At 35.9% G+C, this 144,179-nt stretch overlaps 1 protein-coding gene across 2 annotated transcripts; it reads right to left on the bottom strand.

Annotated features, from left to right (window-relative positions):
- Window positions 1-46,946: 46,946 nt before the first annotated feature.
- STS (steroid sulfatase) lies at window positions 46,947-142,907 on the bottom strand. 2 transcript variants are annotated; one of them, XR_008839937.1, is made up of 11 exons: window positions 142,857-142,907; window positions 129,587-129,739; window positions 127,771-127,892; window positions 124,797-124,919; window positions 118,797-119,220; window positions 110,324-110,460; window positions 88,526-88,663; window positions 80,093-80,252; window positions 77,478-77,599; window positions 53,024-53,674; window positions 46,947-47,057 (listed from the first exon to the last, which is right to left on the bottom strand). XR_008839937.1 is itself a non-coding variant. In XM_056485658.1 (10 exons), the coding sequence occupies exons 2-10, from the start codon at window positions 129,730-129,732 to the stop codon at window positions 53,307-53,309; spliced, it is 1,740 nt and encodes a 579-aa protein (XP_056341633.1). In that variant the 5' UTR covers window positions 129,733-129,739; window positions 142,857-142,907; the 3' UTR covers window positions 52,543-53,306. The 2 variants fall into 2 exon arrangements, 1 of the variants encoding a protein (XP_056341633.1); XM_056485658.1 differs by lacking the exon at window positions 46,947-47,057 and having other exon boundaries at window positions 52,543-53,674.
- Window positions 142,908-144,179: the final 1,272 nt, after the last annotated feature.

Here is a 144,179-nt window from a genome sequence, read left to right as displayed (position 1 = left end):
GCCATATGAATAAAGAGGAATTTCTGGATTTTATGATAATTATTCTGTTTAGCAGGAAAATAATCTCAGCCATAATAAAGTTTTCTTTTGCTAAGTACGTCAGTGTCTTTTAGATTTGGAGTGTGCCTAGTACTTGAGAAGGCAAAAACATCTAATAATAGAATGAAGGGATGGAGGCCAACTGCCAAAAAAAGGTGGAATTGCTGGCAGCTGTGATGGATAACATAGTAACAAAGATGAAGAAGTCTTAGCAGGAGTGCATGTATAGAGAATAAAACATAGGGTAAAAGGGGAAGTGACAAAAGGAAAAAAATGGATCTGTAGAAGAAAAAAGGCATTGTTAAATGAGTAGATGAAAAGGAAGTATCATTTTATTTGCCAAAAAAAAATTATCTAGGGAAATGACCAAGATTATTTTAATATTAGTTCTTTCCTGGAAAAAAGCAATGAAGATAGCAATTAGGAAATTTAACTTAACAACTGAAAAAATTCATTAATGAGGAATAAGATTAGTTTAGTTGACAAATCACAGAGTGTGTCTGACAGGGACAGTGTTCATTTGAGAGTCTCAAAAGGACAGATGTACCCCAATTATATTAAATTTAGTAAGATACTGCAGCTAACTTCTGCATGACTCGCAAAAAATTCTGGATTCTACTCTTTTCTTGGAAGCAAAAATAAATAAAAAATTAAAACCACAGCATGTTGCAACTTTTAAAATGTTGTACTTCCAAGGAGTGTCTGGATTAAAGCATTATCCTTAAGAAATAATTTCCATACGTGAGAATTTTTCATGTATTTGCAGCTAATATAGAGAATGGATTAAGTGGGAATATTTTCAAGCTAAGAAAGAATGAGAATCACACAGTTGACCACTATGGAAAAACAAAATTATTATGTGAAATAAAAAAGACCCAGACCAAAACAAAGAACCCCAAAGAAACAACAACAAACAAACAAACAAACAAAAAAACCCAACAGTGATGCATGCAACACAATGATGTTAACAATACCCAATACAATACAAAAAAGTGATAAAGTTGTGTCAAATGAGCGTTTTTCCCCAGGCTTTACCCCCTCAGGAGGAGTCTTGCATATACAGCACTAACTGAAATGAGCCAAGGAATTTTAGGCTCTGTCTCCCCACCACTTCCCTCTATGATGCATCACATGTTTGTGTCATGTCATCAAGTCTTGCTTGGCCATGTGGCTGCTTATCCCTGTATATGGATGGGCATGGAGTCCACCACTGAGACACCACTACACCCTTTACTATCAGGACCTTTCATTTTCTCCTAAAGATTTAACATTCATTTATTGTCTGTTCCTTTCCATTATTTTTGCCACCCTAAAATATATATTCTCCAGAAGGATACTAAGAAAAATGTATAAACGCCTATTAAGTGATTAGAAGAATTCCCTTTTTAGTATCTGTAACCTTCCCAGACACTCAATGTTCTTCCTACCTAGAGTAGCAGAATAAAATTATTTTCTCCATTTTTTAGAGGAACCCAAACATGGTGAATTGGCTAAGACCATTTGAAAAATCGGTGGTGTAGGAAGGCATTGAAATCAAGACCCATGAACCTTAGGTCACTGACTATGCTAGTGTATGTAATTCTCACCAGTAGATAAAATATTAACAACACAAATAAATTTATGAGAAGATAAATGTGAGCTTTGTATACAAAATTGCAGGAACTGAGTCCCTGGGTTGCTCTACAAAATGCTTGCTTAATCTAGGAAGGTGTTTACACTACGCAGTTACCATAGCACTGGTTTAGTGTAGTGCTAAATCCTGCTGACAAAACAATGTGTTAACTCAGGCTCAGCTATGCAGCAATGCATCCACACCACTTCCACTTAGCTCAAGGTTTAAGTGGGCTCGTTTTACCTGCAAAAGCTTGTCTAAACATGCATAAAGATAAATGATTGCAAGAAAAGAATTGTCTCCTGCAATGGGTTAGCTGCACTACTTAACTAGTGGCTTGTCTTTTTTTTTTTTTTTTTTTTTTTTTTGTCTTTTTTTTTTTTTTTTTTGTCTTTATTTAGAGTCAGGATTAAAACACAAAGGAGATGGATTTTTTGTTCAGACTTGGTTGTTTATTAAATCTTATTTAGAGTACAGAGAGTTTTTGTAGCACTTCTAGCTACCAGCTAAAAGCAAGCAAAATGGAGGTGAATCTAGCTAGTTACAAGGTCTTTTAAAGCTAAATGGTGTAATTAAAAGCTAATAGTTATATTATTTATACTTTTGACTTAATAACCAAGCACCTGTGACCTGCACTGTGGGATTTTCTGTCTAAAAACTACTACCTGAAAGCATGAAGAAGAAGGAAGAAGGAGGAAAGAAGCAACACTCAAGAATCTCCATCTTGTCCTATACTTATTGCTATATTTTAAAACTCCAAATTCAAAACCTTTCAGCATGTGAAATTATACACTTTTATTTAGACTACACGCTAGTGATTCTAATTCCATCACTCAAATTTGGAAGCATTCTGCAAGGCCTCAAGTCAAAAGCAGTGTTCTCCTGGGGATCAGAAAGCACAGAAAGTTCAAAAACTCCCAGGCTTCTGGGCTTCAACAGTCTCCTTGCAATGCAAAACTCTTTTTTTCCATAGGATATTTACCATAGTTTGCCAAGATCTCATTATCTATCTTTCCTCTTACTCCCTAGCATCCTCACATTTTATCTCAGACTTTCCTTTTCCTTCTCTCACTGTATTTTTGCCTGGTGAGTCCAAGCTCTCAGATGGTGCTCATCGCTTGGACAGGAGTGTGAAAGCTCTTGGCAAATAAGATTAGAGGTGCTCTGTGGGAGACAAGTATGTGCTAGAATGTCCTGTATTATTTAGATGTCTCATTTTTAGATATGTTCAGTCCCTTCAGTTATGTAACAGAAGAGTGTACAAATGTATCAGATTTCCAAAAATGAAATGTATCAAAGGAAGTCTATGACTCTTCTTGCAGTTTGCATGGTAAGGAAGTGACAACAAGAAAGACAATAAGAAAATTATACTTGTGAGTAAATTGTTACCAATTAACAGTATACTGAAATTTATAATTTTGCCCAATGAACTGCAGAAATAACAGCATAAATGCAAAAATCAAAAGACATTTATTATAATGACTTTATAACAATGGCATTATCAAAATATGGGATAATTTCTTTAAAAAAAAATATTTTTGTTTCTCTTCAAGGACATAACAAAGGCATTCAATCTAGATTCCAGCTTCTCTAGTATGACTAAATAAAAGAGACTATAGAAACCTGTGAAAGGTGACTCATCTCTCTTAAGTGCTGTGCCTAAAAATGAGTATCATTTTGATCACATCTATGTTTTCCAGTTTGCTTTTTAGGTATAATAAGAAATGTTTTTTACCCATGCAAAGCATATCAGAGTGGAGATTTTAGCCATCATCCTGTTAAGATCTGTCAAGACATTATGATCCCTTAAGTATAACAGAATAGAGGTTTCCTTTGCATGACCTCCCTTTATGTCATTGCCTTCTAGTTTTTATTTTCTTTTTCCTTCATTGGATGTTCAGATTAGATCTGTGTCAAAAAGTTACCATTTGTGGTAAAGAAAGCTGTTGATTACAGGATTCTTGTTGCTGTATTTAGAAAGAGCATACTGAGTGACTAATGTGATTGCAAGCAGAGAGAAAATGTCTCATTAGTCAAAGCAAACAAATGATTCTATGGAAAATTCCTATGTCAAGTCAGTTAATCTGCCTCTTCATAGATGATCACTATGGTGTGTTTCTTATTTTCTGGATGCTCAGCTTGATGATCTGGTATCTAATTGCTGGACCTGCTACTCAGTAACAGTAATAAACAGCAATGGGTAAGTTTTGGACATAAGAAATGCCATTAGGTGATAAGTTTTCTGCAAATAACAGATACTAGAAATGTCAAATTACGGACCTGACCTTGCACAACATTTTCACACCCATCTTACCTGTTCTTCTCTTCCAGTCCAAAAAGGAGCTGCTTTGACAGAAGAGTTATGGTAATGTATTAAAAAAGGTTTACATTCCCAAATTCAGTAGTGATGAATGCTGAAGAAAAATCCAGAAGCAAACTTTGGTTAAGGAACCTAATAAAATAAGGGAGAGAACATATGCTGATCATAAAGGGTAGAAAATAAAGATATTCCACTCTAAATATAGCATATAATCTTGTAATAACAACCTTTTTCACAATGCAAAGGAATCCTTACAAAGGCATTACCTAGCTTTGATTTTCTTAGCTCAATGATTCTAAAAATAAAAACAAAGTAAAAATAAAAATAAAGTAAAAATACAGTAATAATGCTATTAATGATAATAATTAGGGGAAAAACAAGTGATGTACAGTACAATTGTTTATCACCTGTTGGCTGATGACAGATCCACCTTCCCAAACCCAGATCAGCCTCCCCTCTGAGTAACTCCCCCCAGTTTATATACTGAGCATGACATCCCATGGTGTGGAATATCCCCTTGGTTAATTTGTGTCACCTTTCCCAGCTGTGGTTCCTTACAGTTTCTTTTGTTACCTCCTCTTTGGAGAGCATGAGACAAAGAAAAAGTCCTTGATTTATTATAAATAGAACTTAGCAAAAGACCAAAGCATCAGTTTGTTATCAACACTTCTCATTCTGAATACCAAATACAGCATTGTAACAGCTACTGAGAAGAAATTAACTCTACCCTAGCTGAAACCAGTACATACATAAAGATGGGAACCACAAAATGCAGACATATGTACAAGCATTAAAAAAATTTGCAAAGCCATTTAATTTTAACTATGCATTTGAATGATTATGCTGACACATTCCTTTCAAAATGTCACATCTATGGTTGCATCTCAATTTTATGATAACTTTCTGTATATATTTGTGCACAAATTGCATTTTGAACTCAAATATTTAAAGTATAAGGTTTATTAATCTTGATAACATGGATTTCCCTCTCCAAAGGGAAAGGGACTGAGGTTCCAAAGTCACTCAAAGTCTTTATCAGAAATAGAGGTTAAGAATAAGGAAATGGTTGGATGACCACATCAAAGTTTCAATCAATCTGAAAAAGGATAGGTTTAGATGAGATGTAAGGAGAAAACTTTTTATGGTTAAGGTGGTAAGATATTGGGCCATTTTGCCCAGAGAAGCTGTGGATGCTTCCTCCATGGATATGTTTAAGGCCAGGTTGGATGTGGCCTTCAAACAATCTAATTGAAAAATGTCCCTGCACATATCAGGGGAGTTGAAATAGATGCTCTTTGAAGTTCCTCTCTAATACAAACCACTCTGTGAATCTGTAATTCTATTATTCTGTTTTTATGAAATTGATTTTGTATGACATTTTAACTAGTAGGACATCCAGGACACCATAAAGGACACTGAGTTTAAGACTGGTGCCAATTAATGTGATGTTGAAACATAGAGTAGCAATTATACTGTGAAGTGTTCTTAGCAAAACATAAAATATACATCATTAGGTGTCATCTGGCAGAATAAGGTAATAAAGCAAAAAAGAGGGAGGGAGACATTTAACCATAACCATTGCTACTGTTTACTCACAGAATCTTACTAATAAGTGTTTTTATGTCTCTCTATAAGGTTTACTTATGCAAAGTTCACATAACAGGTTTATAATTATAAGAATTATCCTCCCTGGTGTGGTTTCCCATTAGACATTTTAGGTCCTGGAAATTATGCATATGTCTATTTTCACTTAAGGGCTGTCATCACCACATATCTTTCACAGAGCTGGTCAGTTACCTACACCCATTAAGCATTCCTCATTCTGGGTCTGCTGCCAACAAAGATCATTAACTGAACAATATATTTAATCTCTAAACATTTTCTGAGCTCACAGTTTGCTAATGTTAACTTTCTAGGGACTGTAAAGTTGCTATACTTTCTCTTGGGTCAAGCAAATCCTGCTCTATTATCTCTAATTCTGAAAGACTGTACAGCTGAATGATAAAACTCTGAGACTATAAACCAGAACTTCTGAATTTCCCTTGATAGATAAATGCCCTAACTGTTGATCTAGTCAGTCTTGCACATATCTTGATCCTCTGGTTCATATTTTGTGCATTTTGGGGAGTGGAATGCCTTCAAAGGAAGAGTGTAGAATTAGCAGCATCCTTTCACTCTGAATAGAGTCCAGTGATTTTTCAGTACTATCCAGTGAGGGGAAGCTAAGATCTGGTAAAAGAAGGAGTTGTACGTGTTTTTCCCTGTATTCAAATCTATTGCTTTATACTTAGAGGTAGAGAAGATTCCCAGGCTTCATCTGTCTCCATTTTCCAAAGAAAACTTTTGGGAAATTCCAGACTGTAATCCCTAAGTATAAAGGATGCTTTCTGTGGATCAATAACTTGCTGAGGTGCAAAGCAAGAGCTTTGGAGTAGTCTCCTAATTATATTTCAGATGTTTATTGTGCAATAAGCATGGTTCTGGCTGATATTTTAAAGAATAACATAATGATACTTGGAAACTGCAAAAATCTCATCTGTATCAATACCCTTAACAAATGCAGACATTGTCTTATGAAGGAAAAGTAGAGGACCCAGTATCATAAAATCATCCCAAGACATACAGGAAGGTGGTGTATATATGGGAAGATGTATTTAAGGAGTTATATGCACTCAGTGGAAGCTATTCAGACTTAAAAGCCATAGAGAAAGAGCCAAGATATTTTTAATAAATTATGATTTAAAATGTTTTAAGCAGATGTCATGCAGCCTTCTGACCCTAAAACAAGGATTAAAAAAGGAACAATTTACCAGCCTAATTGACAGCTAGAGATGTAAGTAGTTCTAAACAATAGTTTTTATTTTAGCTCCTGTTTTCAACGCAGTCAAAATTTGCAGTTCAAATCAAAAATTTGCATGATTCTTTCCTGAGCCTTTCCAATAAAAATTTCTCAACAAAAACTACCTGAAAGTTAATTCTGAACACAGTTATAATCACATAAAATTTTATTAACCAAACTAGCCCTTTCCAATATCTAGAATTTTGCCTAGTCTCATGAATTTTACCTCATTCTCAATATATTTTTCCCAGACTGTCAAGTTCTATTTACCTAAACAGCATTTTGACTGGGTGAAACAATGCACTGAATCAGTCAAATTTTTTTTCTGTAATGTATTCCTAACCTTTTTCCATGATTAATTTGAGCTTTTCAGTGGTTGGCTCATGTAATGACTAGAACAAAAGAGAATACTTTGACTTTCAAGTGAGAATCATCCTCAAAGAAATGTTTTAGTCCAGTTACATCCAGGTCACTATAAAAGGCTAGATTCAACAGGACAAATTGGTATTTGAGAGCTTAGTTATAACCAGATTTTGACTTCCTTATGCCTTTCCACTCTACTCCCTTATTCCACAAATAAAAAGCAGAGCTTGTCTACCAAGGTTTTTCCTTCCTTGCACAAGGTGTGCTGGTTGCACATGAAAGGGAGGAGGGCTGGAGCTGCCTGAGGGAAAGCAGCACGCGGCCGAGGAGTGGGAGGGGCTGTCCCGTCTCTGGGAGCCTCCCCTGTGAGCTGCTGGGACCAGTCAGAGAGCTGGTTTGGTGATGGACAGCTCGGGAAACCAATGAAAAGTTATTTTGCTTTCATAAATCACTTTGCTAAAGCTAATTTCTTCTCTTTGGCCTTCCGGCCGCCAGGCCGATAGCAACCCCTGGGCCCTGGCTCCAGGCGGCCCCGGCCCTGCTGGCCCCCAGCTCTGCTCTCCACATAGCAGAAGAGGCCTCCAGCCGCCCGTCTGGCTTCTTCATGCTCTGGATACAATTGTAACTTCTTAATGCCTGGAAAAGATTCTCGATCTCCTGAGCTCCCCTGAATGAGAAGGAATAAAGCATGGAGTCCACAGAAGTCAGAAGAATGAAGATAAAGTTCCTGATGGGAAGGAGATTGAAAAGATGCAACTGATAAGTAGCTGAAAACCTTTTTTGTGGGCTAAGGGGATTGTGACTTCACTAAAATTCCTTTAAACTGTGAAATATACTTGGGGAGGTTTGGATGCTTGAGAAGAAGACTTTTTGCCTCGGGGAAATGGAGCTCTCTCTCTCTGTTTTGGGACTGGAATATGAACAGAGACATTTGATAGAGAAGGAGATGAAGAGAATTTTGTTTTTCAGCAGCCTGCCTCTAAAAGTGGTATCCCAATTGTGTAACATAACCCATAGCACAGCTCTGGATGGACTGTGAAAGAATGGGAGGAGAGTCATAATCTGCAATATTTTCCTGGGTGGATGTAGATTGTGAAGGTGAAGACACCTCCTAAGCCTAAACTAAAAAAGGAACTTTTCTCTCTAAAGTGAACTGAAATGATTATTTGTGTGGATAACTGACTGAAGTGTTTTTTGTAGGATGTTGTTAAGAAATGTGGAATGAAGGGAGGAGGGAATAATCTAGAAATCTTATTCTGAATTCTTTTTTTTTTTTTTTTTTGTGTCATTAATAAATTTCTGCTTATACCCTTTTAACTTTTGAGCCTGCCTTGTCTCTACTCCTAAATCCTATCTCTAAATGAAATTAAATATATTAAAATTGGCAAACCCAAGTCACTCCGTGACACAAGGCCACACAGCCTACACTTCAAAAATTAAACCACATCAGGCTTGCAGGGAGCCGTGAAGTATGAAACCTGCACATCTAAGGGAGTTTCTCTGGAGCTGGAGATCCTTTCTACTTGGAATCATATGATGAGGAGAAGGCTTTTTCTAACTGCTTTCTTCGCTCTGCAGAGTATAGTAGTATAGTTATGTCAGGCACCACTTTTAGGCATTTTACTACAGTAGAACAAACTTTTGTCTTATATGTGTGTATGTACTTTGATGTTACACATTTTTGACCTTTCTTTATCAACTGATTTTAGATGTAGTCTTAGATTTTTTGATCTTTTAACTTAATTAAAAGCTTGTAAAATATTTTTTCTTTGGCAGGAAACAAAACTATTGCAGTAATGGAACAAGTTCTTTGACCCAGGTTTCTTCCATTTTTTATCAAGGTCTCCAGGTAATCAGTCAAGCTGGCAAGTAACATAAAATTGGCTTATAAATGTATGTGTATACTTATGTAATAAAAAGTAATGTACCTGTTAAATATTCTTAAACATTTTTTTTATCTTCTGAAATGTCATACTATTTTATCTATAAAACTATTGGTTACATTTTGAGTAATTTTTGAATATTCTCTTCTTGAAATAATCACAAAAATAAATTTTCCTTATTTCTTGCTTAAATACAAATGGAAAAATTAATACTTTTATCTCTAATAAATATTACAAGTTATATATCTAGGTAGAAAACATTTATAACATTGTAACATTTATAACATTTGTAACATATAATATTTTTATATAAAAAATAAAGGAACAGCTTAATTTTCTATTTTTTGTCAGAGATTTACATTGTTTACTTTGCCAGAATGTTTTGTCTCAGGTTAGTTTTTGCCATTTTTAGGGCAAAAATTGAAATATAGACGTAATGCAATGTAAGCAAGTTGCTGGTTTTTTTCTGAATTTGAGTAACAATGATAGTGCTTATTTAATTTTGTCCAAATATTAGCATTTTTCTTGATAATAAGTGTTGCCAGTTTTCAAACTCTATAAAAATGAGTTAATAAAACATGTTTGTGTTCTCAGCTGGAGAGCAATGAGTAAATACCATCAAAGAAGAATATCTTGTGTAGGCTGGTAGCTGCGATATAATACGAGAACAAAACTTCCAGGCTTCCTCTGTTTTTTTCATCAAGAATTCCAAAGACAATCCAAAAAAAGACAGTGTTGGTTATGACTAGAGAAGAAAGGTGAGGGAAGCAATACATAATAAAAGCATCTATTTTATATATATTTTGATTTTTATTATGATTAATAGGGATTGTTATAATTTTAAAAAAAGAGCCCTATCTTGATATGATGGACAATTTCTGATTACAGTTTCATGGAGAAATCTAGTCTATCAACAATGTCTAAAGGTACACAACATCAGTGGCCATGTACCTTCAAGTAATAGTCTGTGGCACTAAGGTTCAGTGGTGAGAATTTAGTAAGAAATCAAGAATCTTGTCTATGCGTGTTTCATTTGACCAAAATCCAGATATCAGATGAGGTAACAGACTGTATTTTGTATTCAGAAGAATTCCACATTTGGTCAGATGCAAAATAAAAATCTTTGTGTCTCTTCTGGGCTACCTAGCATAGTCAGAATGCAAAGCAGAACAAGGAATGGCTAAAGGAACAGTGTGACTGAAATGTGTGTAAGAAACTTTGGGCAGAAGTAACTCATACCATAACAACAGTTTGGCTCAAAATGGGCTTTGCTACCCAGCAAGAACTGACAATATTATACTTTGAGTGAAATTTTATAAATTCATAATTGCATGAGGAATTAGGTAGTATTATCCTGTTTATCTTTTTGGATTTTCCTCCTGTTGATGAATATGTTAGCTTTTGAGCTAATTAAAGGATTTCTGAAAAAGGCAAAATAGCTGTTCATTGAATGCTGGAAAATTCAGGTTAATTGTTCTGAATTTTTGACATCAGACTTGACGTTAGTAGTGACACCTTCAAATGTGAAACTGGCTTTTATTGCTGCTTGTCATAACCTTGGGAAAATCTGCATATCTTGGTAGTCTTTCTGGGGCATATACCCAACCATTATTATACTAAATAATATTATTCCTATCTCTTTTGTAAATTGCCCCTGACAGATAACTCAACACTTGACAGTACTCTATCTTCTAAAAGCAAATATCAGTTACAAAATTCATATCCTCAGATAACTAATTGAAGTACCTATGCTTGAAACCCAGCCAAAGCTGGTTTCTCCTTGTCTCCAAAGGAGATATCTGGGCTTTTCACTGACATGTGGTGATCACTGTCTGTCCAACAGCCCAAAAAATAAATTATAAAGGTGGTCTTCTAAGAGATGTGTGATTGCAGCAGCAGATTGCAGTGGTTCCTATCAGAACCATGCAGTAGAATCTGCCAGTATTAAGAAATAACTAAAAAATTGGTAGAATCCACAAAAATAAGTAATTATTGGTCAAGTACTGAGGGAAAACCCCTATATATTATTCCTGTTCATATGCTTTTCTCTAGTTATCAGCTTATGATCACTGTCAAATCTGTCATACTGGGCTGAAGGGACTATTGATGTTACACACACATTCTTTACTGTCAGGAAGGATAAAGGCTTGGAACATTTGGGTGTTTTTGAAAATGATTAGCACTGGAGACTCTTTGGCAGAGTTCCACCACATATGATGGCATCAAGTACAGATTCCTGTGTGAGAAGTTTTGCTTCCAGGACCAAAGCCTGGTTTTACAATTATGCTGATGAAGGTATGATTGATACTCCCCATGCTTCAAATTACCTTCCTTTACTGCTTTTACTTCCTTCAAGGCACTCAGAACTTAAATAGATCTTGTCAGCCCACCATCTGCTTCCAGTGGCAGCCAAGGGGCAGAAACATTTATAACAACAGCAGTGAGGCTCAGAAGTGACATATCTTCCAAAAGTACTCACCACTAATTATGAAAAGAGGCCTAAATGACAAAAAGAAATATTTTTGTTCTTAAAAAGAGTAGCTACTCTCCTCTTCTGAGTTCACTGAGACAAGAATAGGAAATGTTTAAGGTACCTTTGTGCAGTGAACAAATGGGTTGTGAAAGAATTTTGGGAAGCTTTGAGGTCACTTAGTGCGTTTTTATTTTTGTCTGTATGTGTAAAAGGTTGGTATAAAATAATATCCAGGATACAGCATGATATTCACCTTAGGAGAGACAAGCCTCTGGCCGAGACAAATTTAGCTTGAAATTCAAGAGAACATTATGATAAAAAATATATCTTGGAGATGGAGTTTTAATTCTTCATCAGGGTCTGAAATTCTAGAAAATAAATGTCTTCCACACAGGCACTTAAAATCAACTAAATCCAGAATAGACTTACACAGAAAACAAGCAATTTAGAGAGCAAGATGTTCTGGAGGACTGTGTCAAAGGCTTTACAGAAGTCCAGGTAAATTATATCTGTAGCCCTTCCCTTGCCCACTGATGCAGTTCACCATCATAGAAGGCCACTAGTTTGGTCAGACAGGACTTGTCCATGGTGACACAGTGCTGGCTGTCTCAAATCACCTCCCAGAGGTGATCAGAGGTGCCTTGAGAAAGCCTATAGGAGGCACTTGGTCTGTTCAGCCTGGAGGAGACTGAGGGGAGACCTCACTGCAGCTACAGCTTCATCATGAGGAGGAGGAGCATTGATGTCTCCTCTCTGGTGACCAGTGACACGGCCTGAGTTTTATCAGGGGAGGTTTAGGTTGGGCATTAGAAAAAGGTTTTTCACCCAGAGGGTGGTTGGGCACTGGAACAGACTCACCAGGGAAGTGGTCACAGCACCAGCCTGGCAAAGCTCATGAAGTATTTGAAATACTCTGGGGCACATGGTGTGATTCTTGGGGATGGTCTTGTGCAGGGCCAGGAGCTGGACTCCATGAGCCTTGAAGATTTATTCCAATTCAGCTTATTCTGTAATTATACAGAAGTGCATTTCTGAAGTTTAGCAGAATGAGATTATAAATTTATGGGTATTTTAATTAGAAGTGAAAAAAATGGAAAGTGTTATCATGTAATGGTTAAGAAAGAAAGAACTGAGTGATAGGTAGGTAAGCATATCCATCCATAAATTAATTCATAGATGGTTTTCTCAGGCACAAGGTATTATTCAATGTGATCATATCTGCCTTTTAAAAAGATAGAAAATAAAGACAGACAGACATACATACATACATACATACATAAAAAACATACAGCTTACTTTTTGATATTTCATATTAGGTCTCTAATTCTGTGAGGTTTTTAAAAGAAAAATACACTCAGTTTTTAGATTGTATATTGTTCTGGCATTTCATTATAAATTATAAGAAGGTATTTCATTACTCAAATGGCAATAAATTCCACATTATCATCTCACCATTGTTTTGTTCAATTATCATGTTACATTTGTTTTTCTGAAACAAGAGTTGATGGGAACAACAATTAAGCTAAACAAACAAATATTCCGTTACCTGATAAAAAAAGCCAATCTCTGCTCATTATATTTAACCACTATAGCACTACTAAAATATAATACTTCCTTTTATCCTTAGCATTTAAGGCATTTAAAATAGACTGCAATTCTAGCACAGCTACACATAGCATTGAAGATCTGCCTCAAGGTCACAAGACTCTTCAAAAAGTTAAATTGTACAAACTGCAGATCTTTTATGGGGTTTGAAGGCACTCAAATTATGAGATAAAGCAAGTTTCCTAGGAAATCATGTCATTTAAATGGAAGGTCTCCCTCTGTTGTCATAGTAAAGTACAGGGGATTGTGAATAGATGCTTGGCATAGTAACTAGGCACAGCAGAACAAAAAAAAACCCCAAAAACAAACAGCTTTTTATTCAGTTTTCAAATTCAAAAGGAAGTGCTTATTTCAAGTAAAATTCGAAGTATATGCCTTTACTACAGTAGGAACAGGCTTCAGCAATCCTTTGGCTGTGTGTCTAAAAAGTTAAGATATCATCATACATACTCCACATGTGAGGAAGACACCTCAACAAACAAAATCATCAGTTTGATCAGAGCACCCAGTTCTAACAACCTTATGGTCTGTGCTATGAATTGGTAAATGGCTGCTGCCATACAGTGTTACCTCTGGAACATGCAATTCTGTGTCCCCTAAAGGTCAAAGAACATTTTGTAACACAGACAGAAAAATATTTTATTTTGACCTGCAGAACCAAATGGACAATTGGAGCCAAAAGCTTTAATGCAAAATTTGCCATTTGTTCTGCCCTTCTTTCAATTTTGGCCACTCATAGAACACATATGAAAGAATTCTTGTGCTAGTCCTGAAATGAGTGAAAGCCAGAGGCTACTTCCCTAACATGTTCAGAAGCTAAATATCAAAGGAAAGAGAAGTATTGGATTTATGGAGTTTGCCACGTACAAAATAATTCCTCAAACAACTATGATCTAACAAAAGAGAGTTCCTCAAGCTTCTCTGTGGATATGAGCCTGGATAACCACAAACATGACAGCCTGCTGCCAGTCTACGCTATTAAAAGTTCAGTGGACAGATTTCTGATGCTGTACAATAATTAATTGCAATTAGTTGAAAAAAGCTCCTTTGAGGAGTCCTCTCTACCTTTATTTGGTTATGTCCATAGTGGCAGCTGTGGCATAAACTATGTTAAAAAAACCAGAGTCACAGCCTACAGTACAGGCCAACCAAGAACATCAGTCAGCTGTGACACTGTTTCAAAATCAATACAGAAATGGACCAGCCAAGGCACAGAATGTGTTCCACCACACTCACCAAGTTAATAGGCAAAGCTTTATATTGCTCATGTGCTGCTTCAGGTGGCCTGCTACATGAACATTGATGTGGTGGATAAATAGCTTTACCCCCTTGCCTTACAATTTCTATTTCTGTCATATTCTGTATTGCACAGATGGGCTTATGTGGATAAGAAAAACCCTGTCATTTCATGTAAATTATGTTGTATGTTATTTGAAGACACTTTCATTTTAAGCCTTTGATTTTGCAGAAAGCAGAGCAAAGATGCTAGTTTATTTCAACAGGATCCCCAGTATAGTTTAGGTTCACTGGTACAATCTGATAGGCTTTTTTATAAGATTTGATTGTTTTCCTCTGCTACTGTTTCTAGCTCACATAAGTACATAACATAAAATGGCAATCTAACAGTTTAAAGACAGAGCAAATCTATTGAGATCAAAAAGAATGACTTAGATCCTGATGAGTCACACTGCTGGGAAAGCCCATAAATAAGATCTAAGGCTCATCAAACCCAGTGTTTATGGCTGAGCTGACTTAGGGGCACATCTCCTGCTAAAAACCATGTGACACAGGAAGGGCTTATTCCTATTTTTGTTTTCCTAGGACTGTTAAGACACTCAGCTTGTTACGCTTGCTCAGATATCCAGTTTATTTTGACTGCTTCAAATCACAGTGTTAATTTTTTAATACTCTTCTAGGATAGAGCTTTTCATCAGGTCCTCCCCTGCTAGTCTTGACATGAAACGTGATGCAACATGAAACTTTGCCGAATAATTTCAGTTAACAGATTAAAACTAAATTGTTTCATACAAGGCCAGAAACAGCTTTGGATTACTGACTACATGTATAGACACTGGAGTGTCTCAGGATCATTCAGGGTCCCAACATGGTGATGCAGTTCTGCTAAGAATGGAACCCAAAAATCAGTGGCAAATGATGGTGAGCAGTAGCAGCAGAGGTAATGTTACAGTCACATACAGAGGCTGGGAAGGCAACAGCAATTGTACAAAAAACTTGCAGAAGAGCTGAAAAAATGGGGAAGGGATCCACAAAGATTTCGTGCAAGCCAGATGATGGGAGGAAGGTAAGAAATAAAATGCATCAGCAGCAGACTGGGGGACTTTGACAAAGCAAAGAGAGCAGACTCACAAGTCTTGAAAGCTGCCCCCATGTATGAACAGTCCCTGGAACAGTTTCCTTCCCAAGCCCAGGAATCTGGGTCCATTCTGTTTCTGGAAGACACTGTCCACTAATGGGCTCTGAAACAATTTCCAGTCGTGGTTCATAGTGGGAATGGAACACAGCCCACTCAAAACTTGGCTGCCCACTCTTGGGGAATACAGAACCTTACTATCATAGATTTGGACCATTTCATGGATCACTGGATCAGCTGTCAACAGTCTGAATGACTTGCAATTTCCTAGATTATCTCTAGCCCACAGCTGTGAAGGACTTGCATCATTTCACTATACTGAGATTTTTTTCCCTTTCATAACCATCTCAGATACAGAAAAAGCTGTCCCTATTTTGATATTGTTTCTATAATAGGATACAACCAAACAGAACAATAGCACAACAATCTTATTTTGTAATTAAATTATGTAGACATAACCATACAGCTCACAAATGATTGTTCATAAGCAATCTTTAATAATTGTAATTGGAGACAACTTTTTGGACTAAGAAATCTTCTTTTCCCTCTTCCTCTCTGATGCTCTGTTCACACCAGAGACAAGAACCCAACTGTAGATCTGTCCTATGTAGTTACACTTACAATAAATCCTCTTTCCTCAGAATGCAAATTATTCTTTCAAATTATGAAACATAGCTTCTAACCCAAAATAATCAATGCTTTTCAAGTTAGAGTCTGAACAGGATGCCAGGAGGATATTTTGTTTGAGTGAACGAAATGCAGATGTGATCATATAGTAAATGCAAACATTATTTCTTCAATCCAGTTTTCTTTGGTTCCTCTGTAAGCAGGCATGTTTCTATTTCATTTGTGGTGGTTTTCACTGCTCACAGTATATATTGATTCTGGATAGTCAGTCACTTCTCATAATTTTCTGTCATTTAGAGATGCCAAAAGATCTCTGAATGGCTGAAGATATGACAAAATCAAGAACCCTGCTTCTTAAGTACCAGATGTTTTCTCTCCATTGGGAAAACTTTTGTCTCAGCAAAAAGAATTATGACTTAGTGCCTCGTTATGTTCTAGTCATTGCTTCATTTACTTCCATGAATGTATATATTTCCTTTCTTATTTCCATTATCTGTCTTTCATACAGTTTAAAAGGATGAAATTTGTGTGGTTCATCTAAGGAAGAATAAGTTTCTTTTGACAGAAACGCACATACCTATATTAAATTCCACATAAAATATGCACAATATATGATTATGTTCCAGTACTACTTTGTGTCCTAGATATGTTAGTAATTCTTTTTGAAATTGTTTTCTTTTTTCATAATATTTTTTCTTTGTTACTGATTTCTTTACATTTACATTGTTAAATTTCTTTACATTCTCAGAAAAAGGATATTCGAAGAAATATACACAAATTTCAGTAAAATGTTTCCTGCAGGGTAATCATTCATTTGATAATGTGAGGATGGGATGCAGCTATCTCAGCAAATCTACATTCAGCTTCACTGTGGAATGAATTAACCTCTGGAGGCCACAGTTTCCATTGAGTCTTGACTGAACAAATTTAAGGTCTGGACACCCTTCAATAAATGTTACATCTATACTGGAGACACCTTAAAGTGAGGTGATGCCACTCTGAATGTGATAGACAAAATTTCAATGCGAAAAGATTTCATAGCTTTGTAGATGTGTTACTTTAGTGGGTCAGCACCTTATATCTTTATTCATTAGTAGCATGTATTTAACTATTCCTTTTGACATTTTCTGTATAATGTGATGCCATAATATTTAGTGAAATAAATTATTTATCGTTTTGTTTTGCACCAGATATTTGTCAGGCATGCAATTTTAAAAGATTCAAACTACTTATTTTCTATTTTTTTCATCTTTAAAAACAAACAAACAAAAAACCAATCAACAAAACCTTTTTTGAAGGTAACAACCTATTTACCAGTGGTGGAATGAAATTAAGCCTTTTGCATGATACAGTCAAGAAATATATCACATCTTCACTTGTTCAATCAAAGGAGTTAATGGGACAAAGAGAAACTGCTTCAATACATGACAAGGAGAATTCTTGCCAATCTTGTTTGCTGCCATTCATTCAAAATCTTTTATATCAATAGGTCTAATAATTCCCCTTTACAGAATTTACAGCAGTACAAAAATTCCCCCCCCCAAAACAATTGCATATTATTAAAAGCATTTTTCTTTTCTTCAGGGTGCTTACAGAGTCTATGGGTAAAAGTTGACCTGATTTATTCATTCATATAATACAGAGTTATAAATAAAAACTAGTTAATTATTTTAGGAGAAAGGCTTCTCACAAGGGCATGTAGTGATAGAGTGAGTAGAATGGTCTTAAGCTGAAGAAGGGCAGTCTTAGATTAGATATTAGGAAAAAATTCTTTACTTAGGGAGTGAGGCACTGGAACAAGTGGCCCAGAGAAGCTGTGGATACCCCATCCCTGGAGGTGTTCAAGGCCAGGCAAGATGTGGCTCTGAGCAACCTGGTCTTAGTAGAAGGTTCCCTCCCCACAGCAGATGAGTTGAAATTAAATGATCTTTAAGGTCTCTCCCAGCCCTAATAATTCTATGATTCAATGACTTCACAGAACAAAGAATTCAATCCATGCATTTAGCAGGAATTGCACATGTACATGAATATGTGCCTATGTAATTCTCAAGAGAACCTATGGTAAAGTAAAATGCTTACTCGTTTTCTTTGTATCACTTCATATATGAGTACACATTAGGCTGATGACAGATTTTAATTATTTTTAACTTATACAACGTCAATAACATAACCACTGTCTAACTGCTTTGGTATGTATATTAGGCTATGCATTACCCCATACTTCTATCCACTCCACAATCTAAAATACATAAATGCTACTCATGATTGCAGTTTATGGTCTAGGGGGTGCTGCAAAGTTTATCATGAAATGAACCAAGATGCTTATGTAATGTATTACATTTTTGCTGTTATAACCTTGACATAAATGCATATTGTTAATTTTGCAGCAAAGAATGTCAAATGACAGCTCATTCTTTTAATTCATTTTCACACATCCTCCTGCGCTGACCTTGCTTTGAAAGAAGAAACTTTTAAGCAAAATAATAATTAGCTGTCAGAGGAATGTGTCAAAGACTCTGCTCTTTAACATCTATTTAATCACAGCTGACTTACAAGAACCAGATTTCTGTTAATATCTTCTGATTAAATTTTTCAAATTTTCAGTTTAATACAAATTTTTTTTGTCAGATTATGTTAAAGTAATGGAAATGTGTTGCTTCCTAATTCTAAGAAACTTTTTAGAGACTTTTGGAATTAAATCCATTTCACTGACTTACAACTTTAAATTTCATTATACAGAGCTGTGTGTTTTTCGTGTAGTTCCTTCAGTGAAAGAATGCTGTTGCCACCTCTGTGGGATCCTTTGGTTAGTGCTACAATCTAATCTCAATAAAACAGGATCTACATCACTTCCAATCCACTGAGAGCACCACTCCACAGACGGAAAAGTCAGAACACATGGAAATTTACTCCATGGCTTTTTTGTTTTCCCCAGACTATAAAGTTTTCTTGCGGGAAACAGAAACAGATCTTACTGACAAAAGGGTCACCAGCCTTCTGAGTGGACAGCAGCAGAGATGGCAGATTTTGGGGCTTGTACACCACCTCAGAGTGGGAACCTCTCTGCCTTCTGAGCTGCCAGGAGGGTTCTTGCATTCTCTTTCTACAGCAGCTTCACACACACAGTGATGTCAAATGAAAGAGCTGCCCATCTTACAGATGTGGTACAAAGTAAGTTCACCCCAGCGAAGTAAAGAAAAAAAAAAAGGTCTCTAAGATGCTTAAATTAATTTAATCCCACCTTTCAGTGTGCTTTACCATGTTTCTGGTGTTAAACAATTTCCTGCAAATTTCAGCTCATGAAACTTTGATTACAAGTTGTAAGCTCTGTATTTTTGCTTGTAAATATTTCTGTAGATTGCCAGATCTTCTAGGTTTTCAGTTAGGTCACTTTTAAAGTGTGTTCTCTGTTCATACCATGATATAGGAATGATTAAATATATTCTGCTGTAATAGCATCACTCTTTGAATTTGTAATTGAGGCACACTGAAAACAACTCTGATGTGATAACTTCTTGATCCTGATGTCTGTTTCTGTGTCCTGATCAGAACAACAAAGAAATCCAGATAGGGATATGGACCTTGGTCAGAAAATCAGCTTGTTTTTTTTTTTTTTTTAATAAATGCTCTTTCAGATCATGTTGTAAATTTTACCAAAAATAGACTTCATACATTCAGTTGTGGTGTGTGAGGTTTTTTCTGAGTGCAGACAGAAAGACAAAAACTTTGTCAATCATATGTCATAAGGATCTTTGGTGCCTTTGCTTAATATCCCAGTGATGACAAAAAGAAAATGAAAACATATTTTTTTACTTGACATATTTCCAAAAGTTTTTATTTTCTTTTTTTTTTCCATTTTTTCCTTTTTTATTTAGGAAGTCTCAACCCTGCTATGATTGATAGCAAATCGGTGGTTCTAACAGGCACTAGGGTTTAATCTGCAATTTAATTTAACTTACATCAATTTTCTTGATGCCAGTAAGAAAACCCTCAGTTATGAGGTAAAGTATCATAACTAGGTTGAGACTGGTTAAAGGAGAATGAACCAGGTCAATCTGCTGAAAAGAGAAGAATTACACTTGTCATGGCAGTGATACAACCAGAGGAGATGGCAGGGATTTGCCACAGCTATGCCCATTTGTGGAACTCTACTGGCTTCAAAGGAGAGATTATCAGGGGCAGATTGGATGTTTTCTGAAGATAACTGGCACAAGTATTCAGTACACATCATCCAGTAAACCAAGTATATATAAAGGGTGTGGAAGACCCACGCCAAAGGTCTTTTTCCCATCACAATATTCAAGAAGGAGAACCTTACTCCTGATAGAACAGTACCCAAGTGCTCACATATGGCCTGGAAAACACCAGATCAGGAAAGAAAACTGGAATCAGGTGACACCTCACTCAAGTATCTCAAAAAAACTGGCTTAATCTTGATTAAATCCTTCATTGCTCTTTCTCATTACTTGTTCTCATCACTCATTCCCACTGACAACTCCTTATAGGATAACTGCATGTTTGCAAGCCAGTTATGTTGCTGCACTGGGAGCAGTATTCAGCACCTATGGTATCTCTCTTTTTTGGCATCATTTTTAAATGTCTGTCCTTTGTTTTTTTCTTTTTTTTGCATCACAGAAGTTCAGGGTTTTCAAGTCAGGACTTGAGAGAGCTTGCTCATTATTCATAAGTGCTTTTATTTTAAAACTTGTGCGTGATGGTAATTCACAGATCTCTCCCAGCTTTATTCCTATGCCAACAAGTATTTGTATAAGGAAACAATTTTCACCTCTCTGAGGCTGGGTTAGCTGCAACGTGGTGGGAGATGCTACTGTTTTTAATAGTCCGTACTGATTGCATTATTCTGGTCCTTATTTTTCTAGTCTCTATGCACCTGCAAGGTAAATGCTTGATGCATTAGTAAGAACAGGACTTCAGTGGACAGGGCTGGGCAATCCCCAACCACATGAAGCATCTTTTTTACCTGTGATGTTGCAGAAAATTACAAAAATGTTCAGAAGTAAGGATAAATACATTCACCTTCAGAATCTGTCATTTTCTTTGATAAAAAAAATGTTTATTTTGATTGGAAGATAATTTTTTTTAAATAGATGTTATTATTAGTTACTCCTCACCACACTTACCTGCTATAATCTTGGACCCTAGAAGAAGCTAACTATTTCTCTTTTCTCTGTTCCCAAAGAACTTCACCAGGCCCAACCTCCAGCACTATTTCCTAAATAGAGAGATGTCATCTCACACTTTTCCCTCAAAGCAGGTTGAAACACCTCCAGGAAAACTTCCCCAGGAAGGATGGCACACTTGTCTGATTTCCATTTTTATATGTTGTTCTCACAGTCTACCAAGAGTAGCAAACACATTTGTGGTAGCTTGCATTCTCCATCCTGATGAGTGCAGCAGCAGTCACCAGGGAATGGCAGGAGCAGAAGTAATAGATTATATTTAAGGCTGAGCCTGAGACTTGTATCCATGTCTGCCATTACTCACAGAGGTGGATTTTATGATGTTGCCATTTCATAATTTTCTGGTTTGAGAACTCGATACTGTAGATGTTGTTTCCACTTTTAGTAGACTCTGGAGTGCCCCAGATATTACTTTATGTTATTGATAGCAGATGTGGCCATAGTCTCTGTGGTGTATGAACATTTCTGGTGAAACTGCTATCATTTACTGTTAAATCTAATTTGAGAAAAGAAATCAACTGTTACACACTGTGTATGTATTAGAAAAATAAAGGAATCAAACACTAATAACTCAAAATGATGGAAGTAGTGGGTTTCCTTCTGTGGATTCCCAGACAGTTCAATTGCAAGTTGTCTAAATTGTGCCCGAGCTCTCCAGACACCAGAGGTGCTCAAAAGGTCCCAGTGTGAATTTTTCTGCTGTGAAACACAATGAAGTAATGTTCTAAAAAACAATGGAACCAATCTATTTCAAAAATTTTAACACAGTAATAAAAACATATTTTATTTCCTTTATGGTTGAAGCATAGCTGTCACTACCATACAGAGACTCATTTGGAGTGTCCACAACCAGCCTTATGCTCTAATGGAGAAGTTTCTGCACTAAATCATGTGAATTATCAGCAATAGGTGCATGCAAACTTTTTGACTTTGAATTCTTATGTTCCCTTCTTTATAGTACTTCAAAGCCTATTAAAAGGCATAACAAGTATTTGAATCCAATCCATTTACTTCTAGTTTCTCTTTCCAATAATCTCGAGAAAAAGGAGTGGAGTTATTAATTATTGACTTTTCCCAAGAGAAGGCAGTCTTCCTGATGATGAAAATTAGGTATGAACTAGTCCAAATCTAAGTGTCCCCCAACACCACTAGGGTTTCATCTGTGATTAGACCTGAAATTAGACCAAGCCTTTAATGAAGGTCTGCAATATTCAAATAACATTTTATTTTTATGTATGCAAATTTGCCTTATGGGTTCCAGATGGAACTGGAAATTATGAAATACCAACAGGGTTTGTTGCAATATTTCATAATTGAAAGCAGAACAGCTCTAAATTTCCCAATAAAATATTTTCTTTTAAGATCTCGAGATATCTTCTAAAACTCAGACTATTCAGAGTTCAACCCAACTCTGTCTCATCATCAAAATTTTCTATATTTATATGAATGGAACTAAAAAAGAACATATAGAAGTTTACCTGTTTTAATGAAAGCCCATGTCAAATGTGCTTTCAGTGGAAACCAGGATGCAAAGAGAAAAAATGAAACATGGAAGACTTGGAAAGATGTGCACTAGGGGAGCCGTGAGTATACTAAATATTAGTTTTAGTGATAGAGCTTGGTAGATTTAGGGAGGAAAAATTTTCTGTGTGTTGTGATGGTTTAAATCCATATCAAAATTATTAAGATTTTTTTGTGACCTTTTTTAGATTCCAGATCATGTTATTAGGGAACAGAAAGAAATAAAAAGAGATATAGAAAAGTACTGTTATCTGCCTTGCAATCAATCAGCTATCACTGAACAAAAATATTTAAGATTCAAAACCACACCAATGAAATAATTTTCCAGAACTAAACTGTCAATATGGCTCTTAAAATTCTCATCCTAAGTGCTAGCAGTTGCTGAAAGGACTTAATCTTGAAAGTCCCATTAATGATTTACCTTATTTCATGATCTGAGAATGAAGAAATTTTTCAAAGTATGTGAATAACTTTCTCCTTTCTTTTGGAAAAAAACCCCAAAATATTAAATGTAATAGCAGAGCTTTGTTGCCTTTATAGGGTACATCAACCTACTTATCCAAAAGTGAGGAGGTATGTGGGAATATAAACAAACCAGAGTTAATTTGGTGCGTGCAACCTTGTAAACCATTTAAAAAATGTGATAAAACATTTTACCTTGGGAGTCAATCAAGAAATGAATGTAAACGTTTTAAAAACAGGAATGCCACATTCCCAAGAATATTTTAATAGGACACAAATATTTAATTTGCTCTTCATAACTCTTAATTCTCTTTCTGCTTTGTCTGGAAACTGGACTACCTCCCATTTGCTCTTTGAAACTTGGAATAATTTAAAATCCATTATACTTCCCTCTCTCCAATGACAGTACATAAATTAAGCTTCAGCAGTGTTGAAACGCACACAAGAATTGATATGACCCTTTCAAAGTGTCACTTATCTGCAATGCAAATTTCTTCTGGGTGATCACAAATTCAGCAAATATTTTTTTTCATTTAGAACTCAATCTTTTACAGCTAAGTAGTGTTCATTTGTTGATTCACAGTTCAGAAGTTACTGAGCTGTTTATTTTTGTTAATCAAATGCACCACACTTCTCTAGATATTTCTATATTCCAGAACTCCCAGTAGTCAGCCTCAAGGATGCCTCAGTGCCTCTCAGCACACTGAGCTGCAAAAATATGCAGCCAGGCTTTTACTTTAAAAAGTGTCCTCTTTTAGTAACTCAAGAAGAAATAATAAGCAGCAAGTTCTGCTAAAGTGTAGGTAGTATTTTCCTTCTGTCCTCTTTTGTGTTTACATATTTTTATTTTAGGTAAAAATTAATTTAGACCAGTGCTCCACAGATGTCTTTGGCTCAAACCTCATACCCCTAAAAAGGAAAAAGTAGTTGTAGAGTTAGCATAGGTCAGATGTAACATTTTGCAAGCATTTGAATATTTTTCCTGATTAGTGCTTTATATTTTAAATTTTATTCTGTGAAAAAATATGTTCTAAGATTTTCTGAAGATGTCTGAATAGACTTTCCACTTCTTATTCTCAAGCATTGTTACAAGGTGTATATTGAAAAAGGTATTGGAAATGCTGGCTGGAAGCAGCTTCTAGCCTCTTCCTCATATAGTGGAACCTTTTGTTCAAGGCATAAAAGAAAAATGTTGAAAATTTGCTAATTCTTTGCATAATTTTTCCCTTGTGTTGAATAATGTAGGCTTCTGGTAAAAAGAGGAATTTGAAAAAAATAGGTATAAACTCCATGAATTTTTGCATTAAAAAAAAAACAAACAAAAAAACTCTGGATGCTTAACTTCATGACTGCCAACTATGACTGCTTTTAAATTACTTTGTGTTTTTGCAAAATATGTGAGCAAATTTATCTCAGCATGAAAGGGAAACACAAGCAAGTCTTTTCTTTTTCCTTATTTCTTTCAGTCATTGGCTTGAATGTCCCCCATGGGGTTTTATGATTGAAGTTTTCACATTACTTTCTGATGGCTTGAACTGTTTGTGCTGCTGCTGCACAGTAAGATGAGTAGAGACAAAGGGCAAATCCAAGGGTGTAGATATTCACTTTAGAGGCACTCACATCACTGCTGTGTCTCTGAAAACATTAATGTTTGGAAAGTTTACTCCACACTTATTTTAACAGCTAGAAGTCCATTTATTTAGTTTAGTTCAGTTTTTAATTAAATTCTAAGTTCTCTAAAAGCAAACCATTACTTCATTTATTATATGAATCAGGAGAATTTTCATTCTCTTTTTCTCCTTTTCATGCATTACTCTCCATCCTCATCATAGTTAATGTATTGATATATTTTTTACAAAACCCTTGGGCATCTTTAATTTGTGCCCATTTCTTTTTAAAAGAAATTTCCTCCTCTTCATTTTTAGGTTTTGTTTTCATACTTGAACTGACTGTGAAATATCAGATTAATCTTCGATATTTGAGCAGCTATTGTGATGCTATTGGCAGATTCAGGATACCATAGGTAAGATTGGTTTTAATTTAGAAATTCATAAGTCTAAAGTAGTAGCTTTTTTTTTTTTTTTTTTGTGTTCTCTTCTAGGAAGAACTTGCCACAGTAAATGTAAAGCTCTACCTCTAAGTCTTAATTTACTTGAGCTAAGTGAATGAAGTAGGAAATTCCAGGTTGTGATTAATCTTACTGATTAGCTGAAATAGGCCAGATGAATAGAAGTCTAGAAATGTCTCATTTTCTCCATTGAGTGTAGAAGAAGCCAATAAGAGTCAGCACAACTTTAAATATTTTTTTATGGACATCTAAATGTAGGTTAGAATAGTCTTGCCAGAGATGAGTAAGGTAAAAATTACTTGGAAGCAATGAAGTCTGTGTGGGTGTTTTGTTTCATTTTTCAAAATTCTCTTTGGAATTAGAAGGAAATTACTTGAGTTTAGAATACTTAGTGAAGCACCAGAAAAGAGTATTTAGGCAGGTTATAAAATACCAGTTACTGGATTTTATGACAGGCTAGAAAAATATTTGTTCAGAATAAATTGAGGGACAGAGAAAGTAAAAGCTTCTTATAATTCAGATAAGATATATAAGGGAAAGATGAGGAAAATATGTGGGCATGTGTGGGCACTCTTGCACTGCTATAGGGGGCAATATGCACACATTTCTGCTATCCTTGTCTTGTAACTTGAGAGTAAAAAACACTGGGAAAAGGATGATCATCCTTTGCACATTGGATACAATGAAATATTTTCTTATACTGGGATATGTACGAGGAGCACCACATTATTTTCTACATTCCTGAGTAAGTCTTCCTTTCTAATACACTTAAAGCTTCTCAGTGAGCCAATATGTTGAACAAACAAAAACACCTTGAAAATGGAGACAACATGAATCTTTTAATCTACTCACCGTCCTACACTTCTGGGATGAAGAAAATACCAAATTTTATCCCTCAAGAAACTAGGACATCCTGAAACTTGTTTCTATTATGATCTCAAAGCTGCAGCATGGGTGTGGGGAAAGGAGGAAATGAATGGGGATTTAGATAATATCAGAAACAGGCAGGCTGTTAGACAGTCCTGATGGAGCATGTCCAATGACAAACCGGACTGTACTGCACTTTCTGCCTGATCACTCAGTCAAAATACTTATAAGCACCTAAAGCACAGAAAATCTACAGAAAATAATGGAAACAGAGCAAGGGATAGTTTGTAAAGAGGTTATAAATTGGTTTCTGTTTGCCAGTTTAAGGTCTTCACTCTGGGATTACACAGAGCAAATGATTTTTCTCAGCCCTAGCTTAGCAATTTTTGAAGTGGTGACAGGGTGGCAGGGAGAGGATAAGGCAAACTTTGTGAGATAATAAGTACTACAAGGACTTTGGGAAGAAAGGACATAAAAGAACTTTTAAATGTGAACATTCCAGAGAGTACCAGAAGAAGACATAATAGATACTATCCCCCAGTCTTTCCAGCTGAATGTTTGAAAAGAGAGAAAAATATTTTCTTAGCACTATTTCTTGGTTGTGTCTGTGAGTTTATAGGAACTTGTCACACTCCCCAATATATAATGCCAAGATTCACAGATATTTCATGTGCTTTATAAGGTAGTTGTCTTCTGTAGAGAGTAATCCAATTTTTCAGTTTCAGGGCTACTTTGCTGCCAGTTGAAACCAGGTATCTCCTGAGAAATTATTTTAAGCAAACAATTGCAACAGACAAAATATCAACAAAAATAGAATCAGTAAAAGCAGACTCTGCATGCTCTGCAAAATATGTCCTTTTGGGTAATAAAAGAACCCCAGTCATGAATTCCTCTGGCTCCAATTCCTTTCTAAGTTTTTTTTTCCCTATGCTTTTGTATGCTTTTTTTCCTTCCCCTGTGATTGTTCCCTACATGTAGCTGTTAAAAGATATTTTAAGTACAGACAGAGATTGCCTGTAGCACTGACTAAATGAGACTGTCACATAGGAAGGTTGTAAATGCACACAAATAATAAAGCAAAGTCTAGGACTTTGGCTACCACCACCTGCTCATAATAAGCTCTCATGGCCTCTGGCAAAGCAAGAAACTGAAGATGAAACAATACTTTCAATTGCATAAGGGGGTTGTTTTTCCTGGGTGGCACTATGCAAAAGGTGTGTCACAGGAATCATGTGGGGTGGATGGAGAAAAGACACGATGGGAATTCTGGTCACTGTGAAATCTCCTTGATAAAACTCAAAGAAGGCTGTAAAGAACTCTAAAAAAAAGTGCAAGCATTTGCTCCATTTAAAACTGAATGGTGCAGTTCCTTGATCCAGTGCTGGAAGGAAGAACAGGGCACTTCCAGCAATGTGGACAGAGACAGAATGACTTTGCTCCTTCATCTGTGGGTACAGCTAAGACCTCTTGGTACAAAGATGTGCTGTTTGCTCATGAGCAAAGGAATGGCCAGGAGAGTATCAAAACATTTAAGAACACAAAAAAAAAAAAAAAAAAAAAAAAGGAGGACATATGTAAATTGTTATTATCATTCAGTCCTTACAGGTCTCCCTTCTTCATGTGATGTTTGCCCTGCCCCACTGGACACTATCTCATTTCCAAGACATTTCAGCAGCTCTGCCCTACTTCTGTCATACCAGGTGCAGATGTTTTCCATTGGCCACAGCTGTCCAGTCCAAAGTTTACATCTGACTCTCTCTTCTTAAGGAAACACATTAATTTAATGTTTGACCAGCTTGATATTTCTTTTGTCAATCAGATTTCTTAATCTGAGGATGCCTACTGTGGTAAAAAACTGATACATAAGCATTGTGGTCAAATAGCACAAAACTGGATGTCCTTTGTCAGCAGTCCAATGTAAAGAATCAAATCCACAATTCCTCATCACAAAATATTGCCATCTTCCAACATGCATTTCTAACTAGAGAACTAAGCATTTTGTATGGTGGGTATGTGCATACACAAGTCATTAGTAGCACTCTATTCAGAACACATTATGTGTCTTTTGACAGCACATTTGAACATTTTCCTCCATAAAGCATCACAGGAGTCTTGTGTAGAGCTTTTCTAGTCCTTAGATGATCTACAACCACTTGTTCTCCAACTATTTGAGTGTCTCACATTTTCAAGCATTTTTCAGATATTAGCACTTTGATTTAGCACAATCATTAAATGAGGGCAACATGACAATACTATTGTTCAAAGACTACCCTTATCAGAAATGTCTGGATGAGGACAAGCAGCAGTATCTGAAACATTTTTGAGACGTTCTTTTGATTCTTCAGACTTGACTTGTGATAAGTTGAAATAAATACCTGACACTGATACCAGAAAACTCTGTGTCTCATTAAGCTTCCTACCTGGCAGGGCTTTCCCCAAAAGAAGTGTAGCAATGTCAAAAACTGCAGGGGAGGGCTTGAGCTCCCCAGCCATCTGAGGGCTGCCTCAGCTGAGCAGCAAACAGCTCCAGACCTGTGTCTTCCAAGGGGCACCACATGTCTGCAACCAAACCCAAGTGGGAAACAACTTGGTTGAGAGTGTCAGAAACCTGGTCTCATAACAACAGATGCCTCGTGGAGTCCTGCTGGGCTTCTGAATGGTGGGGAAAGGGAAAAAAAAAAAAAAAAAAGGTAAATAAATACACTCTCCAAAGCTATAAATTCATGGCATAAAAAGGAGCTGTCAGTCACAGCTGATTGAGCACCTCTTCAGAGAACAAACTCTCTCACTTCCCTGACATGCTTTGATGAACAGTGAAATAGTTAACAGTCTTGACATTTATAGATTCTCTAGAAGTACACTTGCTAGACCATACTGCTTCATGGTGGACTCAGTCATGCCTTTGCTATCAGCTTCCACTCACAAGCCTGTAAAGCATTGGCATGGGAAGATTTTACAAAATTAGAGAAGAATTAATGATTGTTTAAATGCCTCTAGCAGAAACATTTTGCATACTTAAATGTATATGCAGTGGTTTTCTGCTATAAAAGGAGAGGTAATTCTTTTTTTTTTGTTTGTTTTTATATCTTTGCCAGAGATTAATTCTCTTAGATCAGAACTCTTCTGTAATCACATGAAAATATGAGACAATAGGAATGAAAAAAGATCAAATTCTCATGTTCTATAATCTTAAATATTTGCTGGGAAAACAGCAAAACAAACAGCAAGATGAAATAGAAATAATTGGTACCTAAATTGAAAAAGTGTGTATGTGACCAAGAGAGACAGAAATTTTTAATGAGCACACAACTGTTCACTCCTAGCCCAACAGCTAATCCTGCCCCTAAATCTCTGAATCAATATTGTTCTTTTCAAAGTGAACCCAGTAACTCTGTTCATCCCTTAACTGTTTCTCATGTAGCATCTGGGATTCCTTAGCATCATTCCTAAGGCTGGAATGCTGCTCTGTGTCTCAGTTCTCACTCTGCTTTTTTAGAGTCTCCATTTGAGCTGGGCTGTTAAGAATCCCTCCTATTGCTGTCAGACAGACAGATGATAGAGGAAGAAGTGTCATAATCCCACTTTCTGCTGTATTGTTCCCTTTTTCAATGGACAAAGAGAAGTGACCTTATGTATTCTTTGTAATGTCTCAGATTGGTTGTTCTTCCCCAGAGGTGTATTTTAAAAAAAAAATTGAAACCAGAGAGAAAGCAGCTTCTTCAGATGACACAACTTTTATGTATAATCTCCAAAAGGAGGATTATATTGTGAGGATTTGTCTGTACTTCTTAAGCACTGAAAATGATCATCATATTCCTGTGTAGGTACAGGCAGTTCTCCATTAACTTAAAGCTCTGTTTCCAGAGATCTAATATCAGAGCTTTTGTAATACATGCTAATTCTTAAGTACAGCCATCCAGGAAGCTATTGTTGGCTTGCTGGTTTTTTGTTTGTTTGGGTTTGTTTGATTTTTTTTTTTTTTTTTTTTTTTTTTTTTAATGGGATGATGATTTAATCCTTTTGACTGCATGTTTTGTGGTGATACTTACCTTTAACATCTGGACACCCAATAGTGCTGTTCTGTATAGCTATTTGTGCAAGACAAAGTGGGTCAATCACTGCAGTGAAAAGTGTTCACCTGATCAGACACTGATTAAACCTGATGATTAAGAAAATCTTTTTAATAGAATAATAGATATTACGTTTAGATATTCTCTAGATACATTTAGATATTCTCTCTTTTATTTGATCATTTTTGTAAGTGTTGACTGAAATCTGTGGAAGTTTAGTCCCCAGTTAAAAAGCCCCTTGTGCTTGATCATTCAATATACCCAGTGACAGCACTGCAGAGGGATAAACCAGATCACAGTAGGTTTGGACGCTTTTAAACTATATTGCAAAATCTGTCTATTAATTGTTATGCCATCACAAAGTAATGTGGAGAGCCTCTACTCATAAATGAAAATGTCCAGTGGTTGTTCAGATTTATTTTGAAAAGTTGCAAGGATTTTCAGCTGAGCACTAGAAGTAAAATATTAACTGCATTTTGAAGCTTGTGTTTTGAAAGCACATTGTGTATTAATATTTAATTTCTAATATAACAAGTTCTACAATCTGTATTTATATAAAGCAGTAAGAGGTTACAGTATAATAAAGAACTATGATATGTTTTTAATAAAGACTATTTTTACACATGAAGTTGTGGATACACTTAAGGGATCACAATGCACATCAATTTTTATGTCTTCAAAAGATGGACAGTGTTTTGTTTAAAAGAACATATATGTGGACCTGAATTCCTGAAAATGTGTTCATATATTTCTGAGCTTATATTTCACCACAATAATTTGCACCAAAAAATAAAGAGAAAAATACAGGTTTTATTCTCAGGGAAGAAAAAGTCAATAAACTGAATAAAGGGTGGTTCAATGGGCAACTAAAATTGTTTCTGATATTAATTTAATTATTGCATCACTGAATGTTTCAATTGCCTTGGACAGACTTTTTCCCTTGCTTTCAATATTCCAAATATTTACTAATGAAGTATAGGGTATACCAATTGCATGAGCTAAACTATTTATCAAATTCCATTTATTACATAAATATTTGTTTGTCTTTGTTATTTTTAATGTTAATTTCCTTAACCAAGTTAACTCTATGATATCAAAGCATGTTAAGGATTAGAAGGGACAGGTTTAGATAAATTGATGTCTGTTTGGTAAATTGTCAGAGGAAATCTCTAGATAATTTACAAGTAGCAGAGAGAGCTGATGAGCTTCTGAGCTCTTTTCTGGTTCTGTGTTCATAAACAAATAGAAAAGCTGCAATTTTTTTCCCACAGTGTCAGCCAGAGAAAATGTCATGATGAATTAAAGTGACTGAAGTACGACTGACACATGAGAAGATTCCAGGTCTAGCTAAAATCTGATCTGTCTCTTCCATCTATAGCAAAAGGGAAAGGTTGGATGATGAAATTTCATTCTTTCTTCTTCACCCACAGTGGAGATGAGATCATCTGTAGTGGATGATTCACCTCCCAACTTCAAAAAATTCTGAATCCTAAGAGCTTTATTTAATATCCAAGTGATCTGATCAGGAAATCTCCTATCTACAGGCTGTCCTGACACCATTCTGCAGTGAACCCTGCTCTGGGTGGCCACAAAAAAAAGGACACTGGCTGACCTTATTTTTTGTCAGCTGAAATTTGGGCACGTTGGTCTTGCTGAACTACAGAGAGCACCTTGCCCTTCTGGGTCACTGTCATCATCATGAATCTCGAACATGATGTAGGCTGGGGTTGGAACACATGCCAAGGGTCAGTCTCATGCCCTGAAACTGGAAAAAAAAACCCTCAGAATGTAGTTAATACTACATTTTTTTAAACAAGTAAGAGTAATTTCACAGGCTATAGTATTCTCTGTGTGTTTCTAAGCTATCTGTCATTATACATCTACAAAGAATTCCTTGAAAATGAGCTCTGCAATAAGTGTGTATGAAGTTTCAATGTATCATTTTTTGTCCGTAGGGTATGGTTTGCTGGATTTTTGTTGGCTTTTCTAGCAGGGATTTTAGAAATGATTCAGAGATTAAAAGCAACATAAAGACAGCTTTGAAAGATAGGATATACTGCTCACTATGGTTTGAATGAACTAATCTTTAATGGCTCTTTGGGAAAAAAACATCAACTGAAGCTTATATTCCATTGCATATATTAGCTATGACTACTTATTAATCTTATAACCTTTTCTAATTAACAGAGTAAATTCCAAAATGAATACAAATTGAATGTATCCAAGGGTAAAATATATTCAGCTATGGAATGTGCCCTTACATTTGATGAAATATCTGTGAAGTAACTGGTGTATCACAGAAATAATCTGTTCCATTTCTTTTTCATTCACTTTTAGTCAAGAAGAAAAGAAATGCCAGCAGCTGGCACTTTGCAAGTAGCAATCGTATATATCATCATAGGCACGGACAGGAAAATTGCATTGTTGCTGCTGCTGTTGCTATTGCAGCTGTTGCTATTTACTATGTGCTCCAGTTCTTTCTTCCAACTATGTGACCGATAAAAAGTAGAAGACAAATCTGAAGGGCAATTTTAACATCCTAAAGTCATAAGATGCAATGTACAAACTGATCCTTCGGATGAAAGATGCTTATGAAAAACATGCTACATATAAATTGACACTGTAGGGGAATTCTGCTGTGCATGTTTCAACCAACAATTTGTTCCATAAAATAACACATAAAATGTGTTTCAGCACAGACAAAATGCATGCAGGAACCATTATCATAAAAAGGGGTACAAATGCCTACACAGATTAGGACACGGTAAATGAAGAAAAATCACCTACAGTTATTTCCTAGCAAGAATCAAACTTGTATAGTTACATGAACAAAAAGCAAAAACTATGAAGAGATTGAATCTAGTTGTAGGAAAAGTTTAACAGTGTTGGTATTCAAGGAAGGGAAACACTTTATGTGCAGTCCTTTAGAAACACCTGACTCTCTCTCATTCCAGTGTCTACAGGAATTAAAAAGCTTCATTAAACATCCAGCTTTAATGATTCTTTCTTACCCAGGAACTAAACATAAGTGCTAGAGTACAGGTGATACCTTACTTCAGCTGGAACGTATTTCAGCACTCTCTGCTCTGGAATATAAATACATATTATTTTTCATTTGTAGGAAAACAGCTCAAATTCAAGGACACATCTGCAGAAGCAGAATTATTATTTTACTGCAATAATTACTTAGAGAAAACAGGAAACATGAAACATATAAGATTAGAACTAGAATCAGAACTATTTTTTATTTATACTTCCCATAAGAAAAGCTCTAAAATATCCACTTAGGGCAATTTTATCAATTCCACAATATACCAAGCAAGATAGGTAGCAAGAGGGATAAATCTGGGATTAATAATAATAAGTATATATTTTTCTTTTAAATGTACATTTTTGAGTAAAGAATATATGTGCAAGGCATACAGGCTTCTTTCAGTGATACCCAGTGACAGAACTAGAGGCAGAAGGCACAAGGTGAAACACAGGAGGTTCCCTCTGAGCATCAGGAAACACTTTTTTTTCCCGGTGAGTGTGACTGAGCACTGGCACAGATTGCCTGGGGAGATTATGGACTCTCCATACTTGGAGATATTCAAATACCACAGTACCTGCTTCTCAGCAACTGGCTCTAGGTGGCATGGCTTGATCAGGGAGTTGGACCAGAAGAACTCTGGAGGTCCCGTCCCACCTCAACTGTTCTGTGATTCTGTGATGACATCATTAAATCATATATGATTAAAAAAAAAATCTATGACTTAATGAAGTTGTCTGTTTAATTAGGAAAAGTAACTTCTAAAGTAATACCATAAAACAAAATTATGACTCCTTTGCAGTTGAGTAAGTTTAGCCCAAAGATATTTTATAGGTGTTAATCTGTGTGACTGAACATAGTCATTAAATATGTTGAGTCTCTTTCACTCATATCCCCAAAGCCATTTAGATGCTAAAGTTCCATGGACTGAAATAGATCAAATTATGATTAAATTGAAATTAACTGACTTCCAAGTGCCTGAAACTGAGGTATTTGGTCCTCTCTCTTCAATGGAAAAACATGTCAAACAGGAGACTTCCACCACTACATAGTTTCCTTGGTACAGTTCTTCATAGGCTGTATGACTGACATTGTGCTCTATAAAATTACCAAAATTAAATCTGATTTTTCATAGAGTTTTCTCTTCTTACTACCGGCCCAAAATATATACAGATATTACTGAAAGAATAACTCAGAATTGAAGTGCTGCAGTCAATGTATGCACAATTTTACATTCCTATTTTCCTTCAAATTAGGAAACTCCATTATAACTTTCTATGAGTGCTGTAAACACAAAAATCGGAGCCACAATATCAGAAAACATATTATATTAGCACAGAAACCGGGGAAGATTAGTGAGAGTAAAGAGTTAAAAATATAAAACAAGCTATTGATTTTTTTACTCCATCTGTCTCCAAAAGGCCACAGGATTCTGGGACTCTTTCAGTGTCTTGTAAAGATTATATGATAAGGGCTATTGTGTTACCATGACTAGATGAGCAATTCCATGCAGACCAATATTAATAACTATTGAAAAATTCATAAAAAATATTTAATCAGTGCTTTTAAAGTCACCTCCACGTATTTGTAGTCAATATTCATTCATCAGAAGCTTTCCTTCTGAAGCTTTCCTTGAGTTTTTATTGCAAGTTAGCATACTGCATCTCATCACCAATTTGGAAATATGGAATATATCTGCCATAATTAGAGGAATTTCCTCACATCAAGGTTATTTGAGTTATGTATATCTATTACAGGATTTAGTATTAATTTGCTATGTGAAGTAAGCAAGGACACAGAGCTTTGAATGGCATGGAAAAACTATCAGACATCTCATAATCTGAGTCTTGTAATTTGCAATTCAAGCACAAGTCAAAAATCATATTCATTGAAGATAAGTGCTCCCTTGACTGAAGGAAACCCAGCAGCAATCAATACACATATCCCCAAGAAAACTCACATTTTGTACACAGGGTAGAATGTCTTCGGGAGGGAAACTGAAATATGTTAAATTTTATTTGCAATACTAACCCCAGATTTTTGTCCCTTTTTTAGTACATGGTGATTGGCAGACATGAAGCCAACATAGTATGAATGCAACCATTCACTATAGCCATCACTAACTTCTGATGTCAGCCCACTTCCTTCCCAGCTAAACCTTCTCAGACAACACCACATGGCACCATTTTTTTTTCACTCATTCCTACAAATCTTCACTATTAGAAAAATCCATTTTTTATGTGGAGATCCTTAAAAGGGTTTCTTGTAAAAAAAAAAAAAACAGTGGATTTTGTAGTGAGAAGGAAACATGGCAATGCAGGAAAATCGTGTCTCTGCAGTGAATTCTGGTCAGCTCCAGAGGCCATAGGATCCATTGGAAATCTGAGCTGCAACATCACAGGCTACTGCTCCTGTTCAGCAAACAGATCACACAGGTGTTTAAATTGGATACAAATATTGGAAGCACTAGCAGTATCTAAGCATTCTGTTTAAGCACACTCTCCCATCTGCAGTCTGCCATCCATTTCTAGGCTACCATTCAAGAGTCTGGGTTTTTAACTCTTCTCATTTTGCTCTGATTTTATATGAAAACTAGCTCCAGTAGCTGTTGTACACTCAGTTGTTTAGTTAGGGCAGTGACAAACCATACAACTGAAAGATAAAGCTCCATGCCTCCATCTACTTGAAAGTTTCTTAATATTCTGTATGTTTAATCCTCTTTATTTACTGCTTCCTCAAATTGTCACTCAAATGCATCCTTCCTACTGAGATCAAACTTAAAATAAAATTTGCATTTCATGGGTAATGGCCTCCTTTCAGACACCTGGGAAATGATTCTTTTCTGTCTGGCATCTTTTATCAGAAAATCCAGTTTCCCTCTATGCTAGGGTTAGCATCAGTGCAATTATGACTTTCACAACAGTCATCTCAGTGTAATAGTGCACCCCACTGAAATAAGAAACAAATAGTAATTAAAGTTCCCATTCACACAGATTCCATACCACCTTGTCTTTTTGAAGAAAAGAGAGTTAAACACAAGCCTGAACTGCTGTACAGGTCTCTTGTACAGCACCTGGGTTGCTCCCTTACTATCTGAATTAATTTTCTTCTTTTGGGATGAAACTAAAGCTGGCATTTTAAACTCTTACGTTTCAGAAAGCATTTTGGAAGGTCTTCTTTAGCAAGCTGTTTTTCTTTATTCCCTCCTGGTTATATTTAAGCCAATTCCTACTCCTGTCCTCATTTCAGGTTTCTTTCATACTTTGATTAACTTGATTGATATCCCTTCAAAGATACTATCAAACTTTTATAAAACAATACAAACATCCCCTAGAATATATGCCAGGTCAGTTGAGTATTACATGGCACTTAAAAGCTTCCAATCCTCAGGGTGTGACTACAAGAAATAACACCATTTGGCTATCTCCTGCTGACCGGCTTGCTCCTTGTGATGGGAAAATGCCAACCTCCTCTACTTTAAAACTCTGCCAGTGAGAAATATTTTGGTCCCTCTCCAGTCTGTAGGCGACTCACAGTCAATGAAAGGCCTCTTGCAAAGTATTCCTCCTCCAGGGTGGAGGTGGCAGACAGGCATGGACATGGGAGAGGGTCAGAGGTATCAGTGATGCCTTTCACAAACAGTTGGTAGGGCAAACCAGAAAAATCCCATCACCTTACAGCCACCTTCCCTTTCCCCTTCCTCCCTCCCATCCCTCTGCTCTGACACATGGAGTCTCTCTTGAAACATGTGAGAGATGGGTAAAACAGAGAAACTTTGTGAAGGGGAAGAGCCAGGAGATTCCTGGAGCTGCCTACTTCAGTATAAGTGTGACAGAGAGAGCAAAGCCCCCAACTCCTGTCCCTAAATACTGCTCTGCAGGGGAATGTGTCCAAAAGTGATCTGCTCCTGGGGAGTAAAGAAAAGAATCAGGGGAAGGGTGTGATGGTTTGAAGGACTAGAAATCACAAGATTGAAGACTTTTGGGCTGAAAAAGCAGCCTTGCCTCCAGTTACTGATTACCAAAGTGACACAGCTGGCAATTCCAGTTTTCCCAGATAGAACAGGGCTGGCAGGTTATTCTATTAAAATAAACCAAACCAAGACAAACAAAACAACAACAACAAAAAAAAAATCAACAAAAAACCCAAGCCCTAATCTACAACTTTATCTTATTTATCTGTTTTGTTAAGGCTTTATGGCTGTGTTGAAAAAGGATCTCTCCTTTTGGGGAAACCCTGGCACTGGGGTTGGCAGTTCCAGAGTTCCTGCTGCTGCATTTATAAAGGCATCCTGTGCATCATGTTTGAACTAAAGGGGGGAAAAAAAAAGTGGCATGTCATGATGACTTGATTGATGGCAAACAAGCTTCTAGTGAGGAGGCAGGAGAATCAGAGCTCTTGCAACACAACACAGAAGATTAATGGTAAGTATATTAGTATTGATGTGGGCAGTAGATTACACTTAATAAACTGTTTTAAGCAGTATCAACAGCCAAAAAAATGTGGAAGCAAGGAACTCAGACTGATAAACAATGGAATTTCAGATGTTCTTTAAAAGATCACATGTATCATAGTAAAGCAGAATTGCTACAGTTTAATTTGGAAATTCATCTCCATTCTTTGAGTATTATTTCAGTATTATTTCAGTACTGTCTTGCTTTTCAAGGCAAGGATAAAACCACCAGAAACACAGGGAAACACCAGAGTCTCTTCTTTCTCACCATTAGGAATCAGAACTCTATCTGATGAACTCCTCCAGCATGAAGAATACAGTTGCTCCCTATCTTGGACCTCTTATGTGAGAGGCCTTTGCACACCCTATAAATTCAAGGATATGAATGTGGTAACAGTACTACATATGATAGAGACTAATTTCTCAGCCACATGGTTTTTCTCTGTTTTTGCAATCTGGTTCAAGAATCAGTGTTATCTAACACAGAGCTGAATGGGAGCTATCTGTGCTCTGGCAGTAACAGAGCACCCAACTGAAACACTGCCTGGAACAACAACGAGTCTTGAACACTGAAATAATGCATGCTCCTAAGCCTTTTAAAAAAGTACAGACTTCACACTGGCAGAGGGCAGGGAATACTCACAGAGCATTAGTAAATATCACAAAAGAAGTCACCCTTTAGTTTAGACAAAACTTTGTATTCTTCGGAAAAGAAAAATCTAAACTGGCTGAAAAATGTCTTTTTAAGCAATGTTGAAGTACAGCAGAATGATATATTTTATAGCAAAATATAAGTTACCTAACTCTCAGAGTTAAGTCACAGATAGCTGGGAGTACTTGCTAATTGAAAAATGAACCCCTTCTAGTCATGAGTTGATACATGGACTCATATCCCTGATTGTAGGAATCAGACATAAATTCCTCCTTTTACATTCCAATGATGCTTTCAGGGCATACACAAGACCATTAACCCACAGAAAACAAACTAATGACAACACTGACTTAGCTAAATAAAATTGTTCTTATATTTTCCATTAATGAAAGATAATGCATTTTCATCAAAATTTAAAGTTTTTGTTTAAAAATGTTGTTTTTCCTAAAAAAAAAGGGAAAAAAGTCAAAATTTTCATAATCTTAAAAAAAAGCTGTATAAAAAGAGGAAGAACACAAAAGGAAGAAAGAAAAAGTAATAGATCAAGAAAAATAATTTTATCAAAATTGGTTAGTTAATAGCTGAAATAAAATCTAATTTAATTTATGTCACCAGGTGGTCTCCTCTAATTACACAACTAAAGTTTCCTGAAAAAAACAAAATGCCCCATTTCAGATGAATATTCTTATTCACTACAGATAGTTTTTTGAAAATATTGTGATTGCTGGGAACTGTTTGCTACCATGACTATATATCACACAGTTTGAATCTAAAACAATGTGGTAAATTTTTGAAAAATAATATAAAATGCATATTCTATAGCTAGCAATCATGACTTTTCAGGTACTACATGACATCACAAAGCTTTCCATCGCCCCCTGCAGCTCCAGCCTTTCACAGAAAAATGTTTTGCTGCTACTCTTTAAATTACCATGTTTTTCCATGAAGAAAACCTGCTAACATTAGGAATACATTAATGCACTTAGATTCCGAACCATGACATGTATTGTTATTTGATGTTGTATTTTGTTTATAGTATTCCAAAGGGCACTTCACATGGTGTGACAATGGTATGTCCTTTACCATTCTTATATCTTACAGAAAGATAGGGCAATATTTTCTGAAGGGAGCATAATGATTGGTGAAGATTTATTAGAATCATTTTACCCATTGAAGATGTGGCAAATTGAAAACCATATTGCCAATGTCACCTGTTCTGGCATATTTCAGGAAGCAATTTAACAGCTACTGTCGAAATTATCATAAAGGTTAACAGGGTGGAGACCATAACAATCATTTTAATGGAGTTTTAGAAATTCCAGTTGCATCCTTTTCTATTTTTTTTTCCAAATAGTATTCTGAAAGTTTATAAAGGAAACTTAATGATGTGCATGCTTGTGCATGAAGAGACTTTTGTGTATCAGTATTCCAGACCTGAAAGCACAACCAAGAAGACCTCTTTGCAAATATGTTAGCTGTTGGTGTGCCTTTAGGGCAAAATAGTCACATTATTTAATCTGGGAGCCATGGCAACACAGAGGTGCAAGATCAAGTACAGATTGAGTTCAAAGGATCAGGTTGTCAAGCAACATCTTAAATGAACTCAGGCCTGGCATGGATCTCCAGATATATCTATGCAAGTTAAATCAAGGCTTTTTAACTGTCAGTATTATTTAATCTTACTCATTCAAGGACATTGAGAAAAAGCTGAGGACAGACAATGCAGTTAAACATGTAGCAGCACACAATGGCTCCAGTACCTGGTTTCAAAGGCCTCCTAACAATAAATTAGTTTAAATAAATTAGATAATTCTTTTTGCATGGAAGGTTCTAGAATCTTTCCTCCAAAATGTTTAGTATTTAATGACCACCATTGAATGCATTAATAATTTGTATTAATCATTTACCCTCAAGTGATAAGAAGCCTATGTAGCCTGGGAAACCATGTAGTCCAAGTCTATTTACAAAAACTGACATTCAGAGGACTGGTCACAATTTTCAGTTTACTTTTTGGGAATGAGATATCACTCTCTTCTCTACTTTGATGAAAGCAGTACCTTTGTTGATACTACTGCTTTGCTTCTCTGGTGCATTTGTTATTTTGTTCTTGTGTTTTGATCCCACTTTCAATGCTTTATTTGCCTCACCATCAGCATTTCAGCTGGTAGGATTTCTCCTCACTCAGCTTTGGGCTGCCTCTCCAGCCATGCCTATACAATCCCTTCCTCTGCACACGTGTCCTTTGCTGCCTCACCTCAGCCTCCCCTCTAGTGCCAGGGCAGTGAAAGAGTTAAAAGTGATCAGTGTCACTACACAGCTCTAAGTTTAGCAGGACTTCCCCTGATCAAAGAATTGTTGAATAAAAGGGTGAGGCAGGCAAGAAGAGTAGAGAAGACTTAACAAGAAATTAAATTATTTAATGTGTTTATTAGACATATCCACCAGTTAAGGGAACTTATTAAGATTCACTTATTTGCATTGGTGTATCTTCTGAAGTAGTGATTAAAACTTTTTCCTAAACCTCATTCCCCCACTTCATTGAATTTTCACCCTGAGTATCTTGTGTTTATCACTTCTTAACATTAGCAGCAGTGTTTATCTCTTCTTTAGAAAATTCTCCTTCTCTTTAATGATGAAAATGAGCAAAATTGTAACAGAATAAAGAGTACATAAACTTGATAGACAGAAATAGAAAAAAAATACAGTAAACATTTCTGTGAAACCGAAATTCAACTTTCTGCTGAAATCAGGTTGCTGACTTCTTAACTATTTGATGCACATTTATTCAAATTTGTTTCAATTATGCCAGTCTAAATGTAAATTAATATTGAAACATGGATAAAGAAACCTGCTCTTCTGTGATCACCAGGCTCAATTTTTATCTAAGCTGATTAGTAAAAGTTGTAGACAGTCCACTAAAAGTTGCATATTATCTCAGTTACATTGGGTAGGCTTCAAATTAAGATACTCCTTAAATAGATTAATATGCTTTGAATTTTCTAATTCATGTTGACAAGTACATGCCACTTTTGTTAAGGCAATTAATAAAAAATACAACAGATTGGAGAGTCTTCTGCTTCAACTCTGAACTTTTCTTTTTTCACTATTTTATGTTCCAGAAAGATTGACACACTAAAATCTGTAGAAATACCTCTTTCTCTCCTTGTGGTTCTTTTTTTTTATTTTTTTTATTTTTTTTTTGAGGGTTCATTGCTAACTTCTCTATTGTGTTCTATGGTTCTGTGAATTATGTATTGCTAGAAACAGAAACAAGCAATCAGGATCACAGCCCATTTAGACAGTCATCTGTCCAAAGGGAATCATCACCCTTTGGATATATTGTTCCTTGGATATATTTTATCTGCATTACCTGACGAAGTCAGTGCCAATAATTCATTAAAAAGTGCAAGGAAATGTATGCTTATAGTAGTCATGCAGGAAGGGTAAGAGAAGTGTGTGAGTCTGAGTCTGATATTTTGCTAGTGTCAAATTACTTCAGTTTTGAATGTGGCTATACTTAAGATTTTGGTGCAGCTAATGTAGACAGAATAAGACTTTTTTAATGAGCTTACCCAGCTGCTGGTTTGCAGTTTAACCTTGTAAGCACAAAACTGAACAAGGATTAATTTATGATTATAAGTGATGTTATTCCTTTGGAAGCTACATTTTAAGAGGCTTTTGAGTTTTATTTAGTAGTGGTTGCAATTTGGCATTATATTTGACATGTTACTTGACAGCACTTAGGTTCATGATGTTATATTATAATGGAAGCAAGCAAAGAGCAGAGTTGCAGTGAGGAAGAGAAACGAGAATGCACAATTATTGTCTTAGTGATTCATACAAAAGCAAACTCACATGTCCCTAAGCACAAATGTGGTTTAAACTGAATTAGAAAATTGTATATATTACATTTTCAGTTTGGGACCATAACATCTATTCCAAAAAATCTGAATTAGTTTCTATTAATGTCTTGCATTAAATAAAAGCAAACAAATAAAAACAAACAAATATAAACCTTTTGTTTGTTAAACAAACAAAAACCTTAAACCAACAACCCCCCCAACAAACAACTAAATAAAAAAAAGCATAAATAAAACTTGGATACTCGTCCAAATATAAAATATTTTAAATATATGTGAAATAAAGAATAATTTCTTCATTGCTAGAGGCAGTCACCATGTTTCTCAAATTAATATGTCTTATCTGCCACAACATTTACTTTGTCTAAGTATTTGGTAACATTATATTACTGTAACATTGACCAAAATAGTCTGGTGAAGTCACATTTAAGAATTTAATTTTATTCAGGGAGTAAGAATAGACTTACCGTAAAAGCTGCTAGCAATGCTGGAAGATATCCCTTCTCCCAGATCAAAAACAACTTCAAAATCAGCACTTCTGGATTGCTTATTCCTCTACAATTAGCTTTGAGAACTTCTCTTTCAGCAGAACTGCAGGGGGAAACGTATGTGTTTAATTTTATTGTTTATGGTTAACACAAGTGTGACATACCTCTGGCAACCTTCAAAGTCCTTTTGCATTAAATTTATGTACAAAAGTAGCATTTAGAGGGAATTCCTCCTCCAATTACAGGGCTTCATAGCTGTCCAAAAAAACAGATCTTTTTATAGGATCAAAGTATGTTTTGGAGGGGACCTTAAAGACATCATTCCAAACCTCTGCCATGGGCAGGGACACCTCCCACTTGATGAGGCTGCTCAAACCTCATCCAACCTGGCCTTGAACACTTTCAGGGCTGAGGCATCAACAACTTCTCTGAGCAGCCTGCTCCAGTGTCTCACCATCTTCACATAAAGAATTTTAATATCTAATCTAAACCTGCTCTCTTTTGGTTTAAAGCCATTACCCTTTTTCCCATCCCTACATGCCCTGGTAAGGGGTTCCTCTCCAGCTTTCTTTTAAGCCCCTCTAGGGCCTGGAATACTGCTCAAAGGTCTGCATAGAGCATTCTCCTGGACCAATAGCACCAAATCTCACTCTCTGTCTTCACAGGAGAGCTGCTCCAGCCCTCTGGTCATGTTCATGACCCATCCCAACATGTCCATATCCTACTTGTGCTGGGGGCCCCAGAGCTGGACTCAGGGCAGGTGGGATGTCACCAGAGAAGAGCAGTGGGGAAGATTCCAGTGCCTTGCCCTGCTGCCCACACTGCTTTGGATGCAGCCCAGGACAGGGCTGACTTTCTGGGCTGCAAGTGCACATTGATCAATCATGTTGAGCTTCTTGTCAATCAGCATCCCTAAGTCTCTCTCCTCAGAGCTGCTTTCAATCCATTTTCCACCTGTATTTGTGCTTGAGATTGCCCCAACCCACATGCAGGACCTTGCACTTGATCTTGTTGAACTTCACAAGGTTTTCTGCCCTCAGGCCTGTCCAGGTCCCTCAGGATGGAACCCCTTCCCTCTGGCATGTTGACCCCACCTGACAGCTTGCTCTTTTTTGGCAGACCTGATGGAAGTGCACTCAGTCCCAGGCCTGGACTGAAGTCCTTGCTGCCAACAAAGATGCTAAACAGAGCTGGTCTGAACACCAGGCCCTGAGAACATCACTCACCACCTGGACATTGAGTCATTGACCACAACCATTGACCACAACCTCCAGCCAACCCCTTGTCTGCCAAGTGATCCATCAAATCCTCATCTCTCCAGCAAGGAGAACAGGATGTTGTGGGGGACAGTCTCAAATGCTTTGCACAAGCCCAGGTAGATGATATCAGTCACTGATCCTTGACCACCAGTGATGTAACCCTGCCCTAGGCGACCAAACTTGTCAGACAGGATTTGCCCTTATGAAGATGTCAGCTCTCTCCAATCTCCTCCTTATTTTCCATGTGCCTTAGCAAGTTTCCTTGAACTTGCTAGACACAAAGGTGAGACTGGGTGACCTGTAGTTCCCTGTGCCTTCCTTTTTAGCCCTTTTTAAAGATGTTCCCCCTTTTGCAATCAGTGGAATCTTCACCAGACTGCCACAACTTCTCAAACACACTTCCAAGTATGCATCAATACACAATAAGCACCCAAGTATAAGCAGAGCTGGTGCACATTTTTATTTTATATATTTCTGTGGTTACTTGAAAAATTAATATATTTTATACTTGAATCCATTTTTCCTGTATGTTAGTTTATATAATGTCCTTTCAACAGCATTTTATATCTGTGTAGTCATAAGCCTGTGTAACAGTAGCTAATGCTGGGTTTAGGTCATTTCCATCTCTGTGTGTAAAAGGCTTCTTTCACCTCTCATTTAAATATTTTTGTCCTCTGTTTTAACAATGGAATCAAACAGATTTGGTGTTGCTTGTTTTGACCCATGTAAAAAGGTACATTTTATAGCTGGATAAGTAGTTGACCACCAATGCCTTTGGATTTATTCTCTCAGAAAGCTTTTCATTGTTCTGTTAGATTTTTATTCCTTGTTATCTAGTACATTCTACATTATGACCTTTATGGTAAACAGTATCCTAGTAACAGAAGTAATTGGCTGTAGAGCTCAGAAAAAAAATATTAACTTGCGTTTTCAAAAAAAAAGCAAGGCTGGAGGCAAGCTTACAAATATCTGATGGACATAGCCTAAAATTATGGAATGGGAAAGGTTGGGAATACCTGGCAATTAAAATATGCAAAATGGTTTTGGTTTAGAATAAATTAAAGGTATTGATAGTATAAGCAAAATATTTTACTTTATTTAGTCTTCTCTTCAGCAGTCTCAATCAGCAAAATTCCTGAACATAGTGGAAATTGCAAAACTTATTTAAATGCCCTGCAGAACTAAGATCCTTCTGCTTGTGTTCTTACAAGGTGTGTGTTTAGTCATGTGATAATACAGAATACTAGGAAATAAAATCCATTAAGGTGCTGCAACTAGTTTTATACCTAATATAATGCAGCATAAACATTTTTAACTTAAGAAAAAAACTGTAAAAAATGCCTAGCAGATGGAGCCCTAAAATATTTTTTCATGCATAATTCAGTGCAGTTTATATGTTTGCTTGGCTGAAAAGTATTTCTGAGGATACAAGAAGATGGAAAATGTGTCATATGCATATAACAATGAAAATGTTTTAACACTTAAACATCCACTATAGTAGAGGTTGAAAGCTGTATTTTAAATATCATTACATTTTTTCCAGAAGTTCAGCAGTATTCTTCAATTCACGTCCCTTCAAAACAATCATAACTGATGTTAAAAGCAAATGTAAATTGGAAAAGATCTTAAGTTACTGCTAGTGAAACTCTATTCTAGTTGAAATATCTCACCACAGTAGAATAATTAAAGAGGCATAAAAATGACTAATATGATCTTAAAAACAAATTGCCTGACCATATAATGATGACTCTTCTTTTAAATGTTTCCAATAAGATATTTCTTCTCTTACTTCCTGAGCATGGCAGAGACAAGAACTGAAGATCCATGCAAATAAAGCCCAAGGAAACAAACAAGTAAACAAAGACATTTATCCTTTAAAAAAAAAAAAAAAAAAAAAAAAAAAAAAAGTGCTTTCAGTGAAAAATAGGCATTTGCTTGCAAAACTCTTACTATGATGATCCATTTTAAATTTCATACATGCCTCCCTGCTTAAAAAATATTTCAAAGATTCCAGGAGAAAGAAGTATGATTATACTCCCTAAAAACAGGTGTTGTTGGTTTTTATTATATGTTTAAACTGTTTAATGTTTAAATGTTTGAGCTGTTTAAACTGTATCCCATGTCATTTTTTTTTGTCTAAGGAGAAAAAAAAGAACAAAAAAGAAAAAATAAAAAAGGAAAAAAAAAAAAGATAGCATTATTAGACATGACTAACAGAATCCCTCACAGCCACACAAGCTAGGATTGACCCATCTCCTTTTTGTCTGTCCTGGGTAGAAATGAAGACAAAGGTATAGATATCTTCATCATTTAACTTAAATAAATCTCAGACCTAGAACTATATTTCTACCTACGGTGGTTTCCAAATTCTTCTGCAGGCAGGGAATACATCCTCCCTGTCATCTAAGTACTTTGATCCTACTTTCAGAGCACTACTGGCAGTGTGAGAATGAGGTCCTTTCTGCCCAAGCACAGCATTTCTAAGCCTGGGATCAAAGAAGACAGATAATGCTTTCAAGCCTTCCCTCCTTGACATTTTTCTAGATGGGACATGCAGCTAGAACAAAGCATTCCTAAGCGCCTGGCTGGGTGTGAAAAGAGGGTGAGCAAGGAGAAGTACACTGCATTTTCTGCCTTTTTTGTACGAGCTTTGCCTCTCTGAAGCAAAGACTTCTACCCTCACCGGGTCAGATAGTGAGTAATGGAGACAGAAAATGACTTCATAGCCAAAAGGTATATTCCTCTCTGCTCCAGAGGCAATATGTGTACCTCATGTGATTAAAAACACTTAATCAGTCTTGAAGTTTCATAGTAAAGCTGTCATCACAGTCCAGGTGAGTGTCCTTACCGCTAGGGAATTTTACCCTCTTCTTAGTTCTCTGGATTTAAAATTTTTTACCATGCAGTGTCACAGTTTCAATCAGATGATGAAAAGATATATTTGCTTCATTCCCAGCCTGTCCATCTTGATTTCTACGTTTCCCAAAATGACTCTGGAGAGCAAAAGGAAAAACACAGGAAATAGCTGAAACCAATCAAAAGTTTAATAGGTAAGGATGGAGACTCTACATAGCCCAGTACTGAGTGCTTAAAAACTGAGTGTCAGCAGCATTCATTTCATATACACCACTACAGCTGCTGGAGCTCCAGCATTCATTACTGTCCTTAATCCAGAAAGGTCAGAGTGCTTAGCTGATGGGGTTGGTCTTTGTTGGCTCAATTTTTTTGAAAGATAATCAGAGGGTTGTGATTTGATAGCATAAACCTTAGCATCAGAGAGGATTTCCATTTATTTTTGGTAAATACCATAGAGGAGAAGGTCAGGGGACAAGACAGCTCGTTTTGCACAACAATATACTTTTAAAAAGCTTGATCTGTGATAACACATCACTGAATGTCTGTTTCTCATGGTTATCAGACAGGGAAGTGTTAGGATCTAAAACTCCTCTACTAAGAATCTCCCTGAAGTTTAAACAGTCATCAGGAAAGTGGCATTAACCAGTTACTTCCCAATGCATTGCATATGACAATGCAAGATTGACAATTACAAACCAATCAGCACATTTTCCTAAATTTAAGTATTTAGTCTGCTTGGCAGGAGGAGTTATAACATAAAAGATAACAATAATGAAAAAAATGAAAAAAATTCTCACACAGTACAAATTTCAAGTATTCTTTTTACCAGTAAGAGCACAGGCAAACTGTTCTTAAAGTCTGAGGATTTTTTTCTTCATTACTTTGTTTTTGTGAACAAGGAAGATCATATTAAACTGAAATTATTCTCTTGCAGCCCAACTTGAGTCTATAAGACTTTTGAGATGTTTTGTATCTAATCTTTTGTAATAAATATTGCTACCCAAAGCAACTTCATATCAAATTCTCTTAAAATAAGTGTCACAATGAAGAGCTCTGCCTTATAATTTAAACTGTTCCACAGTATTTTGCACATAAATATGGTACAATAAAATTTTATCTGCATAAAAAGGCTTTATTATTTGATAACAGTAGAAATAAAAAGTGGAGGATTTTTATAACTGAGCTGACCCCCATATGCCAAATTTGTTGTCCTGAAATATAGCTTTATTTTCCAAGGAAAGTACCTGCAACACCTTTTCTAATAGATAAGAGTAACATTGATCTACATAAGGAACCTACTATGATTTATGTTACAGGAATGTTTTTGGGCATGCAGGAGATGCTGCATAAGCATTGCAAAGCCTATAATTCACATCTCCCAAGTTCAGAAATGTTTCATAACCTTGACAGTGCAATTAGAGATGCACAGATAATCAAGACAATCTTTATCTCACTAACCAGTGTAGCACAAACTCCAGGGGGAGTCTGGAACTCAGCATCTTCCATATGTGTAAGAAATCATCAGTTGCTATGCCTTGTGTTGGCACAACCTCGTTGGTCTCAGTACCAAATTCACAGGATAAAGTTATTTTGGAGGGGTCTTAAGAAAAAATTGCAATATCATTTGTTTGCTGTACATGTGAGGTTTTAGGCAGATTCTTATTAGTTTTGATATGATTAAAAGATACCAAAAAGAGCATGGGAAAGCCGTATCATCTGCCAGGGTGTTTCCAGGACTCTGAATAATTTGCAGTTTTAGCAGCCTGTAAACTGAGCCTGGCTCAGGTCTTCTGGTCCTCCAGAAAAAAGTGTGAGACTGTTGCTGCCTTACAGTGTCAGACTAAGATCTGTCATCTCATGTAGGATGATTCAGGAGCACTCTGTCTGGTATAATTATTCAGAGGTAAGGGGTCCTGCATCCTGTGGGTTCCAAACTAATTTCCACCTGACATTCTGGCACAGAAGAGCCCTGTTGCAGAACACATGACAGCCCAGCTGGCCACAAAGCAGATCTCATTCCTCCTGGTCCCTGCAGTCTCTGACAGACCCATAGGAACCAGCAATTTCACAGAATCACAGAATATTCTTAGTTGGAGGGGACACAGAAGGATTATCAAGTCCAACTCTTACGTGAATGGCCCCCATGGGGATTGAACCGCTAAACCTGCTCTCTACCCACCTTAATCAACTGAGCTAATCTCAGATCTCTGTCTTCAGGCTGGGGATAACCCCCAGACACTGTTTGCTTCCTGGTGGTTGCCAGTGCAGAACTTTGCCTGAGCCTTTCCCCCTGCCCATGTGTGTGGCCATGCAGCTCGTAGTGTATATGGGCAGGGCAGCTGCCTCTTGATCTTACTGCACACTCTGAATGCTGCCCAGGCAATGCCAGAGGAAAGAGAAGAGGAAAGGGAAGATGAAAAGAACTATCTTAAGCACAGAACTATTATGCACTAATGTAAAAACTCTTGCAGTAATGCATGTCGGAAACATAAACAATTTTTAATAAACATACTTTATTAGAACATATGTTTTTTTGTAGCTGTGCTTGCATTTTTTTCTTTCTTTTTCCATTTTTTCCTATATCAAATGATATCTTAAGTGAAACATTTTACATTGTCCACATATCTGAACACCTAGATCTCACATCACTACAATGTGAAATAAACAATTGCTGGCAAGTGATGATTCTCACTGAGCTGTGATGTACATGGACTAGATTCTCTTAGTTCTCTGCAAGCTTTCAGTTGGATTTAAGTGAGCTGACACCTCTCTCCAAAGCTCCAATTTCCTTTTTCTTTTTTCCTTTGATTTTTCTGACCATAATTGGAGGCAAGTCAGGACATCTCTATTTATTATTAAGACCGGAGAACCTGTGACATCCAGTCCCTGAGGGAAAAACATTATTTATTATTTCATGTAGTTTCCTGACTAAAAAAAGAGAATAAATATAAAAGAGAAAAAAGAGAATAAATATAATTATAAAAATGTGACTTATAGCTTTCTCTGAATCCCAAGTGTGTATCTTTCTTAGCCATCTACTCTCTCTCCTCCAGATCACAATCCCACATGCACTAAACTACACACAGAACCCACCTGCAAACCTCAAGGTAAGGGTATCACATATACCCTTGTATAGGGGGATCTTCTACATCCTGGTTTTCCAGCTTTTAAATTGGATCTTCCATAGAGAAGGTACTAGAGAGTTCAGCTTTACCAGCTTACCACTTTCAGCATTTTCTGTTCTTTCAGTATTCCCAGCAGTTAGAGAAATACTGTTTTCCTTTCCTGAGTGCAGCAGAGGAACTGAGAAATCAGTTAAATGACTTGCTCTGGGCTGTACAGGGACTCTGTCACAAATTAGGATATGATATTGTTAAATAATTCTGTAGGGGAATACACTACCCTCTGAAGCTGAACTCTCAGTTTAAACTGATATATCCTACAAACAGGCACCATGTTGCAAGACCAGTGCTCATTAAATGATAGATTGAAAGTCAGTTTCCAAATATCAGAGCAGCACATTCTCCTTGAGCCTTCCTTGTTAGTAAGCTGTGAATCACGTATATCCCATCAATAACCTGTTGTTAAAAACAAAATTTTTCCTTGTTATATCAGGCAGTAACATTACACAAATGTTATATTGTCCTTCACATTTTATTTTGCAGATAAACAAGACTACTTTAATTACCCTGATCTGACATGCCATCTCCAGAACAGAAGGTATAGTACTGAAAGGTATAATACATTTGCAATACAGAGAAGGTTATTTTAGCTATTAAATGACATGGTATTAACATAGAGTATGAAAAATACTGCCCTGTTCTTCACAGAATTTTTCTTGTAGGAACAATTGTAAGAATTGATTTAATTACTTATATTTTATAATGCAAAGTTAATTTTTGTTGGACCCTAAAATAAGCAGGACGTTAGCAGAGTCAAGGAGCCCTAAAAGTCAAATTTTATGACAAAGACTAGCTTTCATTTTCTGATTGATTAGGGCAAAATAGCTGCTACAATCAATATGACAAGGAAACAGAAGGACTGTGTGGCAAAGAAATAGATGGAAAAGTATTTCAGGGGTGTGGATGTTTTAAGAAAGGAGATTGGAAAGATGGCATCGAAAGCTAAGGGGGGTATGAAAGAAACGTCATGTTCTTTTTCAAGAAGGAATCAGAGCAGTAGAAAAGTCATAATTTTTGATACTTTGATCAAGCAGCACAGAACAACTGCTGTGCCCAGCAGAACAAAGAATTCTTGCACCTGCAAAAAGAAAGAAAAAGAAATAATAGAAACACAGCATCTTCCTGACAAAAAATGTTGATGTGGGTGTCCTTGAGAACATAAATTGAGATCTCTGTAAAGGTCACAGACCAGAAACTGTGGAAACAAAGTAGATCTAATTACACCAAACCCCTTGTCTGAGTTAGCACTGAACACACCACATATTTTTTTTCCATTTTCTTCAGGAGTACTTGCTTGAAAAGCTTTTGTGTAAGCTGTGGCAGAGCTGTGGGAGCTGGAAAGAGCATCCCTCCACACCATGGTGTTCTGGCACTCTGGCCACAGCCTGGGCTGCCCTTTGGCTGCAAGGAGAGACATGCTGGCACCAGTGCTCTGCCCCAAGGGCTCTAGGGCCACATGGTGAGGACCAAAAATTGGGGAGGTACGGATCCTGCCATGACATTGAAAGCAGCCACTCTCACGGAAGAATATTTGCATTCAAATGAGAAGCACTTTTCTTCCTAAGGTTATGTAGCACATTCAGTGATAAATATTGGTCACAGGGCTCTGCCTGCTACAGAGAGTTTGCTGAGGACATAATTAAGATCGTGAACACAAGGTGGAACATCGAAAACAGGACTTCAAGGGAAAAGTACATTTCCCAGGACAGGCTTCTGGGTATTGTGGAGAATGACATTTTGAATGAAACTGCAACGGAAAAATCAAATAAAGCCTAGGTTTTACAGACAGAGAAATACACCATTTATCACAATATATTTTTAAAGGAAAGGCTTCAATAGCTCACAAGAACTGGGTCACAACCTTAATGCTGGCTGACTGAAGCTACTGCATTACTATCATCACAGATCACTTTTGCCCCAAACAGGTTTTAATACATTGTAATGTGGGAATTAACTGCTGCTTTCTGATAAGGAGCAAGTCACCTTCTATTATCAGTCCTCAAATCATTTTAGTATTTTGCTCATATCTTCTTTTCGTCTGCAATATGCCAAAGAAAATAGTTTGCCTGTAAAGTGGAAAGAAAATGTGCCTGAATAAGACAGAGATAAAAATGGATACAAAAATTAGCCCTCGAGGAGAGTAGATTTCCCAAGACCTTGCTAAGAACTCAGAGTCAGTTATATTTGGCTTTAAGTACTCAAGCCCAAGCTTATTTTCAGAAAATGATAAATACTATTCAGAGAGCTTAAAAGATGGCAAAGATATTTAAAGGCAGACCAAATTTTAGTTATTTGTGATTGCTTCCATTCAATGGAAGAATAGGTATGATAAAAAAGTGAAAGATAAATTTGCAGTATCATGTGAATTTGGAACTCAAATATCAAGTATGGACCAAATCTTTTATTTTACCAATTGGAAAAAAAAAAAAAAAAAAAAATATATATATATATATATACTTATGCTACACACTCAAGCATGCAGCTGGGTGCACTTGAACTGGTGCACCTTTTGAAACAAAGGTTGCTGCCATGCAATAGGACAGCAGGGATGCTGGAGGGCATCATTTTAATATGGACACAAGCTCTTTCACCACCATAGCTCTGTGCATTTTTATGGCACATTCAAAGTTAGACTGCTGGCAATCTGTCATTTCTTATATATTTGTCATGGTTGTTGACAATGAGAGATCTGTTGCAAGTCAGCTCTCAACCTATCTATCAGTTACCAAATGACTGTCACAGGAGGACCTCTCCACTATTATCTCTCTGTTTTCAATTACTCAGTGCTATGTCCTACTAATGGATAACACTTAGTAAAAAGGACAGGAAAGTGTGCATTAAGTAGTTGTGATTGACAGAACCGAAAGGTAAATTCTTTGCTGTGTAAGAAAAAAGCTCAAGCTGAAGGTCTAGAAAATTACCTCCCATAGAAAATGCCTACAAGTCTGCCCAGGTGTAGATGAGGACGGCAACATGTCCTTCATGCTGTGTGATAAAAGTCAGAGGTGTGTCTTGCCTTCCCTCTCTTGGCACATTTCCTTGACTGAAATTCTCTTCTACTGCAATATGTTTTTGGAGACTGGTCCTCCTCCAACACAGCAAAACCTTCTGAAGACTTGTACCACAAGTTCAAGTTTGACAACACCCACACTGTGCTGGTCCAGTCTCTGAAAGGGAATTGCAGCTTGTTTATCCCATGTGCACCTACAGTGAGCTCCCTCCTGACTCAGAGTCACAATAGCACGACTGAAGGGGAGACGAGCAGCAGAGCTGGAGCCATGGCTTCCAGAGAAGGTTGTCCCATGACAGCTGGTTGGGAACAGCATGCAGGGATCTGGTGTGGCTGTCTACTGCTTGGTGCACGACCCTGAGGATTTCGTAGAAACGGCTCTCGGTTTCTGGAGTCAGGGGGACTCTCTCCTCGGGGTCTCTGGACAGGTCGAAGAGCAGTGGGGGATCGTGTCCAGTAATGAACCCTCCGTGGCAGAAGCAAACGTGAGAATCGTAGCAGCCATTGGAGTCCTCAGGACTGAAGTTTGGAGTGAAGAAGAAGACTTTCCAGACAGATTCACCTGCAATTCACAGCCACAAAACAGCTGGTGATAAAGTGATAAAATGACAAAATGGAAATCCCCAGGTCTTAGGAAATCCCATCAACATGGAAATCATCCATTTGGTAGAATGACAGCACAGATACTCTGTAACTGAAACTGCAGCATACCAAAAGACTAAAACAAGATGGACAAAAGCAAAAATAACAAAACATAGTGATTTTCATGCTACACATATTTACGAAACAACTATGATAATTTAATTCCCTTGGAAGGATTCTGATTAACTAAATTATAGAATAGTTTAAATAATGTTGTGTTTTACATAAGCAGTGCTAAGAAGATTTGCAGAAATATATACTAAGTCTTCTCCAAGGCTTATTAAAATGTATTTTTGTTCCTTGATCATATTTACCCACTGCTGGGCACTGTCTGCTTCTCATTTTGCTTATCAAAATAATTTCATTGTTACCTTTTCCCTCTCTTCCTCTCTTTGTTATATTAACTCATTGTCCTCTGCCCAATAGTTTCATTGCAAACACCTGGATACTCATAATGAAAATGTGAAATAGATGCTAACTTCTCATCTTATGCTTTTATATGATTTTTCCCAATGTAAATTTTAAATAACAGTTACAATAGCACAATTCTTATGTGACATTCTGCTTTGCAAAATGACAACCAAAGTTCTTCATTTATAGACTGGTATTCTTAGTTTAATTTTCTGTGTACAGAAAACTGAACTGTCCATCCTCATACAACTTCAGTTGGTATTTTTATTTTGTTTGAAAATACTAGCCATTTCATGGAATAAGAATAAGCAAATGTCAGATTGTTCTTTCCAGAAACACTCTCAAACAGGTCAGTGGAGGATCAGAAAAAACTTCACATAAAGCTGTAAACAAAAAAGTAGTTACTATTTTCCTCACATAGAACAGATAGGAAAGGCAGAAACAGACAGAACAGAACTTTCAGGGAAGTACACCATCCTCCTACAGCCACTGAAGTATATAATTCTTCAGAAATGGAACAAATAATAATTAATTAGAGTAAGAAAAATCTGTATTTTATTCTTAATAAAAGCTGCTTATTAAACAACTGAGATCTGTAAGTCAGATTACCTGCTCACCTGAAACTATAAAAACATTGGAAAACTATAATCATCAGTAATTTACATTTCTCAGTACCCTATTGTGATTTTTTTTTTTTAATCATCTCAGGTTTTTAAATACTGAGTGAAAAATATCTTTTGGTATTTTGTTTAATTTTGTTAAGGTCACAGAAAGCTTGTTAGCCTAGTAACAGACTTTCAGAGATTTATGTGCGCTACAGTAGTTAATATTTATTAACAGTTCATCAGTACAACAGAATGGAAGGCACCAGATAATGTGGGATGGGTAGAGCAGAGATAAACTGGCATATGCCATCCTGTAACTACATCACACAGCTTTTAAAGGATAAAACAGGTTTAAAGAGAGTCACAAGCTGCAGTTCTACACTATAGCATGGATTTAAAGGACAGTAAGTGACCTTAAGATTCTTTGCAGCTTCTTCTATTCCTCTATTCCACAGTATTTTTCACGTTAGAAGTGATTTTACCTTTAGGAGCCAGTTCAATGACAGAGCCTGGGGACTACCAGTTCACTTTGTCTCCACTTAAATCAGGTCAGGTAGGTGATGGCTGTTACACACATTAGACTGGGAGAACCCTCTAAATGCTTCTTGGAAGTCAGCAAAGGGGAAGGACTTTTAAAGGCTGAGTGATTTGCTGGCACAGACAATAGGATATGGCAGGTTTTAAAAGGCTCTGGCTGTGACAGCTGCAATGGCACAGTCTTGCTGGGAAAAAATGAAAGGAAATTTAAGGAAGGCAAAGCAAGATAAGGCCAGGTAACATAAGATGGCATTCCTTCATCTACCTCCAGTAACATTTTGAAAGGTTAGTCTGGCACTTGAATCTCTTATTTTAAAATAAAGAAAATAAAATACTGCCACTTAAATTTCTTTCAACTTATGCACAGAGAATTTCCAAGAAATATACCTTTCATTTACTGAGATTTAAGAATTTACATTCTGAGAAGGCATGTAATTCTGTACTAAGCATTAGTTCAGGCTCTCCAGACATGTTTAATTGGCAAGATGGATGGTAAAAACACAAAAAGCCAAAGGGTTTGATTGATCAGTGCACTGTGTGCCACTGTAGACCATGCAACACTTGCCATACCTGAGAATTTGATTCACAACACTGTAAAAACTTGACAGAAGATCAGCAGAAAAAACTTACTAAAGTTTTTTTTACTAAAATGTCAGTTAAAAGAAATTCCAATAAGGCCATGCACATGAGAATGTTGTGGTCAATCTGTCTTACTACACATCAGTCTTTCAGGGTACATTAATGATGAATGACATTGAAAAACAAAATTTTCAGTCACTTTTTTTGGTGCTAGGCATTGTAGAATGAGGTTTGCTCAAGGGTTTACAGACAGAACTACACAGTTGGGAATTCCATATTAATGGCAGTTGGTACAAGCAGCCCACAAGAAATAGGGAAAAGAAAGAAATAAGGAAGTTGCATCATGATTTTTTTTTCCCCACATAAAATAGACTTGTTTAGGTTTTGTTGTTTGCACAACATACAGCATGTTGCAAAATCATGCGTGGGTTTGGGGACAAGGCATGCATGACATCATCTCATGTCTGAGTGACATTGCTAGTGTTTTGAAGAGCTGATGGTGCTTTATCAGATAAGCAGCTACAGAATGTCATGATTACACAGTGCAAAACACTGAGCTCTGGGAGTGCAAAGCCTGTCCCTGTGCAATGTTTATCTGTTGCACTGCAGCGTGTTTATGGAACTGCATGTTGTGCTGGAGAAGCAGCAGCAGACTTCAAACACCTATTTCCTAAGCACTGCAGAAACTGAAGCCTATCTGTCAGTGGCTGTGGCTGTGGAGCAGCCAGTGCAATATACCAGGAGACATTAAGAACTGTCAGACTTCTAATGGCCAAAGCTGATGAACTGTAGAAGGCACGATATTAAAAAGAGAGAGCTCTCTCCCAGTCTCTCAGCTGATATGAAATCTCATTTTGTCAGAAGGTTAACTACAAGGATCAAATTAATCTCTCAGTAATTAAGGGTACCTGTGTTCTCCAAAGCATCTGGATAGCAAACCCTTGTTATACAGAAAGATAACTGCATGTTGCTTCCACAGTGAAGTCAGTAGTAAAATTGTCAGGGCTTCCCCAAAGCCAAGTATATCAAGCCCATTCTGAAACAGCAGATCTGCAGCACCCTTAAAGGTCCTGTCCCAGTCCTTCACAAACAATTTCAGTCCCATTTTCCTGCAATTCTCCACTTCTCTGAGTTGTCCAATAAGTTTGCTCTCAGAATGCCTCTTTCCTTTACATATTAAGAAAAACAAAACTAAGTAAGTTGTACTTCTGCCATTAGTCCAAGCAAATCTGCTATGAACACAGTTGTTTAGTGTTCAATCTCCCTAGAAGATTTCTTTTATTACTCTTTACCCAGTTATTTATCCTCTCGTGCAGACAATAGTACTGGTCCAACAGACATGTAGAGGCCATAAGATTAAATAAAAGTCTCTCAGTAAGACATATTAATATATTCAAGATAGAGTGATGCACTGGATAGGAATGCCATTTCTGTTATAAAAGCACTTTTCTTAATCATTGATGGCTAACTGGTGTTTTCTGATCAGCAGTTCTTGATGTGAATAGAAGCTATAGTTGTGTTATTGCCTGGACTTCATTTTCACTGAATTTAATCTACAACAGCAGCTTTATAGGTTTGCAGCTACTGTCATTTCCTGTGTTCATATTATTGTGTTGCTTCTTTCTGTAGAAAAACAAGTTAAACAGGGCTGCTCTCCACTGTACATTGGGGAGCTAGTCCCTACTTGAATTCAGCTGCCTCTGAGGGAACCATTTGGGTGCAGCAGACCAACATAAATTGGGACAGACTTTTCTGTGTCTCAAGTGTGCTTTGTGGCCATTGCCACCTCCCACACTCTAACTCATGCTTTTCAATGTTTCTACACAGTAGCAGATGAAAACTACAACTCACTTGAAAATTACTTTCTTCAGATAACTCTTGTTATCAGATTGAATCCTTTCTTCCTGCTTCCTTTAAGTTAATTCAGAATTGTTAGGTTCTCTGCTTATCTTATGCATAGCAGATATCACATATATACAGTTCTTTGATAATTTAGCAATGCAGAAAAGCCTTCAGTTGTGAAATTCTTGTTGAACTATATATAGCTTTATATGGGAAAGATAATATTACTTGGTTAGCATAATAAAATGATATATATTATTTTTATAACTATGTGCATTCCTCAAACAGCTAATTAAATATGCCATTTGAATTTAAAAATTTGTAACTTTGTTATTCTTACAATGATTTTTTTTTTTTTAAATATTAGTTTTAAGTGCCTGGGTATCTTATGATATTATTTTGTGATATCAGTCAAAAGACAGCACACCATGTCCCAGTGTAGGTGGAGAATAACTGCGTGATATTCAAAGATACAATGTTGGTTTACAACAATCAGTAGTTTCTAGAAGAGGCTTGCATAAAGAATTGTTCAGAGTTTACAGTATTTGAGTGAAAACTATGAAAAAAATCCAGCAGTAGCAATGATTTAAAAATACTCAGAATAAAATCTACAGTGTTAAGCATCCACTAAACCAGAAAGGATTGCACATTTCCGAATGTCTAATAATCATACTGAACAACTGCTGCAGGAAAAATACAAGACACACTGAAACCATGCCCAGACTGCTGAAGACAGAAATCTCATGGCTGAGTTCATTACCCAGAGTAAATACTGTGGTATGAGAAAATTCCACTGAATTCTGTTCAAAAGCCAAGATTATCTGTTGAATTGCAGTAGATAAAAAAGAATTATTTTCCTGAATTCTTCATCACCACCTTCAAAAAGAATTGATTGATCATTTGCAGTGTTTTCTTGTTGAAGAAAGTCCTAAAAGGGAAGAATCTGTGGGTATAGAAATCATGCTGCTAAAATAAGAAGTGTTATAATACAATGTCATGCCTCATATTTGGATGTCTTAGGTGATAGCAACATAGAAAAATACATATTGCTCTGGAAGAAAAATTATATCTGTAGTAATTTAATTGAAATAATCCAGACACCTGCTAAAGATTTGTTTGAAGAATATTTACTTGCTGAATGGTCCATGTAATTTTCAGTTCATCTAAGCAGCAGCTGATGGCATGCTGAAGACAGAAGATAAAAAAGAAACCTAAACCAAACCAAGCCAGAAAAAAAGCCCAAAAAAACCCAACAAACCAGAAACAACAGCAACAAAACCCTGGTCATTTTCAATCTATATTAAAAGTCCTTGAAAACAGAAAAGCCTTATTTTATTGCTTATGAAAAACCAGTCTTGATTTTCACATAGTGGTTTTCCACAGGAGTCAGTAAGAGATTGAGAACACCCTTTCAATTAATCAATTAATCAGTTAAGAACACCCTTAGGAACAAAGCAGAAACACTTTGCCAAAGACAGCAAGACTCACAGGGAAACCTATTCAGATCTGTGGTTTGTATTTTGATTTTTTTTCCTGTCCTTCAGGAATACATTTTACTATCAGAAAATAAATTGATGATAGTCATTATCCTCTTTCATAAAGTGGATGCAATTTTTCTGAGTGAAAAGATCTTTAAGATTCAAAGAGCAATTTTTCTGATACTAATCAAACACACAGGACAAAGATGCAATGGAAGTCCTAAGCAATTTCTTCAAATATTTTTAGACAAGTTAGTGTCAGCCAAAACCAAACCCATTCCCAGGAATTTTTTTATAAATTATTTTCTTCAGAAAGTTTTCAAAATTTGGATGTAAAAAAAACCAAAACTGTTGACACATGGAATGCTAGTGAAGTACTCAATATCATTAATATGAAAATTACTACCATGCTTTACATTTAAGTAAGGCCTTACCAGATGTATATCTAAACCAAAGAAATAACTGTTCAAAATTACTTTAAAAATGAAATATAGAAATTTTGTAACTGCAATTGCCTGAACCTTTGTGCTGTGCCAAAGAATACAGAATAATCATTTTCTTTACTTTAAGAAGTCAAAGAAAAAGGTGAATTACTGTTCCTTACAAGTGTCTTAGCTAGTTGAATTATTTTATTTTTTCTTTATTTTTATAAAGTTACTAGGTCACTTAGGCAACCTTTTGGAAAAAAAATATGAAAATTTATTCAGTTAAGCATAAATGACAACAGAGCAAAGGAGTTTCTTTTATGAGAGTAAAAAAATTGAGTTGAAGAAACATTTGCAAGTAATTTGGTGCAAAAAATATCAGTATCAAGCAGTCCTAAATATTAAAAAAAAAATCAGAATGGCTAAATTTTTTTTTTATTGTAAAGATGTATGTGCAGTTTAACACCTGAAATATGGGCAGTTTTTATCCCACTATTAGCAAATGCATTTATTTTCCAGAATATGAAATATAACTGAAAATAATATGAAATATTATTTATTATTTATATGATAATATGAAAATAACTTTGCAATTTTCCTGATAGTCAGCAAAAATCCTTCAAAATCCTGAATTAAAAACCTCAGCATGAAAAAGACATAGCACAGGATGTTCTGTTACAGATGATCAGCAGGGGCTCTGGTACAAGTTACAAATTTGCTCCTAAGAATATTTCTAGAAGTGTATTTTCTCTTTCATGTGGACTTGTTCAAGGTAAAGATATTTCAGAGAAATCCAGCAGTTCTCCAGTTTGGACCTTTATGCAAAAGCCACACTGGATTTCACAGTTCTTCAGGCAGCAAAAATGTCTGAATTTGAAAAGAAGAGTTTTAGTAGAGTAGTGGGAATATTTTTTTGTTTTGTTTGGAGACAAAGTGGATGTAGAAATCTCCAGTTATTCTCCAGATGACAGTAAGTGATGGAAAAAGGAAAGAAACCTTACTCTCTCTTATAATTTTCAGCTTAAAAATGCATGTGTATGGTGCAGTGAAAAACAGGATTTACCCTTCAGAAGTGCAATAACCTTCTAGAATCTCCTTCCTCAGAGAAACAAGAACACAGAAAGATGTCCTGTGGATGCAGATGAGATGAATATGTTTTAACTGTTCCTTATACAGGACTTAGATAAAAACGGCAGCATCATTTTCATAAAAGGTTATTTAAGTCTGTCATTCAGTGAATACAAAATAATTCTGAATTTTTCAGGGTTTGTTTGTTGGAACTTTTGGGGGCTTTACTGGGGCTTTTTGGTGTTTGAATTTTAGGGGGGGTTGTTGGTTTGGGGTTTTTGGCTTTATTTTTTTGTTTTTGTAGTTGCTTGTGTTTTTTTTAGTAAGGACTCATTCATTGAATTGGTGTACAGGAAGTCTGGCTTGTGCCTTCCATGCTGCAGCCATATTCCTGCCCCTTAGCTTGCCATCTAAACCAGGATAAAGGGAAGTGAAAATAAGACAAGAAGCAGAAAGGAAAAACAAACAAACAAACAACTCAATTTCAGCTTAAATAAACTTATGATAAGTTTGTTTTATGCACTTGCTATGATTAGGAGTAGAGTTAATATTTTTTTAAAGGGCAGTATTTAACTTGTTTTCATTCCCTTTATTAATCTCTCTCTCTTTCTCTCTTTCTCCCTGAATAAGTAGGGGAATGCTGGTAGGGAATGGAGCACTGCAAATCCCAGGGTATAAATAGCTCTGCCTGAGCCTAACAATAACTCTGCTGCCACTGACACTGAGCAAAGGCAAGAAAATACTGTAACAGTATTTGTCATGCTTGTCAGGGGGAACACTTTCCTACCTAAAATATTGTGAGCAGAAATGTGTATCAGATGATTAGGTCAATTTTCTTGAGCTTGATACAAACCGTTTCATGGTGTCTGCTCATGCTAGAAATGTTCTCTCTTTTGACAGTCATGTTATTTCACACTTATCAAATAATATGTGTCACCCAAATTCAACTGCAGCTGCTCTGATATGAGGCTCAAGATAGCAAATTAAAATTCTTAATGAGATCGTTTAGGTAAATGACACTTGGTGCTTGTTTTGCTTTCTCCAGTGCTGTGGTTAAAACACTGAACACAAAGAAGGGATTTGAGAGATGATTTGAGATTTTTGGAAGCTTTCCTTGAATGTAGTGCCTCCAAGACATGGAGAAGATCAAGTAGAGAGAGGGAAAAAAATCAAAGGGGGAAAACACGAAGTGAAGATGATGCTCATAAAGCAAGTTAGGAAGCAGGGAAACAAAATATTTTTAATAATCAAGTAGATGAAAAGGTTCCAGTGTATTACAGCAAGGAACAGTAAGAAGTGATTCATGATGTTTCATGCAGAGCAAAAAGATATTTCTTTTTTATATAATCGAAAAGAAAATAAGGAGGAAAGAAAGAAACCATAAAGATCTTTAAAAAAATCATCATCAACAACAAAAAACCCACCTCCAAACCCATTTCTAAAATAGGAGGCTTGTCTAGAGAGAACAGTGGAAGTAAAGGAACTTGTGAGACAGTAAAAAAAAGGCAAAAGACAGAAAAACCCTCCTGAGGGTCAGAGTTTAGAAGGGAAAGACTCACAAGGGTTTGAACAATTAGAAGGATCAAAAAGAGATCCACTATGAGTGAGACTAGAAGCTCAGAAACAAGGAGAGAAGGGGAATAAACAGATTCTTTGACAGATTACTTTGCCACTGTCTGTTGCTATTAAGACAAAGTCTGGGGACAAGCAATGAGGGTTAAATGAGACTAAATTAAGTTTTTTTAAAGTGATTTTGCGGAGGGACACCTATGCTTCCACAATAAGAGCAGACCCATCATCAACACCACCTGCAAGAAAAAGTAAAAAGATTTTCAGAGAGCTGATAGCTAACAGACAATGTAAGACAATTTTGGTCTTGTGTTAAAAGGAAAATTGAACAAGTAAAGTGAGTGGTTCTTTCTTAATTAGATTTTAAAGATATTTATGACAGTTCCACTCAAGTCAGGATTTGCATTTTAATATCTTTCTGACCATTCTTGTCAGTTCATTCATGACACTAATGCATGAATAAAATGCTGCTTTGTGTTCCAAAACCAATTCACTCTTTGCATTTTATTGCACATTCTAATGACTATCTTATTTATTTGTAGACAGGCCCTTTTTGAATCTCTGCTGATTTAAAATAAAAAATTACACTAAATAAATTACCTGAGTCTAAAATTCCCAGTCAACTTCAAAAGACTCCTATAGTGTTCTTCCTGTCACTTAGCACAATAATGATATCTTTCAGACTATGAAAAAGGTAGCAAGGCATCTCCATTTTAAATTCATGTTACTAAAATAGGATGTATTGCTCATCACTTTGCTGCTACTTAGCATTCAATCTGACAATCTGGTCACCTCACCTAATTTTGGATCATCTGCCACCAACGTGCAGGTCTTTATGTAAGCTAGTTACCAGCCTATACTTATCTGCTTAACTTTGTTAGAGGTGTTTAGGGTGAGAAGAGTTATGCTTGTTTCTCTTTGGATGAGAGTGACTTGCTCAGGTTAGCTCAGCTGCAGGCATCTACGCTGTAGACATGTACATGTTGTCATCACCATCCTCAGTTTGCTAAAAAACAAGGTGTTATGAGTCTTGAGGGCACCAAAAAGCCCCACTGGCCCTGCCCAGCCCTCGGGTGGACCCTCATCTGTGCACCCTGCCCATGGAGCAGGATTCCCCTTTCAGCTCAGCCCAAGGCCATCAGTCCCTGCCTGAGAGGTGCAGCAGTGGCCAGTTCCCAGCCCTGTCTCTGGATGTCTCTAGGCTGCAGCCCTCCTTCCAGCTCTGTGCTCTCATCTCCTCCTGCTCCTGACTGCACTCCCTGGGTGTCCCTTGAACCGACTCAGCACTTTACCAGCACTGAGCTGTTGTGGAGTTTGCTGCCAGCACCCTGCACTGCTCATTCTGCTCAGGTGCTGGAAGACACTGCTGCCAGTAAAGTCACTGTCACTGCAAGGCTCATTCACAGCTCTGTTGGACCCTCCTTCAGGGTGAAGTGTCACTCTGAACCTGTCTCTGCACTATTCTCTAGTCTACCTTCAATCAAATATCTATCTACAAGGTGATGCTGCTTATGAAAGTCCCACAGTGCTAATCCACAGGATGCTAAAAATTTCCTTCTCTCAAGTACGTGTAAAACCCACATATTTCATTGACATGGCCAGAAAATAGAGAGGTTTGCCTTCCTTGTTCATATATGCTACTTCTGCACACTTTTTAAAAATGAGTCTTACTTATCCTTAATGATCATTCAATGACCTTTGAAATAGTCACTAACTACAGTACATCTACATCACTGCTTACAAGCTGCTGTATCTTCCTTATATAAATGTACAGTTTCTTCCAGTTCCAGTTGTAGAAAATAAGAACAAAATCTCATTTCAGGTATTTCAAGCGAATTTTCTTTTTGTCATCTAATTCATCCCCCTGCCACTGCACAATTGTTCTCTGCAATGTATTTTCTAAGAGCACCTTGATGTATGGTGTCTTCTATTGTAACTTTTGTGCTACTATCATTCATTTCCTTTATTGCAGAAGACAAAGACATTTTATTGGCATGCTCCTTTCACTTGGTGTTTTATCTACTAACTTTTTCAAATACAAATCCTTCACAAACTTTTTCTGGAGTTTAAATAATGATTTTGGTATAGATGACTGTCTCACAGTTCATTTGGTTTCCCCCATCCCTCAATTACCTGTTGCATTGTCTATTCTAAATTCCATTTCTACACCTTTTGTAGAGTTGTGGTGCACTGAAGTGAATGTTAAAATCCCAGTGAATTTACTGATGATTTAATCTTGTTTGCCTTCAGTTCAACAAAGTATTCCTACATTAGCTTAAAATAATAACCTCATGCCTAAATTTAGCAAAGTATAATGTATTCTATGACTGAAGCTGCTGTGTGCTTAACTAATTGTTTAAGCAAGGGTCTGCTCAGCTTCCATCAAATTTTCTACTTCAAACTATTTGACAAAAAATAATGAGTAAACTATTTTTTGGCCATCTGTGCTACTGCTTAATAAAAGAGTTAATAAAAACTGTTTTATTTCTTTGCAACACTGATCTATATTAATGGATTTACTGTGAGGAATTTATATAATGTTGTCTCAAGGCCTATAGGAAGAAGAAACAATCTGAATCAAGTTTTACCAAGTCTAACTGTCCTGTTCACTGGACAACTTGTAGAAAAACTTCTACCTTGTAGAAAAATCAGTGTTCAGCATTCACATCTTACCTCCCTGAAGATTAAAATCATGCCTGCTTAACAACATCCTCTCCCTCCTAACACACATTCCTCAGTTACTCAGCATCTCAGTGGTAACATCTTGGTGCCTTTTCTTATACATATACATGTGTTTGTATACATGGCATACTACTTAATATATCCAGGCAAATCCAGGTGGTTTGGAGCTATGTGATGCTTGGACCTGGGTGCAGCATTTGAACAAAGCCCTTCCCAGCTCTTGGGCCTCCTGGAGAGATTCATCAACATAGGATAGTCCTACACAATGCCCACAGTGCCCAGATGAGATGTAATCAGCTATGGAGTGAGCTCATCTCAAACTAGAAGAATGCAGCAATGGACCTCAGGAACCCCAGCCACCATCCTTCATTCTCTGTGCTACATTTTCTCACAGATTTTTGTGTAAAAAAGACAAAAGTGCTAGAATTTCAGGCAGTGTTTGATATCTCTCCTAAAAATGACTTAAAACTTCTTTCCAATAATTTTCATGGGTCATGAAAGGAGTTTTGATGATACATGAGTGGCAAAAGGAATATTGGTGGCTTTTTTTTCTCTGCAGTTTCTGAAGCACAATAGATGCTTCACTCCTGTGAATGAGGTGGTAGAAAGCATGTTTGTTGACTTTGGCTTGATCCTTTATTTTTACTAACTATATAATTCAATGTATGAATTCTAACAAGCCTCAAAGTATCTTTGAAAAGGGCACTTATTTCATAAACTTAATCCAACAACTGTTAATACTTGTGGCACTACGAGGTCCAAAATATGTTAAACAAGACAATTGCAAAGACAAGTTAAACAAAGAAAGCTTTATCCTTGAGCATGAAATTCTACATCTTTTTATTGGTCTAAGAGTATATTGCCATACATTATTGTTTTCTTTAAGGGCTCTAACCTCTTATTTTAAGAAGTGATATAAATAAATGGAATATAAAACTGTTTGCAGTCTGAAGTAATTCAGTTACACATTGTACTTTCTCAGAACAACTGAAAGTGCTTTTGGCACTACATGACAGATATAAATTTTATATATGCCCTCCCTTCTCACTGCAGTTAAGACTGATGACATGATATTGTGAAATAGAAACATCTGCATACTGGTAGTTGTTTTTGGACTGTTGAATCCTACATTAAGTTTTTAATTCATAGTTCTGCAAACTCAGCCTCCATCTCTCAGTTTTAGATGGTTTCTTTGTCAAAGTACTCCTTATAAAATCTGGGACAATAGTAATGGCAACAAAAAAAGACTAGGAAATGTTTTTCTGTTTTATTCACTACCATGGCCCCTTCTAAGCATTTTTATGTTGCTCTTGACAAGGCAAATAACCTTACACATATTCCTCATCCATTGCAATGGAAAAGAAAATGGATTACATGAATGATTTTCAGCTGTAAACCAGGTTTGGTTTAGCATTCAGCAGTGGTTTGCAGTAATCCTTCCTTCACACTATAGTGCACTGCACGCTGACAGAAATTTATCTCAGTTTTATCTTGTGGTTAATTAAAACACACTTTCCCTAACATTTCCAAAGAAGTCTCTAACTAGCTGTCATTTACCCTGAACATGTCCAAGATTAAACTCTCTCTTCAACTCTTCACTGATAGCCAAAGGGAATTCCTAAGGTCTTGGCACTTAGACTCTGCAGATATAAAAGGGAACCTGAAATTCAGTCAGGACTAGAGAACAGAAAATCTTCCAACCAAAGTGCATTCAAGTGATAGCCAGGCCAGGCAGATGGACCTGCAAAACAATTCATCTGTCATCCAGATCTTCACCTTCACTCTGAAAGCTTTGCCTGTCCTGCTGGATCTCATAGATATTGTCTAGGTTTAACTTCAGAGCTTTGAATCACTACTCACCTATCAAACACAAAAAGACTAAAACATTAAGTATAAAAAAGATTATCTGATTTCACAACTAGCTCTGCAAGAGCAGACCAAAATTTACAGAGGAGTAAGATACCCATATACAGACATATAACACAGCTGTACAGAAGTCCAAGAATGCAGTTCAAGCCTTCCTGAAGCTTCTCCTCTACATCTCTAAGACACAATGTTCCTCACACAGCTTTTGCAAGTATGTAGCAGCTGATATGCAAAATCTAACAATGCAGTGTGGCCAAAAAATATCTGAGATCAATTTGGTCTGCAAAGAGAGCAAATTGCCTGAAATTAGTTAGAAAAGACCAAGTATAATTATCATAGGAACTGTTCTTGTGTGTCCAGGCAGAGCATTGACAGGCTCAGCCAAGCTTTAAGGTTCACATGTTAATGAGGTAGAAACCTATTTCTGACTCCTCCATGACATGGCAATAACACAGATTTATCAAGCTTGACATCTAGACATTGTCCTTGTAATCATTTGCCAACATCTTAGTTTGAAAAATACCCACTAATGGAATAATACTTTAAAACATTCAAATAATTTATACTTAATTTTCTTAAGAGATGAGAATCTATAACTTTTTCACATTTAAGCTGTGTTAAAGAGAGTAATGTTGATTTTTTCATATTTCTATATTCCAAATACAAACACTTCCCATGGATTAAATGCTTTGAAAGATATGTAATCAAAAATATTTTCTGAAGTACAAGTGGCACGTTTACTTTTTTTTTTAGTTCCACCTGCTGGTTGCTGAATACTCAAATATACTTCTCAGAACTTACTTTAGGGTTATTGTTTGGGTTTGGCTATTTTTTTTTCAAAAATCAGTATGTCTTCACCATTTAAAAGCACTGGTAGATATTAAACACTTCCTATCTGGACACCTCAAATATTTTGGCAATATAAAAGGGAGTGAAAAGGAGGCCTTTGATAATTATCAGGAGGTACAGGCTTTGTACAATTTATTTAGTATCACGTTCCCAAATTCAGTTAAAGCATTTCTCAGAACCTTTTTCTTGATTCTTACAGCCTCTCTGAGAATACCAGAATGGTTTTCTATGCCAGCCTTCTGTTGCACAACAGAGTCCTTGCATTTGGGGCTACTCAGAGTTCTTGAAATCACCAGAACTTCTAAATGACCCAACATCTTCACTCGAGCAGAGCTGAATGAACTGAAGCATATGAGAAAACTACCTGTATTCTCATATGATTTTTTTGCAATTCCCAGTTGCATTTCTACCCACAGACTGATTATGTTTCCATTGACCATGAAACCAAACTGAGACATTTGTGTTCAGCATATACTCTTGTGCTTTATTAATGCACTTTGCATGATTTTCAGGATTAACCTGAAAACTTAATGATCCAATAGAAATAGTTGTAAAAAAAAACCAGGTGATTTTTGATAATTTTGAAAAATTCAAATATCATAATCCAAATATTTCAAGTATCATAATTCATTTTACATAATAGATTTAATTTTATTATAATCCCTATTTCAAGTCACATAATGTATTTTCTGCCCCTAAAGAATATATCAGATTACTAATCTTTTCCTTACTCAAAACATGAAATTAGAGAATGAAAATCAAAATAATGTATGAAGTTCTAAAGTTTTCCTTCAAAGTTTAAAAGTGACCATTGCAAACAGGACTCCAAAAAAAATTTTTACATTTTTTCTGTATTTGCTTTGGAAAAAAGTCAGCTATATAAAACCTCAGTTTCAACATGACATTAATAGCTACATTTTTTCTCTCCTTTATTTTCTTGATTCTACCTTTGGTCTTCTTATTTTGTTCAGCTCTGTTAGGATAAAAACATCTATTTGTTTATTTAGGTTTTTTAGCAAATTTCCAGCTTTAAGTGAAAACTTCCCTCTCACAGCATAATTCAAATTGTCTTCACTTCTGTAAAACATGCATTTCTCATCATACTTGAACATAAGTTTATGCCTTCACAGCATACCTACAAATAGTCCTCACTGATGAACCTGATTTCCTCCAGAAAAAATGGTAAGTTTTACTTGATCTCTGGCTTTCTTGTAAGTTGGTTTTTGTAAACTGATCTGAATCTTCAAGGGCTGCAGTTGTTTCTGATCATAAAGCTATGTGGTCTTAGAGCCTCTGGCTACAGCTGAAAAATTGTTTTTAGTAACAATTACATTGTTTTTCAGAGTCAAAAAATAATTTCCAATTACAAATACTACAAGCAATCCACCATTCAGCATAATAGAGCTATCAGTATCATCCTCTATGTGTGGAAGTCATAATCTTAAATCTTTCATATAAGATTTATAAATCAAAATTATGTTGGAGTATTAAGCTTTAAGAAATCAGACAATAAAACTATGATATCACATAGAGCACTTGATGCAGATACATATATTAAAAAATAATTGGTTTTGCTTCTAATTTAGATATGCTGCATAAAACAGAGAAGGATATCCTACAGCACAGCAAATTCCATCTTTATATCAATGCTTTAAAACCCACAGTCTACCTACAGTAGACAGGAATTGAATTTTTCTGTGAAATAACTTAACCATGTCTGAGACAAAAAGGCATCAGATGATCAAAAGCAAACAGCAATGTAGTTGCAACAAATTCCCATTTGCTAGACTGGGATAATTTGAGAGATGAAGAAGTAAACAAAGTGCATGAAAGTGCCTCCATGACCAGCTGAGGGATAAAGTGGATTTAGACCCTGAGGGAATGAAAGGATTTGTAGTTCTAAGACACCATGGTCATGAAGAACTAGTGAGTCCTAATTTCAATGTTTCCCAGAGCTCCTAGAATTGGAGAAAAGCGCTTTCAAAAAATATTCCAGAATTTTGAGACACCATTTTCAGAGAATAAGTAATTCTTCACTCAGGTAGATTTATTTACTCACACTTTCTTGTCTAATATTTCAGTCTTCATAGTGCTAAAGTCAAAATCTTCATTAAGCCATTTATACTTTGTTATTACCTCTAATTAACTGTTTTAGCAGCCTCACCAAGTGATTAACTTACAATGCTGGCTTTTGGAAGATAATAAAGTATTTGGAGCTTGGCATTGGGTAGGGATGGGAGGGGAACTTTGTTATAAAAAAACAAAAAAAATATCCCATGTGAATTGACTAAAACCTCTCAAAATTTCAGTTCTGTGAAGAGCTAGAGTAGAGAATTCAAACTGAAATTATCAACAATACAGTAATCAAGAGATTTGTTTTGAGTCCAAACTACAAAGCTTTGCTGTCAAGGATATGAACTAATGCTAAGGTAACTATAAGCTTCTAGGACTGAAATTCAGTCTCTATTTGTCACCAAGCAGGATCATGCAGAAAGATAAGACTTACAGACTGAAAAACTGCCTGTAAAAATCCTATGGCATGGAAGAGACCCAAGATAATATAAGTTAATCTTGAAGATACTATGGAGTCTTGAAGACTCTTCTCACTGAGCAAGTGAGATGATTGAGAATCTTGCTTCTATGATATAATACCATTTAAAAATTAATGTTCAACAGACAGGAAACAGGTTGTGAAAAATTAGCACACACTTAGTAATGACAAAATTATCTTAAGGATGACTAATATTTCTTAACACTAAAAGGATCACCCTTTCTTTATTGAATTAGTGCTAATTCTAAGTGCTAAATTATCATTATATTTATTGAGGTTTTATAGTCTTGTTGACATTTAATGTTGTGAGAGAATCACGATTTCTAACTTTCCCCTTGTACTGTAAATGCTAGATACCTATTTTGCTTTAAAATGTCAATCTTGAAGAGGACTGAGTATTTGAGTCTCAGAGATGTCCACCTTACAGTCCCACAAACATGAGATCATAAAATTCTCCTGAAAACGAGTGAACGGCATCTAAATCATTATTTTCAATAAATTTGGGGGAAAAAACTTTGAATAAATATGAAAAATATCACAATGTGCAAGAACCTATTCTATACAATTTCACCTAATTTGCTTTTCTACTAGAAGGTCATTGAAAGCGCTACAATTAAAAGCTACAAGTGCAATGTAGTCTCTTTCAGTTTCAAAAAGCTTTCATACAAATCCACACAAAAGTTTCTGTACTAAGAATGACACAATAAATAACAAATTATAGAAATCTGTTTGGTGTTTCGCTGTGGGTTTTTTTCCTCCTTACTTTTCTTTTAGGAAACTATAGATGCTTTAAGAGAAGATACTTGAAAAATTAGATGTGTTACATACCCTTTGATATTTTGAGACCACATAAAATAGTCTGAAAGCAAAAGAAAAATGACTCTTTGTATTGAGATGTGAACTTTTCTCAGGCTGAGAACAGTTTCACTGATTATTGAGTAAGTCTGCTTGTGTTTTCTGTTCAAAGTACTGATCAGAACTTAAATTTAGAAGCAACTACATGGTACAGAGTGCACATCACCCACAGATGCACACTGGCCTCCACCATAGTACTGCCCAAGTGCACCTAGCCTGCAGCATCCTCTGTCTTCTCTGTTTATTTCACAGCAGGGTCTTTTTGTGCCATACTGACAAATCACCTCGCTACTGACAGCCAAGTTTCCAGGGAATTTCTCTAACTAACAGTTAGTTTTCTTTATTTTCTTTATTTTCTAGGAGTAATAATATGATGTTAGAGGCTGTGGCACACAGAATAATCCATGTGGGTTGTGCATGCATTAACTACTTCCCTTGAAGAACATTGCCTAAGACAACATATGCCATTTGAATCCGATTTTAAAATTAGGATGAATCAGCGCTATGTTCTGAATGTAACATGCAAAATGCTGCAGGCTCAAATCCAACATTGAACTAAAGATATTTTTGGAAGTGCAATGCTCCAGATATTGTTAAAGCCTCACTTTTAATGTTACTTGGAATGCTGAAATAAATTTTTGAAAGTTGCAGTGCATTTTTACCTAGCCTTTTATGTGGTTGTTATTTTAACAACTGCTAAACTTATAAATAAATTAAAATATATCAGACAGTTCTCTAACTTAGATACATTTTATATTTAACTGTTAGCTCTGGAGTGTACAGAAAAAATATGTTAAAAGTTTTCTTTTGTATACATCACAAATGCATAACAAAATATCTGACAACACATCATTAAAGCTGAAGTTTAAATAGCACTGAATTATCTACTTTAAATATCTTTGCCTTTATATTATCACTGAAACCTGTCAACCTCTCTGTGTTCACCAAAAAAAATATTAATTTATATTTTGAATTAAATAGACCAATATGTTATGATTTCTATTTTTATATGAAGAAAAAGCACTCTGATATGATCACTGAAAGTCTGTGTGTCTAATGCCACTGTCAAGGGACATTTACCATGGTCTTTCACTGGGGGAACAGCCCACTAAGACAAAAAGGTTCCTGCATCAATGTTACTACAACTAAAGAAAAAGTCTCTTCTTCCTAGCTAGAAATCTAGAACTTTTGTGAAGTTTTATTCCTTTAAATGTTTTATTCCTTTAAATGTTTATTCTTTCTGTTTTTATCCTTTCTCACCTGTTATTTTCTGAGAAAAGATATGAGGTTGGTGAGATAAGATTTGATTTTAAAATAGATGTTTCTTTGCAAGGAAACAAAATGTTTCCTTGACAGCAGTGGAAGTCACATGGTAGTATCTCTCCTTTGAAGACGTTGTGGAGAAGAAATTTCTGGATCAAGCTTCTATTAAATTTACCTTCCTTTGTACTGGTAAGGAATGAAAGCAGCTATAACTGTTGGCATTTTCAGGGTCAATGTAAGTCTCTACTAATCTGTAACAACATCCTCTGAGTCCTTTGTTCCCCACAGTGGAGGGAAATAAACCGTAAATGGAAAAAGCTCCTCAGGGAAGCCAGCAAAAAGAATAGGAAAATGTTAGGCAAGGGTATGGATTCTGCCAATGGGTCTTCTGTGTCTGACAAGCAGATCTCACATCTTACAAATGAAGCTGCTATAGCATTTGTTCACCCTATAGAACATGAAGAAAAATTTCCTCTGTTATTACTAAGTAATAAAAAAGAAGCTTATGAGGCTTTAGAGAATGAATGATTTGAAATTTCTTGTTTATAATCAGAAAGAGGAAGCAATATTAAGAGAGATCTTTTAAACACCAAGTACTTAGGAAAAACTCTATTACTTTCTAATTCAGAGCAGGCAGAACTGTTCATTTACTCTGTGGATGTCGGAATAAGTATATTTCTTAGATGCACTAAGAGGACCAAACAAGGAAGGACAGGTATTTACAAACAAGTGTTTTGGCACAACATAACACTGCAAAATCTCCCTTATATACACAAATACTGTTGGATACTGGAGAACATTGCAACAGCCAGGAATCAGAGTAGCTGTGAATTCTGTGATATTACAGAAAGAATCCCTCATTGGTGAATTTGATTGGAATAATTTCAGTAATTGAGGCAGGTCACAGCATTCAAGAAAGTCAATATAAACACTAATTGAAATATATCTTGTTTGTTAAGTGATGCAAAGTAGGAAATTTCTATATTAAGCTTTTCAGTGAATTTCTGCTGTCTTTAAAATTCATTATATTTACACAATAAGCTAGTTTGGCTCTGCAGTCTAGTCTGCTTCAATTGAATTTGCCATAGAAAATCTCTTTTCTTTTGCATATTTTCTTCTTTTCTTTTTGCATATTCCACTGAATAACTAAATCCATTTTGAAATAGAAAAAGTTGAAGTGCTGCTAGTAAAGTCATTCTAGCATTTATCAAGAACATTAGTCTATTTTTATCAGTAGTACAAAACTACTGTGAAGACCATTATTTCTTTATAATGAAATTGCATTATGTTTCTCAGTGTTTATTACACAGCATTGCAATATATTTCCTCCTTATCAAATCAAAATTTTGCACAGAATCAGTGCAATCTGAAAGATGCAGTTTCCTTCAACTATAGATTTGTCCTGTTTCTGATTAATCCTCCCCTTATAATTAAGTTGTCATAGCAATGCATTTTTAATGGTACTGATTCATATGCCAGTAATATTCTGGAGACAGAGTTCTTGGTATTTTTTATTTTTTATTTCTACACTCAGTTTTGCTAAATTATAAAGTTAGCAAACAAAAAGTACTGGTCAACTTGCTCAAGGAGAAGAGCATGTGATCAGACTTACAGGAGGCCAAAGTATCATTTGACATACATCACAGAAAGCAACACAAAATTTTGGGTGGCTCAGCTCAAGAAAGTAAAACCAGATCCTACATCTGTTTTATTTTTAATATAAATACTTAATGATTAAAAAATTACTGAATGCTTAAAAAATAGGTGATAACACCCTACTAGGAAGAAAGAAAATGTAGTGGTTTTTTTCTAAAGGTGTTGCTTTCATATATTGGTATTCTGATGGTACATCAGGCAGCTGTGCAGAAAAAGTACTGATAATGGGAATTCACTGTACTTTTAACATGTCATTCTCCCTGTATTTTTAACACATATATTAAATTACAAATATTTATAAGGTTTCAAAATAAAAGGAAATCATCCTTCAAGGACTAGGACTATGCATCTTGGCTGTTTCCAAGGCAATTATAGCAAGTTGGACTCAATGATCCTTGTGGGACCCTTCCAATTCAGCTTATTCTGCAACTCTGTAATTCTGTGAAGTATCACTATGCACAAGCCCGTGAGAGCAAAAGAAAATTGCCTGATATTTCATTCATTCTTTTTTTTTAATTCAGAATGTGAAGAATTATGTGTATTGTTTTCTAGCATGAGGTAAAATGTGAGTCAAAATGACACAAAGAAGAAATGGTTTTAGCTTATTTCTGTGGCTGAGAAAGATGAAAAAAAGAGAAAAACCCAAGAGATTATTTTCCTCATGACTTTCTAGAAAGCACAAGTTTTAAGTTTGATGACTTGCTTGAGAAGTTCATTGCATACCACACATCCTCTAAAAGCTCCTTCAAAGGACTGATGAAGGGGAAAGTACATTGTGAATGCAATAACTAGCCTAACTAATATAACTTAATGAAGATGTGTATTGATTTGGTTATGAGGAACTCTTAGCCTCTAAATACATAAATGCAAAATGGTAATTGTTCTTTCTGAAGTTTCTGACCTTCCTTGAATGTTGTGAGAAACATGCCTGCTTAAGACAGACTAGAATCTTGCAAGCAAGGGAAAGATGTGCAACTACCAAAAATTTAATATACATTACATTTGCCTGTTTCATGTATATTTTAAGAGTCAAAAATTAAACCAAAATAAGGGGGTTTGAACTGAGGTACAGTGGAAATCTAATAATGGCAAAGATGGAGTTACTAAGGGAACTGTGGGGTGATGGAGTTAAAAAGGGACCAAATATCTAAGCAGAATTTAGCTTCCCTCTCAATCCTTGATATAAGCCTTTTTCCTGAGGATCAAAGCTAGTCGTACACTTTGAGTGTCTAGAAAAAATAGTGGAATATGCAAGATGTCACTGCCATGCAAACTGAGACTTCCCAGAAAATAAATCTCATTATATATGCATTAATAAGTGCAAGGTATACCATTACCTTGCACTTTAATCAATAAATACATACATCACATTTTCCTTAATGGTTCTAAGCTTACTCCTCTAAGCTGTTGTTGCTTTGTTCTTCAATAAGTGCATCTTTGAAATGAATAGAAATTACATGTTTAATGAAGGAATGAGCAGTCTAGTTGGACAACTGGGTTGGGGACCATTACCAGAGATGTGCAGAAGATGCTGAACATGATGTGAAGCCCTCTCAGAGGACTGGTACATAAGATAATGAAGAAGAGTATCTGGCTATTGTCTGCTCTCACTACACTGTAAACTTACAAGGCAGAATACCAAAAACCCTTTGTGCTTGTTTTATCTAGAATAGAGCCTATTTTCTTCACAGTAGCTACTATGGGGCTGTGTTTTGCATTTGTGTTGAAAACAGCATTGATAACAGGGATGTTTTATTTATTGCTCAGCAAACAAGGCTCTTCCACCTCTCCCCCCACCCCACTAGAGAGCAGGCTGGGGGTGCACAAGGAGCACTTGGTGGGAGCTCTGCTGGGACAGCTGACCCCAACTGACCCAGGGCATATCCTAGACCAAATGACATCATGTTCAGCATAGAAAACTGCAAAATAAGATGCAATAAGGGATATTCAGTGATGACATCTGTTTTCCCAAGCCACAACTATGTGAGATGGAGCCCAGCTTTCCTGGAGATGGCTGAACATCTGCCTGTTAATGGGAATAATGAACAAATTCCTTGTTTTGCTTTGCTGATGTGTGGCTTTTGCTTTATCTATTAAATTGCCTTTATCTCAACTAATGAGTCTTCTCACTTCTACCCTTCCAGCTCTCTTCCCCATCCCAGAAAGAGCCACAGAGTGGCTCTGTCAGACTTAGTTGCTGTCTGGAATTAAACCACAACAACCTTCTGCACAAAAGCCAGCCCATTGTTATGAAAACATTATTGCCAGGTTCTGAGTGGGCTTTATCATTTGAATGCCTTGGAGAAAGGAATAATCACAATCTACATTGCTATTGCTCATCCAGCAAATACAGTAGACTAGTCCCCCACTGTTGCTCACATTCACTTCCCATCACATTCCCCTTCAGTGAATAATAAAGGTGACCTTCTCTCAGATAAGGGTTGTATCATCTTGCAAAGGTGTGTGTTTGAGAAAAACAGCTTCTCTGCCTGCTTCTCTCACCGTGATGCAGAATAACTGCATCCAATACCAGATACAAAACAGTTCTAGATCTGAGTGCTTGGTACTTCCTTATGATTATTTATCAAATGCAAGACATAGAGGCACAGTAATGGTAAATAAATATTATATGTAATATTTCCTCTTCTCCTACTTTAAAGTCCATGACATGTAGAGAGTCAGCCTACAGATGACCAAGAAGATAGAGTTTCCAAATATTTTAAGTTTGCATATTGACTATTGAACAAGTCCTTTTCAAAACACTTAAATAAAAAATTTCTAAGCCAAAGCTTGTTTTGGATCATTATTTTGAAGCTGTAACACAAGTCATCACTTTCAATGTCAACTGAGATGGGACAAATGTGTGTTTAACTTCATTCAGCACAGAGATTTTTACAGAAAGGGAAATATGCTTTGGTTAATGAGGAAGGTGCTACCAGAAAAAGCAAGCTGTTAGGTAAAAAAGAGCAAATCAGTGAGAAATGCTTTTCTCCTTGGCCTACAAAGTAGAATTATGTCATTCTTAAAAAGCATGAAGAAGGACTCTATAATACTATATCCATTTATTGGATAATTATGACTTTGACTCAGTGATTCTTCTATGTTCTGCTATCTGGATAATAAAAAGGGCCAGGCTGACATCATACTTGTGCTGTTATTCAGCAAACTGTTCTATCACCTGTGCATTTTTAGCACAATGTAAGAGTCAACTTTGACTACTTCATTCTGTTGCACAGACTCTCTCTCATGAAGGTTTAAAAAAAGGACAGATCTCAGTATTGCATTCATATGTAACATTAATACATAACAAGAAAATAATGTCAAACAGTGACATGGTGAAGCAAAGACAAAGACAAAAGTGAAAGAGAAGGAAAAAGGTTAGATACTTTAAACAACTTTTTTTAACTATAGCCCAAGGCTTCCTCCTTTCAAGCTGCAATAAAAATTATATTAAATATTTAAAATGTGAACAGTCAAGTTTACTTACTGTTTCCTGGATGCCAGCGCACTGCATTTAAATATGCATTGCAGTAATGGAAGAGAAATTCATGCTTAGATTGAGTAACCTTTCCCTGAAGTAAAGGTAGAAGATCATGTCCATCAATAACCCTGAGTAAGAAAACATTTTAAAATCAGAAAAATAACTCAATCCTCACTTTCCTGACAAGATATTATAACTCTGCTCATCTGCTACTTAAATAAACCCCAAATCTGAATGGCCACCTCCAATTACTCATTTTGGAGAAAAATGTTCAGGTGCTCTACCCTTTGATTTTTGCATTACCTAATGAAGCAATTTTACATTTTGCCATTATGAATAATTCCAACTCTTTTTTATTTCACTTCTGAGAAAGTGAACAAACACAAGTGAATAAATTGCTACAATACAGTCCTTCACATATACCTGTTCAAGTTTTGGCTAAAGTAACACTAAAACTAGAGAAAATATGTTGTTCTGTGCTAGCATCTTCAGAAGTAGTGGTAATATCTCTGTCCAGAATGTTATGTATGCCAGAATTTAAGACAGAAATGGTAATTTCAAATTTGAAAATTAACTGTTTAAATATGATCATGCTTTTTTATGATCATACATAAAAATTAAGTTATAAAATAAGCAAGACTTTTAACTATTTCTCTAAATTAAACCTTTGAATTGCTGATATCAGCTGACAGGGAAGAAATCACAGTCTGCATTTTTGACCTGGTATGAACTACAAATTTTTCAATAAGTTTTATAGGAAATTACTTTTTGCTGATATCAAGATCATCAAGCAATTCTTTCTCAAGCATTTTGAGCAACATCCCACAAAATTTTTTTGAAACTTATAAAAATTTTAAGAGTTCTATGTTGATTTTCACTGACTTTACATACATAATCATTTCACTACCATTACATAAAACATTTTTCACGTTAGTGTAACTACTACAAGACAGGTACTAAGTTTACTTTTTAAGTTGAATGTGATGATTGAATTCTTGTCAGCAGCTGTATGCAACAAAGCCATTGAGAGTAGCACTCTTCTCAAAGGATGGGCAGGAAAACTTCCTGGAATTCTGAAAGCTATCCTGTCTGATAGCTGCAATCTGGGTGAATCCCTGTCTGTGGGGCTCTGTTGAAAAAGAGTCTTTCCCACTTTCAGTTTTTCATGTTTTCTTGCCTGAGTAACAGACTTTTGTCTTACAAGCTTGCTCATTAACAGATGCATGTTATTGAACACTTCCTGTTCTAGAGCCTTTTGATGGGGAAAAAGGCAACTACAGAAAAATGTCTCCAGTACTCAAGCATTGCCACAGCTGCTGGATTCAGAGCAATATATGAGACTTTTCTTTCCAGTTACCAATTTCTATTCTTTAACTAGGAGCATCTCTTCCTTCCTTTTTAACCTGTTCCCTCACAGTGACAGAATATTAATTATATTATTTTTTCTAATTTCTCAGGAAGAATTCTGTGGAGCTGTAAGAACTCAGCTGCTGGAACAAAAATACTTCAAGCTAGTCCATGGTCTAAGATGAAGCAGTACTTCTGGCATCAGTCTAACACAAAAGAATCACAGTGGAGCAACCTACAAGTGGAAGTTACACAAGTGTATTTGAATTTCTATAACAGAGATCAAAGAAAACATCAGTACTTAGTATTCACTCAAGCAATATGAAAACAAAATGCATAAGATCTGCCACATAAAGAACAATCAGAACTTCTGACGTTCGACAGAATTGCTGCTTGTAGAGCATCTCTCAGGACCAACCTGACTAATCTTTCATGCCTTAGACTTGTCCTGCCCTTCCATTTCCTTCAAACACTCAGTGAATAATCATTAGCAGAGTGACTCTGCTCACCACTGGGCTTCCCCATGTGGATTCTTGATGCTTTGTGCTCAAAAGCTGTTTGTGAGTCATACATGTGCTCAAAGCATATGCATGTGAACAGGTTTCTCCACTTACTGGATTTGGACAGCAACAGCTTTTAGGCAGGGGCACCTTGCCACTGGGACTGTGTATCTCTCAAACAAGAAAAATCTGGGGATATAGCAGTGTCAGGAGAGCATCTTATGAATTGTGGAAGTCCAGTGGCTTTTCTTATCAGGCTCAAAACTCTGTATGGAATTATTTGACTAACTAGGTACTAGAGAAAAAACAACAGAAAACAACAAAACAAAAACCCCCCAAAAAAAGGGTGAGAAAAGCCTAGCTGGCATTTTGACATATTTTGTGATATTATCATGGTCAAGGCTAAGCTCATGAAGTAATTTACACTTAAAGGTTTGTTTTCCACCAATTCACTCATGCAGAACAGAACGTTTTTGATGCATTTATCTTTGCTTTTAGTAACTAATTCCAAGTTTGATTTGACAGTACATTGCTCTGATGGTATTCTGTCATCTTTTTGGTGCTTGGTGCTTGTTCTGTGAGTTAAGCTGTATTTAAATAAAACATTTCTGTAAAATATTATCAGTATGTCAATATGAAAAGAGACAACATAATATTGCAAGTCTAAAATCTAGTTTCCTATTTACATTTTCACCTCCATCTTAATAGGTATCACCAGAATGTATAAAATACTCATGACACTTTCTCTAAAACAGAGATGATTACAGAGCATACCTGTCAGAGGGTAACTGGGCATCTGCAAGTTTAACTATGGTAGGAAAGATATCCATGTTACTTGTTGGCTCATCAATATAGGCACCAGCCTGTACCACTCCAGGCCAACGGAGAAGACCTGGCACACGAATGCCTCCTTCCCAGTTCGTTGATTTTCCACCTGAAAAAATTAGTTTTGTTTGCTAAGAAATCAATTTTTTCTTAGATAATGTCACCCCATAAGATTAAATTTCCAAATATTAAACATTCTGCCAAGCTAGAATCTTTCCATTAGATGTATTTATCCTATTCTTTATTTTCTAGATATTCTACCTTCTCTAGTATTTTCTCACTGTAAATTTACCAACATGTACTAGACAGAGCTTATAAAATGCATTTAAATGACACAAAAAAGTAGCTGTTAGAATATTAAAAAGCACTTTACTGGAACCTTCACATAGGAATAGTGTAGTATATCCTAGATAGTGTGCCCCATAGATATGTAAACCTATAACCAAAAAACAAGAATCTAAAAAAAGAGTTATACCTAGATGTCTGAGGTATGAACCCAGAGAAGGTACATGATATTTTATTAAAAATAGTGCTTAATGACTTTATATGGAAGAAAGTACAAATTTAAGTGTGCTACTGAATCCTACAACTCAATGCATTAGAAAGAAATTCATTTCAGTGATGATAACTTTCAGGGTGCTGTGAAGAAATGTTTGTGTTCTAAACCAGTTGCATCAAATGCACTATCAACTGATTGCATTCAACAGTGTCTTGAAGTCATTTACTGTTTCTACAAGATCCATCACTGCCCAGTCCTCCCAACACCTTTCACAGAAGGGCAATGAGTTTATTCTATGACAGGATGTTCACCATTACTGAATAACTGACATGACTGTATGAAGAGGCATCACAAATGCTATTACCAATGCCCTGCACAGTTGTGACTATGTAGAGCATTATAGGGTGACCTTTGAAATTAATACATCACTTGAAAAAGAAAACTTTGTTAAATAGATGGGTTTTGGATACCGTTAAACATGGTCAGGGCCATTTGGAAATAAATTGAGATTATTTTATACAATTAAAATGTCTGGAAAAACAGGAATATATGGGTTGGACTTCTTCCATTGAATTAATCAAATAGCAATACAGGACTATTTTTTCCTGTATCTTCCTTTTTCAAGTAAAAAAAAAAAAATACAACAAAGTGTTTCAACAGCTTTGTTTCCTCAGCATCTTGAACACCCAAACCACCTCATGGATGTCAATACCCTTAGTATTAACCCCAGGCCTTGTTATACATGCCATTTTACTGATTTCTCAATGATCTTTTCCATTTCAGCAAAGGGAGTCCAGAATCCACCTGGTTTTCTACAGGATTTTCATTTTTATAAAGGAACGTAGTAACTTCAAGAAAGAAAGCTCTTTTTTGTATATATTTACTGTTTTCCTTTTCTTGTGACTGAAAGACCATTAGCACATGATTCTTTGTTATATCAGATTTTTGCTTAATTTTTTTCACTGGCTTCATCAGAATTCATAATACTGAGTAGTCAGGGACTCATCTAGTCGGTCATCAGAAAAGTTAGATTTTCTAATATTCAGCCATATGTCAAGTGACAATATTTGCTTAAGTTTGTTTTTTTAAAAAACAGTGTCAATATCAGATCTCAACAGGATTATCAATCTTCTAGAACACTCTTAAAAGTTTACTGCCATCGCTGAGGTAAATACTGTTCTCATGATGAGGAGTGTGACTACCTATTCTAAAACTGAAGAATGAGATGCATGCCCTATTTTTGTTTACATTCTAGTAAAATTTTATTTTCAAAACACAACTCTCAAGAAAATGTAGATTTAAATTCATAAAGTGTTATTTGGTAAGATGTAGAACACCTGTCACCAGAAGGAAGTGCTCACCCAAAAGTATGCTGATCAATTCTTAATATTATTGGGTCAAGATCAGTGTATATGTCAATAGGCTGTGTCCATCTTCTGTAGAAAAGATGACTCTACCCCTGTACAACAGTCATTAAATTTATCAAAGTTTGGTGGGAATTAGGTGTTACATAGCAGGAAAAATTAATAACCTGACTGAGCTATGGTGCACAGAAAACCCTGTTGAGTGGGAGTTGTTAAATCCAAATAAAAATTCAAGCATAAGGCCTAAAATTACAGATATCCTCTAACTAACATACTTTAAGTGAACAGCTACACCAGGGAAGTGATTTAATTCATGAGCCAGATCCTAATTCTGTGTACACATGACTGCAGCTTTATGGCTGAACAGTATCAACAGACAAACAACATTAAGAGTTGATCTATACCTTAGGTAGCTTTAGGTATGATGTTCCTTTTATTTCTGTATGCCTGTCTGAATCTAGTAAGAGTGCTAGCTGGACTGGATGCTCAAATAAAATCTAGTTATGCTGCTGTCTCCTGTGTAATCTGAAGACAGAGAAATTTCAAACTAAGTGGTATTCTCACACATGTTGCAGTTCTTAAAACCTAAATATTTGGTCGTTTTCACAGCTCTTAGGCTCACAGTACAATTTTTTGAATCAGCAGAAAAGGACAGAAAAACTGCACATTACCCAAGCACAAAGGAACACTCCACAAACTCTGATGCCCTGCTGTAAGGCAGAAAAAGCAAAATGGATTCCACAGCAGGGCTTTCTCCTCACTTAGGTCTATGAAGAAGTGACTGCTGTTTTCCTTTCAAAAGGCTAATTGGAGCATAATTTTTTTTACATCTCTGGAGATTGGGAATAGCAGGGAATCAGGGCAGGAATTACAGGTCATTGCAGAAGACTGTCTTCTATTATCTCTGCTTATGTGGTGTTCATTGTTGTTAGAATTGTGCTTAGTGACTGCAGGTGCTTAATGCCATTACATGATTACGAATCCCTGAACATTTATCACCTTTAAAACTCTAGCTGTTAAACTTTGTTCAAGATATCTGCATTCTTTTTCCCTTAAAGAAAAAAGAAATCAAGGATCTACTACTGATGATTGAAACATGTAGCAAACACCTAAATGGCTAATAAAATTTAACAAAAAAAAAAGTCATTATTTTGAAACAAAATCTCTTGATATTTAAGGACCTGGCTCATTAGTTTTTTATTTTGCTCAGACTTGACAAAATAGAAACAGAGAAAAGACAGCAACCTAGTAGCCCGTATGCCTTGCAAACACTAGGCAACCTTTCCTTTGTGTTATTTTTGTTCTCTTAAATTCTTCTAAAAATGTTTTTAAAACAGCACAAAACACACCAGGCTGTATTTTCCTGCCTAGTTATTTGCACTTTCTGAGTAGTTCCACCTATTCAGTGTTTTATTGAACAATAGTCTACCTTCACCTTTCCTGAAAAATCTGCAGGAGCAGGCAAAATACAGACATAACTCTCTGCAGTCATCCACAATATGATGTCAAATTTTCATTTTAACCTCATTTCAAATCTTAGCTAAAAGAATATATCTTTTTTTCCCCCCTCTGGTTTAAATTGACTGCTATTACCTAACTCTAGCAATAAAGCTTTTACAAAGGATGATACATAAACGGGAACTCTGCAATAAATCACTATTAACATTATGAATGATGATTGATGAAAAGTATTTTAAATAACTTTCTTAAATCACCTGGATTTTAACCATACTACCCTTTCCTTAATAGATTCTTCTAAAAACAAAGCTTTCAAACCTAATTTATCTCTTGAATGATAGAGAAAAATGATATTAATTATTCTACCCATTTATACTGACTTTATCCAAAAATATCAACAATCAAGACTGATTACTATTGTCTACTTTATAAAATGGTTGAACAACAATTTATTTTCAATGACAAGTTTACTCTTTATTTTACTGATTTTAAACTTGTTTTATATGCTGTTTTTATTAACTTTTAATCTGAGCTATTCTTGTACAGGTGAATAGAATAGATATGGCTCATTTGGACGTTTCTCATTTAACATTTCTTCCAATCAAATGAAATTATCTCTGGGGATACTTTGTTTCACTCAAAATTACAAGATGAGTTGATTATTTAAAAATCTGAATCACATCAAAGACAATATAAAAATACAGTGCCTTTGAAAAAAAGGTTAACTACTGCTTTCTTTTAAGTCAAAAGTGAACTCCAACAAATAACACTAGATATGCCATAGCATGATTCCTGGGGCCAAAGTAATGGTCAGCCTGATTTCTCTGTGGCTTACAGGAAGGAAAAGGTTTACTAACAGCTTCAAGAAACCCTACTGAACTAACTTATCACTGCAGTATATAAACTTGTTTTACAGTAGTAAATTTTTAAAAAATGTTGGGTATTCATTTCTTGTTTTGGTCTCACACGTGTACTAGATTTTAAAATAAAAAAAAAAATCAGGGTCTAAGTCCTTAGGAAACATTTTTTTTTAAATGGGTATTAACAATAACTGTGATAATGCCTATTTCTATGGCACAAAACACTTAAAATGAATGTTGTTAATACAGTTTGACTTTATCAGTGCTTGGCTCCACTTCTGTTAGCAGCTTCCTGAGTACAAAGAAAGACTGCTTCTAATCCAGGTCTGAGGTACAAGTACATATCCACAAGACAGTAAGATGTAAGGAGATTGAACAGAAAATTCCATATGTGATGAAATGGGACAGATGTCAACAAGTGACAGCGAGGGAGGACTTGTACTGTGTATGTACCAGGGAAATACTACGGTGAGAAAAAGTGCAAAGAAGTTTTTATTGCCTTCATTATTTACTGCTTTAAATTATATATGTATAAATACAATATCACACTGAGGCTCAAGTAATTCAAGAATTCAAATAATTCAAGAAAATCTAAGAAACTAAATACCGATTACCACAAAATGTTTAAATTCAAAATCTCAGGGTACCAAAGAAGAATGCAATGGTTTCCTTTAAATCGGTCATCTTATACATCTTGTTAATATAGAGAAAATTCTATTCATTCATTTATTCTACTCATTTTATTTGAAAGTAGAAATCCAAAGTATTTGGAAAAACTAACCTTATTTCTGCCCCTAAAGGAAAGCTATAGTGACTAGGTCAAATGGAGATGCTTCAGTGAGGCAGTTAGTGAAAAACACCTAAGAAGAAGTCAGTGCAGGTATCCTGAAAATCATACACACAAGCAATACTTTAATGTTCTATATTTTGAACAGACAAGTATCATAGAACTGGAAAAAAAAAAAAGCTGGAAAAACTACATAGAAAGTTTTAAGAAGACACTTCAGTTACACCTATTACTTTCCATATTTCAATATAAAATTGTTAATATCAATGTATTAATTAAATTTTAATATTTTTTGTTTAATTAAAATATTATCTCGTACAAATCCCAGGGGTATTTCATGAGTTCAAGATGTTGCATGAAATTTGCAACTGTCCCATTTTAAAATAGTAAATGAAAGCACTGTGTTCTCATGGACAAGTAATAGAGGCTATACACAGACTTTAGAAAGACTCAAAGTGGAAATTAATCTTTATAGGAAAAAATTATATAATTAATGTTAAGATTCACACCTTAAACTAAGGCCATATTGTCTAGGATTAGAATTTTCTTAGGGATTTCATTTACTACACAGATCCTGATAACCTATGATCAGAAAAAGGCCACTGAAAAGAGATTTTGATCCATCACTTCACTATTACTACATAATTTCTTCTGAAAAGAAATACAGCAGAAGTAAACCAGACTATGTAGACAGCAATTGGTTAAACACTATGTTAGCTCTGGTTTCTAATTCCATGGGCTATCCAAATTTATGGTGACCTGTTCTGTAGTTGGAATAAAACCTTCAAACAGCAATTTCCCCTTTTTGCATCGAGTTTTGCAGCGCTAGCTTAACTCTCCAAACCCCTCTTAAATTTTATTATTGGTGCTTATTTGGCTAGGTATCAAGAGAAATTAGAGAGTTAGAATTGTGGAGATCAGTTGAGAGCTTTTGATTTCAGAGCAGAACCAATTATTGCTGAGCATACTGCTCCAGCTCTGACAAGAGGGTTAAGTGGCTTGATTCATATTTGCATTCATACAGCACTCAGATACAAAAAGATAAGTAGTGGAGATTGACTAGCAGAGACAGGGAGGGAGAAAGGATGTGTATGTCCCACAGGTTTTTAAACTACACAGGAAGCAAATTCCTGGTGTGTGCACACATAAGCACAAGTAGCACAAAGACTGTCCTTTGCTTTTTTAGGCACATGGCTATATCAGAGCCTGAGTCTTGGGGCTTCACAGGTCTGGTTGTCATTAACTCTGCCAGAGATGCACAGACACTTTTCATCACATGTGTCTTTTAATCTGAATATATTCCTATGTATGAAAATCGCTAGTTATGCAATTAACTGATCATTTCTACTTAAATCCTTTTGAAAATTATGCATAATACACCTGTTAAATTAAGGACTGATTTTGAGATGGAGGGAGTGGAATATAAAGCAGAACACATATTTTAAAATGTTGAAAGTATATTCAACAAATTGCATGGTCTTTTAATTTCTTTTTATTTTATTAAGAACGTCTCTCATCAAATAATAATTTTCTTACATTGTGATTGTTTTCTAACCCATTTGTCAGCACAGCACAGGTGTTAATTGCAAACCAATCAATTTTTCCTTTTTTTTTTTAATAGAAGCCCCATTACTACCCAACTAAACCTATCAATCAGATTTTTTTCTTAGTCCAGGTAAGATCTATTTCAAGTTTTTTTTTCTGTGCTGTAAGTATGAATACAAGGCTTGAAAGAAAAGACTCCATTTAATCAAAGTTTCTCAAGAAGAAATATTCCCAAGTGTATTTTTTTCTTTCTCATAATTTATCCTGTACCTTATGTCTGGCACTCTAGAAGGCAAATATTTTTTAGAGCTTCTAAAACACCTCAGGCTGTGCCTACGGCTACAGATATGTAACCATATGGTTGCTTAATTACTTAAATCATTATGCAAGGTCTATGTGCTAACATTCAAGATACATTTCACTCTGGTGTTAGCCCAAGGGGACCCATCTGACAGACAGACCTCATGACTGGCGTTCCTTGTTCTTCTTGTGCAGCATTTCCTTTGAAGCTCTCTTAAAATTTCTCAGATACCTACTGACTAAAAACTGTGGGGTCCTCTTGCTTGAAAATCTCTCTGTATGCTCAATATGCCTGAATTTTTCCCTTTTTGAAGTCTTGCAGGTGATATAAATCTACAAGAGTGGAAGATTGTGTTACCATCCAAAGGGACTTTGATTGGCTTGGAGAAACGGGTCAAAAGGAATCCCATTAAGTTCAGCAAAGGAATAACCAAGTCCTGCATCTTGACAGCAGTAACCTCTAGCAAAACAAAGGCTGGGGAGTAACTGGGTGGAAAGCAGCTCTGCAGAGAGAGACTGGAGGATTCTAATGAGCAACCAGCTGAACACAAGCCAGCAAGGAGCCCTTCTGGCAAGGAAGGACAGCATCACCCTGAGCTGCATTAGGATGAACGCTTCTGACAAGCTCTGTTCTCTGCTCAGCACTGCTGAGACACACCTGGAGCACTGGGTCCAGGTGCAGAACTCCCCAGAACAAGGAATGAGTTGGAAGGGAGGTGATGAATGATTAAGCAATTGGAGCATTCAACATATGAGGAGAGGCTGAGAGAGATACTCATCCTGGAGAAGAAAATGCTTACCAGGATCTTATCCATCTGTAGGGATTACATGGATTTATCTGAGTAAAGAGGACAGAGCTAGACTCTTCTCAGTGGGGGGCTACTGACAGGACAAGAGGCGATAGGCACCAACCAACCACAGAAAATTCCCTTTAAACATAAGAAAAAGAGGATTTTTTATGGTGAGTTTGATCAAACACTAGAGAAAGCTGCCCAAGGAGGATATGAAGTTTCCATCACTGGAGATTTTCATAGCTTGACTGGATATGACCCTGAGCAACGTGCTGTAGCTGACCCTGCACTGCAGGGGCTGGGACTGCAGACCTTGGGAGATGCCTTCCAGGCTCAACTACTGTGAGATTTTGTAGTTCTGTGATACTATATATATATGTATATATATAAAACCAAAACAGACAAACAATCAAACAAACCCCAAAAAAAACCAAAAAACCCCAACAAGAAGAGAAAGGAGACCTAAGGACAATTTACTTTGTTATCTCTGCAACTAAAAGTTTCAAGCCAGAATAACTTTCCAAAAAATCGCTGGATTTCTTTGATCTTGACCCCTGAAATATGAGTTGAAAACAAATTATACAGCCTTTACCTAGTGAAATAAAGAGATAAGACAACTCATTAAATTTCATTAAAAATAATAAAAACAAACATTCTTACTCTATTTTGATCAGATCAAAGATTTTGACCTTGGCCACAGAGTACATTACAGTTTTGGTGCAAACCCAAGGAGATGCTTTCCTCTTGCATTTTTCAAGAACAATCAGAGAATACTCACCTTTATATATACCATTGTATCCTCCATGGACTTCTCCAGCACTGGAGATTTCTTCTACATGAGCCCCTTGGTCAGATGTAAAGTACACAAGAGTTTTGTCACTCAGATTATGCTTCTCCAACACATCCAGAACACGCCCTAGGTGAAAAAAAAAAAAAAAAAAAAAAAAAAAAAGACATCTTTAACAATCACAGAATGAACTAGGTTGGAAAAGACCTTTGAGATCATCAAGTCCAACCTAATATAGCACCTTTTCCTCAACTAAACCATGGCACTGAGTACCACATCCGGTCTTTTCCAAACATGTCCAAGGAGGGTGACTCCACCTCCCTGGACAGAAAATTCCAGGGCCCAATCACTCTTTCAATGAAGAATTTTTTTCTGATGTCTAACGTAAACTTGCCTGGTGCAGCTTAAGTCTGTGTCCTCTTGTTCTGTCAGCTGCTGTAGGAGAATAATTTGTAAGGTTAGTGCAGAAGGCAATCTGTCCCAATGTACTGAGGAGCAGAAACAGCCTTGTCTGCCCAATGAGGATGGGGATATAAAAGTGTGGGCTATTTGGCCATAAGTTGGAGCTTGAGATTTGGGGTTTGCTGGCTGTGAGGAGGTAAGGGAGATGTGGTCATATAAGGGACAGATAAGATAAGAAGATGTTGTGTGAGGGACAGTCAGGGTTAGGCAGCTGGTTAAGGGACAGGTTGGGGTTAGCCAGTCATGCAGAAAGAAGAAGGAAACTTGCAGAGAGGAGAGAGGGAGTCAGTGCTGTGTGAAGCTGCCTGTGAGGAAAGGAGTTAGAGTTGCCTGAAAGAAGTCCACTGAGAGAAGGAATGAAAAGCTTTTAATAAAGGACTGGTGTTGGTGACAGTAGTGTCCGGACATAATTACTGCAACAAGTTGCTGTCTGGAGAAAGAGAACAACCCCCACCTGACTATAACCACCTTCCAGGGAGGTGCAGACAGTGAAAAGGTCACCTCTGAGTCTCCTTTCCTCCAGGCTAAACAACCCCAGCTCCCTCAGTAGTTCCTCATAAGGACTTGTGTTCTAAGCCCCCCACCAGCCTTGTTGCTCTCCTCTGGGTGCTGGGGACTTTACATGACTTTTTCATTAGCCATGGCAGATATAAATATTTGTGTCCTTATGCCTCTTTGAGGCCATTTTTCCCATAAACTCCCTCATACACAGCAATCAGCCCATTCAGCATGCAGTAGGGCACAACCACGCAGGGCTTTGAGCAACTGGGACCATGACCAGCTGCTGCAGGGTTTCTTGAAGTACAATATGAGAGGATTTGTGCACATCAGAGAAAAGGGCTAATCCACAGAGAGCAAGTGACTTTTGGAAGCAGTTGCTCTCAATCAAGGAAACCTCTTAGCAAGAAGATTGAAGCCAGTGAGGATCTTCAGTAACACTGAAGAGAGTCAGCATGCAGAGCAGATCTCACAGTTTGGGGGTAAAGCCTTGCTGCCTAGCAACCTATAGAGGCAGCATGGCAAAAATTGCAATGTGAATGTTAGAGAAAGACAGAAAAAAAGCCAAATGTAAGAGAATGTATGTGCCACCTCTAAAGTATGTGTGGTTTCATTATCAAGCCTAATAATGAGCCCTTAATATCTCAACAAAAACAACCAAACTCAAAATGTGCAAGGTAATAAACACACCCCGGTGCACACATTTAAAACAAGTATCCACAGGAATATGTTTTGTACCTCTTAGGCACCATGAGCTCAAGTTTCATTTTCACAAAGGGCTCCTCACACTACATTTGTGGAGGGCCTTGCAGTTTTATAAATTACACTGAAACCTACTTAGACTGAATTCTGTAAAGTGTGTTTCTGCATGAATGAGAGTGAAGCTGCTCTTTGTAACTTGCTCCAGTGAATTTTATACTGATTAGGAATCTAAAATTATTGGTCCTGGAAAATGACCAAAGCTTAAGAATATAATTCTTCACATCAGCCTGACAATGAACCTGTCCTTTAGGGATCTCGGAACATTTAAAGTTAATTCTGTCTTCACAACCATTTCATCTTTATTCTTTTACTTAAGCATCCAAGAATGGCCCAATTTGAATGTTAATTTTGATTTGCTAACCTGTCCACTAAAAATTAATTCATCATCTGATGCTTAATTATTGTGTCAAAAAGGATGAGATAAGAACTTTGAAATACAGAGCCTTGTAAGTGGTTTTCAGATCACTGTTTCTGTAGCTATGCTCTTTTTCTGGATAAGGAGTAATTACCTTACTCTATTGTTACTAATTCTAGATGCCTCTTAATGTTATATCATTCTAAAACTGTCTTTTTAAAAAAAGGTTGACTGTCTTAATTTTTCAAATGATTGGGTCATGAATAAAAGAACATCAGCCACTAAATATATGCAGATACCTGTTAATTTTGTTTGTAAAGTAGGAGCAAAGAAGAAATGTAAGAGTAGGAGAATTTGTTTATGTAAATTTTGAAGCCTCGTGGGAGTTGAAATTTCCCAACAGAGCTGAGAAAATCTGTTACAAATGCTGACATTTTGAAGTTGGTGGGTTGAGGGAAAATCATGCAGATCCATCTGACAAGCCATGCATCAGGTGGACTTAGTGCCAGAAAAGAAAAAAGGCAATTTCCCATTGGCTTCTGAAATTGTTCGGAGAATGTGCTTGCTAGAGTGATTACAATACCTCTTGGAAACGTGCCAATGATGATAAAGTAGAATATAAAGATAAATTAGGAAATTATGTGTAGGTATTCAGCCCTATGACCTCCAGAGTTCCCTCCAAATCTGTATCAAGCTATGATTTTATGATACAATGCAATAATAATATATATAGTATTATGCAAAGAAATATATGTGCAGTGATGTGCACTACAGTATCTTCTTTACATACATCATGTTCCATGATGAAATTGAACTTTCAAATTAATCTTGTACATTAAACAAAATGAAAATATATAAAATATATATAAATATATATATATATATATTATGGCACTCACTATATAACATTAAATAATCTCTGGTGATCAAAGGCATTGGCAATCATTCAATAATGGCCACTTTGATTTCCCAGCTAATTTGGGAAGATAGGGGAAGCAATGAAAATTGTCTTGCTATCACAGATAATTAAACCGAAATTTTAAAATTAAAGTTAAATTTAAGACATTATAACGATTTTTTAATGAGGTTGAGTAACTTGACTTACTCTCAAATGCTTCTCATTTTAGAAAAAAAACCTAGCCATATACAATGCATAGAAATTCTCATCCAAAGCTTGTTAAACTCAATGGTAAAACTTAATTTCCTTCAAAAGGGGTTTTAAACACAGAGGACTGCCTATGTTAGGTTTAATTAATGAATGCTAAAGTGAAAATTTATCTTAGCAGCAACATTTTTCTGTACAGATAGAATAATAGTGGTAATGCAAAAAACGGCATTGTCAGAGTAGGGCAGTCACAACACACTCACAAGCAAACATCCCATTTCTGTTTTGATCTTGAACACTGGCACCTACTAGAATGAAAACTGTAAATAAACAGCAAAGTGTGTGCAACCAGGAGATAAGCCATTTTTAAGTGCATTTGAATGATGTGACTCCTGCTAACACAAGAAATACATTCACTTACCAGTATTTCTAAATGGTAGCCAATGAAGAAAAATGCAAAGAATGCATTGTGGATGTCTGTGGATAGTTATAGTTCATGTAGAATATTATATGAATTTTGGAAGCAAATACTGTCATCAAGACAACACACCTTTTACTGTTTTCATACAAAATTTTTTTTTGTTATTTTAACTCCTTCACTCTCACTACTTCTGTTTATTTCAGAAACTTTAAAATTAAATTAAAATTGATGTATAAATATTCCCAGGCAATGGCAATTCTTTTAGCTGCCTAGGAAGAGCTGCAAAAAGACTTTTTTACCTGTTGACTAAAAAAGAGAAGATAGGCAAATAACTGAAAACTAAACACTGTCATATCGAGGACAGTAAGATGAATTGTACCCAAAGTGCTACACATGCACTAGCATGAGCAGCACACTTTAATGATTGTGGTGAACAGATAAATTATATCTGTGTAAGAGATGATGGCAAAATTGTATTGCTTCACCCATAAAATATGATTGGAGTTATGTTGTATGTCATGTGCTCTTCAGTTAGAAGAATGGGGCTACAGCTGGCTTAGTGTCCCCTGTGAATTTAATTGCAAACTTCTGAAAGCGATACAAATTTCAGTAGAATGATTGGAGGTCAAGAGTTTATACAGAATATGAACCTGTAGGATGAATAGATCAAAACATCAAGAAAACCATGACTTTGTTCAAGCAACTATAGCTTACTATCCCCAGAGCAGGAAACTATCAATAAAAATAGAAAGAGTTTAAATTAAAATACCTTGATTGAAAGCCATGTTCTGAAAAATTAACTGCTGTACTGATCTATGTGGATGGTACCAGCTAATTTTTTTTTATGATTTGAACAGATCATATTTGGAAAGACAACATTTCTGAATATCAAAATCAATCTAGCTGAAAGAGCTCCATATTTTCTGCAGCTATTTAGCAACCAGAGTTTCAGATCAAGCTGCTCCTACCTCTGCCATTATAGGAATGTATCCCACAACGTAGGTGACTAACATTGTAGCAGACAAAGGTGTTAGGTCATTGGGCATTTTTCTTCCAGTTATATTTTTTTGAGATAGAAAACAGCTTGAGGACTGTGTTGTTACTTGTTTCAATTACTACATCAGTGTTCCAAAATTTAAATGAAGCTTCTTGTGAAATATACTGAGGAGTGCTCTCTATAGTCTGCTCTCCATTCTTGCTTCAATATGTGTAAAATTATAAGGAATTGTTTCATTCTGAATTTGAAAATGGCAAATTCAGTGGAGTGATAGCCATGTGAAAGTGAGAAGAGCAATTGACTGTTCTTTGGAAGGAAACACAGTGCCATGCTGCTTTTCAACTTCTCCAGCACAGCCTGAGTGGTAGCTGAACCTGCCTTGCTAATGATGATCATAATTACTGAGTTTTGACTCCTGCAAAGCTCCTACTGTATGCATATACATGAAGAGAGGCTTATAAAAAGTGACTATTCATTTGTAAACAAGGTACAAACACTGAAAAACAATGATGTGTTTACAAATGTATTAGTGATTTGGAAAAGTGTTCAAAGGTTTAGTCAAGCAAGCATATGAAAAAATGCATTTTATTCAAAAATTAGTTCACCGTCATTTCAAGTCAATAGGAAAGAAATATTATTTGTATTAATTCAAAATAATTTGGAGTATTGCTGAAATTGTGTTTAAAATCTAGAGGAAACAGAATACCTCTGTGTAATCTAGGCATTGGGAAAAAAAATAATCTCTACTTGCGAGGAAAGCTTTAAAGCAGTTTGCCAGATTCAAAGACAAAATATGTTTCAGAATGAGGGTTAAGGATCTGGCTCAGAAAAAGATAGTTACATTAAAGGAAATTCCTGTTAAGGCAACACTCTTTTCCAACTCCAGTAAACTTTCACACCTCTTTTGTATCCAGAAACTTATGGCAAGCTTGAGACAATTATTGAACAAAGATTCCAATAGATCAGCCTGAAAAAAATAAGCCATCACATCACTGCCTAGAAGAGGCAGTTTGATTGTTGTTGGGGTTTTACTGTTTTGTTTGCTGTTCAGAATTTGCTACTGCTGCTCATGTTTGGTTTTGAATAGCATCATTAACCAGAATCACAACTTGTAGTCAGCTCCAGGCACTCACCTCTGTGAGTGGCAAGCCTTTGAATAAATGCATAAAATCCTACAAATAAATGCTACATGCATAAGTATTTGGGAACCCACATTTCTCCCAGAAAATATATTGATGCCTTTCAACTATATACCAATAGATTTATTACATAGTAACCCTCTTGGAAGTCCCTTTCTGCTACAGCAGTTTAAGGTTTTTCCACAGTTAATCATCTCTTCAGGGCTCAAAGACTAAGATTTTCACCTTATGAAAACTTAATGTTGCAGATTCTGCATACCATCATTCACAAGCTAACAGTCATTTTAATCTCTTTGTTGATTTTCTGTGATGAAGAAAAGATACTTCACTCTAACGCACTGATATGATTACAAAAGCCACTGACTAAAACCTTTGTATTAAAACAAGCTCATAATGAAGATCAAGACATCCCTATCTTAATTTTAGCTTTTGGACATTTCAGGTTATAAATATGCAAATGTTCCTGTGGTATGCTCAGAGCCATCCAGTTTCCCTTTGATAAATATGTAAATTAGTTTGTTTCTGCAGTGGGGAAGTAATTATCACTTTCAGACCTAGTCACTGAGTACAACACTTGAGGTAAAGACGGAAAATAATAAAACCATTGACAGCAACACAAGAAGTGGCTGCACATATGGTGAACAGTACATAAACACTGCACACAGCTTGTTTAACATTCAGAGCTACAACACAACCACTGTAGAGTGAAAATTCTGGGACAAATCATTAGGATATGCTATGGCACATTATCTAGCCAGTCAACAGAACACATCCACCTAAGATGTGATTCTCATGAGGAGGCCATTAGCATATGAACCTCAAAGGAGAGAGTGAATACGAGGTAGAACTACTCTTTGACTAGAACAGAAAATAGGTGCATAACTAATTACAAAAGGCATAAGGTTCTTCCTGCAGAAACAAAGTAGAGTGTACTTTCAGTACAAAGCCTTGAATCAGTACTACTGCACTACTGTTTCTTAAGTTAGACCATGGAAACAATCCATACAATGAAGTCTTCTCCATAGCTGGAGTCTCAAATATACTTAGCTCCTGCTATGACAGGTTAAGTGGGATCTTCTATGTCAACAGGAAATTCTGCCAAAAAGTACCATCTGGTTCTGAAAAAACACATCTATATTAGTGTTTTAATTTGTAACAGGAATGCATATTTACAGTAAATCCAATCATGGATATTTAATATACTTATGTTTCCATAGCAAAGCCCTCTTGGATTTTGTGACTTGATTTTCTTTCAGTGTAAATTTAAGAATGAATTGGACTGCAACTGAGGCACTCACACTGCAGATGGGCATTCAGTCAGGAACCACAGTAAAGCTGGTCTGAAGTGGGTTTATTGTCTCTTCTGGTGTGCTGACAGCAGTTTTCCAGCTCAGAAGACATTCCAGATCTGCCACTGTTGGCAGTTTTAAACATGGTAGGACTGAGTAATCCTCCTCTGAAAGTCTAGTGCAGGCACAATCTAGCTACAGCTGTGCATGCTCTACATACATTGGGGTGAGATTTATATACAGTGTACACAAAGCGGAAAATATGGATTTTCAAATGCAGCTCATCTATCCTAAGAATTTGTCCCCAAAAATTCTGAATTATTTTCAGTGTGAAGTAAGGTAAGGCAATTGCCCCAGATGTAACCACCTACCAGTAGAAATCAGATAAGAAGTTCTTAGGTCCTGATAGTGTGCAGAACATCAAACAATTTTTTTAGATGCCCCTAGACTCAGAGTGGGACAAGTACATCCATGGAAGTGCTCAGAAAAGAGAAGTATTTTAAACAGAAAAGGCAACTTTGGTGTGCAGTCAGCTAAGCTATGACTGTGATCTTGCCTTTTGTTTGGATTTGGACTGCCATGTCGCTGTAAACTTGCAATTTACTTGTGACTGTTTATACAGTTTTATAAGCATAATGTGTCTTTCAGACCCTCAGGATAAATTTTCAGCATAGTGCACAGAAGATTAGCTACGCACACTGCTTAGCAGCTTTGAATAAATCAACCAAATTTTGACTTTTGCATAAGGATTTTCCTTGAGATGAGTACCACATATCTTATTTCTCTTATGCATATAAGTTCAAATTATTTTTTGAATATGAATGTTGGAATGATATTTTAGATATGTATAAATATATGTGAGTAATAAAGCACAGAAAGATGTCTGTGCTTAAGATGTCTGAAGACCTGTAAGTATAGCAGCAATAGAGACAATGCAGAATGCAAAAACTTCCTGTACTGCAGCACTAATGATGGATTATTATAGGTCAAAAAGTATAACTAATCAGTGCCTATTTCCTTATTAGTATTTAAATTAGCTAATAAATGCATTGCTTGAAATTCACTTTTAGACCTTACATCTGTTGAACCTAAATCTGTGTATTTCTAACATAACTCTTGAGTTTTAGCCTGCTTAAAATGCTAAAATATGAGAAATGGTCATGCAGTTTTAGGAGGGTCCACTGCATTTGCATTTTGCATGACAGCTGTGATAACTTTTTGGATAAATTTGCATCTTCATTCTGCACATATCTAAGATGCCATTTCACATATACAACTAAAATGAATAATGAAAAAGACATTGTCTCATTTCCCACTTTGAGGTCTCCCATGTTTTCTTCCAAATTATGAAAGGGATTTCTTTAGGCATGACCTTGGCAAACTGTAGTGACCACAGAGGGAGACTATTCAATTTTGAATTAGACTGTCAGGTGAATTTAAGGCTTCAGGTATTTGATCATTCCAATATATGCTGATTGTGATTGATTGAATAAATGTGGAGTGATAAAATAAACTCTTTCTTATGTCTTCAAAGGTTTAAACATTTATTAATGTCAGACTAAGTTTTAAACTCAAGATCTCTATGGTCCTAGAACCAAATGCATAATGACAACATTTTTGCCAGACTAATGTATGAAGAAGTATGAAGAACTTAAAGCATGGAAAAAAAATTAACCCCCCCATTTAATGCTCCACACTTTTCTATAAACTTCAGTTGTTTATTTAATTTTTATAACTTTTATTAAGTAAAATTCAAACCATGAGAAATTGGCTGACATCAGAGCATAAGCATTTATTGTCTTTCAGCAGCCAAACTTTTTAATCTTTGTTGAATTCAGAAGCAGGTTTTAAACACTTTCTATAAATTACACACCATAAAGGAAAGAGGAGTTCTATCAAGACTGAATTATATTCATCATGAAATCTCAATAAATTCAATTTCCTATTTTTCTGATTTTAATTGTGCAAATCTAATTTAACATGAAAGTTGGTGTGCATTAACTCACTCCCAATACATCTTTTTTTTTCTCCTTGACATGAGGATCACCATGTACACTTGTTAATTCACCTACTTCTCTAACTTTTGTGCCTAAGTGTTACTAGACACTCAAAGTCTACTGTGAAATCACCATCTCCAAAACATGTTACTTGATAATGAATCTCTGTATAGACACTGTCACTACCAATAAGAAATCAAACCTGACTACAAAAATTGTCTCAAGGGACTTTTACACTAATGATATAGACTCTTTGTCTCCTCTAGATGACACTCAGAATTTAGGAGAAAAAAATACAAACAAAATACATTGAGAGCCACAAATTATGATTTGGCACTTTTTTCCTCTGGTATATGTATGCATTAAACATGAAAAATATATACTGATTTAAATTCCAGAGGATCCTTTTTGAAGGGAAGGAAAATAATTTTTCAGGTCATCCTCATTGAAGACAGATTACTAGCTCAAAAAGATTACTCACTATGTCATGAAATAGCACTTTGATTCCTTAATTCAGCTAAGTGCTCTTGAAAATAATATTCACAGCCTATTCAAAAAGAGTTTTTGTTGAAGTTTCAGAATAGCATTCAGTAGCACAGCAGATGCCTATGAGGAAGAAAAATAAAATCTGCCTTTTTCTGGTTTGAGGCCTGGAAAGAGAAATATGCCATTCTTGTTTTAAATTGGTTTGGAAATACTTGAAGACTCTGCTTAGGCCAAGATGTGTTTGATGCCCCTAAGTCATGGTGGAGTCACGAGATCAGAGAGGGCCCTGAGATCATAATTTTCTTGCCTTTTCTAATTTTCACTCATATAATAATAAAACAATAAAATGAGTATATTACATTTGAAATTAATCTGAGTACACTATGAATGCTATGTGTCAATTTGTTTGCAATGAGAAGTTACAAAAATGGAACAATATATTTTTCCAGTGTGAAGGCAAGGCAGAATTCTGAAAGGGCTCTACCTTGCATATAAGAATCACAGTGAGATGTGTTTTTTAGGATCAGTCTGAAGGCTAAATGAGAGATGAGGAAGGATCATTCACAAAAACACCACAGATCAATATTTACATAGATACATAAAACAAATTAGTCTAACTGTAACTAAATGCTATTTGGGGAAGAGAGGAGTTATTGCAAAGGTAAACTCCAAAGAACAAATGGCAAATAACCACTTGAGGCCCCAAGCACCACATTTCTTATGTTCTTATGGGAACAGCACTATTCCTATAGATACACAGGCAGGTAAAGGGTTAATTCCTTCCTATTAATGGATGTTTTTATGAACTAATCATTTCTGAACCTCTAAAATCAAATGTAAGAATTGTATATAAACAGATGTCTTTGAACAGGAAATGTTTGGAATCTTCACATTTCACATAAATAGTACTGTGACACACTGGTGTTTCAGTATCACATGCAGAGAGAAGTACAATACAACAAATAGATTTCTGCTCTAGAAGGCACTGGAAAAATATGGCTGGCTATACACAGGAAATAACTATCATTATCAAGATTCAAAAAAGTAAATATGGTAACAGTAGGATAGAGTATTTGCATACATTTCCTGATAATATATTTAATATACCAGTTCCTCCTATTTAAAACAATTATTTTCTATTATTTTACCATTAATTTCTAAATTTAATATATAACAAGGGAAGTAATTAAATATCTCAAAAAAATCAGTTTCCATTCTGAGAGGTAAGAGTGATATTATTGTCCAGTATTTTTTGCCAAGAAAGCTCTCTTTAACTAGGCCATATATTTTTTTATGAGCAGCACCTGGGGGTTGTTGCACAAGAAGTTTGGCAAACTGCAGCAGAATCACACAAAAGTTGGACTGAGAAATTTGGGATATAGAGCTTGACTACCTCAGCTCTAAACAGGCAAGAATATTTAGGATATGTCCTGTAGAAAGGTTTTAGGCTTTTTATTTTACTTTTTTTTTAAGGACAACTGCCAATTTTGTGCCTTATTAAAAAAATGCTGGTAAAAAAGCCATCATAGCAGCAGCAGTTTTGCTCCTAAGACCCTGCTAAGATGTACAAACCCTGTTCTGTAGGATGTACTGTAGGTTACATTGTGTCTCACTCTGTCCTGATATTGGTTTGGAAGGGACCTTCAAAAATCATCTAGTCCAACCTCCCTGCCTTAGGAAGGCACATCTGTCACTAGATCAGGTTACTCAAAATTTGGCTTTGAACACTTCCAATGATGCAGCATTCACAACTTTTCTGGGCAACCTCTTCCAGTGTCTTACCACCCTCATTGTCCAATATTTCTTCCCAATGTCCAATTTAAATCTGTTTAACTTTTGCTGTTTGAAACTTTTGTCCTTTGTCCTATCACTGCAAGTACTGGTATCAAGTCTTTTAACATTGTTGGCTCATGTTCAATTTTTCATCTGCCAAATGGTAAGGATAAATTATATGTGTTTGAATTATAAGCAAATAAATAAAAAGTATTCATTTATTCATTCATTTATTACTTCATATATACTCTGTGATTTTGTGATGTCAAAATCAACTGAATTCTGGATTAGAAGCACTTTTCTACTTTTTACACAGCAATATACTATACATTAAAATACTATGAATTGGCTGCACTTTTTACATTAGCACAACTAGTATCTTCCTTGATTTTACTAGAAATAATGAACCATCCTGAACTATTACTTTCTTTCAAACATCTGGCATTAAATTCATAGGAAGACAAAGTTTATACTGCTTTTCTTGGCTAGGCCATTCTTTAAGATTAAAATGCAGTTACATTTGTATTATTTTTTGTTTCCTGTTTTGTTTTTAAATGCTAATCTGATTAGGAAATGAAAGTAAGCTTGATTTCTAACTCAAAACTATGTCAACCACTGAGATACAAGAGCCTAAAGAGCCAAAACCCTTTACTCTCACAACAGTGAAATGGCAACAGTACTATAAAACCATGTAAACTGAAGGACCTAAGTTAATCACACTTAATTGAAGGCAAGGTAAGTGTAACATTATAGACAGGTCCCTCCAGTGGTTTGCTAAAAGGGCATTTGCTGAAAAAGGAAGATTCCTCTCTTCTTCTCTCTCTTTCTTTCTATTTTCTCTGGAAGCTGGTTAGAAAAAAGGAGGAAAGGGAGAGAAGGATGCTGTGCCTCTCCTCTTGTGGAATCATAAGGCTGCAAGATCTACTAAAGCTATGGAATATAACTTCATGCTGGTCTAAGGCAAGAGTTTGATTATCATGGAGTCTTTTTTTGTTCATCCCTAGTAAGCAACTCAGCCCTTAGGGGTCAGGTGTTCCTTTGGATATTGAGCTTACTACTGTGATACAAAATCAGTTCAATGTTCTCAGGCTTACTGAAATGTGCTCTTCATAAGGAAATGTTATAAAGAAAGTTTCATGGGTAAGGAAAGAGAATGATTTAAAAATAGAAGTGTGTATATGAAATCAAAAGAAAGCAAAAACAAAAAAAAAAAAGAAAGCATTCAAACTAGTAAAAAATAACCTGAGTACACTGTGAAACACACAACCCCTGCACCACAAACATCAGTAGTAAAAAAGTATGATAGGAAAAAAAAATAAAGATTCTGTTTCAGTTTTTCTTAAACAGCACCCTAAATTAAATGGAAGTGCCTTTTTGTACAATCAAGTGATGAGGGAAAAAGCTGCAGAGCAAAATTACCACTTTACCAGCCTGCCTTTCACTAATCACTGTATCATTACTCTACTGCTTCCCCTAGCCCTAAAAAATTCATTATTTATCTCATTATTACATTTCTTATTATACAGAAAACAATAAAAAGCTGTCTTTAATGCAATATAAATAACTGTTTTTAGAAAAAAATATCATCTTTAGTAGTATTGGCAACCCTGCCTATTACATAGTGTGGTTATTTTAGCAGTCAAATGTACCATTGAAAAATTACCAGCCAGAGTCAATAAGAAGGCAGTTCTACAAACCTCATTGATAAGAGCTTATTACCATCTGGAACTTGAGCCTTGTGATTCTGTATGAAATTCTGCATGGAAATTCACTAAGAGGAACCAGTCTGTTGATGAACAATACAGAGTCAATATTGTCATAAGCTTTATTGTATGATTACTGCTTTCACTCAGAATTAGCTCACCTTTTTTTAAGCAACACAGTCTCAAATTAACATACATTTCAAAAGAAGCATGAAAAGGTTTCATGTCTCTCTCCAAAAAACACCATGTATTATTTTAAAAGAATGTCTAGTATTCTCAGTATCATCGCTGAAACTGAAATGCACATGATCAGTTTTAGGTTTTTCCTACAGCTAACTGATATGCAGCTAGGAAAAAATGGCAGAAGGCTGGAAGACATTCCCTGAGTCATAACAGAAACTGTTCATATCATTATAGTTAATATATTGGAAAATATATTTAATTATCCTTAAAAAAATACCACTTAAAATACCACTTAATCTCCAGGACCAGAAGAAAATCTGGTTCCTGAGTCCAGGTGCAAATACTATCCATTTCCAGCCTCCAACATGGATCAAGACCGTGAAAAAAAATTACTTATCTTTCCTTCTTCCCAAATCCCATGCTAGCTGAATTAAAGTCCTGATGCTTTACTACATATCCAGATCTGGATTAGTGGGTGACTAGCAACAAAGTTATATCTCAGTAGGTAAAACTGAATATCATCTCTGTGTCTCAGTTTTTCTTCTGGGAAATAGATTAATGAGATTTCCCTATTTTACAAAGGCTTTGTGAAAATGCTTATTTGCAAATCTGTTATACACTGTAGCAAAGTACTGACAGGGAAAAGATGAGAGATGTCAAAGAATCTGCCTTCAAAACAGAACTTCAATAGCATGTTTTAAATAAAACATGAGAATTCATATTTAACAATGAGGAATACACCTACTGTTGAGAAGCTGCTCATTAAGAAGGCATTCTGTGATGAGGAGATAGGATTCCAATGGGAAAAGAAATAGCATGTAAATATATGTTTAAAAACTGTACCACAAGACATAAGCATAGGAAGTATGATTTTTTTTCTCTTTTTGAGTACTGGACTTCATATTCATACCATGTTTACTTGTGCCTTCTGCATTTTTGTATGCATTTATGGGCTGCATCAGCTGTGTTAAGGTACTGGGTAATCCACTACAAAACTATCTAAAGGTACAAGGAAGAGGCATGGATGAGAAGGTTTAAACACCCAGGTTAAAACTCCTTGACATTTTCAGTTTCTCTGTTCCTTAGTTTCGTATTTAGGCTTCTTTCACAGACATGTAACTACTACCAGCAACATCCTTCTCCTACTAGCACAGTGACATTCTGTATAAAACTATGATTACAAGCTCTATAAATACCTACACAGATACACTTTCAGTGTCCAACTATTGAAGAAGAAGAATGGCAAAAGTCACGTTCCTAATTAAGGGCTGAAGGTTAAAGGTTGACAACAGTAACACTTCTGCCAAAGTGAGAAAAATCTATCAACCTGATCCCTTGCTCTACATGACTGACTTACTAACTTCCTGTGTTTTTTCTAGCACAGTGCAAATGTAATTTTTCTTGAAAGCTTACCAATATTTGTGCTGAAAAGGTTGCTATGCAAAGACCCTCAGTGAGCAAAACCTTTAGCAGCTTCTTTAAAATTGTTTTTCCAGTCTGTATTTTGAAGACTATCTACAATTTGAATAGAGTTGGCCCTATTGCAACCTTTATCTGAGTATTCATACTCAGATCTTTGTCCATATTGACCTGAATTCCTCAGCTCAATTTTGGCTTACATCTTTGCTGTGTTCTTAATCTAACTGATAATGGTTTTCCCTACCCACCTTAAGCAAGGAGCAAAATCCAACCATAAAATTTACACGTAAATTTAAACTTCAGAGGCAAAGGTTAAACAAAAGGTTGGTTGCACATTTCATTAGAGAACTTCCTTTCCTCCTTGCCTGGATTTATCCTCATTGCTTGGAGTCATTAGGATTCTCTCTTATTTCTAGTTTATCTAAAACAGACTTTGAGCTTTCTCTTGCTAATGGAAATTAGCTTATCTAAGAGTAGTGCTAATTTTTTTTTCACTGATTACAACATTTTGATCTTACACAATGCTAGATGTCACGTCACTGGTTTTGTATTAAACCAAATTTTAAGAGCTTCATAATTAACAGAAAGCCTTTACATTTTTGAACATTGCATGATTATATCTTTGTAAAAAAAAATGCAGAGTGCCCTGTCACACGTCGTGCTGACAATTTAACTTCTGCAATATCAGATGCAAATGAAACCTCTTAAGCAGCTGGCAGCAAATTTTGAACTACACAGCACTATTACCCCAAACTACATTACACTGAATTTTTCCATCATGGAGTACTAAGATATTATTTGAACATGACTGATTAAAAAGTGGTACAGAAGCAGCCACTTAAGATGTGCCTTGTAAATAATGTTCTGAGAAGGAGCTTTGCTGTATACAAAGATGTGATATAGGAAAAGGAAACTGGACTTAAGGAGGATTAGGTAGATCAGGAGACTTATCATGGTGGAAACAGGAGTCTTTCATCACCTACTCACCTCTTAAATTTGGTCCCATTCAGTAGTCATTGCTGCTTAGTGACATATGAAATGGGTTTGGGTTTTACAGCAGATTGGAACTGGAAAGTATCCATATCATAAAAGTCAGAACCACAAATGTTTTTAATCTGTACCCACATTGAGAATTTTCTCAGATGTGACCTAAAGAGTGAATGTGAGTCCAGAGCTTAACTATTGTCTTAGCTGAAAAAACAGTTTCTTAATGTTAGGATAAGAGCAGAAGGCAAGACAGGGTGGGAAAATTCCATCCTAGTCACAGGGTACCTGTATTGGCTGAGTACCTTCTTCAGAGGTGCTGGCTGAACATCTTTCCTCATAAGAGAACCACCCTAATAGTAAACCTTATAGATTTGAGATGTACACAAAGTATACATTCAGAAAAGCAAGGTCAAGGAATGCACTATCAGCATCAGGCATCCATCTCCAGATTCTTAATACTATTCTGAAGTTTCCAGGCTCAGCCAACATTATGTCACATACATAGCAGCTGGATAAGATCAGTGCTTATCTGCTGCTTCTGATCATGTGGCATCATTCTGATTTCCTTATCTTTTAAATCAATGTTGCACTGTTACAAACGATTACATGAGGTGAAAAGCCACAATAAATTAGGCTTATCTAGTGCAGAATTTTTTCTTGGAAAAAAAAAATAAGGATAGCTCATGATTTTTTTTTCTCAAAGCAAGAGGAATTTATCCCTTTTTTTCTTCCCATATTATTAAAAAGAATTATTTTTATTTTTAGTACAATTCAGAATTCTCTGAAAATTTGTGGTATATTTTTAGATTTTTTCCATATAGAATAGGTTTCTTAATAGAGGTTCAAAGTATACAAACACTGCAAAGTGATACAAAGACATGAGTATTCAAAATAACAACCACTAACACTTATATGTACAAAAAAGAAATATTGATTTCTGATTAAATTCAATAATACTATGCTGTTTACCAGAAGGAAGATAGTTATTGTTCAATACTGGAAAGAACATTAAAAAAACCCACAAAACCCCAAACACCCAACCTCTAGGAATGTAAGTTCAGGCCTGAACAGCTTGAAATAAATATTAAAATTAAAGTTTAATTACTTAGTAATTAAAAATAATAAGTCAGCTTTAGGAGCTTAAAGGATTGTAAGTTTAAAACAAGTGGAAATGTGGAAAAAATTACTCCTTTTGCTCTTTGCTTTGTGAATGTGTTAGACTATGTCACTTTCATCAGAGCAAGAATTCCTATGGGCCCTTTGGGTATAATTCAGTTTTCTGTCTCTTAAATATATTACATTTTCAAAAGTAACATTTGTTTTCTTTCTGAAAGCATTATTTTCATCTGTTAATGAAGTGGTGGTATATGTATTACTAAAACAGAGAAAGATGCCACAGGGTTCATTAAAAAATAGTTTATATTAAATTTGAGTGGTTTTCACTTAGACTCTTCATTTACATCATTCCAGAGTAGAATAAAGATTAAAAGTAGAGGATGTGATCAAGTTCACATAATTAGCATATTAACTATTTAAATATGCATAGATTCATCAGATAAAAGGTATGTAAGGATTTCATTTTCATCATCTCACAAATGGGTGGTATAGAGATTAAGAGCCACAGGTTAATCCTGCACATATTACTGATACAATCTCCTTTACAACACTAGGAAATCTCATTAGGGAATAAATAAATTAGATGTTTTTCACAAAAGTCTGGAGATGGCTTGGTGGAGCTTCTGCCCTTCTCTTCCTATCTGAAAGTGCTGTGTGAAGATATGTATTTATAGATAATTCATAATAATGATAACAGTGGAATCAAAGAAAACCAGTTGAAAAGTGGTCTGGCTTTTAGTTAGTCCTACCAGGTTGTATCCACTGTCCTTTCTCAGTGAAGTAAGTATATTTTACATCTGCCTTGATGCATTTCAGTATAGGCTACATGTCACTCCAGAGAGTTGTGTTGCAGAGTATTGCAAATGCTTCAACAAATCACTATCTAAGGTTTAATTAAATAGTTACTTTTAGTTAAAAAAAAAAAAAGTTATGGGTTGTAATTTCCTTGCACGGAAAATATACTTAAGATGTCATTAGCATCCTCAAAATTTGTCAATCAACATATTAATAGAGAATCACTGCCAAGCAGATTTTATAACCAGAAGCATCTTCCAAATCAATGCAGTGAACAGGCCTAATGATCCTTCCCTTCCCTTCCCTTCCCTTCCCTTCCCTTCCCTTCCCTTCCCTTCCCTTCCCTTCCCTTCCCTTCCCTTCCCTTCCCTTCCCTTCCCTTCCCTTCCCTTCCCTTCCCTTCCCTTCCCTTCCCTTCCCTTCCCTTCCCTTCCCTTCCCTTCCCTTCCCTTCCCTTCCCTTCCCTTCCCTTCCCTTCCCTTCCCTTCCCTTCCCTTCCCTTCCCTTCCCTTCCCTTCCCTTCCCTTCCCTTCCCTTCCCTTCCCTTCCCTTCCCTTCCCTTCCCTTCCCTTCCCTTCCCTTCCCTTCCCTTCCCTTCCCCTAACATTGCATGACTGTAATATTTTCTTGTAATATTAACTTGATCCTAAGATAGGTCAAAAAGTCATTGGAGAGAGACAATTAAGTTTTTCAGCTTTCAGGGCATTCATATAATAAAGACATCCAGACAAGCTCCCCGCTTTACAGTTGCCTATCCTGTGCCAGACTACAATTTCTGAGATTTTTTTTACTTTTATGCCTTTCAGTTAGGATTATCCTACAAAGGAGGAAGACCTGATATGTAGTTCTGCCACTGCTAACAGAATAATACCCAGTCATTTGCAAAAGTGGTGTTGGATTAGTGTGTCTTCACACAGCTTGCATGCAAGTCTACAGGGGGCTCCAAAACTCTTTGCAGTGATCTGTTTTGGATTAAATTAGTGTAATGTAATTTACATCAAAAACAATTTCTGAACATATCCATTTTTCTTTCTATACTCAATCAGGAATGAAGGAATGAAAGAAGGGAATAGAGGAAGGAAGAAAAGGACTATAGTGCATTCATGGATTCATTCATCATTTCTTTTTCCATTTTTAGACTGTAAGATTATTTCATCTGCTCTCACATGAATTATAATTAATAGCATTAATAAGGTGCTTAGCCTACATTGAAAGAAAATTAATGTTATTAGCCAGAGAATAATTCTCTAAGGCATGTCACATGCAGTGACATTATAACTGTGAATGCTTTCAACATTGAATTCTGTTATACACACATCAGTAGGAAAAAGCAATAGACATACATGGTCCCAAAGCTTATCAAGAGGCTTTGTACTTTGGATTTTTGACGTGGAGTGTAATTATACTCTTCAGGATTGGTTTAACAAGTCACAAACATTAAATATTCAAGGAAGTATTTTATTCATGTGTCTTTTAGGCTTTTCTCCTCCTAGTATGACAATTGCCTTAAAATTGAATAATTGTCTAATTTGGTACTGCTTCTGAAGAAATAAACAAATTAAAATGGAGCTGTTTTGGATTTAGAATTATGAGGCTTGGGTGGATTTTTCCAGCCTAATATAAAAACTTTTGCTTTCTCTCTTGAAAATGGCACCAAAGTCTTTCTGATTCCAACTGATCTCTCAAATGAGGAATAATACTTCAGTTGCATTTCATTGTTCAGTCTTTATGTCTTTTTTGTCACTGGCCTGGCAGTAATTCTACTTGCAACTTCTACTCTTTTCTACTCCTTTTTTTAAAGTCATCCACAAGGGTCTTCCACAACATGTCTCAGTCAGCAGAAAACTGTAAATTTCTTTTAGAACTGAGCTAAAGTTGGTGTATTTTTCCTACCAAAGTCAAAGATTTCTGATGTTGTTCTATAATGTAATTTTCAATATGATCTTGTTTTCTTCATATGCTGTGCTGTCTTTACTTAGAAAGTCTTGCAGCACATTGTTATATCTGGGCTATTTTGTTCTTACTGCTTCTGCAAGTTACATTCATCTATGTATAAATACTAATTTCTGTCAAGTGAATGATAAAACTGCCATTTCTGAAAAGTTCACAGTATTCACTTTTTCATCTTTTCTAGACATTTTTTTATTTTAAACTTTTCTACTGTAGCATCTTCAGAGGCATTTCCAAGAACATACTGGTTACTGACATCAGAAGTACAGTGAATCAATCTACTTTCTGACATAGCAGATGCATTAAAACTGGACTTTTCAGTGGAGGTTAATGGAAATAAGTACTCCCTTCAACTGAAAAAAAAAAAAAAGCTGTATTATTCCTCCAGATTAATTTGGAAATGACAGCCATAACTCATTTTTTTTTCATCAGGCTAATAATGGAGGAGAAGGCAGCAGAGAAACTAAACACATCCTGGAGCAAATATGCCATCTCTCATCAGCAAGATCATACAAGACATAAGCAAAAAAGAGTAACCAGATCCCAACTGAGAAAAGAAAGTGTTACTTTTATATTAGTAAATGACTAGTTTACTAGGTACAATATAGCTATTTACTAGCATACTAGTCGTGGATCTGTTTCCCAATTAAGCCAGCTCTACTGTTCCTGATGCTCCTGTAATGAACAAAGGACAATACCTGAGGAATCTTGTGTATATCTACATTTGTTCTAATTTCTTATATTACCACCATTACATTTGTATCTCTGATTTATCCCAAGCTTTTTAAATAGCTTGCTTCTGTCCTACAGTCGGTTTATTTGACACATCTCTTAAGAGCCTGTGGTCATTCTGGAAAAGAACAGTGATTTTCAATCTGTTACCACCTCTGCATCACTAAATAGCCCAAAACAGCAGCATGTCAGCTACCCTGCTTTCCAACTTGCTGTTCAAACCCTAGAGACACTCTCTGGATCAGCAAGGAAACAGCAAAATGTAATGGCAGCAGCAAATAAGCAATTAGGCTGGAATAAGCTAAATATTGCACAACAGAAAAAGGAAATAAAACACAGACAGTAAAACCAGCTAATGGTCCAGTCGATTGGTACAATGTGAATGCAAACAGAAATTATAACACATGCATTCTTTTATCTAATGCAAGTACTCAATTGACCAAAGGCTGCTGTGCCACTGATAGGCATGGTAAAGATTCAGGGCTGATAGAATTGGAATGAAAAAAAAACCTGCTCTCTCTTTACAAAACATGGTCTGCAAAAGAGTATTGTTCTGTTATCTCCTACATTGAAAACCCTTCCTAAGCACCTCACAGTTTCCCACAAGGGTTTTTCCCACTCCTGTAAATACTGCAGTAAGTACATTACAAATCACTTAATATGCTGTGCTGCCTTTTGCCCACTATTTCTGCAATCACTTTTTGATGCAAAATATGCAAAGAACACATGTTTAACTGCACGTGCTGGCATAATTTATGTATGCACCAAAGCTAAATATCTGTTTATAGCAACTTAGTCAGAAAGCTTTCTTGAAGAAAGTAAATTTGCATTGACTTGTAGTGAAAGAGAATCAACTTGTGATATACAGGAAGGAGAACCATAAAGTCATCTTTAGTGCTTACAATACTGCTATTCTACCATATAATTATTTACAAATATGAATTGTTACTTGTTTTCACAGGTGATTATCTCTAGAATCAGAGAAACACTTCAATACATCTAGAGATCCAGGAAGCCTCTTGACAGATTTAAGAACCAATTCCTCTCCAGCCTCAGAGAGAATGGAAGGTTCTGAAAGGCAAATTCATGGGTTTTGACTATTCTTCATAAACAGAAGTGGAACTCATCTTAGTGATTTCAGCAACTCAGAGAAGTCACTGAAATAATTAGCAAATTAGTTTTACCAACAGTGGATATTACATACATCATTTGAAAATATTTTGATCCTGATATCATGTGGTCACTTTTTAAATAGATATGTTGTTTTATGAGGATAATCTGAATAGGCACTCTAGGTAGCTCAGAGGGTTGGATTTAACTACCCAGCTTCAAAAGTCCACAGTTAATGTCCACCTCTCTGCTAAGTCCATGCTGTATAAACCACCCTCACAGTCAAAGAAGGCAATTGGCTTTTGTAGGACACAATAAATTTGGCAATAAAGTAGCTATTGCAAAGGCTCAGATTATTTTGCTTTCTAAATGACTCTTTCTTTCCCCTAAGTATAAAGGACAAGCATGACAGATAAACTGTAGACACGAATTGCTGGCTTCAGTTTGGTGAACATGAACACAAGTCATGATGAATTCCTTCCACTGCTGTTAGAAGCACACATAACATACCTACACTCCAGTCCATTTCCTCCACTGCATCACCATATAAACCATGTTTGCTCTTTCCTTTGAAATTTTCTGAAGCATATAGAGCAGTATGGACATGAAGATATGATAGGAGAAGAAGAAATGGTGTATCAGTGTTCCTGGAAAACAAAACAAATCAATAGCACAGACCCTTGGTACATTTTATAATAAGATTTCTGCAAATAAATCTTTCTATAAGAGAGTTTTAAAAAAAAAAAAAAAAAAAAAAAAAAGGCTCCTTGTCCCCCCACAAACAAACCAACACCAAAAGGTAAAAAGGAATACTGTAATTGATTACAGAGTAATTCTGAATAAACACACAGTAAAGATGCCACTCTTTTACTGAATTGAAAGCAAAAATAAATGACAAAATCTATCTAAATACTATTTGCTATATATATTAAAAAAGGACTTGTTTAAAGGCAGGAATCCAGCAGTTTCTGAACACAAACACTTGTCCTCATTTTACAAGTATATTTTTAAAAACCTGAATGCAATTGTTCAAAAAAATACTCTCAGCACGACATATCTACATGAAACACAGTTTCCTTCCTCACAAAGTCACCTGGAAGCTGATCAACCAAACTGTTATGAGGACCTGGGTCTAAGGTGTATGACCAAATCTCTTTTCTTTTAAAGCTCTGTATGTGTATGCATGTGTCACTACATAACCTCAAAGTCATAGTAATATAAAAATTCTTTTCTCAAAGTAATGAACAGCCTCCATTGTCTTCTATTTGGTAAACAGATATAAAAGAAAGAGTTCAATAAATAGACTCCCAGTAAATTTTGCTGTTCATGTGATCTGTCAACATGATATTTATGATCAATTCCAGCAGGTTGTGAAAGCACAGCTCAAACAAGTACTTCTCCTTATGCATTATTTATACTACTTTACTTAAAATTGTGCCACACTAGCCAAATTTACTGCTATATGCTCCAACAGCATTTGCACTACATTATGCATATTGTAAATATCTGCTGAACCTCAAAAGCACTACCCACAAAACTTGTCTGGATCTCACCTTAAAGCACACAGTTAATTGCAGACAATTTTAAATTTTATTTATCATATTTTCCCTCACAAAGCCATGGTGGATAATATCTGTGATTCACATCAATATCAATGGGAGGCCATGTATTTCCTCAAGCAGACAGTTCTTCCACCCTCTAAAGAGGGGAGGTCCGAAAGAGGCATGCTCATAAAAAAACATTTCTTTAAAATTAACAAAAAAAAAAAATCCTAACATTTAGAAATTGAAAACAAAGTCTTTTAGTAGAACAGATTAACCTGATGTCAATACTTGCCTCTTAAAGGAAAATAATATTGTTTAATCTAGTATATTTATGATCTATTTTTCCTCTCTCCTTGGTTGTATTTGTTCTTTCACAAGTTGCATGGTTAAAACTTCTTTTCCTACTGGCATATACAGCAGTAGATAAACACAAAATGGGAAATTTTTGCCTATATTACTCATTTGGTAAATGTATTTCTGATGGGCATTTTTTCTTCATTAAAAAAATTTCACTTTTTTAGGAAACGCAAGAGAAATAAAACTTTCTTCATGTGGAAAATGGATTAAAAATATTTTAATTCACTTATAAACATTTGTGCATCAATCTTGTTTTATCTTATTAATATAAAGTACTGATCCAAAAAATTTAAAACAATGTTTTTGTCTTAATATAAAAGACACACTTTCCACAAAGTTTTTTGTTCCTATTTGATAGGTCATATATGTGAGAACTTTTCACAACTGTAGCAACAAATACCAGGAGATCCCTAAGACAATTAAAAAGGCTGAAAATATCACCAATTGAAGTAAAAAAGAAGAAGATGTATACTTAAAAGTAGTAAATATATGTATATATTTAATACATACATAAATGTAATACTGACCTTTCACTAGAGAATTTTACTGCAAGGCAGATGATTTTTGTTTTACAACTTGCATTTTGTAATGCCTGGGATTATGTGCCCTTAAACACAGTTCACTGAATTGAGATTAATATACAAATTCTAGGGGAAAACACCACAAAAAATTATTTTGTACTTTTAACACTGCAGGTTAAATTTAGTTTTCATGCAAACTACCTTGTTCTAATGCCACAGAATCTGCATTCTCATAACTGCCTACTTGCTTTCCTAAAAGGATCAATAGCTTCCACTACAAATGTCATTTTCAAAGTGTAATAATTCAAGTTTGTTTGGTTGTTGAAATTTGTTTGTTTGTTGAACTCACAGAAAGATCTAACTTTCATGAAGAGTCATCAAATCAATGACTGATATGAAAGGGCACTACATAATTCTCTTTTTTCCAACTAAAATTGACAGCTTTTGATTGACAGCTTGCTGTCAGGTGGAGAAGTGTCTCACCTATTAATATTCTATAAAATATCAGAGGCAACTATTTGTCTCCTGCCAAAACACTTTGAGGAGAATCATAACTGAATACCTTTACTCTGACCTTGAAAATGGAATGACAATACCAGCTAGTAGGAAGAAGAAAAATTTGCCAATAACAGCTTAACTCTTGAACCACTTCAATAAACAGCTCTTTCAAAAATGTATTTCCACTATCTTTTACACAGTCCAAACACAGAGAATCTCAGTTTCAAAAGATTTAAGATTTTTTTTATCCTCACATAAGTCACAGAGTTTTTTCAATTTATTGAATAGCTAGAGAAATTACATACATCTGACATGAGATATTCTTCAGGGTATTTTTAATGGATCTTGAAAAGATCTTAAAGCATCACATTGCTGGTGACTTCTGCATTGCAAAGTACCAGGTTCTTTTTTATTGTGAGGCGTCTTTATACTACTCAAGGATTCAGCTCAGGCTTGAGCTGTAAAATACAGCTTTAAAGTAGGTAAGAGAGCAATTAAAACTAATCTGACTTTGTGCTTCAAACACGAGTCTTTTAACTTTTTCCCTGCAAATCTACTCTAAATGCTTGCTGCTTTGAAAACTCCTTGGGCAATTGTTCTCTTTTCTGTGCACTTAAGTGGCACAGTTGACACCTTGCAGGAAGGAACACCACCCAGAGGTGCCTGGGCAAGCTCTTGAGCTTGGCCCATGAGAATTTAATGAACCAACAAGGCCAAGTGCAAAGGCCTGCACTGAGTCATGTCATGCCAAGCACAAATGCAGGCTGGATGAAGAATGGATCGAGAGCAGATGTGAGAAGGACTTAGGGGTGTTGGTTGACAAGAAGCTCCACATTTGCTGGCAAAGTATGCACTTGCAGCCCATAAAGCCAACTGTATCCCAGGCTTCACCAAAAGCAGCATGACCAGCAGGCAATCCTTGAACACTTCCATGATGGGGCCTCTACAACTGCTCCACCTGTTCCAGTGCTTCACCATCCTCTGAGTAATGGATTTCTTCATAACATCCAATCCAAACCTGCCTCCTTTCAGTTTTAAAACTATCACTTCTCAAGATCCATCCTTGTAAGTGTTTCCTCTCCCTCCTTTTATAAACCCCCTCAAGATACTGGAAGGCTGCAGTGAGGTGTCTCTCGACCCTTCTCTTCTCCATGCTCAACAACTCAGCTTTTTCAGCCTGTCCACATAGGAAAGGAGTTTCACCCCACTGATCATCTTCTTGATCCTCCTCTGGACCCACTGTAAGAGCTCCACATCTTTCTTGTGCTGAGCACCTCACACTAGATGCAATACTCTAGGTCAAGCAGCAGTGTGTCAACACAAGCAGATAGAAACATAACATTTCGTCTCCTGTAATTTTCCTTTTACTATAAAAATTCTTCTTATTCAATAACCTCCGGTGGATAAATTAATTACTTCTTATTCTCCATGGATGCCTCCACTACTTCCAGATCAGATCACCAGAAAGACAGAAAGCACCAGAAAGTGCTCTTTGTGATAGGACTGGGTGAACACACTTCATTAAACCTTGTTCTTGCAGGAGGAAAACCCAAATTTTGGCTCAGTTGTATTAAAGCAGGACTGTTCTACATGCTGGATTTTGTTTTGTTAGCACTGCCAACAGTGCAAAAACTCTTGTTAGTCCGAATTAATCCATGATTGAATGTTTCTGTCCTGCTCTTTTAAAATACACACCTACAAACATAGGTGTCATATTTTCAATTTTTTTCAAAATCAGAAAGAGAACTTCAGACCACCTGGTGATAACTTATCCGAACCAGAAAAGATGTTGGAAATGTAACAGAAAGAAGGAGGGAAATGTAAATACATATAGAAAATCTGATTCTTTCTAGTAGATATTAAAAGTAGGATTTGTTACTACTATATCTGCATTTTTGAAATAATTCTTCCATGCCAATAGACAAGACACTTCTACTTTTCCAATTTCATGCCTTCATTGCTTCCTTTAAATACTTAAGGTAAACAAATCACATGTTTTATTTCCTTTCTCTATAACTTTTTTTCTCCCCCTGCTAAAGAGCATTTTTGTAAGCATGGAGGAAAAAAAAAGACATTTTTCATCTAATACAAATTAAACTCATTACTAAACCCTCTCATCCACAAAGCTTTGGAGTCCAACATAAAGATCTACTTGTTTCAGAAGTGTTCCATTGACCATTCAGTCTTCCACTCACTGCAGAACTAGTGAGGTTCCTAATCATTCTTAAATGATCTAAAGACTTAGTAAAGCCCTATATGAACCCACCCTTTCTTCCTGTTATCTTTTTGTTCAATACCCATAATCAGAGGTCTGAGAGAAAAGGCATAAAGATCCAGCAGAGTTGTCACAGATTATAAGATACTACATTTTTTAATATATGAGCACGTATACAGTATATGTATAGAGAGATACACAAACTCTTCTCTGTAATTTTTATTTTGCTATAAACTATAAGAAATATTCTTGTAGGATTCATAAAAACACTTAATTTGAGAACTGTAACTTCAGTACAACATGACAACTGTTAGATTTTAAGACCTAGTGATATATGGAAAATCTCTAAACCACAGTCTCCTAGAGTAGAGAACAAAAAAACTGAATAGGTGTTGCAACAGTGTTTCAAGGACTAAAATAGAATCGATAAAGAGAAAATTTACAATTTATTAACTGTTATCATAAAATTTTGAAAATTGTGCTTATGCAGTCTATGACTGGCAAAACTAGGAATGAAAATTCTTCAAATTCACCTTCACCACAGCTTTTAAATATAATCACATTTGTATTTAAATACTGTTTTTCAAAAACTAGATTTCATTAGAATTTTTAAAAATATTATTATTACTTGTGAACAGGAAATTTCCCAAAGAGGTATTTTGTATCATAGCGTGGTATTTTTACATTGTTAATTTCTGATACGCTAGAAACTGGACTCTGGCATTTTGCAAAATTGGATTTTCTGTGCAGCTGGTCATTGAAGGGCATACTGAAGATGCATGAATGACAACCACATTGAATTTAACAAGAAATAATTAGCATGCATTTGATTCTCAAATACACTGTAATACCAAGAGAGAATTCTGATAGCTTATGACATGTAAACACACTTCCTCTCAGGAAAAAGCAATTTGAATTAACATACACAGAGCTGACCTGCCCACTTGCAATTAGGGTAAGCAACTAAACTACTACCTGTTTTCACAGACTGCATCTGACACTTGTAATTGCATACACTCTTTTCCAGTGCCATTTTTGGGCATTGAATTTTGTATTTGCTCTCTTTCAGTCTATTAAGGAACAAACAAAAATTGTAATATGCACGCACTGGACTAAGGAAGATGAAATACAATACCTCCTCTCCAAAAACCAGACCAAAGTAAGTACAACAGCACATAGCTATACACTATAAAGACATTATAAGATTTTAAAATTACAAAAACTAATAATTATATAGAATCACAGGCCAAAGTCAGACATCTAGCAGTCTGAGGTAGTAGCTCTGAAGATCTCTCTCCTTATTTGGCTGGGAATCAAAACCTCTATAATTTTGTGAAGTTTGTGCCCAAACAGCCTCCAGCCACCACAGCACCCACCAGTCTTTCTCTGTTCACAGACAGCAGGTCCAGCAGGCCCCTGCCCAGGCTGGTTCACTCACCAGCTATGTCAGAAAGTTGTCTTCCATACACTCCAAAAACCACTAACACAGTTTCCTGCCCACTGCACTGCATTTCCAGCTCTAGTAAGCTGAATTCTCTCTCATGAAAAAAGGCCAGGAATCGTGAGACTTCTCCCACCTGTTTATATAATATTTTGTCTTACTCTTCATCCTGTCTGGGTGGTCCATAACATACTCCCACCCTGGTGTCTACCTTGTTGGCCTATCCCCTGATTCTTGCCAACTTGTCACTACCATCATTAAACACAGGATGATCAAACCCTCCTTAACATAAAGGTCTACCCCACCACCTCTCCTTCCTTGCCTATTCCTTCTGAAGAATTTTATGTTTATACATGGTAAGAAGTGACAAAACTGAAAATTACTGAGAAACAGCAAGAAAAGAGAATGTCTAGAAGTCCATCACCTGAACTCTGAAGAACTTAGAGAGGTAATAGAGGCAATAGGTAAATAAACTTACATAGATGAAACACAGGAAAATTAATACATATTCATATACGTTGTATATAAATATAGCATGAAAAAAAGCTTTACAGGGAATAACAGTGCTGTTGAAGATAGGAACTTCATCATATACTTATTGCAAGATATTTAACCAACTAAAAGATACATGGTATCTGATGATTTTTATTTTGATGATGAAATGTGTATTTAGAACCATTATGTGAAAGCTTGAATTCTTTAACTTCAGGATTGTTTGCACTCTGATATAATTGTGCACAAGGATGAACAGTGTACATGACTGAGTTTGCTACTTAATGTATCAGCTAAAGAAAAGGAGACTGAAAAATTCAGTGTTCAAACATGTGGCTAAAGGGCTGAAAGAACTGGAATGACAAGAATGCTGTCAAGCACTGTGACTTCTAAAAAGTGGCCCTTCACTTCTGCAACCTGGGTGCCTCTTGGTGACCATCCACCTACAAATGGCCAAAATCAGTGGTTTAGTCATAAAAGCAATGGTCTACTGAAGTTAATAGGTATGAACTCTATCATGTCAGAACTAGTGTGTCAAAGCAAATATTGATTTTGTTGCTCACACTAATACATGGGGCAGATCAATTCAGTGAATATTAATCTAATCACTCATATCCCCAGGAGTAAGGTTCATGGTCATATACTTTGCATGTGGATTCATTAAAGGGCACAGTTAAGTTTGCTCAAATGCCCTAATTGCTCCTTAATACTTTAACATGTTTGGATATTCTCTAATATAACATTGACTATGAAGAGTCTGGGTTATAATTCTCACTGTAATTGCAGCACTCCTGTAACAAAGTTTGTTGTAAATTATGAATATGTGCTATTAACCTTGACTTCAATTTAACATCACTGTTGTCTGAAAACTACACTGACATTTGGGGCCAAGTGCCTAAATGATGTAAAGCCACTTACCTTCAGGTGGGTCAACAAAGCTCTGTTGACTTAGATGATGCATTACTTTGCCAGCTCTAAACACTGGAGTCAAACAACAACACTAGTCTACATGATAATACTGCACATTACACATATTAATACAGTTAAAAGAGTTACTAGTTTTCTACCATTGACTTTCATCTTAAACTCACTTATTTTGAGACAATCACTTCACTGTCATGGCATTGGAATCAGTGAAACATCCATAGATACCCAAAACAGTATCACCACAGGCACTTTATATACTTGTAAATAATGGAAGAATATACCAACATATAGTTCATGTACTTGAAATCACCAAATACTTGGTCACTAAGCAAGTAATCTTTCAACAATTTTCAAATGTGTTTGTTCCAGTGTTTGTAACAACAAAGTACTTCACTGTTAAATTAGTTACAATATATCTGAGAAGGCATCTGCATCTTTATATCTATCTCCATTGCCAAGAGGAAATAAAGATGGTTAAGTTAATGTATAAATACTTATGAGAATGTAGATTGTGGGAAACACTCATTTAAGGAAATTTCTTATAAAAAACATTTTTTTCAGTATAATGTGTAAAAATGGCCACATCAAATATTCATAAGGATAGAAATTATAAAAAATTTCAGTATGAGATTAAGATTTTAGATAAACATTTTTTCTTGCTAGCAGCTAGAAGCAGCTGTTCTGTACAGTCATTAAGTCTAGAAAACTCAGCAGCAGTTACATGAAATTCTTAAGACTTAAACATTTAAGATTTAAACATTTCCCTTTTTATAGAGAAATTAATTGCATGCCTGATAGGAGGAAACCAAAGTGTCATTCCTACCAAAAAGATTAACTTCAGTCATTTTTTAAAGGAAAAAAACTACGATCATATATATATATAATGACATACCCCTTATGCCCACCAGCTCACATTGTTTTCTAATTTTTCAGAAGCACTGTCTTTATGAAATGCCAACATTAACTTACAACTTAGTTAGAAACCTACCTTTCAATAAATTGCATGGCTTCTTTTGTCAGCCTCTGAGTAAGGTTCTCATAGGACAGTGGCTGCTGGATAATCTGATGGTTCCTCATTAAAAAGCAGTTTAGGTGTCGAAAATGATAGAAGAAAAAAATCAAAACCACAAGAGAAATTGTGATTGTTAACAGGAAGTAACCCAATGCTTGGAAGGGTACTTTGAGAAGGCCAATGTACTGCACGATTGCCAAAGACACAAGGGCAATTGCAGTGATTTGGATTGGGATGACAAGGTCTTTCTGAACCCCTTTTAAAAACACGCTGCCTTGGCCAGGCTTGCAGTCTCTCAAATTGGTCACGGGAAGGCCATAAAAGTAATCAAATCCATGACTGAGGGGGTGGTGACAGAAGTCATTACTGCTTTCACAGTTCATCCCAAGATGCCACTTTCCTACAAAGAAAGAAGGACAGGGAGTACTTTGTAGTTAAATCATCAAACTTACTTTTAATGCACGTTATTTCAAGCACGAAACCATCACCTTCTGATTGATATTCCCCTGCTCCCAGCATTTATTGTGTAGATCCCTATTTTATATTTAAACTTTCTTTATGCCCTCATCAAAGATTTTTTTTTTCATGCCTGCCTCTTCATCTCAGTTAAAAATGGTTTGGCATGGCTGCTGCTGAAGAGCATTAAATTTTGAGTGGGCTAGCAGATCACTGAAGAGCAACAGAGCCCTAACAGACAGTTAACTTTGGAAATTAAGTCTTTGTGCATGTGTAGTTGTCAAAAGAAAAAACTGTTGTGTAGCAGCTACTGATAGAAGAGGAAGAACCCTTACAGAATTACTTTTCTGAAATTTTTCTGGAAAATAATTTGACTTGTTTAAAAAAAAAAAGACAAAAGAGGAAGAAAAAAACAGTAACAAATAGAAAAAATCGAGAATAGAGAAATTATTAAAGCCTTTATTATTTAAATGATTGCAAAATCTCCGAAATTGACAATACCCCTCAAAATACACATTTATAGAGTGAGGCTGATTATTTTGCATTTATATATTTCATATATATAAATAAAAAGCAACAGAAACAAGTAAATTGGTGTCAAATACTATCTGTCACAGCATTTTGTCCCACTAGGAAATCACTCTAATTCTGCAATAATGTTGGACACTGTCTGACACAAGGAACCACTGAGTTTGATTTGCATTATACTAATAAAATCTATATTCATGCTGATCATAAGTATCTAGATAATTCATTCTGTGACTCAGGTACAACTTCTTACCATATGCTTATGCATTGCTTCATACAACAGACCTAATTAGTAGCTGTTACTTGAATCAAAATGCATAATTATAAAAAAAATAAAATTCGGTTAAACTTATAGATATAGATTATGGATATAGCTATGCTCTTTGCTCTCAGCAAGAAAATGTGCTGAATATTTAAAAAAGCCTGTTGGCCTTGATAAAACACATGTCATTATATATTGCTGGGCCAAACCTTATTCATTTTTCTGAATCAAACACCTAAACATGACCAGCACAACTTAGGGGATGTGACCATAAAAGAAATAAACAAGAAACCTGCAAACCCAGTAAATCTTCATTCCTATAACTAAGCCAAAAGAAATTTAAAATATTTGTTTTAGAGACTTCAGAATACACATTGCAGTAAATAAAAAACAGAAAAAAAAAAAAAAACATATACAGAATTTTAATCTTTTCCAAATCATTCCAGCTTCTACACATCTGTAAGAGTCCTCATGCAAACATCTCCTGAACATCTCCTCCTGAGCCACCAGAACAGCATATTCATTCCTTTTTCCTTCAGCTGTGACAAATGCAGATACTGCAGTACCAAAGAGGGTGAACATGGGGATCAGTTCTGCTTTTTTTAAATTTAGCTGGATGTTCTTATTTCTCTTCCACAAATAACAGAACTGATGTATAGGATGAGAATGTCATATGCCTAAGTCCATCTGTCAGCAAAGGTGGAGAAAAAGCAGAAATCTTGAATCTGAGTACTTAGTTGAGTCCAGTTATTCTCATACATCTCTTGATGGGCTTAAGTTTAAAATAATTTCTGTATATCATCAAAACAGGTATAAAACATTTTTTTAGGTCTGCTTAAGTGCCAGTGAAGTGAAGGCCTCTACACCTTTCTCATTCCATCAGAACTTTTCCCTGTCAGATGGCCCCTCACCTGAGGTGATATTCTGCTTTTTGTGAACAGAATGGTTGTGGTCTCTACTTTTCACATGGTCCCATGAAAATTATTGTGATCAATTAAAAAAACAAACAGTACACACCATTGTACTGAAATTCCAGAAGTTACAATGGTGCTATAAAGGGCTAGGTAAGGCCCTCTGATTTTCATTCCCAGCACCCAAAGATGCAGATTTTTGAAAAGAAATGCTTCAATTTTTCTCTTAAGTTTGGATGAGTGTCTTAATGGAATGATCATAAATCCAGATGTGTAAAAAAGTGAGTATGAAACAACTCTTATCAAATTAAATAAGTGATTTAAAGGTAGAAACTTATAATCATGAATACAAATGATCCTCAGGCTTTACAATTAAGTTTTTTATATTATATATTAATCTCAAAGCACCTATAATTCAGTAAGAAAATACAAAAAAAAGAAACTCAGACAAACTAACTATGCCTTAAGGGTTGCTTATTATGATATGGAGTGGTTTTTTTTAACTGAATCTCAAGTACAATCCAGGATAGAGAAACCTTGCAATAACAAATTAGGACAGGGGGAAATATAGCTCCTATTTTTATCGAAAGGACTTTAGCAAGCACAACAAATTGTTCAATGTCAAGATGAACTTGGGCCTCAGAAAAAGATTTGTTGAGAAGCAACTTAAGCCAAACAAAGCAGAGATCAGATTAGCAGGAAAAGCAACAGAAGCCCCAGTTCAAATTATATCAGCAGGTGTGACGGAATGAGACAATTGCCATTCTCAAATGGCTGGGGAGGTAGAAGGCTTTGATAGATCCTGCACTACTCTGAAAAAGCAAGTGATGACTGGGTCCACAATACATGTTTTGTTTCAATCCTTGTGACAATAACCCCTGCCTTGAGCTAGTGCTTGAACAGATTACTGTAATGTGCTTTAGATTCTGGGGCCCTTCTGAATCTGAGAGCAGTGCAAAATGCTCTCATCTCTATGCCAAGTGATGCTTCATAGAATGGACACTTCACACAAGCATCATAAGCATTTCAGCAGATTCTACCAAGCTTTTGAGTAAAATTTATGCTGTTAATTGCAAATTATGAGTACCACAATAATTTGAGACCTAGGCTTTTTTCCTTCTCCGTCAGCCACAATTAAGATTTCTGCAGAGCGAAAGCAATGCAATGAAAGGCAAGTAGGAGTGAGAGGCAGGTCCCTTTCAGCCAAGAAACTTCACTTGAAAATCAATTTTTCAGAACGCAGGGAATCCTGAGGACACTACAGAAATCCATATTTCCTCTGTATTTCTCCCTCAGACAGTGAAAAAGGGAGCAATATGAAGACTGATTTTTATGTGATATATTTCTTTTGGAAAGATTTTGTGCTTTTCAGATAAATGAAAAGGTACAAGATGCAGAGCAAGATGCAAGCAGAAATATTTTATGTTTTTAAGGAAATATATTTATTTGAAGTACACAGCAAAAATTATTAAAAGTTTGTGTGCATATGGTATTAACATGGACAGATTTTAAGCTATTTTATGAATAACTGTTATACTAACTCTACTCCATAGGCTCAGTCAATCTTGAATTGGACACCTTACTACTGTGATGTGTCCAAACATCACAATACTTCATTATGGAAGAAGTTATCAATTAGTATTTCAGCTTTGGAGATAAGCTACATGGGTGGATTTCAAACTTCTCTGGATGCTGGACAACAAACTGGACAGCAATAATGAGGAAAAATTAACCTTTACTGAGCTGTATTTGAGTATAGCAGTAGTTAAAATACTTTCTATCAAATTGAAGGTGAATTTTTGAATAGCTAGGGGAATTATGAATAGCTATTTCCAACAAAACATCAGCATTTCTTCCCGTTGGTGAAATATTACATATTCTATGCATCTGCTTTTTTTGATAGAACTTGGTTTTGTTGCAGATCTGATTGTGTGCTCTCCTGACAGATCTATTGGTTGTCACCTTCTTCATATCACATGGGAAAACAATGAGGTAGAAAAGTGTATGTATAAGGAAGATTTATAGCTAAAATATATTTTGGGGCATATCAAACAAAAGGAAGAATATATTCAGAGGAGAAAAAATTTAAAAATAAACAAAAATGCACCTAAGGAAGAAAAATAATGTCCTTAGAGAGGAGATTGGCAAAAAACCCAGAAATGACACTACGGGCTTGAGGAACAGAAAGGCTTCAAATTACCCTTATGCCACTCCATCACTGGTGCAGGATTTGACAATTAATTTTTTGGGAACTGCCGAGTTAGACTGAACCAAGCAAAGTCTCCCTGACCTAGACCAATATGACATGACCAGAATACCAGCAAAAGCAGAAAATGGACTGGTTGTGAATCAGACTGTCTATCTAGTCTTCAAATCTACATAATTTTTCTTTGTCATTTACATATGCTTTATCCCTAATTTTAATGCACTTCTTGATTTTTGGAAACCTTCATTATACTCTAAGGATATGGTAATATTACATTTTATGGTCTCATAGCTATCACTCAGGCCACTTGGAAGAACTGTTCATTAAGCATCATGGAGATAACTTCTGGAGATCTAAGTGGCAAGCTGTCATGTTGCAGCAGAAGTAGTTAAAAAAAGAACAGTAACTAGGTCAGCCCCAGAAAATGAGTTATATTACTGTGCTTGTTACAAACAGAAAAAAAAATTAATTGAATATGGAGAAATAGGAATTAAGTCTACAAGGAACATGACAAATTATGAACAGCTTTTTTGTACTATGGTTCCAATACATCTACAATAAATAAATTTCTGATAAGAATTTATGGTTTTCTATTTTCATTCTTTCAGGAAATCATGCTATTTTATGCTTTATAAGACTGGGGTATAGCTAAGTAGGATTTTAGTTAGAACACTGACTCTGGTATATCTACATAATACAGACAATTTTTGAACAGTGGTATGAATTGTTAGCCTTGCTTAAGAGCGTGTTTTTTTTAAACAAAAATTACACTTAAAATTGCAAGTTTGTGTTTCATTTAAAAAACAAATTGCATGCATCCTTCATCTAAATTAATTTAGCAATATCCCAGTATGATGTTCTCTGCTCAACTATTCCCTGGCAATTCCAGTACAGAAACACATTATGTAACACAAGTTGAAATTCACAAGAATCTTCTAAAATATAAGCAGTGTGGAATAAGTCAGTGGCCAAATTAAGAAAAAAAATTCAGACATCTTTAATGTTATGATATTAACTTTTATGATATTAATTCCAATTCTATTTAATATTAAACTAATATGATTCCTTTTGCCCATCACTGGATATTTATGCTGCAGTCAATTGTCTGAACTATCTTTATCATGAGAAAGAAATACATTTTTATATTAAATATGTACCAAATAATATGAAGAATTTCCTAAAAACACTAATTTCTGTCTGATGACTAAGATGGTAGCCCAGGTACAAGTTATTTACTTTATGGGCATTTGAACACTGGTGAAATGAAAACAACCACAGTGCTGACTTGCACCCTGTGATCAATCCCTCATTGTCTCACAGGTGTAATCAAACTCCTTTTTATACTGAAAACTTTTCAAAAGCTTAACTAATTTTCAGTTTGTTCATCATGTTTCTTCAGTACTTTGCAAAACTACACAAGTGAATTAGATGTACTTACCTGACTAGTGTTTCACATGGGCATGGGAACGTGCTCAGCTTTGTTCCAGAAAAATAAGTTCATTATGCTGTGAGGGAGAAAAGCTTAATGCAGGCCCTTAAAAGTCTGTATGGGAAGGTAATGTTTTTTTCACTGAAATGAAAGAAAACAGTACTGCACATGTCTGCAATTTTACCTATTAGAGCTGTTGCATAACCTTTCTGCTTCAGGAGTTTGGAAAAAGTTATTTCTTCAGAAGGAAGTCCCCCAGAAGAGGCAGAAAATAAGAAGACACCAACTCGTGAGAAGGCAGCCATTCCTAAATACAATAAAAATTAATGAGACCAGGATAATACAAAGAAAGAATTCCAATTCATTAGCTCTGCATGCACTTTTTTGCCTTGAGTGGAATCACTTAAATGACATATTACAATCAGACACTAAGTGTAGCAACTGGAAGATACAATCATTCATTTAGTGGAGTAAGGTCCTTTCTGTATTGACACCAGAAACTGAGATGTGTAGAGAAAACAATTCTGAGCTTATAACCATGGGGTCAGCCATCCCATAAACAGCTGCAGCCCCTTCTGTAGATTTTCTAAAGTATAGCAAAATTTTAAGAAGTTGAGCTTGCATAATTTATTTTTCTTGTATATAGAGAGGGAAGGAAGATGAAGACCAAGTGATACCACTCCCAAGTTCTACTTTGAAAATTTCCCTTGTTCTCATCTGTGGTTTTCTACAAGCCTCTAAGTTTTTTTGAGAGAAGGCATATTGAAATAGAGGCAGTCTTACTGCTGGGCATGTAAATGTCATGAGGTCAGAAAGAGCAAGAGAGGATCTGATCCTGTAAATAGAGTGGCTTGAGCTGCCAGCACTGATGGGGTGCTCCAGTGGCATGAAGACACATCATCCAATGCATGCAGAGTGCACTAAAGGAGCATCAGGTACAGCTAACAAGACAATATCTAAATAAGGCACAGCAATTTCTATATACTAAGAGTCTGAGAAACACAAATGAGCTTATAAGCTGCACTCAGGATGAGGAACTTGAGAGCTGAGGTTCATGAAAATTAGATTACTAGGATTCCAGATGAGAGCTGGCACTGAAAATAGACAGTAAGAACAGAGAATATCTATGCAAATCTGTGCAGATGTATCTTCAGGAAGTCTAAATTATGCAACTGGATGATTACAGTGCCTAAGTTACATGACTGATGTAGACAACCAGAATCCTCCCTCAGGCATCCCTTGTGGTTACATGAGAAAAAGACTTGTTAGACTGGTTTATTAAAGAGAGCTCAACCTACCCTTCAAATGCTGACTTCAGTTTTTCATCCCAGATAATTTTGCTGATCAATGCTTCAGATAGCTTTAGTCATATATTTATTTTATTTATTTGTATTTATTTTTACATATTTCAAGCTCTTGTAACTGAAATCAGTGTAACTCTGTTAAGTTATCAGAATGAAAGTACAGAAGCATGATTTATCTTTTTTTCATTGTTACCTTTCTCTGAGCTTGTGTCTTATCCAATACTGCATTTTGGAATCTTTTTCTTCAGCTCTATTAGCAGGAGTTTCATATTTCTAACATTTTTTCCATATCATGATTCTAGTGTCTTCTGTAATAAGCCTTTCCTAGTTCTTCAGTGATATTTGGAAGAAATCCATATTTAGAAATTTTGTAACTTAAGTAAGACAAAGTTCAATTTTTGTACCTACATGGAAATGATTAAGTATGTCTGAGACCTGATCAGTGAAAAAAAAAATTAGTTCAAGCACTAATTTTTCAGAAATAAGAAGAGGGAACATAATGGAAAGTGACCTGTGACTTTACCTACAGTAAATATTAACAGCAATACATCTGTAACAGGTATATAAATTTTTCCTGTGCAGATGGATGTGATGGAAAATTTAACAAGTTATATCAGCTGGCACTTTTGCAGAAGCTTGTTACTTGATTTGAGTGAGCACGAACGTATCAAGTAGGCTCCAGAGTCTTGCTTAGCTTTCATTCCCAGAAGCAAGGACAGGATGTTTTATCACTAATGAACAAGTGATCTGATTAATGTATAATGATCCTTGCTAAAAATGATGTTAAGGGAATGTTAAAGTTGCATGGCTAAGCACTGAGAGGCTCAGTCCCAGCACACTAAAATAAACAGACTAGATCTTCATTGACTCAAATAGGCTTTGGATCAGTTACTTTAAAAGTAAGAGAAATTAAATGCATGGATACTTAACACTATGTATGGGTAGATATGGAACAAAAATAACACTTCAAAGAGATGAGTGTTTTTTTTGCTTTCTTCCCAGGTTTAAGGGCAACTTGAGTACCTAAATGAACTTCCTCCGCCCTGCAAAATAATCAAAACACAAATCCAACATTTTGTCTAAAAAAAAAGGTTTAGCAGAAATAGAAATGTCTGAGAATAAGTATTTGCATTAGGTTCTTCCACTGAGTCTTTCTAGATCTTTGTGGTGTTCAGTACTTGCACTGCCCACCAACACAGTGGGAGCAGCCTGAATGCAACTGTGGAGGCAGGCAAAGGGCCCGGGGTCATTGAATAGCAGAGGAATTTCACAGAATCCCAGAGAATCACAAGATATGCTCAGCTGGAAGGGACCTACAGGGATCACTGAATTCAACATGCAGCCCTGCACAGGACATCCCCATGAGTCATGCCATGTGCCCCAGAGTATTGTCCAAACACTTGAACTCTGTCAGGTTTGGTGCAGACAGCACTTGAGGTGAGAGGCCACCCTAGCACAGAGCAGTTCAGGACAATCCCCTCCCTTGCCTGGCTGGTAATATTGTGTCTGATGCAATCCAGGACATGACTGGCATTAAATAACCACAGTTAGATTGCTTTTTTGCAGTATTTATACATAAAAAAATTTACTCACTAAAAAAACTTTTGTGTCAACTCTTCTGAAATGTGGAAATTCCCCATATGTATGAAATATTTCAAATGTAGACTAACTCTGCTGAGCTTGATCAGTCACTGAAAGGACTGATCATTTACCATTATTTAACCTAGTAAGGATAAACTAATCAAGAAAGTCCAGACCAAAAAAAAAAAAACCCAAAAAAAAACCAAAACCTTCATACAGTTTACTGTAACTTAAATATTATATTTATACATAAATTAAGTGATGGGATTTTACCTGATCTTATAGGATATCTCCCTGTGAGGAAAGCTGCCCTGCTTGGAGTACAAAGTGGAGATGCTGCTATATGCTGAGTAAGTGTCACTCCTTCCTCTGCTAGCCTGTCAATATTAGGGGTTCTGGAAAAACAATAAAAAAAAAAATGCACAGAGACGATTATTTGGATACAGGATGGTAAGCACAAGGCATCTGAGGCAAGAACTATCAGGAAAATCCAGTTAAAATTTATTGTATGTAAATTATCCAAAGTGTGGTAGGGTTGCAATTCCAAATATTATCATGTCAATTTTTTTTATATTAGGTGTCTGAACAGAGACACAATAATGTTGCAGCAAAATTCTTTTTCCTCACTTTCTTCTATTCTTCATGGCCAGTGCTAAACTGCAACATCTGGACATTAATATTGCAACCCTTTTTAATGTGTTCCTTGACCAGAATTGTAATTTTACAACCTTTTTGCTTTAGTAATGAGGGCAAGAGAGACCAGAGAAAGGCTGTGCTTCCTTGCTCCCTACTTGGTGTCTCTTCTGTCTCTCCCCAGCAAAAGCTTTTTGGGGTAGGGATAATGTCATGTGGCGCTATAAGCTATTAGAAGAGATTCAAATTATTATGACTCTGTGTTATGCTTTATATTAACAATATCTACATGTCTGACATGATTATGTCTGGTATATTAGACCCAGGGGCACAACCTAGCTTCCATATCTGTATGGGAAACTTGTCTGTGACCTGGCTCATCATGCAGATTAAAATTGGTTCCTGCAGGAAGAAATCCTGTGTCCTTGGTTCTACAGATATAAATTACTAATGCAGACTGGCCAGCAGCTGCAGCATGCTCTAATAGCTCTCTGACCCTGGAGATTAATGATTGTGACCTCAAGGTACACTAGTGCTCCCATCATCTAAGTCTGAAAAATCAGAAACACTAATTTTCCAATGGAATTATTTTCTATCTGTAAAGTCACCTACTGATAACAATCAGTAAGATGAAAATTCATCATATTCAAAAAAATCTAATTCCAAATTCTCCCAGCAGAGGATACAGATTTTGAGGCCTGCGAGGGGAGTGATCCAAGCATCAATGTTGTATATATTTTCCCCTGTTTAAAACCAAAAGCTGTAACTTGATTTTTTTTTTTCTGAGTTATGAGAAGATTTTACTTCTAACTAACATCAGCAGGAACAAGAGCATTTAACATTTGACTGAACAGTGCTTTTAGTCTGAATGTTTTATTTAACTTTGCCAAAAACTGTGCACCACTGAAACACAATGGCTGGATATCACTTGCTCTGTTTACACAACCATCACATCCAAGCTGGTAGCAAGAAACATCCCAGGGCACACTGGTGCATTATTCAAGTATATTAACATTTGTTTTAATTAATATATTGACTACTGTATGAAGATAAATTAAGGGCAAGTATCAGCTCTTTATTTCCAATTAGTTAACAACAAGCTTGTCCCAAATCATGAGTGCTTCAAAATATGTTTAATTCATAGTAGTTGTGTCATGTATATTCTAGGAGAAAATTGTTGATTATGCTTTAGTTCTCTAGGGCTACCCTTATTTGGTTTGTTGCTCAGTCCTCTGTTTATAATGCAACTTTTTAGAAGGATAAATGCGTTAGCTAAGTCTTTGGTCAAAAAAAAAAATAAAAGATGGATTGAATATTCAAATCTCTGGAAAAAGTTATTAACTTTGGTTACTCATAAAAAACTTAATCAAACCCCTAAATGTTCTGGAATTTTTAATTTTAAAAATCCACTGAAAACTAAATATAAAGCTATGACTCCACCAAATTATCATCCTACCTTAATGTTCTGTTCCCATAACATCCCAGGTCTCCAATACCAAGATCGTCAGCCATCAGTAAAATTATATTGGGCTTTGAAACACTGTGTGTTTTGACACTGTTTATGGCACACTGGCAAATTATTAGAAGTAAAAGGGGCCCCATCTTCTTCCTGGTCTGTAAGAACAGGTGGAAAATATAATAAATAGATTGTTAATCTAATTTGTTCTTATTATTACATTTTGCATAGTAAAAGAAAAAAAGATGGAATACTTTTAGTTGGCTTTCTTTTTCCTTGAAAGTTTTTAAAAACATTTTCTCTCTTATATTCTTAGAAATAAAAATGCATTTTTAAGTATATGGCTAATTTTTCCTTCCATTCCTTTACACAGATGAAGCCTTTAAATAGAGACAAATAAAGAACTAACTACAACCTCAGTGGCAATTTTGCACATACACATGCACTATATAACAATAAATCATAAGAGCTAATAATGCTTAGGTTTTTTTTTTCTTTTGTTTTTTTGTGCTTCTTTGGTTTTGGAGGTTTTTTTTTTTGTTTGTTTGTTTTTTCTAGCTACAAATGTTATTTGAGAAACACATAATCTGAAATCATTTAGGACCAAAACCTCCAAGGCTCACTGCAGAAAAAAAGAAGTTAATCAATTCCACCAATGAAGTAAATGTCTGAATTTCTCTCCAGCAACAGGGAAAAAAAAAAAACCAAACAGCTGAAGTTCCTGGAAAAGAATAAATATTATGGAAAAAAGGGTGAAGAGATGAACTATGAAATTATTGTAAGGAGTATGTTAAAGAAAAGACTCTTCACAAACATTATAAATACCAGGGTCTATAGCAAAATCAGTTAAAATATTTGATATCATATCACAATGTTCTATAAACAATGCTCATGCCATATCCAACCTAAAACAGGAAGAAGGATGTATTGTACACAATACAACATACCATTATACACTTTTATGGTAAAAGCAGAGTATTTGCAGATGTATGATATGAATGCTATTTTACCTTAATCAGAACTTGTCATATCTCTGTGTTAAACTGCACCAACCATGCCCTGGATGAAACTGAGTGCCTTCAGGCTGTAAGGACTCTGCCAGGCATACACATCAAAAAGAACAGACTCTCTTCTGTCTCTTAGTAAAATTCCAATCTTTTCTGGATGCAGACAGCCTTTTCAAAATGCAGGTGAGGCATCAATTACACCTGCACTCTTCATTATTCTTGGACAAGAAGTGGAAGAAACCAGGACTAAGATAGAAATTTGTAAGTGAAAGAGTAGAAAAAGGAGTAGAGACAATTTCCAGAGAAATGAGGACAACTGGTCAAGAAAGAAAAATCTTGTAAATCAATGAGTTATGGTAGACAAAAGTAATTGGAGAGAAAATAAAGAAGTCATAACTGAAAGACCTGGTACAAAGAGACAAGACATCAAGGGAGACAGATTCACAAAGAAATGAGGTGGGTAAAATTATTTGTAGAGGAGCCAAAACAGGAAGAGTTTACTCTGACTTTAATAGCAAGAATGGAAGTTGAGAACCAGCTGGAATGAGAACTGCAGGCAGAAATGAAGAGAAATGGTAGAGGAATAAAGAAACTGGAAGGGATGACAGTGAACAGGAAAACAAAACTGAGGAACAGAGGTGAGAGAGAACTGGGAATGTCTGGGAGGAAAGAGCTGAGGAGTTATGATTATGGTAAATGAAGACATCTGATTGGAAAAAACCTGGGAAGATAAGATTTGGGACTAACATAAGTGAGAAGAGATCCAAACAGGCTGGGACTTCTGATTCCCAAATTCATTATTGCTGTTCTGCCAGAAAGTATAGGTGCAAAGAGGGCTTTAACTCTTTTAGTGCTAGTTCACATACAGACAGAACACTAATTAGTCTATTAGCTATCTTTTACTGCTTAAGGTACATTTTATCAACACTTTGGTGACAATAGTTCTGCTTAGACTTAATCCAGACACCTCTAAAGATCCCAGCCTTATCACTGCAGTATATTGTTAATTTGTTTATCCCATGGGAAGCAATCTAGTTCATTTCAGACATGGAAAATAAATACACAAACTGTAAGTCTAAAAGAGTAAATGCATTTCTGCACAAGATGCAAGTATCTTTATCAAGTAACCATACTAATAAAGCTGTGTAACATCTACCTTTCTTACCTGAAAAGATAAATAAATGTGATTTGCTTCCCATGCATTCCAAGAGAACAATTAAAACCCAAACTGACCCAAGAGGACAGTAGCAAACTGCTGCCAGATCTGTTCCTACACTTATGTTCAGATCTAAAAGGCCAATGGCAATGGGCATGTTGAAAAAGGGGACATTATATGTTGGCAACATAATGTAGAGAGTTGCATGGATGCTTGCAAGAGCTGCAGAAGGTAGCCTCAGTTAATACCTCCATTTCTCATTTTGTAAATCAGCCAAAAGTTGAGTTATTGAAGGTTGTCTCTGATAACAATATTGCTGGATACTTCTCTACCCTGAAGGATTATCTGTAGATACTCTCACACACTGAGCTATTTGCCTTCACCTGATATCATGTCCCTGAAGTGAAATCAACAAGGAAACAGGGAAAAGAAATAATCCAAACAACAATGATTTCTCTGGTGTACTCTTTCTGCAGCCGATTTTCATATGTCTTGAAAGGATGTGCATAGAAAGCAAGAAAAATCAGATGGATGAAATTGAGTGGAACAGACAACAGCAAAGAAATTCAAAGGAGCTAAATGGGAAGGACGTGAGAAGAATGAAGCTCTGAGAATGCTGAAGGCTGTCTGTATTACACCAGGGTTTCTCCTGGTAAAAACATAGGCATTTGTAGACCTAATGGTAACACAAAACACAAAAATGGTAACACAAAATCAGATGAAGCTTCCAGCTAACTAATGTTTCCTCTCTGTCCAGAGCCAATTCAAATGCTTAAGAAAAGATTTAAAAAAAAAAAAAAAACAAAAAAAAACAAACCCTGGCAAAAAATTTCTTTTACTAGCACAGCCTTTTAGCTCTTGGCAGTCAGCATTAAAGGCATTTTGGAGACGAGAATATTGTAATGAATATTTCTCCATGGATCTTTTAACCTTCATGGATTTGTTACAGTCTATTTGTAATTAATTAACTTTTGGTTTGGGTTGGTTTTTTGCATTGAAACAATTTTATTTTATTTTTTTACTTCCATAACACTCTTTAGACGTTTCTTCAGTAGGCATCAGCTTTGAAGGCTTATGTTTCACATCTGGCAACATTTTTCCTTCTTTTTTGGAAGTGGGGACGTAAGTGCAAGTTTTAACCTCTGCTTCACTTTCCCCCTGATATAATACAACTAAAAGTAGCTTCTATCTTTCTAAGGGAGCTGATAAGTTGAATAGATTCAAGAGGTGCTTCATCTCCTACAACAGCCATCATAAGAATTTATATTTCACATATCCTATTGCAACCTACAATACTTTAATCACTGTATAGGAACCTATAGACATGCACACATATGCACACAGATGTGTTAATATGCACATACACACATGTATGTGGGGCATACACATGTCCTACTTTTTCTACATATCTCCAAACTATATTTTTGGGATTCTAATACATATTTTCTATTAGCATGAAAAAAATCCTAAGTATAAATATGTAAGAACAAATGAATGAAAGAAAAGCCCCAAACAGATACATTCCACTATTTCACCAAATACTTCTATTAAGTTTTAATTTTCTTCATTAAAAAATGCTGGTCAAAGAATTGTTGGATTTTTTCTGTTTGTTTTCAGTTTTGTTTTTTTCCCCCATCAAGATAACTGACTCAACATATGGCTATCATAGAATATCCTAAGTTGGAGATCTACAAGGATCATCAAAATCCAACTCCTGGCCCTGAACAGGACTATTCCCAAGAATTGCACCATGTGCCCAAGAGTACTGTCCAAACACATCCTGACCTCTGTCAGGCTGGTGCTGTGACCACTTCCTTGGGGAGCCTGTTCCAGTGCCCAACCATCTTCTGGGTGAAGAACTTTTTCTAATATCCAACATAAACCTCTCCTGACACAACTTCAGGCCATTCTCTCAAGTCCTGTCACTGATCACCACAGAGCAGAGATCAGTGCCTGCTCCTCCTCTTCCCCTCCTGAGGAAGTTTTAACTGCAATGAGGTTTCCCCTCAGTCTCCCCTTCTCCAGGATGAACAAACCAAGTGATCTCAGCTGCTCCTCACACGGCTTCCGTTCAAGGCCCTTCACCATCTTTACTGTCCTCCTTTGACACTCTCCAATAGTTCAATGCCTTCCTTTCATTGTGACACCCAGAGCTGCCCCCAGCCCTGGAGGTGAGGCTGCCCCAGCTCAGAGCAGAGCAGGACAATCCCTCCCTTGCCCTGGCCATGCTGTGCCTGATGCCCCCAGGACAGGGTTGGCTCTCCTGGCTCCAGGGCTCTGCTGGCTCATGTTCAACTTGCCATTGACCAGGACTCCCAGGTCCCTTCCCTGCATTGCTCTCCAGCCTCTCCTTCCCCAGTCTGTCCATATATTCAGGGTTGCCCCACCCCAGGTGCAGGATCTGGCACCTGCCCTTGTTGAACTTCCTATGATTGGTGATTTCCCTGTCCTCTAATTTATTGAGGTATCTGCAGGGCTTCTCTGCCTTCAAGGGAGTGAATAGCTCCTCCCAATTTAGCAACACAGCCAAGTTAATTTAGTACAAACATTTCCAGTCCTGCATTGTTTATGAAGATGTTGAAGAGTACTGGAGCTAAGGTGGAGCCCTGTGGAACCCCATTAGTGACAGGTAACCAGTCTGATGTCACCTCATTCCCTATAACCCTTTGCACCTGACCCATAAGCCAGTTGCTTACCTGTCACATGATGTATTTATCCAATTGTGTGCAGGATAATCATCTGACTGCTACAGACATATGCATCTTTACAGGAACAATTAAATGAAAGTCTTTCAAACATCTCTTCCCAACTGAATCCTCTCAGCATTTTTATTAACTTTGATTAAGCAATTTATCTGTAAACTAGTCTTTTAATGTAACAGAACCCTTTGAGAAAATGCTTAATATACTTTATCCTGGAAGGTACAGTATTTTCTGATGAAATAAGCAACATTTAAAGATACTGACCTCATTAAAAAATGCTGTGTTATCCTTAAGCAGTATGCAAAAAAAAGGAAAGAAAATTACCTAGCTTAACTGAATGCTTGAACTCCAAAAATTTTAGTCATAAAAAATCACAATGTAAACAAAATAGAGAAAACCCTGCCCTCTAAGATTCTGCAGAGAAATTTATTTTCTGCAGAGAAATTTATTCAGATTAGTGAGAAACAAGCAAAAAAAAAAAGCAAGTTTTTAAATTTTAAGAAATGACAAAGTAATATTTTGTGTAATTGATTATTTTCGGGTGTTATTTTAAGATTTGCTAAATTCTCTCAATTCCTCTTTTACAAGTCGGTAATATCTGCTGAATCTTTCATACACTGTAACTGGTTTCCTGAAACTTTTCATTATATTTCAGTATACATCTTAACTATATACATATATGAAAATCTGTACTTAATTGACTAAAAGTTGTCTCATTGCAGCAAAGAAATTTCACCTAATATAAGCTGGGAAAAACATTAAAACAAATAATCATGTTTCTTAAGGTCAAATAATTCTTGAATCTGAATTGAACAGAGATGAAGCCACAGAGCCCTTATCAGATCTAATTTTAGTTTAGGTATCTTTTTAAAATGGTCTCTCAAGAATTTTCTACTTCTGTCTCAACTAAATTACAGAACTTAAAAGCAGAATTAACAAATAATAAACATTCTTTCTGGTAGCAAATTATAACCTGAATGGACTAAAATACAATCTTTTGTGATATAATTATTTGTAACCAAAATCCTACATTATTAGATACACACATTAAAGCAATACATTTTTACCCTGCTACTGTTTCACAATATTCTCCATTATCCAAACACTCATTAAAAAGTTGATTTTGGTTATGGGCTCTGGTCAGCAATGTAAGAAAAAGATCCTTGAGATAAGACAGGTAGCAATATTATTTGCCATGTATGCACCATCCTGAGAATGAAAAATCTTAAAAAAAAAAAGCCAATCATGAGCAACTAACCATTAACAACTATGACACGTCTCTTCCTGGATAGATATAAGTATCCAAAACAATTAAAAGAAATTTTTCTTACATACTTCGAAGGCTTAGCTAAATTCAGCCATGATATTGTTTTGAAAGATGTTGAGTCAGTGTTTTTTAATATCCACAGATGTTGAGTGAAATGATTATTTTTGACAATGTCTTCCTCAAGAATGTCAAATGGACATGCGGAAGAACTTATGTGCCTAAAATTTTGCACTTAAGAGTTATGCAAGCAAATAAGGACTGTAAGGTTCTGCAAGACTGTGACTCTTACATATAAAATTAACAGTTTGGTTACCTCCATTTGAACTGGACAACATAGAAACCACAGCTTCATCTCACTGACTGGTTACAAAATCACCTTTGCCTAACTGCAGCCAAACTAGTCTCCTTTGAGTTTTTATTCATATTCATTGCAGTGTTTTTAAAAAAATTAAATAGAAGTTCAAGTAATTACAAGTAATATTGGACAACAACACTCAACTTCACCAACACACTGCCTTCATAGGGATAGAGCACAGATCTGAAGGTTGGCATTTAAGTCATGCTATAAGTCATTGAAAGGACAGTAGCACAACCAGCCACTTAACAATGAATTTTATTTCTCAATTTGAAAGCAGTTTCTAAACACTTTCCACTGAAATGGTAGCCTTTGAATGCCTATCAGAAGAAAACATGAAACCAAACAGAAAAAAAAAACTAAAAACAAACTCAAACAACTTAACCCCAACCAAAACCCATCTCTCTCCCTTGAATTACTTAATGGAATCTTCTGGAGTCTGCCAAGATCAAAGCTTTGGATTTTATAATACCATGTTCTTCTACCCATAATCACTTTTCTAGACAGAGTGGTTTACCAGAGAAATGGTAGTTAGGAAATGCAGGGAAATGTCCAGTTAATTCTAATTTGCTACATAAAGCTAGCAAGTAACACATCAACAAAATGACCCAATCTTATGCTATTTCCAAAATGATGCTTCATTTAAAGAAAAAAGCATTTGAATTAGTTTGTTCTCAAAGAGTTACTATTTTTATATCAGTTCTATTGTTATTTATACTTTATTATGATAACACTTAAGGACTCTCAATATAGCTGATTGAACCAGATAGAAAAATTAAGACAAGACTAAATTCAACCAGTAGTGATTTTACCCTTGTAGAATTTAACTACCTATATGGCCCACAGCAAATAGGCACTCATAGTGCAAACCAATCTGTGTGAATTTATTCATCTTTAAGTTAGGCATTTAGTCTGAGCTAATTACCTAGCTTTCCTTTTAATTAATAGGAACATACAGGCACCTTAAAAATTTCTTGTTAAGACTGGTATAAATAAATTTTGGAAGAGATGCTCGTGACCTTTTTCCACAGACTAGAAATCCTTAACACCTAGTTTAGGCTAGATTTATACAAAAGTAACAGTTACATGAAATAAATCCCACTCTGATGATGGGTTGCCTGTATGTTCTCAGCACGAATATGAGAAAAAACACCTTTTTTTGTAATAAACAAACATGAAGTTTTTCTAGTAGTATGATGTGCTCTACCAACCTTACTTGGTGTAATGGTTTCTTATTCTGTGGTAACTCCTACTAGAAATCTAAGAACTGGGGACATATTCCAATGAGTATTAGTAGCAAAATTTTCTTCCAAGGGATTCATTTAAGTATTTTTGCTTTCCAGACTGTATAGCAATATGATGAATATTCCATCTTCAATATTTTGTTCTTTCATTACTCTAAAACAAAAGAGATAAGACTGATCGATCCAACAGCAATAATTATTTTACAGGAATATTGGTAATTCTCTAATTGAAGTCAGCTATAGCTAGCATGTGTTTAAGTTACAGTCACAAATCTGATTGGAAAAATAAACTTTATTTTGACACAGTTTTAAAAGAACAGAATTTATTCAAGCAGGATGATATATCAAGAAGCTCTTGTCAGAGGTGGCCAGCCAACAGACTGTGAGCTCAGGCTGTCTACTCCCTGCCTACTTTCCTACAAGCAGCATACACAAGGCAACCAAATCAGCCTATGATTCACCAGTGATCACTAGATCCTTTCCTTCATGATATCCTCATCACAGAAGAAAAAAACATTCCAGTTCCTGATAAAAGGAAAGAAAAAGTCTGTCACTGTCCAGGGGCACTGTTCAGCATGTCACATGGACAGTGACATTATGGTCATGACACCACTCACATGTACAAGTATCCTACATGTTCTCCTGACCCCCATCACCCCATGGGAAATTCATTCATTCTAATCATGGAACAGTGATGCACATGTCTGCCCTGTCACATAAGAGGTAGAAGAAGAGGTTGTTTTGACAATGGAGGGGCACTCCAGGGGATGCCTCTATGAGGACAGGCCAGGAGCTGCTCTGTGCTGAACTCAGTTCCAGTCAGCTCTGCAATGATCACTGTGGATCACAGGTGAGCCCTTAGGCAAACATAGTTAAGGAAGTGCAAAAATACTGGGGGGGTGGGGAGGAACAGAGAGAAAAGGCTGTGAGGAACAGTGGGAGAGGAGGAAGAGGAAACAACAAAAAGGCCAGAGCAGTAGAAGTGTCCCGCACTGGATCAGGAACGTGCCCAAAGGCACTGTGGTCTGTGGAGCAAGGAGCAGCATAGGGAAACAGCCAAGCACTGACTACAGCCTTGTGTGGCACCCAGTGCCTCCCAGAAGGGACTGTGCACAACCTGCAGCAGCAGCACAGCAGGAGCAGGTGTCTGCAGTGAAGGTGTGCAGACTAGGAAACTGAAAGAGGAATCTGAAGCTAAACCTGGGAGAGTGGGAGGAAAACTGCTTTTCCCATAAGATTAAATGTTTGTCCTTTTTTTTTTTGTTTTGTTTTGTTTCTCAATACTCCAACCAATTAAATATTTATGCTACCCATCAATAAATTAACTTGTATTCCCCAAGTGGATTTGTCCATGACAGGGATTTTCCGGTCTTTATTTCACCACCAGTTTTCTCACTTGCATTCCTACTAATTTTTCCCCATATCTCTGGGGAAGGAAGGAAGGAAGGCAGTGAGTGAGCAGCTGTGTAAGTTCTTGGCTGTTAGCCAGGGCCAACCCATCACATTTAAAATGAAAAGGAATAAATGGATCCAATGGCAAATTACTTTCACTGATTACCAGGAGCCAAAAATTTATTTGCTGTTATTAAACCCATCTAGAGCTGAAAGTGAACTTTTTACCAGGGAGAGAAATGGCAAAGCTTATTAAGCAAAACATAACTTAAGACCAACTGACTTATGGTGTTGCTGTTATAAGCAGGAGGCTCACAGGACATAAACAAACAGCTTCTCCTTCCTTTTAATTTGCATGGGTAAGAGACATTAAAAATAGACAAGCAGTGGCTTATTAAAGACCAAGCTCCTTCCCTACAGTTTCCAAAACCGGAAAATCTGGTTTATGTTACTTTTGTCCTACAACTAATATTCATGGAATGTTGTCCTCATTCTGCAAATAGTTATGAATGAAATTGTTTGCAATTTCTTTTGACAAAAGTGTTTCTAGCAGGAAAAAAAAAGCAGACTTAAACAACAACAACAACAAAAAAGTCTTTTTTTCTTTTTTAAATGAAGGAATTCAAAAATTAAATTGTTCTCCCTTACTTTTAAACATTAAAAATAGCCTGTTTAGCACTTACAAGGTGAAAAAAAATCACTTTTTTTTGGACTGGGAGATATTTTTACTGCATTACTTTGACTTGGGTTAAAAGATTAACTCTCAAATTACTCAATTTTTATCATCTAATACAAAATTAAAACAAAAATAATAGCTTTATCTATTCACCATTTCTATTTTCCCCCCAATTAACATAATGATGAAAGAGCTTCAGACATGGGGGGAGGAGGAGAGTAAGATGCTAAGTATTTTTCTAGCCACCTTTAATGAAGAGATACTCCACTAACATTATTCACTAAACAATAAAATTACAAAACAGTTTTAAAAGAAAATACAATCATTGCAAAACAAAATTGAAAACAATATGTAAGAATCATGAAATTAGGAGGTCTTACAAACTAGGAAAATGTTTACCCTAGAAAGAACATTTATACAATTAGGAAAAGAAGGATGATGAGCTGCACAGTGGCTATGCAGCTGTCTGATTGCAAACTACATAGAAAAAGAGTCTGCTAAAAAATGTGCAGACAAAAGGCAAAGACATTTACAAAATAAGGCATATACACATTAACCAAACCTGTATCCCAGTTCCAAAGATTTGACCCATTACTAATTTTAATAATTCTACAAAAGAATAACTGACTTTCCCATCAATTAAAAAAAAGTGTGACTATACCAACCTTGGCAAAAGGTTGAGATAGACTTTAAACATCATAGGATTAAGTAAAAATTAAAATAAATGTCTTAAACTGAAGGATACCTGCAACAGCAAATAATTCTAAGTATATATGTCTACAATACAAGAACAGGCTAGGTGGATACTTAGATACAGACAGAAAATAAAAATACCTGAATAAACAGTGTAGAAATGCAAATATTCTTTTACAGCAATACAGAAAACCAGCAATTTAAGTCAGAGGTATCCAGGTTTGTTCTGACCTGTATAAGTAGAAAACTCTTGCTCCTTCCCTTCTTTCCTCTTTTCCTTTTTCTCTAGTTCTTTACTCCTTGTTTAACTCTATGAAACTTGTAAATTCCTGCTGTTAAAACAGAACAGCATTTTTTTTGCACATAGGAGTTAAAGAAAAATCTCAACATGACAAAATGAAAATTATCAGTAGCTCAAAACTACAGCAATTTATTTCATTTTGCCCTTACTTTGTACAACATTTTAAGATCATAAATAAACTAAAAGGTATTCAGAAAAGGCATTTTTCTATTTTCTTATGGCACACCTTTTCTTGTGGTACACCAGCATTAGCTTTTCCATTAACATTTGAAAGTTTCTCAGTAATAGCTCCAGGGGTCTCATTATCTTTTGGCTTCATCTGGAGCATGCTGCCAGTATTTCTGAAGCAAATAACTTGCTTTTCCTATTGTATGAGAATGTTTTTAAATAAGTTTTTAAGAAAAAATGTTTTCCTTTGCTTTGTGCCTTTAGGTACAACACAGCCTTATGTTTTTAAAGGATGGATTCTGTTCATCAATGAGAAAGAACATATCAATTTCTCTGTTCAAAATGCCTTTTTTTCAGGACAATACTTCACTGCTATTATTGGACAACTGCTATACTAGAGAACATACCAGTTGTCTATTATAATAATATAGGAAACCTGGAGATGTGATGTTAAGATTTGCTCTTTTAAGTGACTAACCCATGTCAATAGCTTCTAATCTTATCCCTCATAATAGTCAGTTCTGCCAGCAGGGCAGAATATAAACAATAACTGAGAAAAACAGATCTGTTTGAGCTCTGTACCCTAAGATTTCCTTGTGAGTATGGCTAGTAACTGATTCTTTAGCACGGTAGACAAAAGGAAGAGGCCATTTTTGCACCAAATTTGAAACATTTGTCCAGGATGCAAAAAAACCCCAAAATCAGTATTATTGCATACCTGAAGCTGTTTAAACTTGTGCACTCAAAAGCCTAGAGTGCCATAGCCACAATTCTTGTTAAAAAATTCTTCTTAAAAAGCCATCTCAATTGTCCTGTAGTCCTCCTCTCAATTAAACTTCTCACCTAAACTACTTTTGTTTCATTTCTCCTCATCCTCAAACTTCTGCTCATACAAACAAGAAGCCACCCCACAAACTCCTCTGCAATTGTAATCTTTCCAAACCATGCCCTACCCAATTTCAAATCCCTTCTTACTCAAGAATCCCGTATCAACGTGCCATCCATGTAAACTGAGGCTAAATACCTTTTGGATGCAGTGGCTCGACTCCTCCAAATCTGCTTGCCCAGGTGCCCCAGTGGTCTCTGCCTCTCTAGCACTAGTCACTGCCTCAGTGCTGCTGTGCCTCGCTGCCTGCCTCCTCCATGACTTCCCTCAACACAGGCTCTTCCAGGGGCCAGCAGCACACAGTGCTCCCTGTTGGCGACTGGCACTCTCCCTGTGTTAGCACAGCCTCAGCTGTTGGACTGATGAGGCTTTAACACAGGCTTTACTAAAGTCCACCTACAGAGCATCCTAAGGGCAAAAGTAAAATACATGTTTGTGAGAACACAGGACGGATGGAATACATATTAATGAGTCATTACAAAATTGCATAGCAAGCAACATGTATGGTCAGATTCTGCTCCAACCACTTGTTGTGGTTATATAGGCTTCTCTTTCATCTTCCTTCTTCTTGTCTCAGAATGGTTGCTCAAATGCAATTTCTTTGTTTAAGCCAGGCAGATACACCTATCCAGAAGTAATGATTTTTTTCCTTACCTTTTCCCTTTCTGTTACTCTTTGCCATTTTCCTCTATCTCAGAGATTCCTCCTACAGATACTCTCCTCTCAGTAGCTGTTTTACACCAAGTTTGCAAGTTGAACGTGTATGAGATTACAAAGGAAAATATTAAATTTATTTAATATCCCTTTAAAAGTTACTTGCGCCTTTGAACTGTGTGGACTATTACAGACTGACATACACTGCATATGAACCAGTTCAAAACTAGAAACTTATTTCAGAATCTATCCCCCTACAAAACTATTTAACAATTCATTTCCATTTGATGCTTGAAACAGACTCCATAATCAAAATTACATACACTTTTAACATTATTTTTTAAACATCCAGAGCTTAAGTGCTAAGAAAAAAACTGCTGTGGCACAGCTGGAAAATCATCTAGTTCATAAAGATCCTGCTTTCTATTTTCTTCAAAATGCTTTCACAATTTAAATAATGCTTATACTCCTTTTAATCTGTTCAAGGCAGGGAATACCTGATAACAAAGTGCATTCTGTTGCAAAATAATTTGCCACTGTATTTGATAGTATCTTAAAGATGTAAGTGTATGGTTTCAGCAACCTCCTTTTCATTACAAAAAATACAAGCTAATGCAAAAAAGACAATATTGACTATGTTCTCATAATTGCTAACTTACTGCCATGAAGAATTTGAGCTGTGAAAGATTATGAACTCCAGCTATTACCCCAATGTTTACAATTAAACTATATATAAATTTCAGACTTTTGGGCAGAAAGGGTGTTTTACCTTGCAGCACGGAATTGTTTCAGTTTTTGCCTCTCCCATGCAAACAAGATGGCTGTGCACTTATCAGTATATGGGTACAAAGTCCAGTCATACAAAGTGAAACAGAAAGGTGGAGGGGAAGAAGGACAACACTGAAAAAGTAATTTATACAAGACTGACAGGATTTCTTGATAAGACACTGCTTCACTAATACGAAACAATCTCAGCATGTTCTCATAATGGATATATACATATGCCTAAACAAGATGCTTGTTTTAGTTTGTTACTGAAGATCTCCTGTTAGATGTTTTTGTGAATTTGCACTATTTTTGGAAAACAAAGGCTGTGCCAGAATCTCAGGTATACTTCTGCCTTCTGTACACATGGGAAGCATTACTAAAAAATATCTATGTAGCAACTTTGGACATGCTGCACTGAAACACCTTTTAAAGTGTGATTTCAGATCACTGTTTTTCAAACTTTTCCACAGGAGGCACAGAATATTTGGAGATTCTCTTTTTATAAATACCATACGCTAGAGCCCATCCTAGTTTCTTTAATATGCATAGTCTTAGGAACTCTATGTGCTCCCAAAAAAATTATTCCTTCCAGAAAGCACAAGAACCCTAAAGTGAAAAATCATTCATTAAACTTCAAAAAGTCCTAGCTAGTTGACATCTTACCTTCCTTCTCAGCTATTGTCCTCCTCACCCCAATTTATGTATTTGTCACGAGGAAATTTGATCAGGAAAAGAAAGATGGATCTCCAAAGATGTGCAACAACCACTGATGATGAAACTTAACAGAATCCAAGCCTTACAACCTAAGTATGAAATTTTACTTTTCTTCCAGGCAAAACCTGGGAGCTCACAATGATGGTGAGAAATCTTCACTTGGAAACTAAACCAAGATTTTTGAACAGCTGCCTAAATGCAAAGTTTAAATTACATTTTCCTGTGGTTCAGGAAATCAGTACAGCTTATCCTGAGCTTTCTTCTGCATTTTTCCTCTGTCTCTCTTAAAATAACATTCTACTTTAACAACTTTGAAAGAATTCTCTATCTCAAATATCAACAGGAAAAGCAAACCTTAAGCCTTTGAAAAACTGCAGTATGGCCTTGCATTTATTCAAAAAGACCCCGTATATGGACAAAAGAAGCAGTACTAGAGATACAACAGATAAGAAGCAGCATCCACTGGCAAAACACCATTTCTTGCATACATACACTGCAACTCTTAAATGCATAATAATAACTACTTACTTACAGTAAATTTTATTAAAATAAACTATTATTAAGCTACATTAATTCAAAACCTTGTGATTATGTAAATGAGAAGAAAGTA

The sequence above is a fragment of the Oenanthe melanoleuca genome, chromosome 1 (assembly GCF_029582105.1).
Source record: "Oenanthe melanoleuca isolate GR-GAL-2019-014 chromosome 1, OMel1.0, whole genome shotgun sequence".
Taxonomy (NCBI): domain Eukaryota; kingdom Metazoa; phylum Chordata; class Aves; order Passeriformes; family Muscicapidae; genus Oenanthe; species Oenanthe melanoleuca.
The sequence above is the reverse complement of the archived record's forward strand: the minus strand, read 5'-3'. Positions and strand labels throughout refer to the sequence as shown.

Bases quoted from the DNA above. Each gene is read 5' to 3' on its own strand.
- STS (XM_056485658.1), bottom strand. From the start codon at position 129,732: ATGGGGCCCCTTTTACTTCTAATAATTTGCCAGTGTGCCATAAACAGT. The intron at 119,221-124,796 runs GTAAAATTGCAG...CTTTCTTTGTAG, and splicing joins TTATGCAACAGCTCTAATAG to GAAAGTGGCATCTTGGGATG. The intron at 77,600-80,092 runs GTATGCTCTGTA...TTTCTTACTCAG, and splicing joins GCCCAGTTACCCTCTGACAG to GGTTATTGATGGACATGATC.